Source organism: Gopherus flavomarginatus, chromosome 1, assembly GCF_025201925.1.
Source record: "Gopherus flavomarginatus isolate rGopFla2 chromosome 1, rGopFla2.mat.asm, whole genome shotgun sequence".
In the NCBI taxonomy this organism is placed as follows: Eukaryota; Metazoa; Chordata; order Testudines; family Testudinidae; genus Gopherus; species Gopherus flavomarginatus.
This window is the reverse complement of record NC_066617.1, coordinates 379,364,448-379,491,612: the sequence shown is the minus strand read 5'-3', so window position 1 is coordinate 379,491,612 and position 127,165 is coordinate 379,364,448. Positions and strand designations below refer to the sequence as shown.

Sequence of the window (127,165 nt, the reverse complement as noted above, 5' to 3'; positions counted from 1 at the left end):
TAGTCTGGCTGCAGCCGAACCAGAGCCAATGTCAGTGTGTTGCGGCCAGGATCCCCACTGGCACAGGAGCAGGTTGCCTGCCGCTGTTAGGGCCCCAGGATGGGACGCAGAGGAGTGGGCAGGCCTGCGGCCCCCCTGCCACCCCATTCACGGGTGGCAGTCTCCCCCTTACGCCAACACTCAGGCCCAGAAACCTGGGCCTCTTACCCTGTATAGACTGAACTGCTTGCTCAGCCCCTGCCTGAGGGGCTGAGTCTGGAACTGTTGTTGTCCCCTTAGGTAGTAGGGCGGCTGGGGTCCCAGCTGCCCCAGGAGGGGTGAGCCGCCCCCACCCCCAACAGCGGACTGCTACAACTTCCTTGGGAAACCCCACTCGGCTGAAGATGGTCAGCAGCACATCTGCCACGGTGTCTGATTCAATGGAAGCTAAGGGCACCACCTCGGCGTAGCAGGTGGGGAAATCTGTCACCACCAGGATGTATTTCTTCCCTGACCGGGTCGCCTTGCTGAGAGGTCCCACTATCTCCATGGCCACCTTCTGGAAAGGTTCCTCTATGATGGGCAAAGGTCTCAAAGCCGCTTTCCCCTTGTCCCAGGCCTTCCCCACCCTCTGGCAGGGGTCACAGGATTGGCAGTACTGTCGGACCTGGGTAAAGACCCCAGGCCAGTAAAAGTTCTGTAGCAGCCTCTGCCTGGTGCGCCGGATTCCCTGGTGCCCTGCGAGAGGGATGTCATGGGCCAGGTACAGCAGCTTGTGACGGAACTTCTGGGGAACCACCAGCTGCCTCCTGATCTCCCATGACTCTGCTTCCCCTGAGGGAGCTCATTCTCGGTACAGGAACCCCTTCTCCCATAGGAACCTCTCCTTGCAACCTCTTCTCATGGTCTGTACTGCACTGAGATCAGCCCGGTCCCTGGGCTTCCGCAAGGAGGGATCTTTCTGCACCTCGGCCTGGAAGTCAGCAGCTGGGACAGGGTTGGGGACCTGCTCTCTCTCACTGGCTGCGTCTGAAGCTGCAGCCTCCCTGAGCTGTGTCCCTGGGCACTCCCTTCCCACCGGGTTAGGGTCTTGCTCCTCGGGCAAGGTACCCCATCCTGTTCTCATGGTGCAGTGCCCCTCACCAGCTCTGGCTACGGGTCACAACCAGAGCACCCTGGGGGTTGCTTAGCCAGTCCTCCATGTCCTCCCTATTAACACCTCAGTGCGTAAATGGGGGTGCACCCCCACTTCCTTGGGGCCCTCCTTAGCCCCCTACTTCAGGTGTACCCTCTCCACAGACACCTTGAATGGGGTCCTGCCCACCCCCGTCAGGGTCAGGTAGGTGTTGGGCATCACCTGATCTGAAGCTACCACCTTGGGCAGGGCCAGCGTCACCTCAGCACCCGTGTCCCAGTATCCATTGACCTTCCTGCCATGCACCTCCAGGGGAACAAAGCACTCGCTCTACAGGGACAGCCCCACGTCCACCCTGTAAATGGAGAACCTGGTGTCCAGAGCATCCAGCGCCTCAGAGAAGCTGGCCTGGGGCCCTCCTCCCTCCTGCGCAGTTGATAAGCTGCCAGCCCCCCTTGCCTGGGAAGCCTGCCCCTCATCTGGCTGGGTCTCTACCCAGTTAACCCTCTGTGGGTTCAGTCTGCTCAGTCTGTCCCTGAGCCTGGGGCACTGGGTCCGTATGTGACGTCTCTGGCCACAGTAATAGCAGCCCATGTCCCATCGGTCCCCTCAAGCTGGTCGCTTGGCCCTGTATGGGAAGAGAGTGAGGGGGCCCCTGGACTTGATGAGGGCCGAGTGGGAGGGAAAGGCCTCTCCTGACGGGGAATCAGTGGTGCAGTATGTCCTGGCTTTCCGGGAATAGCTCGTGGAGCTCATGGGCTTGGCTAGGGGAGACCTAGCCAGGGCCCATGGGAAGCAGAAGGTTTGGTACGACCGCTCAGCACGGGCCCGCTCCTATGCAACCGGGGACCAGGTGATGCTCCTCATTCCCGTGAGGAGGAAGAAGCTGCGAGCTGCCTGGGACGGCCCCTTCAAGGTCCCCAGACAGGTAAACCACGTGAACTATGTGGTGGAACTGTCCAGCCGGGCACACAGCCACCGGGTGTATCATGTCAACATGATGAAACCGCACTGGGACAGAGAGAAGTTGGTGCTGGCTGTGTGTGGGCAGTGGGAGGAGAAGGGAGAGGATCCCCTGGTGGAACTCCTCCCTGAGGCAGGGGCTAACCCCCACTGAAATCAATTCCCCTCTCTGACCAGCTACCCCCCGCCCAGCAGGCAGAGATCAGACAGGTGCTGTATTCATACCGGCAGCTGTTCTCCAACCGGCCTGGGCTCATGAACCTGGCTGTCCACTGGCTGGAGATGAGAACCGACCCTCCCATCAGGTGTTCCCCATTCAGGGTCACTGGGAAAACAGCCCAGGACCTGGAGAGAGAGGTCGGGGATATGCTGGCTTTAGGGGTGATCCAGCTGTCTGCCAGCTGCTGGGCTTTGCCTGTGGTGCTGGTTCCCGAGAAGGACGGGTTGATCCAGTTCTGTGTGGACTATCAAAAGCTCAATGCCATCAATGTGTCCAATGCCTACCCCATGCCTAGGACTGATGAGATCCTAGACAAGTTGGGGGACGCCCGGTATCTCACTACCTGTAGCAGAGTAGGGAGCGGGGATGATTGAGCTGGGAAGGTTGTGTGGGAGTTTTACTGGTTTACTGTCTGCATTGGTGCTGGATGGTAGTGGGATATCAGGGGTGACTTTACTTGAGGGATGATACATGAGCACATAACCTGAGCCCAGGAGGGGGTTGGGGCCACGTGACGCTTTCTGCCCAGGAAACTGGACAAAGGCTGGAGGAGGAGCTGGGCGGTGTGGCAGGTTGAGATGGCTGGAGCGGGGTTCAGTTTGGATGTGGCTGGGAAAACGGAGGGAGGCCTGTCAGGGAGTGTGGGGAAGTCAGGACCTTGCACGCCCAATTCCAGTGATTCACCAGGACTCTCAGCCAGCCAGGAAAACAGAAGGTTTATTAGACGACAGGAACACAGTCCAAACCAGAGCTTGTAGGTACAGAAACCAGGACCCCTCAGTCAGGTCTCCAGGGGGGGTAGGGAGCTTATCCCTCAGCTTTGGGGTTCCCTCTGCTTCCCCAGCCAGCTCTAAAACTGAAACTCCCCCAGCAGTCTCCTCCAGCCACCGCTCCCAGCTCCTCCCCCAGCCTTTGTCCACTTTCCTGGGTGGAAGGCGTCACCTGGTCTCTAACCCCTTCCTGGGTGTGACGGAGCAGGGAGCAGGGTGGATTTGACCTGGTGATGTTATTGATATAAACTGGGACCATATAGAACATGGTTTGCAACCAAGGTCCTGTAGTGGCACCAAATCTTATGTAAAGTGGGTCATATAAGGGGTCTAAGACCAGGTTATGGGTTACTGGTTATGATTTTGGTGTCTATATGTCTGTATCATTTTGTAGTTGAAGTTATACGTATTGGCTATATACTGTCTGTATTTCAAACTGGTGCTGTGCTTCTGGGTGACACCTCAGACAAATTGGTGTTAGCTCTGCCTAGCCTGCTTGATGCCCATCAAGGACCATCAGCTAAAGAATTGACCCATTGAGAGGAGGCAGATATGCCTTGTGACTCAGCAAAGTATGCAGGGACTTGCCCATGTGACTCCAGACTCCATTTTGCTGTAATTTTCCACAATAAGAACAAAGAAGTGTTCTTACACCTGGAAGAGCCTATATAAGGCTGATGCCTCATCTCCATCTTGTCTTCAATCCTGCTTCTTACCTCTGGAGGGACTTTGCTACAAACTGAAGCTCTACACAAGGGTCTGATGACCCATCCCAGCGGGGGATGTTCTCCAGAGACTTGATTTGAACCTGCAGTTTACTCCATCACTGCTACAAGCCTGAACTAAGAACTTGGCCATCACTGTATGGAATTGATTCCATTTAACCAATTCTAGCTCTCATCTCTATCTTTTTCCCTTTATGAATAAACCTTTAGATTTTAGATTCTAAAGGATTGGCAACAGTGTGATTTGTGGGTAAGATCTGATATGTATATTGACCTGGGTCCGGAGCTTGGTCCTTTGGGATTGAGAGAACCTTTTTCTTTTACTGGGGTGTTGGTTTTCATAGCCATTCATCCCCAGGACGGGTGGCACTGGTGGGTGCTACTGGGAGACCTGAATGTCTAAGGAAATTGCTTGTGTGACTTGTGGTTAGCCAGTGGGGTGAAACCGAAGTCCTTTTTGTCTGGCTGGTTTGGTTTGCCTTAGAGGTGGAAAAACCCCAGCCTAGGGCTGTGACTGCCCTGTTTGGCAATTGGTCCTGAATTGGCACTCTCAGTTGGGTCCTGCCAGAACCGCATCATCACACCTGGGAATGTTGCAGGGAGATTACATTGGGGATGAGAGTAAATCTCCCTGAGCTGTAACCTGAGCCAGGAGGGGGGTTGGGAGAATTCACACCTGCCTGGGAGACTGAACAAAGGGAGGAGGGGCAGAGGGGAGAGGGAGGAGAGGGGCTGGAGGGAATTTTAGTTTCAGTTTGGGCTGAGTGGTGCAACACAGGGAACCCCAAGGCTGGGATCTAAGCTCCCTGAACCCCCAGAGGGACTCGATTGAGGGGTCCTGGCTGTGCCTGCAAGCTCTGCTGTAACCTGCATTCCTGTTGTCCAATAAACCTTCTGTTTTACTGGCTGGCAGAGAGTCACTCTGCGTCCCAGGAAGAGGGGTGCAGGGCCGGACTCCCCCACACTCTGTGACACTGGGCTCAGGTTACATGCTCAGGTATTGTCACCCTGGTATCCCGTCACCAATGCAGACAGTCTCAATAAAATTCCCACACAACATTCCCAGGTCAATCCACCCTGCTCCGTACTCCGTCACAAGGCCCAGCACTGGGATCTAGGCTCCCTACCCCCGCACATGGACCTGACTGAGGGTCCTGTTCTCTGTAACTACAAGCTCTATCTTGGACCGTGTTCCTGTCATCTAATAAACCTTCTGCTTTACTGGCTGGCTGAGAGTCCTGGTGAATCGCAGGAAGTGGGGGGTGCAGGGCAATGACTCCCCCACACTCTGTGACAACTGGTGGCAGCGGTGGGATCTACTGCACCCCATGGACGGCGCTTCCTGCAGTAAGTGACTGGGGAGCAGTAAAACGAAGGGGGATTGATGGGGACCAAGTGTGCAGAAGGCTCAGAGAGGGACAGTTTCAGGGGGCAATTAACCCCTGGGAGTGTGTGCCCAGTGAGAAGGACTTTGCAGTAACAGGGTCCCCCGGGGGATTGCAGCGAGCGGTCCCAGGGGCGGAGGAGTCTGCAGCTCGACCCTGGCAGAAAGGTGGTGACCTCCAGAAGGGCTGGTGCACTGGGGGTCCCCCTGGAAACTGTGAGGAACGGCGAGCACCCCAGCCTGTGAGTGCCCAGCAGGAAGAGGTTTGCCCAGCGGCGCAAGTGTGACCTGGTGGAGCTGTGCAAGCAGAGGGGGCTACGCAGAGGCAGGCTCATCAAGGACCAGCTGATTGCCCAGCTGGAGGAGGGAGATCGCTTGAATGAACGGAGCCCTGTCTCTGGGGGAAGAAGCCTGGCAGATGCAGGGTGGGCACCAGGGTCTGTCCCAGCTGGGAGGGGTCAGACTGCTACCAAGGGCATCCTGTGACACCCCCGGCCAGCAGGGAATCCTGTTCTACAGACAAAACTACACAGGATCTTTTCAGGGGGAAGACAAAGATGCCACGTTTATTATGATAACAATCTGATTTATGACCAATAACTAATATCTTAATCCTTATACACACACATTATACCTAATACCTACACACACACACACACACACACACACACACCCATCAGATGTTCTGCAGCTGCTGCATAGTTACCAGGCCTGGACATAGCTTGAGTTCGTGGCTTGATTTTGCAGCTTGGGTTCGTAGCTCGTGGTGGTAACTGGCCAGGAAAGCCAGGCACGAGGACGAGCTGGGCTCTGTTGGGCCTGCACAGATGTTGGCAGCAGAACGTTACCCTCCAAAGTCTCCCATCTCACCCATCCTTTCTGTAGGCTTTAGTCTGAATCCAGAGTCTCTAGGTCTTGCTGTGTCACTGCCTCTGGGTTTGGTGATTGATCACCTGTCAATTGCAGGTGACTGTCAGCCAGGGACCTGCCTTTGATCTTCCTTCTATTGCACCTTTTCTGTTCAGGGTGGACTCTGCTTACTTCGTTAGGGCTCTTGTCTGCATCTTCAGCCGGGGAGGGGTTGAACTCTATTTCATCAGGACAGGCTGGGGCTGGAGGTTGAGTCCATCATCCATCCATCCCTCAGTCACACAGCGAAACTAAACTAATAAGATTACAGCCGGGTTTGCAAAAATGAAGGCTGGAGGAAGCTTTTACAAAATGGAGTGAGTGTTTTGAAATGGGGTTTGAATTCCTGTATGGCAAACAGAGAACAGAAGTTACAATGTAGACAAGTGTAGTGAATGGTGAACAGAAGTTACATTAATAAAGTGCACAATTAAAAACAATTTCACTTATCAGTTCTACAGTCCTCCCGACGGAGCTCCCGATTGCTGGAACTGGGGCAGCTGGAATGGGAGAGGGAGATAAAACTGAGACACCTGGAGCTGAGGCAATACGAACTGCAGGAGGAGCGGGAAGAACAGGATAAGCAGCGTCAGCATGAACTGGAGCTGGCCACGCTGAGAAGCAGCGAGCCCCCGGCTGCAGTGAGTGAGGGGGGACCCAGGACTGCTTGGAGCTTTGATAAGCGCTGTGACGGTGCCACCCAGAAGGCTTTATGGAACTATGCTTATGAATGTATATATATAGACTTGAAATCAGATGAAGGTTTCTAACCATTAGAGGAGTGAAGTTCTGGAAGAGCCTCCCAAGGGGAGTAGTGGGGGCAAAAGACATATCTGGCTTCAAGACTAAGCTTGATAAGTTTATGGAAGGGGATGGTATGATGGGATAGCCTAATTTTGGCAATTAATTCGTCTTTGATTACCAGCCGGTAAGTATGCCCAGTGATCTGTGATTTGATGTTAGATGTAGTGGGATCTGAGTTACTACAGAGAATTATTTCCTGGGTGCTGGCTGGTGAGTCTTGCCCACATGCTCAGGGTTTAACTGATCACTATATTTGGGGTCGGGAAGGAATTTTCCTCCAGGGCAGATTGGCAGAGGCCCTGGAGGTTTTTCTCCTGCTCTGCAGCATGGGGCATGGGTCACTTGCTGGAAGATTCTCTGCAGCTTGAGGTCTTCAAACCATAATTTGAGGACTTCAAGAACTCAGACATAGGTATGGGGTTTGTTACAGGAGTGGATGGGTGAGATTATGTGGCCTGCTTTGTGTAGGAGGTCAGACTAGATGATCATAATGATCCCTTCTGATCTTAGAGTCTCTGAGTCTACATATATATATAACATAACTAGAATGTGTTTTATGCTACGTATGCCATGTAACATATCTCTGTAAAGGCCATGATCTACTGAATCTATTAATCCTATTTGTATGCATGTATCATTCTTGTATTCAAGGTTATGAATATTGGCTGCATACTTGTTTGATTCAATGTAGGCTGTGGTGAAGCAGTTGGTCGGGTTCCTGGGAAAAGGCTATTCTCAGTAAGTGCCCCATCAAGAAACACTTAAGCCAACAATGAACTTGGAGACACCAATCCACATGTGGGCTTTCTCAGGAATGTGGCTTGGCTGGGAAGGAACTCAGTCATGTGTGGACATGTGAGTCACCCAGGTGACTCCAATGCTCCATCTTGTAGCTGGACTTTGCATAGGAGAGAGGAGGGGATCTACACCCACAGGAGAAAGTCTATTTAAGCCCAGGGGAGACCTCACCATTCTGTCTTCAGCTGGCTAAAGAGAGAGTCTCTCCACCCCCAAAGATACCTGAAAGAACCTGGATCAAAGGACAGTGACTGCAAGGGGTGTGAGTGATTGCTGGACCCAGACTAAAAGGAAATTAGTCCGTAAAAGGAAGCCTTCTGGAACTGGTGAGGAATTTATCTCTATTCAGCTGGATTAGACATAGACTGGCGTGCTTTATTTTATTTTATTTGGTAATTCACTTTGTTCTGCCTGTCACTACTTGGAAGCACTTAAATCCTACTTTCTGTATTTAATAAAATCACTTTTTACTTATTAATTAACCCAGAGTATGTATTAATACCTGGGTGGGGGGAACAGCTGTGCATTTTTCTCTATCAGTGTTACAGAGGGTGAACAATTTATGAGTTTACTCTGTATAAGCTTTATACAGGATGTAGTAGGGTGGTCCCCTGCTCCTGCCCTGAAGGGCTTAAAACAGCCCAGGAGAGGGCTGTGGCTGGGGCAAGAAGCCTGAGCTGATTAGGAAAAGCAGGCCCAGCTGTGTCCATGCCCCAATCAGGCCCAGCTGTCCCCTATAAAAGGCTGTGACCCAGAGGCCCAGGGACAGTCTCCCTCTGGCTGTCCAGGGAGATGGGCCTGGGTGCAGGGAGCTGGGCACAGGGTACCTGCGTGGATCAGGGCTGGGGAAAGGCAGAGGAGCTGGGTAGCTCCAGTGTGGAAAGGCCCAGGCTGTGGCCTAGCACAAGGCCAACAGGTACTGGGGGTTGCATAGGGCAGCCCAGGGGTAGGGATAGGCCAAGGCAGCAGGTCCAAACCCTCATTGCCCGTGATGAGTGGCTGATGCTGCAATCTGCCCCAGGGCGTGGGGCTAGACAATGACTGGCAGTAGCCTGATACTGAGGCGAGGTGGGGATAGTGGGTGGGGGTTCCCCAGGGAAGGGAGACTCTAGGACTGAGGGGTTACTGCCATGGGGCAGCACCCCAGGTAAAAGGGCACTGGGGTCCAGGGCGGGACATGGGGCCAGAGGACAGGTGGATCACTGGCCTGCAGAGGGTGCTCCGGAGCTGGAATGAGCTAATTCCCAAGGACAACCAGCAGGAGGCGCCACAGGGGTGAGTCTGCATGTCTACACAGGGTAAAACGGATTTTTTTGGGTTTAGACCCTGCTGGGAGTTGGGCATCTGAGTGTTAAAGAAAGGAAAACTTCTGTGAGGTGCTTTCAGGGAAACCTGCAGCTTTAGGGCGAGTAATTCAGACCCTGGGTCTGTGTTGGAGCAGATGGGTGTATCTGGCTCAGCGAGACAGGGTCCTGGGGCCCTGAGATGGCAGGGCAGGAAGGCAGGGGCAGAAGTATCTTGGCACGTCACTTGGTAGCTCCCAAGGGGGGTTCTGTGATTGAACCCGTCACAGTGGCGTAGTTGAGCTGGATCTGGGCACAGCTGGTTGCTCTGAGATACTGGTAGTGATTTTAAGTGAATTTTAAGTGTGGTGGCCGGAGAACAGACAAAGTGGTTACTGGTTTGTTGTTTTCTGTTTACGTATTTTGGGTCAGGGAAATGGACAGAAAAGGAAGCAAAATAAATAAGATTGAAGATCAGAAGAAGCTAGAACTGCACAAGCTGCAAATTGCCCAGAAAGGCTGAACGCTGGGCACTGGAAAAGTCTCTGTTAACTAAGGATCCCCTGAGCTGAGGGCACCCCGGTGTCAGTGAACTGCCGACGGGCGCGGCCCAGCAGGAGAAAGCAGGAAAATGACTCCCAGTGAAGCAGCTACTAAACTAAAGACTGGAAGCAAAAGAGAAAGGAAACAAATGTCCTCATCCTCCCTGATTGAACTAACCTTGCTATCTCTAGCTTGCCTGGATATATATATACCTGCCCCTGGAAATTTCCACTACATGCATCCAACGAGGTGGGTATTCACCCACGAAAGTTCATGCTCCAAAACGTCTGTTAGTCTATAAGGTGCCACAGGATTCTTTGCTGCCTTTACAGATCCAGACTAACACGGCTACCCCTCTGATACTAAACATAAGAGACTGATGGAATTAAGACAACTAGAAATTAATGCAGAGGAGGCTGCCCACAAGGGAGCTGTGGAGGCAGGAGAAGCATGAACTGGCTGTTATGGGGTTGAGGGGTGTGATGTTCTGAGTGTAAGATAATCTCACTGAAAGGTGACAGGGCCAGAAAGAGTTAATTAACTCACCAACTGACCTGACCCATGGGTGAACCTTAAGGACTGGTTAGGAAGATCTGTAAATGAACAGAGCTTTGAAATGCAGCCGCATTGTTAGAGGTAGAAGGGGAGGTGTTTGCTCAGGTCTTGGGATGCCAGCAAACAAGTCTTGTCTATCGCTATGGCTTTGATTCAAAGATCAAAGGAGGAATATTAACATTTAGGAAGACACTTGCGTGAAATAGTATTATTGGCTATGTGTCTCCCTGAAGGTTGTGGTAACCTGTATCTAAACTGTTTAATGGGTAAATTACCCTGTGCTAATTGCCAGGATGGTTGGAAGAAGGAGTTTAGCCTATTGTTTTCTCAGGGCAAAAGGCTGCTGGAAATGTATAAGAACCTGGGACACGATCCTGCTTCATCTCAGATCTACTCTGGGTTTCAAGAGGGGGAAACCTTAAGCCACAAGGCTTGAGATCCCCAGTCACTGACTGGAGCCCTCTGAATATGGATATTGGACTACGACCTCTGGACTATTTCTAAAAGGACTTTTGGCAACTACAAGCTCATCTCTGCTATTTATCTGAACCTCAAGAACTGACTTCAAGTCTGTCTGTATATTGATCTTTGAACCAACACTCTCTTTTCTTTTGTTATCAATTTTAGCTTAGTTAACAAGAATTACCCAAAATACACGCTATGGTCAAGATCTAAGTTATAATTGGACCTGGGTGTGTGGCTGATCCTTTGGGATTGGAAGAACCTTTTCTTTTATATGATATAAGATTTTCAGTAATCATCATCATATATTTGACAGGTGTGTCTAGATGGAGGCCTGAGGCTGGGCACTTTAAGGGAACTGAATTGTTTGGACTTCTGAGTAACCAGTGAGGTACTATAGAAGCTTAAATTTACCAAGCCAGCAAAAACCAGCATTGAAATAACCACCAGCTTCTGGGGTTTGTCTGCCTCATTTTGTTTGCCGTTCACCCTTATTGAGTGACCTCAGCTGGCTCCCACAGGCAGCACCATCACAAGGGGACAAAACCCTCCACCTGCTGGCTCCACTTCCCCCAAAATCCACAAATGGGAGCAACTGTGTTCACAGTATGATGAATCCAGTGATATTGCTGAATATTTCATCACCTTTGAGAGACTGCACCCTCCGTGCGATCCCTAAAAACCAAAAGATGACCACATTGATAGCAAAATTGACTGGCAGAGCTCTGGACATATTCAGTAAGATGCCTATTGATGATGCTTCAAACTATGGTAAATTTAAGGAACTGGTTTTGAAACAGTTTCAGGATACACCTGAAACCTACAGGGTTCAATTCAGGAGTCTTAATAGGGGATCTGGACTGAGTAATGTGGCTTATGTAAATGAAATGAGAGATTTGGTAGATAAGTGGGTGCAGGGGTGGGGGGAAGGCATTACAAGCTTTGAAGGGATGTGTGATTTGGTTACTCAGGAAGGATTCCTGAATATGTGCAGTGATGATGTAAAACAGTATTTGTGGGACAAAAAGGTCAATGCAGTGGGTGAATTACAGACTCCTATGAGCAGTCACAAGTTGCAATCAAACATAAACCGCTGGCAGAGGGGTACAGGGTTGGGGGGAACAGAATCACTGGTTTACCCCTGGGAAAAAGGAGGCTGGGTATTCACCTCCCCGTTCCTCTGGTACTCACCCCAAATGTTCCATACAAGCAGAGGAGTGACCCCAAGAGCTGCTAGCACTGTAAGTCCCCCTTGCTGAGTGGGAACAGGCAGCAGGTAACACAGGAAGCTGCCGCTTCTCAGTCTGGCTGCTGCCTCTTTCCACACAGGATCTGTAAAGCTTCCTGTAGAGGAAAATTGAGTAGGCCTAAAAGTTTGGTCAAGAAAACTGTACGTGCTAAAGTCCGGTCAGGCTGTGTATGTGGTTAGAGGGCAGAGGAGGGGGAAGGAAAATTACCAACTTTGACACAATTGCAACAGCCACTGGTAAGAAATGTAACCGCAAAAGAACAGCCTGTGAATAACAGGAAAAGCTTGGTTTTCTGTAAGGGAGAAGTACTAATGAGGAAGTGTGTTTGACTGGCTGTGGTTTTAAGCTGTTCCCTAGTTAGACAGACCAGCTAGGCTGGCTGTGTCTCCCTGCACTGCTTGGAACAAAGTGGGCCTCAGGCTGTTCTGATCCAAACACAGCGCAGGGTTAATTTTTCCACAACACTTCCACACAGCCAAGCAGTGAGCATGTGCATGCTGATAAACCAAATGGAAAAGTGCTTCTTGGATTGACGGACACGGGGTTGGCATAAACAGATAGTTAAGGGTTAATGTCTCTTTTACCTGTAAAGGGTTAACAAGCTCAGTGAACCTGGGTGACACCTGACCAAAGGACCAATCGGGGGACAAGATACTTTCAAATCTTGGTGGAGAGAAGTCTTTGTTTGTGCTTTTTGGGTTGTTTTTTGTTCTCTCTTGGAGTTAAGAAGGGCCAGACATGCAACCAGGTTTCTCCAAACTTTTTGAAACAGTCTCTCATGTTCCAAATAGTAAGTACTAGATAGAAGGCAGATTAGTCTTTATGTTTGTTTTCTTTATTTGCAAATGTGTATTTTGCTGGAAGGATATTTTTCCCCATTTGCTGTACTTGTATCTTAGGCTAGGGGGGAGGGATTCCCTCTAGTCTACATAAGCTGAAGACCCTGTATACATTTTCCATCTTGGTTTTACAGAGATAATGTTTATTTTTTCTTTCTTTAATTAAAAGCTTTCTTTTTTTAGAACCTGATTGATTTTTTTTCTTGTGTAAAACTCAAGGGGATTGGGTCTGAACTCGCCAGAAGTGGTGGGGGGAGAGAAGAGGGAGGAAGGTTAATTCCTCTCTGTTTTAGGATCCAAGGGATTTGAGTCTTGGGTTCCCCAGGGAAGGTTTTTTGGGGGACAGAAAGTGTACCAAAACACTATATTTTTGGTTGGTGGCAGCATTATCAGATCTAAGCTAGGAATTAAGCTTAGAAGGATACATGCAGGTCCCCACTTTCTGGACACTAAAGTTCAAAGTGGGAATAATACCTTGACATGGTGGCAGGGGTGGGATTTCTAGGACCCAAAAGCCAGTGAGTTTTTTTTCTCTCCTTTCTAACTGCTTGGAAAACAGTCTGAGAGGGGGTTGAGTCTAACAGCAAAAGCCAGTAAGATTTTTTTTCTCTCCTTCTAGCTGCTTGAAAGCAGGCTGAGAGGAGTGGGTTTTAAAACTAAAGCCAGTGAATTTTTTTTTCTCTCCTTCCTGGCTGATCGGATGACAGCGTGAGGGCAGAGGTGTTCAAGTTCTTTAACAAGGGTCTTTGTTAAAGAGCCGGCAAGCTGTGAGCCAGCAGACACCAGCAAAAGGCATTTGCAAATGAATTGTTTTTTTTCTTTCTAACTCTTCGGGCATAGATAGTTAGGAGTCTCTGTTAAGAAGCAGCCTGGGTTGCAGCATTCCAGGCAATAAGCTGCAGAGGGCGCAGCCAGCACAAGAAAGCAGAAACAATGAGTTCCAAGGAACGGGCAAGACTGGATGCAGAGGGACAAACCAAAGAAGCTGACCACAGGCGAGACATGGACAAAAAACAAAAAAAGATACAAATAAAAAAAGAGATGGAGATAAAAAAAAAAATAAAAGAGAACAAGAGGCCAAAGAGGCGGCCCACAAAAGAGAGAGAGAGATCCACAGGGAGGCCTACCAGCAGGCCTTCGGATTAGCAAAGACTAAGCCAGATGTTCCAGCCAACCCTAACAACCACTTCTCCAGGTACTGTTCCCCATCCCAGGAGATTCCCCACCTACAAGGCAGATGATGACACTGAGGCCACCTTAGAAAATTTTGAAAGGACTTGACATGGGTACAACATCTCTACAGACCAGTACATGATAGAGCTGAGGCCACAGCTCAGTGGACCCTTAGCAGAGGTGGCGGCTGAAATGCCTATGGAATGCATGAGCAATTATGAACTGTTTCAAACCCTGGGCCAGAATCAGAATGGGGCTAACGCCTGAGCATGCCCGTCGGCGGTTCAGAGCCCTAATGTGGAAACCAGATGTGTCATTCACCTGACACGCCTACCACATTGGAAAGAATTGGAATGCCTGGATATCAGGAGCAAATGTTAAATCTCTGCCAGAGCTGTCCCTCCTAATGCAAATGGAGCAGTTCTTAGATGGTGTTCCTGAGGAAATAGAGAGATACATCCTAGATGGGAAGCCCAAAACTGTAACTGAGGCAGGGGAGATTGGAGCCAAATGGGTGGAAGTGGCAGAAAGGAAAAAAGCTACTAGCAAGGGGAGTGAATATCACAGGGGGCAAACAGACAATAAACCTTATCACCGAGGACAACCCAAGACCCCACCTACAACCCAAGGAAAGCGCCAGACACCCTATTGTCCCACCTCACCAGTCTCCAGTAACCCACCTCGGCCCAGTGACCAGTCAGCTGGGCGATGCTTTAAATGTGATGAACTGGGGGCAGTTGGCCTTTATATGTCCAAGAACCCCAACCGAGTGCAGTTCATTACACCACCATCACACGAAAGATCCCCAGGCCCAGATGCCTCTCAAATACCCTTGGAGCGAAGGGAAACCTTCAGAGTGGGCGGAAAGAAGGTAATCGTGTGGAGAGACACGGGGGTACAAGTGTCAGCTATCCACCAATCCTTAGTGGACCCCAAGTTCATCAACTCAGAGGCCCAAGTGACAATTCACCCATTCATGTCACAAGCTGTAGACTTGCCTACAGCTGAACTGCCTGTCCAGTACAAAGGCTGGTCAGGAATGTGGATTTTTGCAGTCTATGACAATTATCCCATCCCCATGCTACTGGGGGAAGACTTGGCCAACCAGGTAAAGCGGGCCAAGAAAGTGGGAATGGTTACACTCAGGCAAGCTTCCTGACCCATTCCTGTTCCTGAGCCATCCACAGATGCCCCGTCTGTGTTTCCAGAGACCCAGACAGAGGTAGTGGACCCGGATCCCCTGCCAACCACTGAAACAGCCACAGCACCTCCAGTCCCAGAACTGGAACTGGAAAAGCAACCAGCACCAGAACCATTGCCAGCACTGACCTCAGCGCTTGCAAACCCAACTCCAACTCCAACGCTAGAGGGCACCAGTGGGCCTGAACTGGCAGAAGCAGCAGACAACCCTACCCAAGAGGCTCAGCCAGAGCCTGGAATATCACATAGTGCACCAGCGGAGAGCGGTTCACAATCAATGAAAACAACCCCATCACCTACATCGCTTCCAGAGGGACCAAGCCCAAGTCCCCAGTCTGAGGAAGAACTGGTGACCCCAGCCTCAAGGGAACAGTTCCAGACTGAGCAGGAAGCAGATGACAGCCTTCAGAAAGCTTGGGTGGCGGCACAGAGCACCCAACCGCCTCTCAGCTCTTCTAACCGATCCCGGTTTGTTATAGACCAAGGACTTTTATACAAGGAGACCCTTTCTGGTGGACACCAGGAAGTCTGGCATCCTCAAAGACAGTTGGTAGTTCCAACTAAGTACGAAAAGCTCTTAAGCTTAGCCCATGATCATCCCAGTGGCCATGCTGGGGTGAACAGAACCAAGGACCGGTTGGGGAAGTCCTTCCACTGGGAAGGAATGGGCAAGAATGTTGCCAAGTATGTCCGGTCTTCTGAGGTGTGCCAAAGGGTGCGAAAGCCCCAGGACCAGGTCAAGGCCCCTCTCCAGCCACTCCCCATAATAGAGGCCCCATTTCAGCAAGTAGCTGTGGATATTCTGGGTCCTTTCCCAAAAAAGACCCCCAGAGGAAAGCAGTACATACTGACTTTCATGGGATTTGCTACCCAATGGCCAGAAGCAGTGGCTCTAAGCAACACCAGGGCTAACACTGTGTGCCTGGCCCTAACAGACATTTTTGCCAGGGTAGGTTGGCCCTCCGACATCCTTACAGATTCAGGAACTACCTTCCTGCCAGGGACCATGAAAAACCTGTGGGAAGCTCAGGGGGTGAATCACTTGGTTGCCACCCTGTACCACCCTCAAACCAATGGCCTGGTGGAAAGGTTCAATGGAACTTTGGGGGCCATGATACGTAAATTTGTAAATGAACACTCCAGTGACTGGGACCTAGTGTTGCAGCAGTTGCTGTTTGCCTACAGGGCTGTACCACATCCCAGTTTAGGGTTTTCACCATTTGAGCTTGTGTATGGCCATGAGGTTAAGGGGCCATTGCAGTTGGTGAAGCAGCAATGGGAGGGGTTTACGCCTTCCCCAGGAACTAACATTCTGGACTTTGTAAGCAACCTACAAAGCACCCTCCGACACTCTTTAGCCCTTGCTAAAGAAAACCTAAAGGATGCAACCAAAAAGAGCAAAAGGCCTGGTATGATAGGGTGAGTTCAGTTTCGGTTTTGGGCTGAGTGGTTGGAATTCAGGGGACTAAGCTTCCTGAACCCCCAGAAGGACTCGATTGAGGGGTCCTGGCTGTGCCTGCAAGCTCTGCTGTAACCTGCGTTCCTGTTGTCCAATAAACCTTCTGTTTTACTGGCTGGCGGAGAGTCACTGTGGGTCCTAGGAAGAGGGGTGCAGGGCCGGACTCCTCCACACTCCGTGACAACTGGTGGCAGTGGTGGGATCTACTGCACCCTGTGGACGGTGCTTCCTGCAGTAAGTGACTGGGGAGCAGTAAAACGAAGGGACGACTTCAGGGGTGATTAACCCCTGGGAGTGTGTGCCCAGTGAGAAGGACTTTGCAGTAACAGGGTCCCCCGGGGCATTGCAGCGAGCTGTCCCAGGGGCGGAGGAGTCTGCAGCTCGACCCTGGCAGAGAGGTGCTGACCTCAAGAAGGGCTGGTGCACTGGGGGTCCCCCTGGAAACCGTGGGGAGCGGCGAGCACCCCGGCCTGTGAGTGCCCAGCAGGAAGAGGTTTGCCAAGCGGCTTAAGTGCGACCTGGTGGAGCTGTGCAAGCAGAGGGGGCTGCGCAGAGGCAGGCTCATCAAGGACCAGCTGATTGCCCAGCTGGAGGAGGGAGATCGCTTGAATGAATGGAGCCCTGTCTCTGGGGGAAGCAGCCTGGCAGATGCAGCGCAGGCACCAGTGTCTGTCCCTGCTGTGTGGTGCCCATCCGACCTGAGGCTGTGGTTGAGGGACCAAAAGCCAGAGAACCCGAGACATGCAGGGCGGCTGGCTGATGACTTTGTGAAGAGCCGGTCGGGGGGTGGCAGGGAGGAGTCCCAAAGGAACAAGCCCGCCATGATGCAGAGAGTCACCCTGGGACCTCCCAAAAGGGGAATATGGAGAACCCCCTGCCAAGGGGAACATCCGGCGTCAGGGCCAACCAACCAGCTTGAGGGGACCCATGGGACATGGGCTGCTATCACTGTGGCCAGAGAGGCCACGTACGGTCCCAGTGCTCGGGGACAGACTGAGCAGACTGAACCCACAGAGGGTTAACTGGGTAGAGACCCAGCCGGATGAGGGGCAGGCTTCCCAGGCAAGGGGGGCTGGCAGCTTATCAACTACGCAGGAGGGAGGAGGGCCCCAGGCCAGCTGCTCTGGGGGCTGGATGCTCCGGACACCAGGTTCTCCATTTACAGGGTGGACGTGGGGCTGTCCCTGTAGAGCGAGTGCTTTGTTCCCCTGGGGGTGAATGGGAGGAGGGTCAATGGGTACTGGGACACGGGCACAGAGGTGACGCTGGCCCGGCCCGAGGTGGTAGCTTCAGATCAGGTGATGCCCAACACCTACCTGACCCTGACGAGGGTGGGCAGGACCCCATTCAAGGTGCCCATGGCGAGGGTACACCTGAAGTGGGGGGCCAAGGAGGGCCCCAAGGACGTGGGGGTGCACCCACATTTGCCCACTGAGGTACTGATGGGGGGGATCTGGAGGACTGACCAAGCAACTCCCAGGGTGCCCTGGTCATGTCTCGTAGTCAGAGCTGGCGAGGGGCACTGCGCCCTGACAACGGGGAAGGTACCTTGCCCGAGGCGCAGGACCCTAACCCAGGGGGGAGGGAACGCCCAGGGACATGGCTCAGGGAGGCTGCAGCTTCAGACCCAGCAGGTGAGAGAGAGCAGGTCCCCATCCCTGTCCCAGCTGCTGAGTTCCAGGCCGAGGTGCAGAAAGATCCCTCCTTGCGGAAGATAAGGGACCTGGCTGATCTCAGTGCGGTACAGACCATGGGGGGAGGTTGCTGGAAAAGGTTCCTGTGGCAGAAGGGGTTCCTGTACCGAGAATGGGCTCATGGAGTCAGAGGGGATCATGTAAGGGGACTGTTGCCCCCTTACTAACATTCAGTGGGGGTGTCTGGTTGCTAGCTCCCAGCACTTAAAAGGGAGGGGTCGATGGGAAATCGGGAGCCTGAGACTGACAGTCCCCAGGAACAATGCGGAGAGGCCAGTGCTCCAGATCAGCCTGATTGACAGGGCGGGCAGGTTAATGAGGGAGTCAGGAGGCCGGGGGGGTCCTGTCCTCCCTGTGAGCTGGAATTGCCTAGGTCAGACGGAGTGGGGCCGAGCTAAGGAGAGAGCAGGGGCCCGAGCTAAGCTGCTGGGAGCAGAGCTGCAGCCCCAAAGCCAGAGCACAGCCCAGAGAGAGAGACCTGCCCTGGGAGGGGAGCTGCAGCCACCAGAGCCAGAGGGGCCAGAGAAGCAGCCCAGGGAGCAGGTGAGAGCTGGGAGCAGAGTCACAGAAGCAGCCTGCAGAGCAGACCTGCCCTGGGAGCGGAGCTGTAGCAACTGGAGCCAGGGAGGCCAGAGAAGCAGCACAGGGAGCTGAAGGCAGAGCAGCAGCAGCAGCTGTGCTGAGGCAGAGTGGAGCTGGGGCTGGAGCAGTCCAGAGCTGGGTGCGGTGAGCAGCTGGGGAGAGCGAGGGGGACCCTGGGCAGTGGGCCCAGCACAGGGAGACGCCTCAGCCAAGAGGCCCTGGAGGCCAGACTTGGAGGGGGATCATAACCCTGACAGGGAGAAGGGTCCTGCCACCCAGAGCCTGAGAGAGCGTGTGCCCACCGCCAGAGCAAGTGTCCAACCCGCAGCGTCCCTGCAGCACAGCCAGGGCCTGAGGAACAGACTGTGAAGTGCCCTGATGTCCATTGTGATGGTCCCTGCCACAGAGCAGGGTGATGTGTTTTCCTTTAACCTTTCCCATTTTTCCTTATTCTTTTTTAAAATTAATCGTTAATTAAAGAACTTGTATTTGCTTTAAATTGTATGATGTGATCAGTGGGTCAGGGAGGTGCGCAGTGCAAAGAGAGTACCCCGGAGTGGGGACACCCTAGCCCCTGTCCTGGGTGACCACAGCAGGGTTGGGGGTTGAGCCCCCCAGGAATCCTGGGCCCAGCCTTGTTGGGGTTACAAGGACTCTGCCAGACAGGAGAGTGGAAGGGGAGTCTCAAGGGCAGGGAGGCCTCTGGGGATAGGAAGTGGGAGCGAGGACTCAGATCCTTTCGCCAGCCCACTTCACCGGGGTAGTGCAGAAGCCAGGAGAGTTCCCCACAATAGCGGGACCATTCCCCCGCTTACAATCAGGAGGCAGCTGGTGGTACCCCGGAAGTATCGCCGCCAACTGCTGGGCCGGGCCCATGACATCCCCCTCTCAGGGCACCAGGGAATCCAGTGCACCAGGCCAATGCCCCCTCCCTGCGGGCCCTGGGCTTTAGGGGGCTGTGGGGCCTTTTCTCACAGAAAGAGCCTTACACAGTGATACCCATCCCCTGGATTTACTGCCGGGTACCAAACAGGCTACACACGCTGCACATGCGTGGGACTCCCCCCAGTGTGGGTGTCTGGGTGCTGGGACGGGACCCTCCCCCAGTGTGGGTGTCTGGGTGCTGAGACGGGCCCCCCTGACCCTGGTGTGGGCGTCTGGGTGCTGGGACGGCCCCCCCCCCCCGGTGTGGGTGTCTGGGTGCTGAGACGGGCCCCCTCGACCCTGGTGTGGGCGTCTGGGTGCTGACACGGGACCCTCCGCCCCCCGGTGTGGGCGTCTGGGTGCTGGGATGGCCCCCCCCCCCGGTGTGGGTGTCTGGGTGCTGAGACAGGCCCCCCCCGACCCTGGTGTGGGCGTCTGGGTGCTGAGATGGGACCCTCCCCCACCCAGTGTGGGCATCTGGGTGCTGGGATGGGACCCTCCCCCCTCCGGTTTGGGTGTCTGGGCGCTGGGACGGGCCCCTCCCCACCCCGGTGTGGGCGTCTGGGCGCTGGGACAGGCCCCTCCCCACCCCAGTGTGGGCATCTGGGCGCTGGGACGGGCCCCCTGCCCAGCCAGCCAGAGCCCTCACCTCCTCCTGTACCCCAACCCCCCTGCTCCAGCCCGGTGAAAGTGAGTGACTGTGGGGAGAGTGAGCGAGGGAGGGAGAGGGATGGAGTAAGCAGGGGTGGGGCCTCAGGAAAGGGGCGGAGCAGGGGTGGAGTCTCGGGTAAGAGGTGGGGCCTCAGGAAAGGGGCGGAACAGGGGCGGAGTCTCGGGTAAGAGGTGGGGCCTCAGGAAAGGGGCGGAACAGGGGCGGAGTCTCGGGTAAGAGGTGGGGCCTCAGGGAAGGGGCGGGGCAAGAGTGTTTGGTTTTGTGCCATTAGAAAGCTGTCGACCCTAAACCAGTCCTGTAGATTGGTCAGAACCGGATCCCAGGACCGATTTTATTGCCCCAGGGGGTCAGGCTGCAAGGGAGCTGTGGGGCTGGGCTCAGCCCAGGGTGGGGTGTCCCGGGGCATCTGCTCCCAGCTGCTGAGGATGAGAGGGGGCTGTTCCCTGGAGCAGAGTTCTCACCTTTTTTCCTTCTGAGCCCCCCTCCCCATGCTGTAAGTACGCCCCCGTGCTGCAGCAACCAGTTTTTGGCTGGTGTTGGTGGAGGGGGGGCAAGCTGGGCTGCCCAGGGCCCCGCGCCACAGGGGCCCCACGCCACAGGGGCCCCACGCCACAGGGGCCCCGTCAAGCTCCCTTACTTAGGCTCCTGCTTCAGCCCTGGGGGTGGGGCCTGGGGCTGCAGTCCTGCATGGTGGGACTTGGGGTGTCTGCCCTGGACTTCAGTGAGCCTAACGCCAGACCTGCTCGCAGCCTCCAGGCACCCCTGGATGAGACCCACTGCCCTAGAGGCTGCTGCCTGTGCACCATTAACCCTTCCCTGGTGTGATGAACCGGGGGGGTCTTGGTTTTGTCACTGCTTTGCATGTGGGGAGGGGACTCAGTGTCCCCGGGTGTTACTGGTTTAACGAGGTGAGAGGAGCGGGAGTTTGTTGAGACACAGGACCGGAGAGGGAACGTGGGACCCCGGCTGATGGCCTGGAGAATGGAGACCCCAGCGACTGGGGTCCCGGAGACCCAACTCAGGAGACACAGCCGGTTCTGGCCTGTAGAAGGACAATGGGCTGCGGGGAGAGGACCCCGGTGACCTTACCAGCCCGTTCCAGCCAGAGGGACCAGAGGAGGGCTGAGAGGAGAGGAGACCCATAGGACCTTGTTTCCCCGGAGAGAAGCCAATGGACAGAGGGGCTTGGGGCTGGGGATATCGGAGGCCCAGCTGGGAAGCAGGGGGCTCGGGGCTGGAGAGAGGGAGCAGGGAGAGCCCCCCTGGATGCAGGGGGACTGGGATGTGCTGGGCTGCGGGAGGCCAGACCTGAGGCCCTGAGAGTTTCCTGTGCTGGGTTCAACGCTCAATAAACCCTCCTATTTTACACTGGCTGAGAGTCGCTCTGGGCTAGAGAACAGGGCGGGGGGCATCAACCCCTTCAGGGGGTGAGGAGGCCTGGGGGGTCCAGAGGGAGGGGACTCCCGGAGGGGGCCCATGGCGAGAGACAGACGTGCTAAGGCTCAGAGAGGTGCGGCTCTGGGAGGTGGAGGGGCTGGACCCCCGAGACGGGCTGTCGCAGTGAAGGGGGCTCCCCCCACAGACCACACGGGGCCAAGAGTGGGCAGAACCTGAGCGTCCGTGACACCAGGCTCCCCCACCTCAGCAGCCCAGCCCTGCTCTGCACTTGGACCTGCTGGCCTCTCCGGGGTCCGCTGGGACAGGGCACTGGGGGCCGGGGGCTGGCAGGGGCTGCAAGTCATCCCTCATCCCTCACTGCCCCGACGCAGCCCCCTGGCCCTCCCCGCCGGCGCCAGCCCAGCCCTGCGTCTGCCACTCGAGGTGCTCGATGCGCAGGGCCAGCTTGAAGGCGCTGGACTCCAGCTCGGCTAGCAGGCGGGCGAACTTGGTCTGCAGGGCATCCAACGCGTCCTCCAGGGCCCCCGTGCGCCGCTCGGCCTCCTGCTGGCGCGCTATCTCCTCCGCCTCGGCGTTCACGTCCAGCTTGTCCATCCCCAGCAGGATCTCCCGGCCCTTGGCCTCCAGCGCGGCCTTGGCACTGGGGAACTCCCCCAGCACCTCCTGCAGGTCCTCCTTGGAGAGGCAGAACAGGTCCGAGTAGCCGATGCTCCGGATGTTGGCCGTGCGCCGGTTCCCCGACTTGTTCCCTGGGGAGACAGGACCTGCTGGGACCAAGACCCCCACTCCCCCCAGGGGTGCAGCCAGGCAAGCCCCCAACATCCTGGCTAGGCCTGGCCCTGGAGCCCCCAACATCCTGAGTGGCCCAGCACGGTCAGGAGTGAGGGGCACTGGCAGAGCTGGTTGGGCTGGAGGCAGGGCTGGGATAATGGGGGGTTGTGGGTCAGGGTAGTGGCAGAGCTGGGGGGAAGCCCACCCCACACTCCAGGAAGGGAGAATGGGTGGGAGCAAGGGGCCAGAGGCAGAGCTATAGGGAGCAGAGGGCTGCAGTCGGGGCAGAAGCAGGGGGCGGGGGGGCAGGAGCCGTGGGCAGGGAGCAGGGCATGGAGCTGCAGGGCAGGCCGGAGCAGGGGGCTGCAGGGTGGGGGCTGGGAGCAGGGCCTGCGGGGCAGGAGCTGTGGGGTGGGAGCAGGGGGCTGCAGGGTGGAGGCTGGGAGCAGGGCCTGCGGGGCGGGAGCTGTGGGGTGGGAGCAGAGCCAGTGGGGTGGGCGAGAGCAGCAGGCAATGGCAGGGAGCAGGGCAGGGAGCTGCTGGGCAGGTCGGAGCAGGGGGCTTCAGGGTGGTTGGCTGGAAGCAGGGCCTGCGGGGTGGCTGGAAACAGCAGGTGGGAGCAGCGGGCGGGGGCAGGGCCTGTGGAGTGGGAGCAGGGGGCTGTGGGGTGGGAGGGAGCAGCGGGCGGAGTCAGGGAGCTGTGGGGCAGGAGCAGGACCTGTGGGGAGGGCGGGAGCAGCAGGCGAGGGCAGGGAGCTGTGGGGCGGGAGCAGGGGGCTGTGGGGTGGGAGGGAGCAGCAGGCGAGGGCAGGGAGCTGTGGGCAGGAGCAGGGGGCTGCGGGGCGGGCGGGAGCAGCAGGCGAGGGCAGGGAGCTGCGGGGCGGGAGCAGGGGCTGCGGGGCGGGCGGGAGCAGCGGGCGGAGGCAGGGAGCTGCGGGGCGGGAGCAGGGCCTGTGGGGCGGGCGGGAGCAACGGGCGAGGGCAGGGAGCTGCGGGGCGGGAGCAGGGCCTGCGGGGCGGGAGCAGGGGCTGCGGGGCGGGCGGGAGCAGCGGGCGAAGGCAGGGAGCTGTGGGGCGGGAGCAGGGCCTGTGGGGCGGGCGGGAGCAACGGGCGAGGGCAGGGAGCTGCGGGGCGGGAGCAGGGCCTGCGGGGCGGGAGCAGGGGCTGCGGGACGGGCGGGAGCAGCGGGCGAGGGCAGGGAGCTGCGAGGCGGGAGCAGGGCCTGCGGGGTGGGAGCAGGGGCTGCGGGGCGGGCGGGAGCAACGGGCGAGGGCAGGGAGCTGCGGGGCGGGAGCAGGGCCTGCGGGGCGGGAGCAGGGGCTGCGGGGCGGGCGGGAGCAGCGGGCGAGGGCAGGGAGCTGCGGGGCGGGCGGCAGCTAGCAGCCGGGCGTTACCCTTGATGTTGATGATGCTGATTTCGCCGAAGTAGAGCCCCTCGCCCAGCATGGCGAAGCGCGTGCGCCCGTCGTCGCCCACCACGGCCAGCTGTCCCTCGCGGATGAAGTACATCTCCCGCCCGATGTCGCCCTTCCGGCACACGTACTCGCCCGGGCTGTAGACCTGGGGCCGCAGCTTGAGCACCAGCTCCTCCAGCAGGCCCCGCTCGCAGGTCTGGAAGAGCTGCACCTTGCGCAGCGTGGCCAGGTGCACGCTCACCGCCACCTCGGCCCGCAGCCGCTCGGGCAGGTGCTGCAGGACCTGCTGCTCGTTGGTTACCTTCTTGTTGAGCTGCAGGTGCTGGTGCCAGCGGGCCACGCGGGTCTCCAGGCGCCGGCCCACGCGCTGCAGCCGCAGGTAGGCCTTCAGCCGCTCGGCGTCGGGGTAGAAGGCGGCCTCGGCCGTGCTCATGCTGGAGATGACGGAGCTCATGCTGCCCATGATGGTGGCGAAGCCCATGACGGCCAGCAGGAAGCCGGCCACCATGAAGAGGAACTCCTCCTGGCGCTGGGGCGGGGGCGTGTCGCCCACGGTGGTCAGCACCAGCGTGGAGAAGTAGAAGCTGTACAGATACTGGCGCAGCGGGCGGGCGAAGCCGGGCTGGCTGTGGTTGGGGTACACCCAGGCGTCCGCCCCATAGCCGATGGCGCCCGAGAGCGCGTAGTAGATGCAGGCATTCCAGTGGATGGTGACGAAGACGTAGAGCATGAGCTTGGCGATGCGGAAGGCGTGGGGGTAGGCCGTGCGCGTCTCCCGCCGGTCCAAGGCCTCGAAGAGGCGCGGCGTGCGCAGGAACCGGTTGGCCCGCACGGCCGGCACGTGCAGCCCCAGCTGCAGGTACAGCAGGTCGGTGGGCAGCACCGAGGCCACGTCCCACGGCACGTGTGCGGAGCGCAGGTAGCGCTGGGAGATCTGGGCCCGGTCCCGCACCAGGATCCCCTGCTCCAGGAACCCTGCGGAGGGAGGGCAGACGGGGCGGGGGGCTGAGCACAGGGCCCCACACCTCTGTCCATGCACCCCAGGGCCAGGACCCCGGGGGAGGGCTCCCAAGGCTGGGATTCCTGGGGCTCCTGGGGGTCAATGTTTGCATCCCAGGCCCCCAGCACTAGCTCTGGCCTTGGCACTGGTTCCTCCCGGGCACGGTGCAGCCCAAGGTGCTGGGCCTGCAGCATCCTGCATGCCGAGAGTGACAGTGTGGCCTGTGCAGACTACAAGTCCCAGCATGCACCACTCTGTGCTCAGCCAGAGCATTGGGGTCTGGGTGTAGCGGTGCCTGCTGGGAACTGCAGTCCCCATGGGAAAGGGAGTAAGGTGATCAGCCAAGGGTGCTGATTCCTGGAGGCCTGGGAAAAGCTGCCAGCATTTCCCCCTGCCCAGCCAGGCCGAGTCTCCAGGTCCCCCTTGGAGTCACTGCCCAGCCAGAGCCCCCCAGCTCCCATGTGTGACGAAGTGGGATTGTTCTTGATGTTTTCTCTGAGTGCTGTGTGGGTGCCTTAGTTTCCCCTATGTATTTCTGAGGTATCTAGGTGGTGGGATAAGGGGGTGTGGTCGATGCAGAGCCCTAGGGGACCAGTGTGATGGTGTCTGCACAGAGAATGGCCGACACCCTGTCTGCTGGCAACTGCTGGCCTGGGCCCCTCCCCTGCAAGGTGCCAGCTGAATGTGCCGGACAACAAAGAGATCAGGTGACAAAGGCCAGAGGTGGGGCTGGAGAGTCTCAGCTGGAGCTGACTGGAGAGACGGGGGAAGGCCCAGAACCTGGGTCTGGCCTCCCTGCTCCCCAAGAGGGACCTGACTAAGGGGTCCTGGTTTCTGTACCTGCAAGCTCTGGTTTGGACTGTGTTCCTCTCGTCTAATTGCTGGAAGTTAGCTAATGTAACGCCAATATTTAAAAAGGGCTCTAGAGGTGATCCCGGCAATTACAGACTGGTAAGTCTAACGTCGGTACAGAGCAAATTAGTTGAAACAATAGTTAAGAATAAAATTGTCAGACACATAGAAGAACATAAACTGTTGAGCAATAGTCAACATGGTTTCTGTAAAGGGAAATCATGTCTCACTAATCTATTAGAGTTCTTTGAAGGGGTCAACAAACATATGGACAAGGGGGATCCAGTGGACATAGTGTACTTAGATTTCCTGAAAGCCTTTGACAAGGTCCCTCACCAAAGGCTCTTACATAAATTAAGCTGTCATGGGATAAAAGGGAAGGTCCTTTCATGGACTGAGAATTGGTTAAAAGACAGGGAACAAAGGGTAGGAATTAATGGTAAATTCTCAGAATGGAGAGGGGTAACTAGTGGGGTTCCCCAAAGGTCAGTCCTCAGACCAATCCTATTCAACTTATTCATAAATGATCTGGAGAAAGGGGTAAACAGTGAGGTGGCCAAGTTTACAGATGATACTAAACTACTCAAGATAGTTAAGACCAAATCAGACTGTGAAGAACTTCAAAAAGATCTCACAAAACTAAGTGATTGGGCAACAAGATGACAAATGAAATTGAATGTGGATAAACGTAAAGTAATGCACATTGGAAAAAATAACCCCAACTATACATACAATATGATGGGGGCTAATTTAGCTACATCGAGTCAGGAAAAAGATCTTAGCGTCATAGTGGATAGTTCTCTGAAGATGTCCACGCAGTGTGCAGAAGTGGTCAAAAAAGCAAACAGGATGTTAGGAATTATTAAAAAGGGGATAGAGAATAAGACTGAGAATATATTATTGCCCTTATATAAATCCATGGTATGCCCACATCTCAAATACTGTGTACAGATGTGGTCTCCTCACCTCAAAAAAGATATTCTAGCACTAGAAAAGGCTCAGAAAACGGCAACGAAAATGATTAGGGGTTTGGAGAGGGTCCCATACGAGGAAAGATTAAAGAGGCTAGGTCTCTTCAGCTTGGAAAAGAGGAGACTAAGGGGGGATATGATAGAGGTATATAAAATCCTGAGTGATGTGGAGAAAGTGGATAAGGAAAAGTTATTTATTTATTCCCATAATACAAGAACTAGGGGTCACCAAATGAAATTAATAGGTAGCAGGTTTAAAACAAATAAAAGGAAGTTCTTCTTCACACAGGGCACAGTCAACTTGTGGAACTCCTTACCTGAGGAGGTTGTGAAGGCTGGGACTATAACAGTGTTTAAAAGGGAACTGGATAAATTCATGGTGGCTAAGTCCATAAATGGCTATTAGCCAGGATGGGTAAAGAATGGTGTCCTTAGCCTCTGTTCATCAGAGGATGGAGATGGACGGCAGGAGAGAGATCACTTGATCACTGCCTGTTAGCTTCACTCCCTCTGGGGCACCTGGGATCGTCCACTGTTGGTAGACAGGATACTGGACTGGAGGGACCTTGGCCTGACCCAGTATGGCCGTTCTTATGTTCTTATGTTAATAAACCTTCTGTTTTCTCAGCTGGCTGAGAGTCCCGGTGAATCACAGGAAGTTCGGGGTGTGACTCCCTCACACTGCGTGACACCATGGATTCCGTTCTGTGCAGGCAGGCGGAGCTGGGGGGCCGGGCGCAGTGGGCAGGGGGCTGGGCATGGCGGGCGGAGGCTGGGAGGGCTGGGGGCTGGGAGGCCAGGCATGGCAGGCAGGGGGTTATGCGGCTGGGGGGCCAGGGGCTGGGTGTGGTGGGCAGGGGCATGGGGGGCCAGGGGCTGGGCTTGGCTTGCAGGGGGCTGGAGGGCCTGGTGCAATGGGTGGTGGGCTGGGGGGCCAGGGGCTGGGCGCAGCTGGCAGGGGGCTGGGCGTGGTAGGCGGGGGCTGGTGGGTGGGGGCTGGGCATGGCGGGCAGGGGCTGGCCGTGGCGGGCAGGGGGCGGGGCCACAGCACTCACCGGTGTGGAAACGCACTGCGATGTCCAGCAGGTAGAGCAGGTCACTCAGGTAATCCAGGCTCAGCCACAGGGCCAGGTGCTGCTGCTGCACCGCGGGGAAGCAGGACCTGCGGGGGAACGAGCCAACGAGTCACCCCTGTGTGACGGTGCCTGCCAGAAGGCTCTATGGTAATATGCTTAGAATGTGTTTTATGCTACGTATGCCACGTAACAGATCTCTGTAAGGGTCATGATCTGCTGAATGGATTAATCCTATTTACATGCATGTGTCGTTTTTGTATTTGATGTTATGAAGGTTGGCTGTGTCCTGGCTTGGTTTCTAAATAACCTTAGTAGAGCATCTGGTCAGGTCCTGGAGAAAGAGATGTTGAAGTTAAGTATCTAATCAAGAGACACTTAAAGGACAATCCACATAAGAAGTCTACCTGAGGACGTTCAAGGCAGCATGTGATCCATGGCTGCTACCTGGTAAGAAACTGTGAGTCCTGCATGGACATGTGACTGGCCCAAGTGACTCCAAAACTCCATCTTGGAGCTGGACTTTGCATGGGAGGGGGTCTCCACCCACAAGAGAAAGTCTATTTAAGCCAGGGGAGACCCCTCCATGGTGGTCTTCAGCTGGCTAAAGAGAGAGCCTCTCCACCCCCAAAGATACCTGAAAGAACCTGGAACAAAGAGGGGTGAGTGATTGCTGGACCCAGGCTAAAAGGAGAGTAGTCTGTGAAAGGGAGCATTCTGCAACTGGTGAGGATCTTATCTGGATTCAGTTGGATTAGACATAGATTTGCGCATTTTATTTTATTTTGCTTGGTGACTTACTTTGTTCTGTCTATTACTACTTGGCACTGCTTAAATCCTACTTTCTGTATTGAACAAAATCACTTTTTACTTATTAATTAACCCAGAGTCTGTATTAATACCTGGGGGGAGGGGCAAACAGCTGTGCATCTCCCTCTATCGGTGTTATAGAGGGCGAACAATTTATGAGTTTACCCTGCATAAGCTTTATACAGGGTAAAACGGATTTATGTGGGTTTAGACCCCATTGGGAGTTGGGCATCTGGGTGCTAAAGACAAGCACACTTCTGTGAGCTGCTGTCAGGTAAACCTGCAGCTTTGGGGCACGTGGTTCAGACCCTGGGTCTGTGTTGGAGCAGACAGATGGACGTGTCTGGCGCAGCAAGACAGGCTGCTGGAGTCCTGAGCTGGCACAGGCACCTCCTTCCCCTCCTAGCATGGACACCCCCCATCCTGCCTGGGGGGCACTTGGCTCATGGACTCGGCTGCAGCTGGGGCAGGCGCCCCAGAGAGGATGGATGCCTGGGCTGGCACTAGGGCTGGGCAGAGCTGGCTTCAGTGCCTGCTGTGCCACCAATGCCCCGTGCTAGGCCCCTGTCCCACCTGCCCTCTAGGGATGGCAGCGCTGTCCTGCTCCTGGGGGCAGGGGGATGCAGGAGGCGCTCGGACCTGTGGTGCCAGCACCAGAGACAGGTAAAGGCCCCCTGACCTGGAGTGGGGGGGAACTGGCACCCCAGGGGGGCCCTAGTGCATCCCCTCAGTCAGCCCGTCCCCCTGAACTCAGCCGGGCCAGTAACACCTCCCCTGCATGTCATTAGCCCCTCTCGGTCCACAGCTGCCCGCCCAGCTCCGGGGTGGAGCTCAGCAGCTGGTAGCCCTGCTCTGGAAGAGGACAGGAAGGAGGACGCTGGGGTGAGGGAGCAGCAGCAGCCAGGACTCCTGGGTACTTGGCAGCCTGAGCACCAGGGGACGACGCTGGAGAGGGATAGCGGATCTGGGGTGCCCCCATCAGTGCCTGATCCCCTGGGCTGAACCCCCAGCCCTGCCCCCACTGCCCACCCAGCGTGTGCCCTAGTCGCCCCCCCAACCCTGCCCCCACCACTTCCAGCCCTGCCCCTTCCTCTCCCACCCCATTCCCCCACCGCTCTAACCCTGCCCATGCCCCCCCCTCCCCCAGCCCATGCCCCCTCCGCTCCCAACCCTGCCCCCACCACAGGGCCGCCCAGAAGATTCAGGGGGCCTGAGGCAAAGCAATTTTAGGGGCCCCTGTAACGTTATGAGTGTAATATCTCATTGAAAGATGACAGGGCCAGAAGGAGTTAATTAACTGACCTGACCCATGGGTGAACCTTAAGGACTGGTTAGGAAGATCTGTAAACGAACAGAGCTTTGAAATGCAGCCGCATTGTTAGAGGTAGAAGGGTAGATGTTTGCTCAGGTCTTGGGATGCCAGCAAACAAGTCTTGTCTATTGCTATAGTTTTAATTCAAAGGTCAAAAAAGGAATATTAACATTTATGATGATACTTGAGTGAAATAGTATTATTCTCTATGTGTCTCTTTGAAGGTTGTGGTAACCTATACTGAACTGTTTAATGGATAAATTACTCTGTGCTAATTGTCAGGATGGTTGGAAGAAGGAGTTTAGCCTATTGTTTTCTCAGGGCAAAAGGCTGCTGGAAATGTATAAGAACCTGGGACATGATCCTGCTTCATCTCAGATCTACTCTGGGTTTCAAGAGGGGGAAACTTTAAGCCACAAGGATTGAGATCCCCAGTCACTGACTGGAGCCACCCTGAATATGGACTTTGGACTATAACCTCTGGACTGTTTCTAAAAGGACTTTTGGCAACTACAAGCTCATCTCTGCTATGTATCTGAACCTCAAGAATTGACTTCAAGTCTGTCTGTATATTGATCTTTTAACCAACTCTCTCTCTCTCTCTTTTCTTTTATAATAAATTTTAGCTTAGTTAATAAGAATTGGCTCTAAGTGTGTAATTTGAGTAAGATCTAAGTTATAATTAGACCTGGGTGTGTTCCTGATCCTTTGGGACTGGAAGAACCTTTTCTTTTATATGATGAGATAAGATTCTCAGTAATCATTATCATATCTGACAGGTGTGTCTGGACGGAGGCCTGAGGCTGGACACTTTAAGGGAACTGCGTTGTTTAAACTTCTGAGTAACCAGAGAGGTGCTATAGAAGCTGTTCTGTGCTGGTTGGTAAATCTAAGTATTGGAATAACCACCAGTGTTTGGGGTCTATCTGCCCCGTTTTGTTTGCAGTTCACCCTAATTGAGTGACCTCAGCTGGCTCCCATGGGCAGCACCGTCACAGCCCCTTCCATAAAAAAAGTTGCAATACTATAGAATACTATATTCTCATGGGAGCCCCTGCGGTGCCTGAGGCAAATTGCCCCATTTGCCCCCTCCCCCCCCGGGGAAGCCCTGGGAAAAATAAACATTTTAAAACCTTCCACATCTCGGCACAAACTCAGTTTTGAGAAAATTTCTTTACAAGGTGTCACTGGTTCTCAGCATCAGCTAGTGCTAAAAGGCACTAAAGCTAATGAAAAGGGTTGGACAAATATTTTCCATCAAAACTTTTTCTGGATCGAAAACTAGGGGTTTTTAAAAAGCAGAAAAAAATCACAGACAATGTCTGCTTTCCTTCCAAATTTGTTGTGTTTTTTTTTAATTGGAAAGCTAAAATTAGTCTGCCAAAACCTGAACATAGTTTGGGGTTTCAGTAGTGCGTGGCCAAATATTTGCTGCTTGCTGTGTTTGTTTAAAGAAACAATAAAAAAAATCTGCTTAAAAAAAATCCAAAACTTTTGGACCACTTCAGCTTGTGACCAAACGCCTGAGCCCATCCAGTCAGAGATTTTTCCAGGTTTTTGATACTCTGCTGGCTTCCTTGACTCATATTTGTCTCCATAACTTTGGGTTCATTTAGGTTAGAACGTAAGAATGGCCATACTGGGTCAAAGCAAGAGTCCATCCAGCCCAGTATCCTGTCTGCCAACAGTGGCCAATGCCAGGTGCCCCAGAGGGAGTGAACCTAACAGGCAATGATCAAGTGTGATGAACTAGGAACGTTCTTAATGTTTTCTCTGAATACTGTGTTGGTGCCTCCGTGTCCCCTAGACAGTTCTTAAGTATCTGGCAGAGCAAAGGGCCAGTGCCCCTGAATGCCTGACACTCTGTCTCCTAGCAACTGATGGCCTGGGCCCCCCCCTCTGCAAAGGTGCCAACTGAAGGTGTTGGAGACAAAGGGATCAGGTGACCTCCTGGCCCGGGAAAGAAGTTGAGCAGAGAGGAGGGGCTGGAGGGGATTGTGAGTCTGGAGCTGCCTGGGGACGAGGAGTGAAGTGCAGATGGTGGGGGGGGATCTGGCTCAGTGACCCCCAGAATGGACCCGGCCGAGGGGTCTGGTTCGCTGTATCTACAAGCTCTGTTTTAGACCCTGTTCCTGTTATCGAATAAACCTCTGTTTTACTGGCTGGCTGAGAGTCATGTGTGACTGCAAGGTGGGGCTGCAGGACCCTCTGGCCCCCCCAGGAGCCAACCTGGGCGGACTCACTGTGGGAAGTGCACGGAGGGGCAGAGGATGCTGAATGCTCCAAGGAGAGACCCAGGAGGTGAAGCTGTGTGAGCTTCTTGCCCCGAACAAGTCTGCTTCAAGGGAGAAGAGGCTCCCCAAAGTCCTGACTGGCTTTGTGGGGAGCAGTTCCAGAGCATCGCCCGGGGACTCTGTGACATCAAGTGATCTCTCTCCTGCCATCCATCTCCACCCTCTGACAAACAGCGGCTAGGGACACCATTCCTTACCCATCTTGGCTAATAGCCATTTATGGACTTAACCTCCATGCATTTATCTGTTTCGTAGAGATTGTGAGGGACCCCATGGAGCCAAACTGGAGACGGTTTGTATAGCTCAGCGGTAGGCAACCTATGGCACGAGTGCCGAAGGCGGCACGCGAGCTGATTTTCAGTGGCACTCACACTGCCCAGGTCCTGGCCACTGGTCCGGGGGGCTCTGCATTTTAATTTAATTCTAAATGAAGCTTCTTAAGTATTTTAAAAACCTTATTTACTTTCCATACAACAATAGTTTAGTTATATAGTATAGACTTATAGAAAGAGACTTCTAAAAACATTAAAATGTATTACTGGCACGTGAAACCTTAAATTAGAATGAACAAATGAAGACTTAGCACAGCACTTCTGAAAGGTTGCCGTCCCCTGGGCTAGCTTATGTACATACTCCACAAACTGAGCATTTGAGCGTGTTCCAGAATCTGGGATGAGGCTATGATGTGAAAACTGAAATGCTCAAAATAGCACATGGATGTGAATGGACACAGGGTGCTAAAATTCAATTAACCCAGGGGGTCTCAAACTGGGGATCAGGACCCCTCAGGGGGATCACGAGGTTATTACTGGGGGTCGTGAGCTGTCAGCCTCCACCTCAAAACCCGCTTTGCCTTCAGCATTTATAATAGTGTTAAATATATTTAAAAAGTGTTTTTAATTTATGGAGGGGGGTTGCACTCAGAGGTTTCCTATGTGAAAGGGGTCACCAGTACAAAAGTTTGAGAGCCACTGAATTAACCCCTCTGGAGCTTCGGGAAATGCAGGGGAGGGATCTCCCTTGGTAGGGTTGGGAAGGAGGTAGGTGGTGTGGGATATTGCTCTTCTCATGCGATCCCTCCCCCACGGAAAAGATAAAAGCTTGGCCCTTGGTGTTAAATAGCCGTCTGCAAGCCTCAAACTGCTGAATGAGCTTTAGGGTAGGGAAGGCTGTGCCTCCCCAAACAGCCTGGCCCTGCCCCCTATTCAACCCCCATCCACCTCCTGCCCCCCGGCTGCCCCCCTCAGACTCCCCAACCCATCCTGCTCCTTGTCCCCTCACTGCCCCCCTGAGACCCCCCCAACCACCACCCCAGGACCCCACTCCCCATCAACCTCCCATGTTCCCTGTCTGCCCCGACCCCTATCCACCCCCCCGAGTCCTGAGAGACCCCCAGAATGACCACGATCCAACCCCCCTTTTCCAGTCCCCTGACCACCCCCCCAACCTCTGTCCTCTCCCTGTCCCCTGACTATCCCTGGGACTCCCTGTCCCTTATCCATCCCCACTGGCCCCAGCCCCCTGCCATGCTGCTTACCCCTGCCTCCCCCCTCTCCCGGCGCCTCAGTGTCCTGCATCCGGGAGCGGACCTGGACAGCGCTGCAGTGGCGTGGCTCCAGCAGGGCCTAAGATCCCGCTGCTTGGCCTGGAGCTCACAACCCCACCCCCTTACCACGCGGCTCCGAGCGGGGAGGAGCTCAGGCCCCGCCCCCTTACCAAGCGGCTCCGAGCGGGGAGGAGCTCAGGCCCCGCCCCCTTACCACGCGGCTCCAAGCGGGGAGGAGCTCAGGCCCCGCCCCCTTACCACGCGGCTCCGAGCGGGGAGGAGCTCAGGCCCCGCCCCCTTACCAAGCGGCTCCGAGCGGGGAGGAGCTCAGGCCCCGCCCCCTTACCACGCGGCTCCGAGCGGGGAGGAGCTCAGGCCCCGCCCCCTTACCACGCGGCTCCGAGCGGGGAGGAGCTCAGGCCCCGCCCCCTTACCAAGCGGCTCCGAGCGTGGAGGAGCTCAGGCCCCGCCCCCTTACCACGCGGCTCCGAGTGGGGAGGAGCTCAGGCTCTGCTGGAGCCACGCTGCTTTAGGTCTGTCTGTGACGTTATTGGTATAAATTGGGACCATACAGAACATGGTTGCAACCAAGGTCCTGTAGTGGCACCAGAACTTATGTAAAGGGGGTCATATAAGGTGTCCAAGACCAGGTTATGGGTTGCTGGTTATGATTATGCTGTCTATATGTCTGTATCATTTTGTAGTTGAAGTTATAAGTATTGGCTGTATACTGTCTGTATTCCAAATTGGTGCTGTAGTTCTGGGTGACACCTCAGACAAGTTGGTGTTAGCTCTGCTTAGCCTGCTTGATGGCCCATCAAGGACCATCAGCTACACAATTGACCCATTGAGAGGAGGCAGATACGCCTTGTAACTCAGCAAAGTATGCAGGGACTTGCCCATGTGACTCCAGGCTCCATTTTGCTGACTTTCCACAGTAAGAACAAAGAAGTGTTCTTACACCTGGAAGTGCCTATATAAGGCTGATGCCTCATCTCCATCTTGTCTTCAATCCTGCTTCCTACCTCTGGAGGGACTTTGCTACAAACTGAAGCTCTGCACAAAGGACTGAATGACCCATCCCAGCGGGGGATGTTCTCCAGAGACTTGATTTGACCCTGCAGTTTACTCCATCACTGCTACAAGCCTGAACTACGAACTTTGCCATCACTGTATGTAATTGATTCCATTTAACCAATTCTAGGTCTCATCTCTATCTTTTTCCCTTTATGAATAAACCTTTAGATTTTAGATTCTAAAAGATTGGCAACAGTGTGATTTGTGGGTAAGATCTGATGTGTATATTGACCTGGGTCTGGGGCTTGGTCCTTTGGGATCGAGAGAACCTTTTTCTTTTACTGGGGTGTTGGTTTTCATAACCATTCATCCCCAGGACAGGTGGCAGTGGTGGTGATACTGGGAGACTGGAGTGTCTAAGGAAATTGCTTGTGTGACTTGTGGTCAGCCGGTGGGGTGAAACCGAAGTCCTTTTTGTCTGGCTGGTTTGGTGCCTTAGAGATGGAAAAACCCCAGCCTAGGGCTGTGACTGCCCTGTCTGAGCAATTAATCCTGAATTGGCACTCACGGATGCGGTTCTGGCGGGACCCAACTGAGAGTGCCAATTCAGGATTAATTGCTCAGACAGGGCAGTCACAGCCTAAGGCTGGGGTTTTTCCACCTCTAAGGCAAACCAAACCAGCCAGACTCAAATGACTTTGGTTTCACCCCACTGGGTAACCACAAGTCACACAAGCAATTTCCTTACATACTCCAGTCTCCCAGTATCACCACCAGTGCCACCCGTCCTGGGGATGAATGGTTATGAAAACCAACACCACAGTAAAAGAAAAAGGTTCTCTTGATCCCAAAGGACCAAGCCCCAGACCCAGGTCAATATACACATCAGATCTTACCCACATATCACGCTGTTGCCAATCCTTTAGAATCTAAAATCTAAAGGTTTATTCATAAAGGGAAAAAGATAGAGATGAGAGCTAGAATTGGTTAAATGGAATCAATTCCATACAGTGATGGCAAAGTTCTTAGTTCAGGCTGGTAGCAGTGATGGAGTAAACTGCAGGGTCAAATCAAGTCTCTGGAGAACATCCCCCTTTGGGATGGTGTCATAAACAGATAAGAAAAGTTAATAGCACAGAAGTACTTTATATCTCCTTGCCTGTAAAGGGTTAACAAGTTCAGTGAGCCTGGCTGTCACCTGACCAGAGGAGCAATCAGGAGGCAGGATACTTTCAAATCTTGAGGGAGGGAAGTTTGTGTGTGTGCTCTTAGTGTTTGGTTGTTGTTCACTCTGGGGGCTCAGAGTGACCCGATGTGCAACCAGGTTTCTCTCCAATCTCTCTGATACAGGCTCTTATAAGGTCAGACTAGTGAGTACTAGGTAGATCAAGCGAGTTAGGCTTATGGTTGTTTTCTTTATTTGCAAATGTGTATTTGGCTGGAAGGATTTTAATTTGTACTTGTATACTTAGGCTGGGAGGGTGTTCCCAGTGTCTATAGCTGAAAGACCCTGTAACATATTCCATCTTAAATTTACAAAGATAATTCTTACTGTTTTTTTTCTTTAATTAAAAGCTTTCCTTGTTTAAGAACCTGATTGGTTTTTTATTCTGGTGAGACCCCAGGGGACGGGGTCTGGATTCACCAGGGAATTGGTGGGGAGAAAGGAGGGAAGGGGGAGAGAGAGGTTAATTTCTCTCCGTGTTAGGATTACTTTCTCTTTCTCAGGGAAAGTCTGGGAGGGGGAGAGAGAAGGAGGGGGGAAGGTGGATTTTCCTCTCTGTTTAAGATTCAAGGAGTTTGAATCACACAGTGATCTTCCAGGGTAACCCAGGGAGGGGAAGCCTGGGAGAGGCAACGGTGCGGGAAAGGGTTTACTTTTCTTGTGTTAAGATCCAGATGGTCTGGGTCTTGGGGGTCTCCGGGCAAGGTTTTAGGGGGACCAGAGTGTACCAGGCACTGGAATTCCTGGTTGGTGGCAGCGCTACAAGTACTAAGCTGGTAATTGAGCTTAGAGGAATTCATGCTGGTACCCATCTTTTGGACGCTAATGTTCAGAGTGGGGAATTATACCATGACATGGTGTGCAGCAGTGGGATGGATAGATAGATAGATAGATAAGATAGAATCCAAAAGCCAGTGAAGTTTTTATTTCTCTCCCTGCTAGCTATCTGCAGGCAGACTGAGAGGTTTGGGTTTAGTAGCAAAAGCCAGTAGGATTTTTTCTCTCTTTTCTCTCTGCTAGCTGTTTTTAAGCAGGAGAGAGGTTTTTAAAAATAAACAAACAGCCAGAAAATTTTTTCCTTTTCTCCTTTCTGGTTGTGCAGGGAGACTGCCTGAAGGCAGAGGCATTAGAGTTTGACAAGGATCTTTGTTAAACAAAGGGACTCCAGTTGTGAGTCACCATACACCAGCAAAACACATTTGCAAATGAATGGTTTTTTTTCTTTCTAACTCTGTCGGGAATAGCTAGGTAGAAGGAGTTTAAAAAAAAAAGACTCTGTTGCTAAGCAACCCGAAGAAGGCAACAGAGAAAGCAGCAGAGGAACAGCAGTTCAGACAATAAACCAGCAGAGGGCACCCCAACACAAGAAAACCGGAACCATGACTTCCAAGGCAAAAATGGAGGCAGAGGCAGAAATCAAAGAAGCAGACCACAGGCGACAAATGGAAAAAAAAAAAAAGAGGTGGAGCTGAAAGAAAGAGAAGAAAAAATCAAACTGGCAGCCCACAAAAGAGAACAAGAAGCAAAAGATGCGGGCCACCAATGAGATATGGAAAAGCAACAAAAACAAAGTGAAGAGAGGGAAAAAGAGAGAAAGCATGAACTGGAATTAGCACAGGCTGGGCAGCATGCTCCAGCCAATCCTAACAACTCTTCGCCAATTATGGTTCCACATCCCAAGAAGTTTCCCACCTACAAGGCAGATGATGACACTGAGGCCTTCTTAGAAAATTTTGAAAGAGCCTGTCTTGGGTACAGCATCTCTGAGGACCAGTACATGATAGAGCTGAGGCCACAGCTCAGTGGACCCTTAGCAGAGGTGGCGGCTGAAATGCCTAAGGAGAAAATGAACGATTATAAACTTTTTCAAACCAAGGCCAGATACAGAATGGGGATAACCCCGGATCATGCCCGTCGGCGGTTCAGAGCCCTAAAATGGAAACCAGATGTGTCTTTCCCCCAACACGCCTACCACATTGCAAAGAATTATGAAGCCTGGATATCAGGAACAAAGGTTAACAATCTGGACGAGCTGCACCTCCTGATACAAATGGAGCAGTTCTTAGATGGTGTTCCTGAGGAAATAGAGAGATACATCCTAGATGGGAAGCCCAAAACGGTAACTGAGGAGGGGGAGACCGGAGCCAGATGGATGGAAGTGGCAGAAAAGAAAAAAGCTACTGTCAAGGGGAGTGACTACCCCAGAGGGCACACCGACCATAAACCCTACAACCGAGGACAGCCCAAGACCCCACCTACAACCCAAGGAAAGCCGCCGACTCCCTATTCTCTCACCTCACCAATCTCCAGTAACCCACCTGGGCCCAGTGACCAGTCAGCTGGGCGATGCTTTAAGTGTAATGAACTGGGACATATCAAGGCCAACTGCCCCAAGAACCCCAACCGAGTGCAGTTCGTTACACCTCCATCACTCCAACGATCCCCAGGCCCAGATGCCTCTCAAATACCCTTGGAGCGAAGGGAAATTTTGAGAGTGGGCGGAAAGAAGGTTACTGCATGGAGAGACACGGGGGCACAAGTGTCAGCTATCCACCAATCCTTAGTGGACCCCAAATTCATCAACTCAAAGGCCCAAGTGACAATTTACCCCTTCATGGCACAAGCTGTAGACCTGCCTACAGCTAAACTGCCTGTCCAGTACAAAGGCTGGTCAGGAATGTGGACATTTGCAGTCTACGACAATTATCCCATCCCCATGCTACTGGGGGAAGACTTGGCCAACCAGGTAAAGTGGGCCAAGAGAGTGGGAATGGTTACATGCAGGCAAGCCAGGCAAGCTTCCACACCCATCCCTGTTTCTGAGCCGTCCACAAGGGCTCCATCAGTGTTACCAGAGACCCAGACAGGGGTGGTGGAACCGGATTCCTTACCAACAACTGCAACAGCTATAGTGCATCCAGTCCCAGAACCGGAACTGGAAAAGCAACCAGCACCAGAACCGTTGCCAGCACTGACGCCAGCGCTTGCAAACCCATCTACAACTCCAACGCCAGAGGGCACCAGCGGGCCTGAACTGGCAGAAGCAGCAGACAACCACACCCAAGAGGCTCAGCCAGAGCATGAAACACCACCTGGTGCACCAGCAGAGAGCGGTTCACCAGCAATGAAAACAACCCCATCACCTACATCGCTTCCCGAGGGACCAAGCCCAAGGCCACTGTCTAAGGAGGAACTAATGTCTCCAGCCTCAACGAAACAGTTCAAGGCTAAGCAGAAAGCAGATAACAGCCTTCAGAAAGTTGGGGCGGCGGCACGGAGCACCCCACCGCCTCTCAGTTCTTCTAACAGATCTCGGTTTGTTATAGAACAAGAACTTTTATATAAGGAGACTCTTTCTGGTGGACACCGGGAAGAATGGCATCCACAAAAACAGTTGGTGGTTCCAACTAGGTACCGGGGGAAGCTCTTAAGCTTAGCCCATGATCATCCCAGTGGCCGTGCTGAGGTGAACAAAACCAAAGACAGATTGGGGAAGTCCTTCCACTGGGAGGGGATGGGCAAGGATGTTGTCAAGTATGTCCGGTCTTGTGAGGTGTGCCAAAAAGTGGGAAAGCCCCAAGACCAGGCCAAGGCCCCTCTCCAGCCACTCCCCATAATAGAGGCCCCATTTCAGCAAGTAGCTGTGGATATTCTGGGTCCTTTCTCAAAAAAGACACCCAGAGGAAAGCAGTACGTACTGACTTTTGTAGACTTTGCTACCCGATGGCCAGAAGCAGTAGCTATAGGCAACACTAGGGCTAAAACTGTGTGCCAGGCCCTAACAGACATTTTTGCCAGGGTAGGTTGGCCCTCCGATATCCTTACGGATTCAGGGACTAATTTCCTGGCAGGGACCATGAAAGAACTGTGGGAAACTCATGGGGTGAATCACTCAGTTGCCACCCCATACCACCATCAAACCAATGGCCTGGTGGAAAGGTTTAATGGAACTTTGGGGGCCATGATACGTAAATTTGTAAATGAGCACTCCAATGACTGGGACCTAGTGTTGCAGCAGTTGCTCTTTGCTTACAGGGCTGTACCACATCCCAGTTTAGGGTTCTCACCGTTTGAGCTTCTTTATGGCCACGAGGTGAAGGGGCCATTGCAGTTGGTGAAGCAGCAATGGGAGGGGTTTACGCCTGTCACGGAGTCACCGGGCGATGCTCTGGAACTGCTCCCCACCAAGCCAGGCAGGACTTTGGGGAGCCTCCTCTCCCTCGGAGCAGACTTGTTCAGGGCAAGAAGCTCACACAGCTTCACCTCCTGGGTCTCTCCTTGGAGCATTCAGCATCCTCTGCCCCTCTGTGCGCTTCCCACAGCGAGCCCGCCCCAGCGGGGTCCTGGGGAAGCCACCGGGTCCTGCACCCCCACTTCGCAGTCAGACAAGACTCTTAGCCAGCCAGTAACACAGAGGTTTATTCGATGACAGGAACAGGGTCTAAAACAGAGCTTGTAGGTACAGAGAACTGGACCCCTCGGCCGGGTCCATTCTGGGGGTCAGTGAGCCAGACCCCCAGGTCTGCCCTTCACCCTTGACCCCAGCCAGCTCCAGAGTAACCACCCCTCCCAGCCCCTCCTCTCTGCTCAGCCCCTTTCCCGGGCCAGGAGGTCACCTGATCCCTTTGTCTCCAACACCTTCAGCTGGCACCTTTGCAGGGGGGGGCCCAGGCCATCAGTTGCTAGGAGACAGAGTGCCAGGCATTTAGGTGCACTGGCCCTTTGCTCTGCCAGATACTTAAGAACTGCCATGGGGACACTGAGGCACCAACACAGTATTCAGAGAAAACATTAAGAACTTTCCCAGTTTGTCACAACGCCTTCTCCAGGAACTAACATTCTGGACTTTGTAAGCAACCTACAAAGCACCCTCCGACACTCTTTAGCCCTTGCTAAAGAAAACCTAAAGGATGCTCAGGAAGAGCAAAAGGCCTGGTATGATAGACATACCAGAGAGCGTTCCTTCAAGGTAGGAGACCAGGTTATGGTCTTAAAGGCGCAACAGGCCCATAAAATGGAAGCATCATGGGAAGGGCCATTCACGGTCCAAGAGCGCCTGGGAACTGTGAACTACCTCATAGCATTTCCCAATTCCTCCCTAAAGCCCCGAGTGTACCACGTTAATTCTCTCAAGCCCTTTTATTCCAGAGACTTACAGGTTTGTCAGTTCACAGCCCAGGGAGCAGATGATGCTGGGTGGCCTGACGGTGTCTACGATAAAGGGAAAAGTAACGGTGGCATGGGAGAGGTAACCCTCTCCACAACCGGGAAAGGTCTGCAGTGGCAACAGATCAAGAAGTTGATGCACTCTCCTGTGAAAGTTCCCTAAAATCAACTGGTTAAAAATTGTCCTTGCAATGTGAAGAATCTTGTAGTTTTACATAATTAGTAGTATAGGTAAAGGTGCATGTGTTTATTGATCTGTTTATTCTAGAGTTCTAGGGAAAAATCACTGCCAGTGTGGTTCCACACTGTCAGCGATTTGGGGGGCGTGTCATAAACAGATAAGAAAAGTTAATAGCACAGAAGTACTTTATATCTCTTTGCCTGGAAAGGGTTAACAAGATCAGTGAGCCTGGCTGTCACCTGAGCAGAGGAGCAGTCAGGGGACAGGATACTTTCAAATCTTGAGGGAGGGAAGTTTGTGTGTGCTGTTAGTGTTTGGTTGTTGTTCACTCTGGGGGCTCAGAGGGATCAGACGTGCAACCAGGTTTCTCTCCAATCTCTCTGATACAGGCTCTTATAAGGTCAGACTAGTGAGTACTAGGTAGATAAGGCGAGTTAGGCTTATGGTTGTTTTCTTTATTTGCAAATATGTATTTGGCTGAAAGGAGTTCAAATTTGTACTTTGCTGGAAGGATTTTAATTTGTACTTGTATACTTAGGCTGGGAGGGTATTCCCAGTGTCTATAGCTGAAAGACCCTGTAACATATTCCATCTTAAATTTACAAAGATAATTTTTACTGTTTTCTCTCTTTAATTAAAAGCTTTTCTTGTTTAAGAACCTGATTGTTTTTTATTCTGGTGAGACCCCAGGGGACTGGGTCTGGATCCACCAGGGAATTGGTGGGGAGAAAGGAGGGAAGGGGGAGAGAGAGGTTAATTTCTCTCTGTGTTAGGATTACTTTCTCTCTCAGGCAGAGTCTGGGAGGGGGAAAGAGAAGGAGGGAGGAAGGTGAATTGTCCTCTCTGTTTTGTGATTCAAGGAGTTTGAATCACACAGTGATCTTCCAGGGGAACCCAGGGAGGGGAAGCCTGGGAGAGGCAACGGTGCGGGAAAGGGTTTACTTTCCTTGTGTTAAGATCCAGAGGGTCTGGGTCTTGGGAGTCCCCGGGCAAGGTTTTGGGGGGACCAGAGTGTACCAGGCACTGGAATTCCTGGTTGGTGGCAGCGCTACAAGTACTAATCTGGTAATTGAGCTTAGAGGAATTCATGCTGGTACCCCATCTTTTGGACGCTAAGGTTCAGAGTGGGGAATTGTACCATGACAGATGGGTCATTCAGTCCTTTGTGTAGAGCTTCAGTTTGTAGCAAAGTCCCTCCAGAGGTAGGAAGCAGGACTGAAGACCAGATGGAGATGAGGCATCAGCCTTATATAGGCACTTCCATGTGTAAGGACACTTCTTTGTTCTTACTGTGGAAAATTACAGCAAAATGGAGTCTGCAGTCACATGGGCCAGTTTCTGCACACCCTGCTGAGTCACAAGGCATATCTGCCTCCTCTCAATGGGTCAGTTGTGTAGCTGATGGTCCTTAATGGGCCATGAAGCAGGCTAAGCAGAGCTAACACCAACTTGTCTGGGGTGTTTCCCAGAACTGCAGCACCAGTTTGAAATACAGACAGTATACAGCCAATACTTATAACTTCAACTACGTAATGATACACACACACAGACAGCATAATCCTAACCAGTAAGTCATAACTTGGTCTTAGACACCTTATATGACCCCCTTTACATAAGACTGGTGCCACTACAGGACCTTGGTTGCAACCATGTTCTATATGGTCCCAGTTTATATCAATAACGTCACACTGTCCAGGGCCGCTCCTGGATGCGGTGGACTGGGGGGTGGGGGAAGGTGGAGGCAGAAATGGAGGTGGAGGCGGGATAATTCTCGTGGGGGCCCCTGTGGGGCCCGGGACCTGGGGCAAATTGCCCCACTTGCCCCCCTCTCTGGGTGGCCTACCCCGCTGCCCCCCAGCCCTGCCCTCGCCGCACCCACCTGCAGATCAGGATGATCCAGTTGTACAGGATGGGAAGCACCATGACACTCAGCCACCAGTAGTGCAGATCCCCGGAGGGGTCCAGGACCCAGGTCCTCGGGGCAGCACTGCTGGGAGACACCTGGGGATTAGTGCCCGGCTCGGACTCTGGGCTCTCCAGGCTCTGGCCCGTATACCCACTGGCTGCCACTAGCAGCAGGGGTCAGTGCGCAGGGCAGGGCAGCAATGGCTCCGTTGCACAGACCCTCCCCAGGCTCTGACCCCACCCCACTCGCGACGCAGAGCCCAGAGGGAAGCGCCAAGCCCTGGATATCCTGGCCCAGGCCCTGCTGCCTCTCCCCAGCGTCCCGTGTGGGGCTGATGCTCCCGGGAGCTGATTCCCCTCCTCTCCCCTGCACCCCCCAGGACCTGCCCCGGGACTGACACTGTCCGAGGCTTACTCGGAACATGCCCCCTCCCCACTCACCCCTCCGCAGGCCCCACACCCGCGCTGGACTGTGCCGTGCTGAGCAGCCCCCGCTTGCCCATCTGCGGCTGGCAGCTCATCCTGGCGCTGGGCAGGGTGAGGTGCCCCTATGAGCCTGGCCCAGATTAGCTGCTCCTCTGGCTTCGGCAGCTCACGCTGGATCTTAGCAACCGAGTTGGGGACTCACGGGGCCCCGCACACCTGAGCACAGAACCTGTGACACTAAAGGCTCCAATCAGGCCAGGTGCCAGGCTGTAATGGCAGCCCCAGGGAGTGGCTGGGAGGAGCAGGCAGGTTAGAACCACAGCAGGGCCCCTGAGGGTGGCATGCCAGGCTGGCAGGGGGACCGCGCCCCCCTTCCCCCCGCCCAGCTAACAGGGCTGACCCTGCCAGGCTGGCTCTCTGAGATGGGGCCTCACTGTGACCACATGGGAATTTTCTGCAATGTGTGCCTCAGTGTCCTCACTGTACCTGGCATTGCTGCCCCATCGGTGCAAAGGGGTTAAATGGCTGCTTGTGGGGCAAGACTTTGGTGTCCTTGCCTGGTGCTAAGGCCTAACTGAGACCAACCTAGCTTGAGAGGGTCTGTGGAGCCAGCGGGACCCCCCCGTCACGGAGTGTGGGGGAGTAGGGCCCAGGCCATCAGTTGCCAACAGACAGGGTGTCGGCCATTCTCTGTGCAGACACCATCACACTGGTCCCGTAGGGCTCTGCAACAACCACACCCCCTTATCCCACCACCTAGATACCTCAGAAATACATAGGGGAAACTGAGGCACCCACACAGTATTCAGAGAAAACATTAAGAACAGTCCCACTTCGTCACACGTGGGAAGGTTTATACGGCCCATGCCCTTTTGCCACCCCAATACCCCTGAGGTTCAAACTCAGAACGAGTCTTCTCCCAGCGCTCTGGTCTGGAGAGCTGTGATTTGGGCTCTCTTGGTTAAGAGCCCTCAGCTTGGCCTTGGCCACCCTCTGACCGGGTGTCTCTGTCCCCAGCAGCTTGTCATCAGCCCCTTGCATTTCATGCAGCTACGCCGGAGGAGATTGTGGCTTTGGGGGGTATCGAGTAAAGTTTTTAAAAATGATTCCCAATCATCATGCACATTTTTTCTGGTAAAATTCTTCCTCCGAGTGTGTGTGTGTGTGTGTGTGTGTGTGTGTGTGTGTGTGAGAGACAGTTTACACAGTAAAGCGCTGCCCAAATAGACCCAACTGCAGCTTTCTAAGGGCCGGCACCATGGCTGGGCATTTCTTCTCCAAGGCTGCATAGTTCTGCTCCCGGGGCAGCAGTTTCTTATGTTGTACTAAAAGTGCGGCACAGGATCTGTTCAGGGGGAATAAGGCAAAGCGTCACATTTATTAGTAATGCAGGTATCAATCCACACTGTATCATATGAATTTATCACATACACACGAGCCATCTTGTTGTTGTTACTATAACCCTTCTGCCCCTCTGAACTGGCAGCAACAAGGGCTGGGTTCTGTATCTGGGGGTTCCGTTTCAATAACGCAATGCAAAACCGGCTTGAGCCCCCACCCAGTGACCTGGGACAATCACATACCACCCCCCCCGGGCGCCTCTAGGAGGCAACACTTCCCCTCTCGCAAGCACGGAGTCTGAGTGTAGCAAAATCCTTTTAATAAAGGAGGGAAACAATGGAAACACCACAAACAGGATTCATAACACAAACCATGAACAAAAGACCCACCAAGTAAGTTTGGCAGTGTCCTTTTCCCCTTTTACCCTCAGGGTCTTAAGTCCAATCACCCCAAAGTCCAACAACCCAAAAGTCTCTTTCCCTGGTCAGTGCTGCCCCAGAGTTCAAAAGTTTATCTGCAGAGTTTTACCCCTCGCACAGCCTGGGTGGAAATGGGGGGGTGACACACAGGGTGTTATGGGGCACCTTACGTGGGCCAGGGCCGACTGCCCCACCTCTCCGTGGAGGTCTGCTGCAGCCTTCACCCGAACGGCTCCGCTCCACCAGCTGTACTGCTCCTCCAGCCGACCCGTGAGTCACTCCAACCGTCCTGTAAACTGCTCCACTCCACCAGCCGTCCCATGAACTGCTCCAGCTGTCCCCACAAACTGCTCCTCTCCACCAGCCGTCCCATGAACTGCTCCAGCTGTCCCCACAAACTGCTCCGCTCCGCTCCGCTCGCTGTTCCATGGGCCACTCCAACCATCCAGCAAACTGCTCCACTCCACCAGCCGTCCCATGAACTGCTCAGCTCTGCCAGCTGCTTAGCGATAGATCTTCAGGCTCCCCCACTAGTTAACACAGCACACTGTGATCTCAGCTTAGTAAGTTTAGTTCTTTTAGTGATTTCAGCTCTTAATAGGGGAACCCCAGTGCTGATGCACCATTGGCTCAACGTGAATTCAGCTCAGCAGCCTCTAGCTAGACTTCTAACAGAATCAAAATTAGCTCTGCTCTTCAAGAGTGGAGAAAGGAGAAGGTGCAATTGGTGTTCCAGGCCTTCAAAAGGGACCCATATCGCCCAGGCCCTCCCTCCCTCTCTCTCTCTCTCTCTCTCTCTCTTCACTGGGTTTTGGAACCCATGTCCCTTGTCTAGTACATGCTACTTAGTTGATGGTGAGACCCTCTGTCATAAAACAAGTTCATAGTCCCTCATTCACATAATCAAGGTAACAACACTTTATTCCTCCTGCCCCAATAACAGAGAAATTGGGGATCTCACAGCTGTCAAAGTGACCATTTGGGGCAGCTGTGGGCTATGCCAGGCGGGGTGGGTGTGCCTATGCAAACAAGATCTGCCCCCTAAGTTCTTTTCCACACTCCCCATAATTCACCACCAGATGTCAAGGTAGAGCTCATCCTGACTCCGCTTACATCACCAACTAGTTGCTCCCCTTAACTGCACTGGTTAGATGGGAGAGGGGTGGAGCTGGGCTTCTGCCGATCAGGATCGATGCCCCCATGTTGACAAGACAAGACCCAGGGTCCTCTGCAAGACACCTCACCTTTATAGCAGCTTCCCTCTCATGCAAATCTGTACCAGATTCAAAATGTGTGTCTGTGTCCATTGGTCCTTTGTGCTGCTTCTTTCTGGGGGTTGTCCCAGTGCCTCACAGAGGGTGTTTCCAATGGAAGGTGCTGGCTTCTAACCCTCGAGGCCGTCAGTGTGTCTGCCTGTCTTTAGTGAGCCCACGTGACACGTTTTATTGTCCTTGGGTCTGGCTTCCAGCCCCTTTCCAAGGGTTGCAGCTGGCTGGAGGTGCTGCCTTCCCACCTTCCTCATTCAAACCTCATTCATTCAACAGGGCAATTGATTAAAACAGGGGAGAGCTCATTCTGCTCCAAGCAAAAAGACATTTTCTTCTATCTTAACTATCCTTAGGGGCAGGGCCGGCTTTAGGAAGTGTGGGGCCCAATTCGAAGAGTTTCGATGGGGCCCTGGCAGGGATGAATAAAAAACACACATGTAAAAAAACATGTGGGACTTGTACTCACCGGGCACTGCTCCGAGTCTTCGGCAGCACTTCAGTGGCGGGTCCTTCACTCACTCCAGGTCTTCGGCGGCATTGCAGGAGCCTTTGCCAAAGACTCAGAGCAAGCGAAGGAGTCGCCGCCGAAGACCCGGAGCGCCACTGGGTGAGTAAAAATTAAAAAGGTGCCTCTAGCCAGGGAAGAGATTCTCACTGGGCGCGGGGCCCTCTTAGGCACGGGGCCCGATTCGGGGACTTGGTGGAATTGGCCTAAAGCCGGCCCTGCTTAGGGGCGATAACATTATCCCAAGGCTCAATGCAAAGTTTCTATATGAGGCCTTGATACAAAGTTCCTGTCTCAAAGGCCTTGATACAAAGTTCTCTGAACACAGAAGTTATATATGGAAAGACAATACAAGGTTATATGAAGAGGCACAATACACAGTCACAGCACAGTGATGAAAATGATACACAGTTCTGCGAAGATGCTTCAGACAGAGATTTATCTACTCTTGCTCAGGTACCCGATGGGGTGTCTCCCCCCTCAGCATCGGCTTCCATCAGCACCTGCGTCTGAGTGTGACGAACTGGGAATGTCTTAATGTTTCCCCTGAATATTGCGTTGGTGCCTCAGTGTCCCCATGGCAGTTCTTAATATCTGGGTGGGGGAATCAGGGTGTGCGATTGCTGCAGAGGAAGGGGCCAGTGCCCCTAAATGCCTGGCACTCTGTCTCCTAGCAACTGATGGCCTGGGCCCTCCTCTGCAAAGGTGCCAGCTGAAGGTGTTGGAGAGAAAGAGATCACAGAGATGTACGAGGGGGGTGGGGGGAAGGAGCCAGGGGGATGTCCTGGGGTGTTGGGGAATGGTCAGTACCCAGGGGACAAGGGTCGGGGGCAGGGGGAGGGTCAGTACCTGGAGGGAGGGAAAAGGGGAAGTGCAGGGGGCAGAGGGAAGGAGCCAGGGGGGCTCGGGTGGGGGGAAGTCCCAGGGGGAGCGGGGGAAGTATCAGGGGAGAAGGGTCAGAGGGCGGGGGGAGGGTCAGTATCCATAGGAGGGGGAAGTACCTGGGAGGGGGAAGTACCAGGGAGGGTCAGGGGAAGGATCAGTACCCGGGGGGGCTGGGGGGGGGAAGTCTTGGGGGAGAGGGGGAAGGGTCAGTATCGGGGGCGGGTCCCAGGGAGAGGAGCCAGGAGGAGCCAGGGGAGGGGTCAGTACCTGGGGGAGTCCCAGGGGGAGGAGCCAGGAGGGAGAGGGGGAAGGGTCAGTACCTGGGGGGGTCCCAGGGGGAGGAGCCGAGAGGGAGAGGTGGAAGGGTCAGTATCGGGGGGGGGCCCAGGAGGGGGAGCTGGGAGGGGGAGGGGGAGTGGGAAGGGTCAGTATGGGGAGGTCCCAGGGGGAGGAGCCGGGAGGAGTCGGGGGGAGGGGGAAGGGTCAGTACCTGGGGGGGGTCCCAGGGGGAGGAGCCGGGGGAGGGAGAGGGGGAAGGGTCAGTATCGGGGGGCGGGGTCCCAGGGGGAGGAGCCGGGAGGGAGAGGGGGAAGGGTTAGTATGGGGGGGGTTCCAGGGGGAGGAGCCGGGAGGAGCCGGGGGGAGGGGGAGGGGTCAGTACTCAGGGGGGGGTCCCAGGGGGAGGAGCCGGGGGGAGGGAGAGGGGGAAGGGTCAGTACTGGGGGGGGGGTCCCAGGGGGAGGAGCTGGGAGGAGCCAGGAGGGGGAAGTGTCAGTATCGGGGAGGGGGTCCCGGGGGGAGGAGCCAGGGGGAGGGGAAGGGTCAGTACTCTGGGTGGTCCCAGGGGGAGGAGCCGGGAGGAGCAGGGGGGAGGGTGAGGGGTCAGTACCCGGCGGGGGAGGAGCCGGGAGGAGCCAGGAGGGGGAAGTGTCAGTATCGGGAGGGGGTCCCGGGGGGAGGAGCCTGGAGGAGCCGGGGGGGAGAGGGAAGGGTCAGTACCGGGGGGGGGATCCCGGGGGGAGGAGCCAGGGGGAGGGGGAAGGGTCAGTATCGGGGGGGGGTCCCGGGGGGAGGAACCGGGAGGAGGCGGGAGGAGGGGGAAGGGTCAGAACCCGGGGGGAGGAGCCGGGAGGAGGAGGAGTCAGTATCGGGGGGGAGGGGTCCCCGGGGGGAGGAGCCGGGGGGAGCGGGAGGGGTCAGTCCCCGGGGGGAGGAGCCGGGGGAGGGGGAGGGGTCAGTTCCCGGGGGGAGGAGCCGGGGGAGGGGGAGGGGTCAGTCCCCGGGGGGAGGAGCCGGGGGAGGGGGAGGGGTCAGTCCCCGGGGGGAGGAGCCGGGGGAGGGGGAGGGGTCAGTACCCGGCGGGGGAGGAGCCGGGGGAGGGGGAGGGGTCAGTCCCAGGGGGAGGAGCCGGGGGAGCGGGAGGGGTCAGTCCCCGGGGGGAGGAGCCGGGGGGGAGGGGGAGGGGTCAGTCCCCGGGGGGAGGAGCCGGGGGAGGGGGAGGGGTCAGTCCCCGGGGGGAGGAGCCGGGGGGAGGGGGAGGGGTCAGTCCCCGGGGGGAGGAGCCGGGGGAGGGGGAGGGGTCAGTCCCCGGGGGAGGAGCCGGGGGAGGGGGAGGGGTCAGTCCCCGGGGGGAGGAGCCGGGGGGAGGGGGAGGGGTCAGTCCCCGGGGGGAGGAGCCGGGGGGAGGGGGAGGGGTCAGTCCCCGGGGGAGGAGCCGGGGGAGGGGGAGGGGTCAGTCCCCGGGGGGAGGAGCCGGGGGGAGGGGGAGGGGTCAGTCCCCGGGGGGAGGAGCCGGGGGAGGGGGAGGGGTCAGTCCCCGGGGGGAGGAGCCGGGGGAGGGGTCAGTCCCCGGGGGAGGAGCCGGGGGAGGGGGAGGGGTCAGTCCCCGGGGGGAGGAGCCGGGGGAGGGGTCAGTCCCCGGGGGAGGAGCCGGGGGAGGGGGAGGGGTCAGTCCCCGGGGGGAGGAGCCGGGGGAGGGGTCAGTCCCCGGGGGGAGGAGCCGGGGAGGGGGAGGGGTCAGTCCCCGGGGGGAGGAGCCGGGGGAGGGGGAGGGGTCAGTCCCCGCGGGGAGGAGCTGGGGGAGGGGTCAGTCCCCGGGGGAGGAGCCGGGGGAGGGGGAGGGGTCAGTCCCCGCGGGGAGGAGCCGGGGGAGGGGTCAGTCCCCGGGGGGAGGAGCCGGGGGAGGGGGAGGGGTCAGTCCCGGGGGGAGGGGGAGGGGTCAGTCCCCGGGGGGAGGAGCCGGGGGAGGGGGAGGGGTCAGTCCCGGGGGGAGGGGGAGGGGTCAGTCCCCGGGGGGAGGAGCCGGGGGAGGGGTCAGTCCCCGGGGGGAGGAGCCGGGGGAGGGGGAGGGGTCAGTCCCCGGGGGGAGGAGCCGGGGGAGGGGTCAGTCCCCGGGGGGAGGAGCCGGGGGAGGGGGAGGGGTCAGTCCCCGGGGGGAGGAGCCGGCCGGGCCGGGGGTCCCGCCTCTCGCGCGCCCCGCAGGACAAGGAGCGGCCGGGGGCGGGGCCAGGCCACCCCGGGTGCAGGGAAGCCCCGCCCCTCCCCTGCGGGCGGCCAATGAGCGGCCGCCTCATGGTTAATGCAGCAGGAAGCCCCGCCCCCAGGGGTCCGGCGCGCGCCGTGCGTCGGTGGGAGGCGGCGGCAAGATGGCGGCGGCTGGAGAGGGGGATGGGCCGGGCCGGTGAGAGAGAGACGGGGGGGGCAGCGCGGGGTGTGCGGGGCTCGGGCTGGGGGGCTCGGGGGGCAGCGGGGGGTGTGTGGGGCTCGGGGTAGGGAGTTGGGGGGGCAGCGCGGGGGGTGCGGGGCTCGGGCTGGGGGGCTCGGGGGGCAGCGCGGGGTGTGTGGGATTCGGGCTGGGGGGATTGGGGGGGCAGCGCGGGGGGTGCGGGGCTCGGGCTGGGGGGTTCGGGGGGCAGCGCGGGGGGTGCGGGGTTCGGGCTGGGGGGCTCGGGGGGCAGCGCGGGGTGTGTGGGATTCGGGCTGGGGGGATTGGGGGGGCAGCGCGGGGGGTGCGGGGCTCGGGCTGGGGGGTTCGGGGGGCAGCGCGGGGGGTGCGGGGCTCGGGCTGGGGGGGTTCGGGGGGCAGCGCGGGGGGTGCGGGGCTCGGGCTGGGGGGCTCGGGGGGCAGCGCGGGGTGTGCGGGGCTCGGGCTGGGGGGCTCGGGGGGCAGCGCGGGGTGTGCGGGGTTCGGGCTGGGGGGCTCGGGGGGGCAGCGCGGGGGGTGCGGGGCTCGGGCTGGGGGGTTCGGGGGGCAGCGCGGGGTGTGTGGGGCTCGGGCTGGGGGGTTCGGGGGGCAGCGCGGGGTGTGTGGGGCTCGGGCTGGGGGGTTCGGGGGGCAGCGCGGGGTGTGTGGGGCTCGGGGTAGGGAGTTGGGGGGGCAGCGCGGGGTGTGTGGGGCTCGGGCGGGGGGGTTTGGGGGGCAGCGCGGGATGTGTGGGGTTCGGGCTGGGGGGTTTGGGGGGCAGCGCGGGGTGTGTGGGGCTCGGGGTAGGGGGTTGGGGGGGCGGGCTCGGGGAGGCAGCGTGGGGTGGGGGGTTGAGGGGGCAGCGCGGGGGGTGCGGGGCTCGGGCTGGGGGGTTCGGGGGGCAGCGTGGGGTGTGCGGGGCTCGGGCTGGGGGGTTCGGGGGGCAGCGCGGGGGGTGCGGGGTTCGGGCTGGGGGGCTCGGGGGGCAGCGCGGGGTGTGTGGGATTCGGGCTGGGGGGATTGGGGGGCAGCGCGGGGGGTGCGGGGCTCGGGCTGGGGGGTTCGGGGGGCAGCGCGGGGGGTGCGGGGCTCGGGCTGGGGGGTTCGGGGGGCAGCGCGGGGTGTGCGGGGCTCGGGCTGGGGGGCTCGGGGGGCAGCGCGGGGTGTGCGGGGTTCGGGCTGGGGGGCTCGGGGGGGCAGCGCGGGGGGTGCGGGGCTCGGGCTGGGGGGCTCGGGGGGGCAGCGCGGGGGGTGCGGGGCTCGGGCTGGGGGGTTCGGGGACAGCGCGGGATGTGCGGGGCTCGGGCTGGGGGGCTCGGGGGGGCAGCGCGGGATGTGCCGGGCTCGGGCTGGGGGGTTCGGGGGGCAGCGCGGGGTGTGTGGGGCTCGGGCTGGGGGGTTCGGGGGGCAGCGCGGGGTGTGTGGGGCTCGGGGTAGGGAGTTGGGGGGGCAGCGCGGGGTGTGTGGGGCTCGGGCGGGGGGGTTTGGGGGGCAGCGCGGGATGTGTGGGGTTCGGGCTGGGGGGTTTGGGGGGCAGCGCGGGGTGTGTGGGGCTCGGGGTAGGGGGTTGGGGGGGCGGGCTCGGGGAGGCAGCGTGGGGTGGGGGGTTGAGGGGGCAGCGCGGGGTGTGCGGGGCTCGGGCTGGGGGGATTGGGGGGGCAGCACGGGGTGTGCGGGGTTCGGGCTGGGGGTTTGGGGGGCAGCGTGGGGTGTGCGGGGCTCGGGCTGTGGGGTTGGGGGGGCAGCGTGGGGTGTGCGGGGCTCGGGCTGTGGGGTTGGGGGGGCAGCGTGGGGTGTGTGGGGCTCGGGCGGGGGGGCTCGGGGGGCAGCACGGGGTGTGTGGGGCTCGGGGTGGGGCGGTTCGAGGGGCAGGACGGGGTGCGGGGCTCGGGCTGGGGGGTTCGGGGGGCAGCGTGGGGTGCAGGGCTCGGGCTGGGGGGTTCAGGGGTCAGCACGGGGTGTGTGGGGCTCGGGCTGGGGGCCTCGGGGGGCAGCGCAGGGTGTGGGGCTCGGACTGGGGGGTTGGGGGGGCAGCGCAGGGTGTGGGGCTCGGGCTGGGGGGTTGGGGGGGCAGCGCAAGGTGTGGGGCTCGGGCTGTGGTGTTCGGGGGGCAGCGCGAGGTGTGTGGGGGCTCGAGGGTCATCATGGTGTAGGGGGGCTGTGGGGTCTGTGTGGGGGCAGGCTGGGGGGTTTGGGGGGCAGCGTGGGGTGTGTGGGGGCTCGGGGGCAGCACGGTGTAGGGGGCTGCGAGGTCTGTGTGGGGCCAGGCTGGGGGGTTTTGGGGGGCAGCGCGAGGTATGTAGGGGCTCGGGGGCAGCATGGTGTAGGGGGGCTGTGGGGTCTGTGTGGGGGCAGGCGTGGGGGCTCGAGGGGCAGCATGGTGTAGGGGGTCTGTGGAGTCTGTGTGGGGGCAGGCTGGGGGGTTTGGGGGGCAGCGTGGGGTGTGTGGGGTCTCGGGGGCAGCACGGTGTAGGGGGCTGCGAGGTCTGTGTGGGGCCAGGCTGGGGGGTTTTGGGGGGCAGCGCGAGGTATGTAGGGGCTCGGGGGCAGCATGGTGTAGGGGGGCTGTGGGGTCTGTGTGGGGGCAGGCGTGGGGGCTCGAGGGGCAGCATGGTGTAGGGGGTCTGTGGAGTCTGTGTGGGGGCAGGCTGGGGGGTTTGGGGGGCAGCGTGGGGTGTGTGGGGGCTCGAGGGCAGCACGGTGTAGGGGGGCTGCGAGGTCTGTGTGGGGGCAGGCTGGGGGCTTCGTGTGGGGCGGGGGGCAGAGGGTTCGGGCTGCTTGTGTCTCTGATTCACTGGAGCTTCCCACGTTTGTTCCCAGCCCTGGCGCTGCTCGGACATGAACCCGGGTCACCTCCGCTGCCAGGTAATGGCGGGGCTGTGAATGGCTGGGGAGGGGCAGGTGGGGGCCTGGGTCAAGGGGGGGCGCACATGGCACTGGGGTGCGAGGGGCAGAGCTGGAGGGGCTGGCGGGGGACTGGGCCTGGGGGGGGACGCACATGGCACTGGGGTGCGAGGGGCAGAGCTGGGGGAGGGCGGGGGGGCAGGCAGGAGCAGGGGCCAAGGGGGGGGTGTAGATGGCACGGGGTTAAGTGGTACTGTCTCAGGGCTATGGGATTGGCACAGGCTGGCTTTGTGCCCGCTGCTTGAGGATTGGCACTGGCCTGGTACGAGGGGCTGGGGCAGCGGTGGGCCAGACAACGGGTGGGCAGAGCCTGTTGGGGTAGGGGGCCACTCTCACTGGGTGACGGGTGGGGGAGGTGGGCAGCTGGCCCTCTTCCGAAGAGCCTCACCCTCCTGGACTGGGGGGGCAGTGGCCTCACTTGGCGGCCTCCTGAAGAGTGAAGATGGGGCGGCCGCACGGCAGGCCCCCGGAGAGCAGGAGGGGAAGGGGCTGGCCTGGAAGACGCCAAGGGTGAGTTGGGGGCTGTGTGGGGCTGGGGGCTGCTGAGGGGCGTTACAGGCCAAAGCCGGGCCCTGCTGCGCTGCCCAGTGACCAGCCTGCTGGCTCTAGCATTGCTCACTGCACGACAAGGAGCGTTGGCTCTCTGCGGGTGTGTGCCAGGCGCAGGGGAAGGGCCAGGCTCTCTGCGGGTGTGGCTGGCACGGCGTATCTCACGCGGGCCCATGGCCGGGCGCAGGGGAAGGGGCCAGGCTCTCTGCGGCTGTGGCTGGCACGGCGTATCTCATGCGGGCCCATGGCTGGGGACAGGGGAAGGGGCCAGGCTCTCTGTGGCTGTGTCTGGCACGGCGTATCTCACGCGGGCCCATGGCCGGGCACAGGGGAAGGGCCAGGCTCTCTGCGGGTGTGGCTGGCACGGCGTATCTCACGCGGGCCCATGGCCGGGCGCAGGGGAAGGGGACAGGCTCTCTGCGGCTGTGGCTGGCATGGCGTATCTCATGCAGGCCCATGGCTGGGGACAGGGGAAGGGGCCAGGCTCTCTGTGGCTGTGGCTGGCATGGCGTATCTCACGCGGGCCCATGGCCGGGCACAGGGGAAGGGGCCAGGCTCTCTGCGGGTGTGGCTGGCACGGCGTATCTCACGTGGGCCCATGGCTGGGCGCAGGGGAAGAGGCCAGGCTCTCTGTGGCTGTGGCTGGCATGGTTTATCTCACGCAGCCCCTGGGCCGGGCGCAGGGGAAGAGGCGAGGCTCTCTGCAGGTGTGGCTGGCACGGCGTATCTCACGCAGGCCCATGGCTGGGCGCAGGGGAAGGGCCAGGCTCTCTGCGGGTGTGGCTGGCACGGCGTATCTCACGCTGGCCCATGGCTGGGCGCAGGGGAAGGGCCAGGCTCTCTGCGGGTGTGGCTGGCACGGCGTATCTCACGCGGGCCCATGGCTGGGCGCAGAGGAAGAGGGCAGGCTCTCTGCGGGTGTGGCTGGCACGGCGTATCTCACGCTGGCCCATGGCCGGGCGCAGGGGCAGAGGCCAGGCTCTCTGTGGCTGTGGCTGGCACGGTTTATCTCACACAACCCCTGGGCCGGGCGCAGGGGAAGAGGCCAGGCTCTCTGTGGCTGTGTCTGGCACGGTTTATCTCACACAGCCCCTGGGCCGGGCGCAGGGGAAGAGGCGAGGGTCTCTGCAGGTGTGGCTGGCACGGCGTATCTCATGCGGGCCCATGGCTGGGCGCAGGGGAAGGGCCAGGCTCTCTGCGGGTGTGGCTGGCAGGGTTTATCTCACACAGGCCCATGGCCGGGCGCAGGGGAAGAGGCCAGGCTCTCTGCGGGTGTGGCTGGCACGGCGTATCTCACGTAGGCCCATGACTGGGCACAGGGGAACGGCCAGGCTCTCTGCGGGTGTGGCTGGCACGGCGTATCTCACGTAGGCCCATGACTGGGCACAGGGGAACGGCCAGGCTCTCTGCAGGTGTGGCTGACACGGCGTACCTCACACAGGCCCATGGCTGGGCACAGGGGAACGGCCAGGCTCTCTGCGGGTGTGGCTGGCACGGCGTATCTCACGCGGGCCCATGGCTGGGCGCAGGGGAAGAGCCAGGCTCTCTGCGGGTGTGGCTGGCACGGCGTATCTCATGTGGGCCCATGACCGGGTGCAGGGGAAAGCGGCCAGCCTGGGACACCGCAGTGGCACGGTGTGCAGGCAGCGGTGATTTTGCTTTGTGTGCCGTGTTCAGGGCTCTGGGCTTTCCTATGAGAAATCCAGCAAGAGTCTGAGGTGAAACTGCTTTGCCCTTTGTAGCCGCTGGGAGGCACTGTGGGCTCAGCTCCCTGTGGGGCCGTGCTGGCCTGGGCCCCTCACTTTGCCGGCTCGCTCAGCGGGTCTCCTCTCCTGCCCGATGAGCTAGAACTGCATCGCGCCCCTGGAGACGCCATGGCTTGGCTAGACAACTGCACACGCTCAATCACTGGCTCACAGCTGCCTTTGTTGGGCTCGAGAGGCTGCCGCCGTGCCAGCAGCGCCCCGTGCCAGCGTTGTCTGCCTGGCCCTTGCAGATGAGAGGCGCTCTGGCAGGCCTCGGTGGAGGGAATCCCTTCTGCTGCCCCCCGGGAGCAGGCTTGGAGGGCTGGGAGAGAGCTCTGGCCATGCAGGGCGAGGGATTCTCAGCCGTTGGCACATGCCAGCCTGGTGCTGTATTGCCATCCAGCCCAAGCTCTCTGGCGGGTGCGTGTGTAGTGCTTGGCAGGAGCTGGGCATGGGCGGAGGCTCTGGCGGCTGTAGCCTGTGGCAGGCGGGGGGACTCGCTGGGCTCTGTGGCTTCCAGCCAGAGTGTCGTGCTGGTGGCCCAGTGCCTGCTCTCTCCTGGGCTCTGGAGGGTTGAGCACTGGGCCTGCTGTGGAGCCGCCTCATTGCTCTTCGAAGGCTCTGGGATGTGGGAGTCCTGGTTCCAGCCTGCAGCCGCTCTAAGTCCTTGCAGCTGCCACTGGGTCCCCTGAGTCCATGCCACAAGGAAACAGCAGTGCCTGCCCGGCACCCCCTGCCACTGCTCTCGGCAGGCAGCTGAGCTCCGGGCTGGAGCGCTTTGCAGGAGGTCGGGTCTCTGGAGAGGGCCACAGGCTGGGCCAGTGCTCTCAGGCGGATCCGGCGGGTCTGTTTTATTCAGCCTCTTAGTGCAATGGAACCCCAAATGTCGTGCCCGCTGCCCTGGGGCATGTTCGACCCTTCCGCTGGGCCCTGCGGGCGCGGCTGGTAGATGTCGCACTGTGCAGCAGGAGCTCTGGGTGCCCTGCTGCAGAGCCGAGCTGCTCCAGGCCGTGCCGCCAGGAGAGGCAGTTCCCAAGAGCAGGCCGGGAGCGACAGCCGCTCCCAGGTCCCCTTGCTCAGCGGCTGCCAGGAGAGGCTCTGGCTGAGAGTGGTGAGGGAGGCTCACACCAGCCTGGGCCCCGCCGGCTCTGCTGGTCTTCGGCTCTGTCACGGAGTGTGGGGGGACACAAGGCCCTACACCCCCGGCTTCCTGCGATTCACCAGGACTCAGCCAGCCGGTAAAACAGGTTTATTTAGCCCATAGGAACACAGTTCCAGGCAGGTCTTGCAGGTACAGACAACAGGATCCTCCACAGTTAGGTCCATCTTGGGATCCCAGAGGCACCACAGCCCCACTGGGGAATCAGAGCCCCGTCTGCGCCTCCCTCCATTCCCCAGCCAGCTCCCGAAAACTCCCTCTCTCCCCCCAGCGTCCCCTCCCCCAGCCTTTGTCCCGCTTCCTGGGCAGAGGTGTAACCTGGTCTCCAACCCCTTCCTGGGTTCTCCCGTTACCTGCTCAGGTCTCCTCCCTCCAGCCAGTCTCCCATCCCCCCATGCAGATCATCCTCCCAGGCCAACCCCCCACCCCCTCAGCATTAGTTCAAGCTGGGCTGGGATCTTCTCCCCATGTTCCAGTCTGGGGGGCTGTGATTCGGGCTCTCTTGGTTCAGAGCCCCCATTTTGACCTTGGCTTCCCTCTGGAAAGGCTCCTCTGTGTTGCCAAGGCTCCTAAAGCCATTTTCCCCTTGTCCCGGGCCTTCCCCACCCTCTGGCAGGGGTCACAGGATTGGCAGTACTGTCGGACCTGGGTAAAGACCCCAGGCCAGTAAAAGTTCTGGAGCAGCCTCTGCTGGGGACGCCAGGTTCCCTGGTGCCCTGCGAGAGGGATGTCATGGGCCCGGCAGAGCAGCTGGTGGCGATACTTCCAGGGTACCACCAGCTGCCTCCTGATCCCCCCGACTCCATTTCCCCTGGGGAGCCCATTCTTGGTACAGGAACCCCTTCTCCCACAGGAACCTTTTCTGGCAACCTTCCCCCATGGTCTGTACCGCACTGAGGTCGACCAGGTCCCTTATCTTCCGCAAGGAGGGATCTTTCTGCACCTCGGCCTGGAACTCAGCAGCTGGGACAGGGTTGGGCACCTGCTCTCTCTCACCGGCTGGGTCTGAAGCTGCAGCCTCCCTGAGCTGTGTCCCTGGGCGTTCCCTCCCCCCTGGGTTAGGGTCCTGCGCCTCAGGCAAGGTACCTTCCCCGTTGTCAGGGCGCAGTGCCCCTCGCCAGCTCTACTGCGGGTCATGACCAGGGCACCCTGGGAGTTGCTTAGTCAGTCCTCCAGATCCCCCCCATGAGCACCTCAGTGGGCAAATGTGGGTGCACCCCCACGTCCTTGGGGCCCTCCTTGGCCCCCCACTTCAGGTGTACCTTCGCCACAGGTATCTTGAATGGGGTCCCGCCCACCCCCGTCAGGGTCAGGTAGGTGTTGGGCACCAGCTGATCTGAGGCCACCACCTCGGGCCGGGCCAGCGTCACCTCAGCGCCCGTATCCCAGTATCCATTGACCTTCCTGCCATCCACCTCCATGGGAACAAGGCACTCGCTCCGTAGGGACAGCCCTGCGCCCACCCTGTAAACCAAAAACCCTGAGTCTGGAGCATCCAGTCTCCCGGAGGGGCTGGTCTGGGGCCCTCCTCCCTCCTTAGCAGGTGGTACGCTGCCAGCCCCCCTTGCCTGGGAACGCTGCCTCTCATCCAGCTGGGTCTTTACTCAGTCAACCCTCTGTGGGTTGGGTCTGCTCAGTCTGTCCGTGAGCTTGGGGTATTGGGCCCGTATGTGGCCTCTTTGGTCACAGTGATAGCAGCCCATGTCCCATGGGTCCCCTCGAGCAGGGTTCTCCATGCTTCCCCTTTGGGAGGTTGTGATGGAGTAGGGACTGTCTGTGTGGGGGATGGGACAGCAGGGAGTGACTTTAGGTGAGGGACAGGTGATCAGCCTGTAGCCTGAGCTAGGCAGAGCGGAGAGGGGTCAGCACCTTTGCCCGGGAAGCTGGACAAAGGAAGGGGCCGACTGGAGGGAGCAGAGTTGAGTTCAGTTTCGGTTTTGGGCTGGGTGGTTGGAATTCAGGGAGTTGTAAGCTGAGATCCAAGCACCCTGAACCCCCAGAAGGACTCGATTGAGGGGTCCTGGCTGTGTCTCCAAGCTCTGCTGGAGTCTGCATTCCTGTTGTCCAATAAACCTTCTGTTTTACTGGCTGCTGAGAGTCACTGTGGGTCCCAGGAAGAGGGGTGCAGGGCTGAACTCCCCCACACTCTGCGACAGAGGTCCCCAGGTCACTCTCTTTCTGTGTCGTGGCGGCCCTGCTCCTTTGGGATTCCTCCCTGTCATCCCCTGCCCGACTGTCCAGAAACATGTTGGCCAGCTGGCCTGCGTGCTGCGGGTTCTCTGGCTTCTGGTCCATCAACCACAGCCTCAGGTCGGACGGGCACTGCTCGTACAGGTGCTCCAGTATGAATAGGTCAAGCAGGTCCTCTTTAGTTTGGGCCCCAGCTGTCCACTTGCGGGCGTACCCCTGCGCCCGGTTGACCAGTTGTAGGTATGTGACTTCACGGGTTTTACGCTGGCTCCGGAACTTTTTCCGGTACATCTCAGGAGTCAGCCCAAACTCGCGGAGCAGGGCCTGTTTGAACAGTTCGTAGCCCCCTGCCTCCGCCCCTTTCAGTCGGCTGTACACCTCCACGGCTGTGGAGTCCAGTAAGGGGGTGAGAACTGCGATCCTGTCTGCAGGGTCAACCCTGTGCAGCTCGCAGGCCTTCTCAAAGGCCGTCAGCAAGGTGTCTATGTCCTCCCTCTCCTTACGCCGGGCCAGAAAGCCCTTATCAAAGCTCTTTGTAGGCTTGGGTCCCCCTCACTCGCCGCAGCCGGGGCCCCGCTGCTCCTCAGCCGGGCCAGCTCCAGCTCATGCTTATGCTGGTTCTCCTCATGCGGACACTGTTTTTCTCGTTCTTCCCGCTCCTGCTTCAGTTCTTGCCTCCTTAACTCGAGCTCTTCCCATCTCAATCCTTCTCCTCCAGCTTGGCAATTAGCCGGTCTTTGGTGGACCTCGCAATGCGCAGCCCCTTCTGCCTGCACAGCTCCACCAGGTCACGTTTAGCATACATCTGCCTGCTGGCCACTCGCCGGCCTGTGCTCTCAGCTTTCCACCGTTACAGGGAGACCCCTCGTGCACCAGCCTTTCTTCAGGTCACCCCTCTCTGCCAGGGTTCCCCGGGCCCGCTCACTGTGATCCCCCGGGAGACCCTGTCACTGCAACAGTCCTTCTAGCCGGTCACACGCTCCCAGGGGTTAATCGTCCCCTGACCCCGTCTCTCTGACTCTTCAGCACGCCTGGTCCCTGCTCCCCAGTCACTTACTGTAGGAAGCGCCGTCCCCAGGGTGCGGTAGATCCCACCTCTGCCACCAGTTGTCATGGAGTGGGGGAGTCAGAGCCCTGTACCCCCCACTTCCTGCGATTCACCAGGACTCTCAGCCAACCCCCCCCCCCCCACTCAGCATTCACAGGCCACAGTAAGAACAGTCCCAGTTCGTCACAGGCTCTTCATGGGAGTCCCAGGCACAAGACCCTGCCTCCTCCTCCCCCCCAGCCCTAGCCCTAGCCCTAGCCCTGGGCCGGCTGATGGCTCCACACCCTTCTCCCGCCGATGCAATGCCTCTTGCTGGCTCTGCTGTCTGGGCCTGGCTCCGCTGCCCGCTGGACTCTCCTGGCCTCTCTGCTCAGCTGCTGGCTGCCTGGACGGATGGGCCCAGCCCGTGCCAGGGTTATTTCTGGCTGGCTGCTAGGAGCCACTGACTCACGGCCCAGGAGCAGCTCCCGCAGCCTGTTCGACCTGATGCAGGCAGCGCCGGGCAGTGGGGGCTGAGGAAGGGGGCCCTGAACCAGGGCATGTCTCCGGACCCTCCTGCTTCAGCTCCGGTAATTGGCCCAAGGGATCCAGCAGCTCCGGAGCACAGTCTGCTCCCGCCCCTCATGCCACCAGCTTCTCTGGGTTGGCCTCCGCCCTTGCGGGTGGAGAGACAGTGCCTAGCGCTGGGCCAGGGCTTGCTCCCTGCAAAACACCCTGCCTCTGGCATCTTATGGGCCAGGGGCTGGGCTGGCCTGGGCACCAGCATGGCCTGGGGGCTCCTCGCTGGCTCCCCTGCAGGCTGTCTGGGTCTGAGCTGGAGCGGTGAGAGCTGCCTACCCCCGCAGCCAGTGCTCTGCTGCCCTGCCCCGGCTCCTTTCCCTGCGGGCAGGCATGGCAGGGCCCAGCTGTGTCTGCCTGGCTCTTCCCCTGCTATCTGAGGGCAGCCTTGTGCTCGGGGCCAGGCCCCAGGTGGCTGCTCAGGAGAGCCCTGGCCAGGTGCCAGCAGAGGAGGCCCGGGGTATTGCCCAGCCTGGCTCACTTGCCAGCTGGAAGCGAGGGTGCGGGGGGTCTGGCTGGGCAGGCACTGGGCGGCCCGGCTCCGAGTCCTGCCTGCAGGGCAGTGTCGTCTGTGCTCGGAGAGAGGCTTCCCAGAGCAGCTGTAGGCCCGTCGCCCTGGCCCGAGCCCAGCGGGATGCCACTTGCCTGAGGGACAGCAGCAGCAGGGCTGGGGAAGGAACTGGCCATTATAAATAGCCTGCGGGTCCCTCACCCAGCTGCACTGAGCAGGAGGGGGCCATGTGCCCCCCGCTCTGACACCCTTCCTCTTTGAGCTGAGCTGTGTCTGGGGGAACCCTTCAGCTGGCCAGAGCCCCACGGTCCCACTCTGCCAGCGGGCAGTTCTGGGCAGGGGCGACGCTCACGGAGCTGGGGGAGGGAGGCCTGTGCCTGTGTGCAGCAGCTGAGCTGTGTGCCCAGGCCAGGCCCGGCTGGCAGGTGGCACTGCTCTCGCAGCAGGGAGGGCGCTGGGGCCAGGTGGAGCTCTCCCGGCCCTGGCCTTCACCGGCCGGTGTCCTGCGGTGCACCCGGGGCCAGGCAGCCCTCAAGGGTGTCCTGAAGGTGGTGGTGTCCCGCTGGGATGGAAACATGCCAAAGCCTGGAGCTGCCAGCCTGCCCTGGAGAGCAGCCCAGCCTGCTGGCAGCAGTGCCTGGGAGGAAGCCAGGCTGCTGTTGCTGCTGGGGCATGGCAGGGGCTGAGCCCTTCATCCCCCCTGAGCTGAGCCAGGGCCGCTGGGGGGCTCGGGCCTGCGGGTGGCGCTGTTCTGACTGGACTGGCTCTTGGCAGGAGCCAGCCAGCTGCAGGGTGTCTACAGCGAAGCCCCCTTTGGTCCTGCTTTATGGGTGTGGGGCCCTGGTGTGGGATGTGGGTAGCCTGGGAGTCCATGCCCCATCAGAGCAGGGGCTGTGCTGGGACCCTGCTGACCATCCCGTCTCGTCTGACCCGATGTCCTGTTCCACCCACTGGCTCTGGGGACAGAGAGCTCACCCTGGCCTAGGGCACCCTGCTGGCTGTCTCCTGCCAGCTGCTGGCCTCGGGCTGGGTCCCTGACAGGTTCCCGAGCTGCTCTCGGGAGGACTTGTAGGCCTGTTCAGGCCCTCCCCCCCGGAGAACTGCCATCGGGCAATCCGGACGCACTTGCTGCAGAAGGGGACGAGGGGGCACCCTGCTGGGGCAGTTCCTGAGGGCTCCCCCAGGCATGGGGGCTGCCTGGATATGGCGCCCAGGTGCTGGAGGCTGCCCAGCAGGCCCTGGTTCCTGGGGTTCCCCATCTCCAGCTGTCAGGGCTCTGGGCTCGTCTCAGGTGGAAGCTCTTTGGGGCTCAGTTCTGTCCATACAACACCCAGCGTGGGGGGGCTCCAGTGCTACAAATCCTAACGCAGGGCTGGTGTTCCAATACCCCCCATTGCTGAGTGGGCCCCGGCCCCTGGGGATGCTCACTGAGGCTGCAATGCCACCGCCCTGCTCCTTGCTATCCACCAAAGGCCGGCCCTCAGCTGAGCCCCCCAGACCTTTCAAGGGGCGCTGCTTCCCGGGGCCAGCCCCAGCCAGGCCTGGGGCTCTGGCTGCATTGACTTGTACGGTGCTACGGGATGCCCAGCACCCACTTGCTCGGGGTCCACCCAGGCCCCCCATTTCCCAGCGGTGACGTGGTCGTTGCCTGCAGCCCAGCACGTAGGGAGTGTCCTGGGGAAGCCAGAGGTCCTGCACCCCCACTTCGCAGTCAAACATGACTCTCAGCCAGCTGGGAACACAGCGTAGGGCAGAGCTTATTAGCACAGAAATTAGTGACTTTCAGCCAAGTCCATCTTGGGGAGTGCCCCCCTGCAGACTGCCAGCCTCCAGTTACCTGAGCTCCGACATCCCCCTTGATGCCCCTCCTTTGTCACTCGTGGCACCTTGTCGTTGGGTGGAATGGCGCCGGGGGGTTGGCCGGGGGGTTGGGCGACTCATAAACTCAAGGTCAGAAGGGACCATTATGATCATCTAGTCTGACCTCCTGCACAACGCAGGCCGCAGAATCTCACCCATCCACTCCTGTAACAAACCCCATACCTATGTGTGAGTTATTGAAGTCTTCAAATTGTGGTTTGAAGACCTCAAGCTGCAGAGAATCCTCCAGCAAGTGACCCATGCCCCATGCTGCAAACGAAGGCGAAAAACCTCCAGGGCCTCTGCCAATCTGCCTTGGAGGAAAATTCCTTCCCGACCTCAAATATGGCGATCAGTTAAACCCTGAGCATGTGGGCAAGACTCACCAGCCAGCACTCAGGAAAGAATTCTCTGTAGTAACTCAGATCCCATCCCATCTAACATCCCATTACAGGCTATTGGGCATATTTACCTGTGTGACGATGCGGTTCTGGCGGGACCCAACTGAGAGTGCCAATTCAGGACCAATTGCTCAAACAGGGCAGTCACAGCCCTAGGCTGGGGTTTTTCCACCTCTAAGGCACCAAGCCAGCCAGCCAAAAATGACTTCGGTTTCACCCCACCGGCTAACCACAAGTCACACAAACAATTCCCTTAGACACTCCAGTCTCCCAGTATCACCACCAGTCCCACCCGTCCTGAGGATGAATGGTTATGAAAACCAACACCCCAGTAAAAGAAAAAGGTTCTCTCGATCCCAAAGGACCAAGCCCCAGACCCAGACCAATATACACATCAGATCTTACCCACATATCACGCTGTTGCCAATCCTTTAGAATCTAAAATCTAAAAGTTTATTCGTAAAGGGAAAAAGATAGAGATGAGAGCTAGAATTGGTTAAATGGAATCAATTCCATACAAGCAGCAAAGAATCCTGTGGCACCTTATAGTCTAACAGACATTTTGGAGCATGAGCTTTCGTGGGTGAATACCTACTTCTTCAGATGCGTCTAACAGATGCGTCTGTTAGTCTATAAGGTGCCACAGGATTCTTTGCTGCTTTTACAGATCCAGACTAACACGGCTACCCCTCTGATACAATTCCATACAGTAATGGTAAAGTTCTTAGTTCAGGCTTGTAGCAGTGATGGAGTAAACTGCAGGTTCAAATCAAGTCTCTGGAGAACATCCCCCGCTGGGATGGGTCATTCAGTCCCTTGTTCAGAGCTTCAGTTTGTAGCAAAGTCCCTCCAGAGGTAAGAAGCAGGATTGAAGACAAGATGGAGATGAGGCATCAGCCTTATATAAGCTTTTCCAGGTGTAAGAACCTCTTTGTTCTTACTGTGGAAAATTACAGCAAAATGGAGTCTGGAGTCACATGGGCAAGTCCCTGCACTTTGCTGAGTTACAAGTCGTATTTGCCTCCTCTCAGTGGGTCAGTTGTGTAGCTGATGGTCCTTAATTGGCCATCAAGCAGGCTAAGCAGAGCTAACACCAACTTGTCTGGGGTGTTTCCCAGAATTGCAGCACCAGTTTGAAATACAGACAGTATACAGCCAATACTTATAACTTCAACTACAAAATGATACAGACATACACACAGCATAATCATAACCAGTAACCCATAACCTGGTCTTAGACACCTTATATGACCCCTTTTACATAGGATTTGGTGCCACTACTGGACCTTGTTGCAAACCATGTTCTATATGGTCCCAGTTTATATCAATAACGTCACAACCTGCTAATAGTCAAAGATCAATTAATTGCCAAAATTAGGCTATCCCATCATACCATCCCCTCCATAAACTTATCAAGCTTGGTCTTGAAGCCAGATATGTCTTTTGCCCCCACTACTCCCCTTGGAAGGCTGTTCCAGAGCTTCACTCCTCTGATGGTTAGAAACCTTCGTCTAATTTCAAGTCTAAACTTCCTGATGGTCAGTTTATATCCATTTGTTCTTGTGTCCACATTGGTACTAAGTTTAAATAATTCCTCTCCCTCCCTAATATTTATTCCTCTGATATATTTATAAAGAGCAAGCATATCCCCCCTCAACCTTCTCTTTGAGTCTGCTTTCATAAGACAGGTTTTCCATTCCTTGGTTTATCCTAGTAGCCCTTCTCTGTACCTGTTCCAGTTTGAATTCATCCTTCTGAAACATGGGAGACCAGAACTGCACACAGTATTCCAGATGAGGTCTCACCAGTGCCTTGTATAATGGTACTAACACCTCCTTATCTTTGCTGGAAGTACCTCTCCTGATGCATCCTAAAACCACATTAACTTTTTTTAATGGCCATATCACATTGGCGGCTCATAGTCGTCCTGTGATCCACCAATACTCAGGTCCTTCTCCTCCCCTGTTACTTCCAACTCATGTGTGCCCAGTTTATAGCCAAAATTCTTGTTATTAATCCCTAAATGCATGACCTTGCACTTTTCACTATTAAATTTCATCCTATTACTATTACTCCAGTTTACAAGGTGTCACGGAGCCCCTGGGCGATGCTCTGGAACTGCTCCCCACAAAGCCAGTTTGGACTTTGGGGAGCCTCCTCTCCTTTGGAGCAGACTGTCTTGAGGGCAAGAAGCTCACGTGGCTTCACCTCCTGGGTGTCTCCTACAAGCATTCAGCATGTGCCCTGTCACGGAGTGTGGGGGAGTCCAGCCCTGCACCCCTCTTCCTGGGACTCACGGTGACTCTCCGCCAGCCAGTAAAACAGAAGGTTTATTGGACAACAGGAATGCAGGTTACAGCAGAGCTTGTAGGCACAGCCAGGACCCCTCAATCAAGTCCTTCTGGGGCTCAGGAAGCTTAGTCCCCTGAATTCCAACCACCCAGCCCCAAACTGAAACTAAACTCCACTCCCTCCAGCCGACCCCTTCCTTTGTCCAGTTTCCCAGGCAAAGGTGCTGAACCCCTCCCTCCTACCTGGCTCAAGTAACAGGCCTAGATCCTGTCGCTCACCTAAAGTCCTCCTCAGCTCTCCTATCCCCACATAGGCAGTCCCTACTGCATCACATCTCTTCTCCCTTCGAGACTGAACTGAGCGGGGTCACTCTGCCCAGTGACCTGGGGAACTTCAGGGCCCCCTCTCTGGGACAACGCGTCCGCTATCAGGTTGGCACTTCCCTTCACATGGACCACGTCCATGTCATAGTCCTGCAGGAGCAGGCTCCACCTGAGGAGCTTGGCGTTGGCTCCTTTCATCTGGCGCAGCCAGGTCAGGGGAGAGTGGTCGGTGTAGGCGGTGAAGTGTCGCCCAAAGAGATATGGCTCCAGTTTCTTAAGGGCCCATACCATGGCCAGACAATCCTTCTCGATGGCCGCGTAGTTCTGCTCCCGGGGTAGCAACTTCTTGCTCAGGTACACGATGGGGTGTCTCTCCCCCTTTTCATCCTCCTGCATTAACACCGCCCCCAGTCCCGTGTCTGAGGCGTCAGTGAACACCATAAAGGGCTTGTCAAAGTCTGGGTTTGCCAGAACTGGGTCACTAACCAGAGCCTCCTTCAGCGCCCGGAGAGCCTGCTGGCACTGCTCGGTCTGGACCACCTTGTCTGGCTTCCCCTTCTTGCACAGCTCAGTGATGGGGGCGGCTATGGTGCTAAAGTGGGACATGAACCTTTGATAGTACCCCGCTGTGATGATGTAGTTCTGGCGGGACCCAACTGAGAGTGCCAATTCAGGACCAATTGCTCAAACAGGGCAGTCACAGCCCCAGGCTGGGGTTTTTCCACCTCTAAGGCAAACCAAACCAGCTAACAAAAAGGACTTCGGTTTCACCCCACTGGCTAACCACAAGTCACACAAGCAATTTCCTTAGACACTCCAGTCTCCCAGTATCACCACCAGTCCCACCCGTCCTGGGGATGAATGGTTATGAAAACCAACACCCCAGTAAAAGAAAAAGGTTCGATCCCAAAGGACCAAGCCCCAGACCCAGGTAAATATACACATTAGATCTTACCCACAAATCACACTGTTGCCAGTTCTTTAGAATCTAAAATCTAAAGGCTTATTCATAAAGGGAAAAAGATAGAGATGAGAGCTAGAATTGGTTAAATGGAATCAATTCCATACAGTAATGGCAAAGTTCTTAGTTCAGGCTTGTAGCAGTGATGGAGTAAACTGCAGGTTCAAATCAAGTCTCTGGAGAACATCCCCCGCTGGGATGGGTCATTCAGTCCTTTGTGCAGAGCTTCTGTTCATAGCAAAGTCCCTCCAGAGGTAAGAAGCAGGATTGAAGAAAAATGGAGATGACGCCTCCGCCTTAAATGGGCTTTTCCAGGTGTAAGAACACTCCTTTATTCCTGCTGTGGAAAGTTACAGCAAAATGGAGTTTGCAGTCACATGGGCCAGTTTCTGCACACTCTGCTGAGTCACAGGGCATAACTGCCTTCTCTCAATGGGACAAGTGTTTAGGTGATGGTCCTTAATGGGCCATCAAGCAGGCTAAACAGAGCTGACACCAACTTGTCTGGGATCTTTCCCAGTAACACAACACAAGTTTGAAATACAGACAGCATACAGCCAATATTCATAACTTCAACTACCAAAATGATACAGACATACAGATAGCATAATCATAACCAGTAATCCGTAACCTGGTCTTAGACACCTTATATGACCCCCTTTACATAAGATCTGGTGCCACTACAGGACCTTGGTTGCAACCCATGTTCTGTATGGTCCCAGATTATACCAATAACATCACACCCACCATCCCAATAAAGGCCTGGACCTGCTTTTTGGTTTGGGGAATGGGCCAGTCTCTGATCACCTCCACCTTGGCTGGTTCCGGCTTTAGGCAGCCGCTCCCCACCTGATGGCCCAGGTAAGATGCTTCAACCATCCCCTCCTTGCACTTCTCAGCCTTTATGGTTAACCCAGCCTCCTGGAGTCGGTCCAGCACTTGTTTAACCTGGGACATGTGGTCCTCCCAGGTCTGGCTAAAGACGCATATGTCGTCAATATACGCCACGGCAAAACTCTCCATCTCCCTCAGTAGCTGATCCACCAGGCGCTGGAAGGTGGCTGGTGCTCACTTGAGGCCAAAGGGCAGGGTCAGAAACTCGTAGAGCACCAGACGGGTGATAAAGGCTGATTTCAGCCTGGCATCTGTGTCCAGCGGCACTTGCCAGTAGCCCTTTGTAAGATCCATGGTGGTGAGGTGCCGAGCGCCTCCCAGCTTGTCTAGGAGCTCGTCAGGCCTGGGCATGGGGTAGGCATCAGATACAGTGATAGCATTGAGCTTTCGATAGTCCACACAGAAACGGATAGACCCATCCCTTTTGGGGACCTGTACCACTGGTGAGGCCCAAGGGCTAGAAGACGGCTGGATCACCCCCAAAGCCAGCATGTCCCTGACCTCTCTTTCTAGGTCCTGGTCAGTTTTCCCGGTGACCCGAAAATGGGAGCATCTTCTAGGGGGATGTGACCCGGTCTGCACCCGGTGGACAGTCAAATTAGTGCGTCCAGGCTGGTTGGAAAACAGCTGTCGGTATAGATGCAGCACCCTTCTGATCTCAGCGTGCTGGGCCGGGGTCAGCTGATTAGAGAGGGGAATCGCCTCCAGGGGGGAACCAGCTTTCGTCCCAGGGAATAGATCCACTAAAGGGTCATCTCCCTGTTCCTCCCAATGTCCACACACGGCCAACACCACATTCCCCCGGTCATAGTATGGTTTCATCATATTCACATGGTACACCTGGCGGTGATGTGCCCGGTTTGACAGCTCCACCACATAGTTTACATCATTTAGTTGCTTGACAACCTTGAAGAGCCCTTCCCAGGCGGCCTGGAGTTTGTTTCTCCTCACGGGGATGAGAACCATCACCTGATCTCCGGTGGTGAAGGCGTGGGCCTGCGCCATGCGGTCATACCGGACCTTCTGCTTCCTCTGGGCTCGGGCCAGATTCTCCCTGGCCAGGCCCATGAGCTCGGCCAGTCTTTCCCGGAAGGTCAGGACATACTCCACCACTGACTCTCCCTCGGGAGTGGCCTTCCCCTCCCATTCGTCCCTCATCAGGTCCAGGGGCCCCCTTACCCACCTTCCGTACAACAGTTCGTAAGGCAAAAACCCATTAGATTCCTGGGGTACCTCCCTGTACGCAAACAGCAGGTGAGGTAAGCACTTGTCCCAGTCCTGCGGGTGCTGGTTCATAAATGTTTTTAGCATCATCTTCAGTGTCCCGTTGAACCTTTTCACCAGCCCGTTGGACTGGGGGTGATACGCTGAGGCCCAGTTGTGCCGGACCCCACACTTCTCCCACAAGCACCGGCGCAGGGTCGACATGAAGTTGGACCCCTGTATCATAACCTAGTCCCAGATTTGGACCTTAGCGTCCAAAATATGGGGGTTAGCATGAAAACCTCCAAGCTTAGTTACCAGCTTGGACCTGGTAAAGCTGCCACCACCCAAAAAATTAGAGTGTTTTGGGGCACTCTGGTCCCCCCACACCTTCCCTGGGGACCCCAAGACCCAAATCCCTTGAGTCTCACAACAAAGGGAAATAAACCTTTTCCCTTCCCCCCTCCAGGTGTTCCTGGAGAGACACAGAAGCAAACTCCGTGAATCTAAACAGAGGGATTCCACCCTCCCCATTCCCAGCCTTGGAAAACAGAAGTACCGAGAGCTAATCTCTCTTCCCCCCTCACCCAGAGGGAATGCAAAGTCAGGCTAGTAAATCTAACACACACAGATTTCCCCCTGACTTCTTCCTTCCACCAATTCCCTGGTGAGCACAGACTCAATTCCCTGGAGTTCCCCACTAAAGAAAAACTCCAACAGGTCTTAAAAAGAAAGCTTTATAAGAAGAAAGAAAACTACATAAAAATGGTCTCTCTGTATCAAGGTGACAAATACAGGGTCAATTGCTTAAAAGAAATATGAATAAACAGCCTTATTCAAAAAGAATACAATTCCAAGCACTCCAGCAACTATACCCATGTAAATACAAAAGAAAACAATAGAAACCTTACTGCCTTACTATATTTGTACTTACAACTTGGAAACAGAAGATTAGAAAGCAGGAAACAGAAATCCTCTCATAGCCGAGAGAGAGACAGGCAGAAGACCAAGAACAAAGGGCTCACACACAAACTTGCCTCCACCCAGATTTGAAAAAGTCTTGTTTCCTGATTGGTCCTCTGGTCAGGTGTTTCAGGTTACTTCTTTCCAGGTGAAAGAGACATTAACCCTTAGCTATCTGTTTATGACACACCCCCCAAATTGCAGACAGTGCGGAAGCTCACTGGCGGCGATTTCCTCCTAGAACTTTAAAATAAACAGATTAATACAACACATGCACCTTTACATATACCACTAAGTATATAACTAACAGACTTCTACATTTTAAGAACACTTTCAACTACTGGATTCTGGAAAACTCTCACAGGAGAGTGCATCAGCTACTTTGTTAGAAGCTCCTGAGATGTGCTGAATTTCAAAATAAAAATTTTGGAGAGCTAAACTCCAACGAAGAAGTTTCTTCTTGTTCCCCTTGGCAGTATGAAGCCACTTTAGTGCAGCATGGTCAGTTTGTAGCTGGAACCGCCGTCCCAAAACATATGGGCGTCGCTTTTCCAGGGCGTACACAATGGTGTAGCATTTCTTTTCACTGACTGACCAGTGACTTTCCCTCTCAGACAGTTTCTTGCTGAGAAACACGACAGGATGGAAGTTGTGATCCGTTGCTTCCTGCATGAGAACTGCTCCTATATCACGCTCAGATGCATCCGTGGTTACTAGGAATGGCTTGTCAAAATCCGGGGCCCTGAGCACAGGGTCAGACATGAGCGTTGCCTTAAGTTGGATAAAGGCCTTTTAACACTCATCAGTCCACTTAACTGCATTTGGCTGGGTCTTTTTGGTCAGGTCGGTCAGTGGGGCAGCGATTCGGCTGTAGTGTGGTACAAATCGCCTATAGTACCCGGCCAAGCCTAAGAAGGATTGGACCTGTTTCTTTGACCTTGGGACAGGCCACTTTTGGATAGCATCCACCTTGGCCTGTAGGGGGTTTATGGTTTCTCGACCCACCTGGTGCCCCAGGTAAGTCACTCTGTTTTGACCTATTTGACACTTTTTGGCCTTAACAGTTAGTCCGGCCTGCCTGATGCGCTCAAAGACCTTTTCCAGGTGTAGTAGGTGTTCGGGCCAGGAGTCTGAAAAAATGGCCACATCATTGAGGTAGGCAACTGCATATTCTCCCAGTCCTGCTGGTAGACCATCTACCAGCCTCTGGAAGGTGGCGGGTGCATTTCTCAGGCTGAAAGGAAGGACATTAAATTCATACACCGCCGCATGGGTGACGAATGCTGACCTCTTTTTGGCAGGTTTATCTAGCAGTACTTGCCAGTACCCCTTGGTTAAGTCTATTGTAGAGATGAACTGGGCACGTCCGAACTTCTCCAATAGCTCATCGGTGCGTGGCATTGGATAGTTGTCTGGGCGAGTTACCGCATTTAGCTTATGGTAGTCCACGCAAAAGCGTATTTCCCCATCTGGTTTGGGTACCAGAACCACTGGAGATGCCCAAGCACTGGTAGATGAGCGGATTATACCCATCTGTAGCATGTTCTGGATCTCCCGTTCTATAGCAGCTTGGGCATAAGGATACACCCGGTAGTGTGGGGTTCTGATTGGGTGAGCATTACCTGTATCAATGGAGTGGTATGCCCGTTCAGTCCGTCCTGGGGTGGCTGAGAACAATGGGGCGAAGCTAGTGCACAGCTCCTTGATTTGTCGCCGCTGCAGACGTTCCAGGGTGGTTGAGAGGTTCACCTCTTCCACGCCACCATCTTTTTTCCCTTCATAGTAGACACCGTCAGGCCACTCAGCATCATCTCCCTGGACTGTAAACTGACAAACCTGTAAGTCTCTGGAATAGAAAGGCTTGAGAGAATTAACATGGTACACTCTGGGCTTTAGTGAGGAATTGGGAAATGCTATGAGATAGTTCACAGTTCCCAGGCGCTCTTGGACCGTGAATGGCCCTTCCCATGATGCTTCCATCTTATGGGCCTGTTGCGCCTTCAAGACCATAACCTGGTCTCCTACCTTGAAGGAACGTTCTCTGGCATGTTTGTCATACCAGGCCTTTTGCTCTTCCTGAGCATCCTTTAGGTTCTCTTTAGCAAGGGCTAAAGAGTGTCGGAGGGTGTTTTGCAGATTGCTTACAAAGTCCAGAATGTTAGTTCCTGGAGAAGGCGTAAACCCCTCCCATTGCTGCTTCACTAACTGTAATGGCCCCTTAACCTCGTGACCATACACAAGTTCAAACGGTGAAAACCCTAAACTGGGATGTGGTACAGCCCTGTAGGCAAACAGCAACTGCTGCAACACTAGGTCCCAATTATTGGAGTGTTTGTTGATGAATTTACGTATCATGGCCCCCAAAGTTCCATTAAACCTTTCCACCAGGCCATTGGTTTGATGGTGGTACGGGGTGGCAACCAAGTGGTTCACCCCATGCGTTTCCCACAGTTTTTGCATGGTCCCTGCCAGGAAATTAGATCCTGAATCAGTAAGGATGTTGGAGGGCCAACCTGCCCTGGCAAAAATGTCTGTTAGGGCCAGGCACACAGTGTTAGCCCTGGTGTTGCCTTGAGCTACTGCTTCCGGCCATCGGGTAGCAAAGTCCACGAAAGTCAGTACGTACTGCTTTCCCCTGGGTATCTTTTTTGGGAAAGGACCCAGAATATCCACAGCTACTCGCTGAAATGGGACCTCAATTATGAGGAGTGGCTGGAGAGGGGCCTTGACCTGGTCTTGGGGTTTTCCCACTCTTTGGCATACCTCACAAGACCAGACATACTTGGCAACGTCCTTGCCCATCCCCTGCCAGTGGAAGGACTTCCCCAACCGGTCCTTGGTTCTGTTCACCCCAGCATGGCCACTGGGATGATCATGGGCTAAGCTTAAGAGCTTCCCCCGGTACTTAGTTGGAACCACCAACTGTTTTTGCGGCTGCCATTCTTCCCAGTGTCCACCAGAAAGAATCTCCTTGTATAAAAGTCCTTGGTCTATAACAAACTGGGATCGATTAGAAGAGCTGAGAGGCGGTGGGGTGCTCCGTGCCGCTGCCCAAGCTTTTTGAAGGCTGTCATCTGCTTCCTTCTCAGTCTGGAACTATTCCCTTGAGGCTGGGGTCACCAGTTCTTCCTCAAACTGTGGACTTGGGCTTGGTCCCTCTGGAAGCGATGTAGGTGATGGGGTTGTTTCTGTTGCTGGTGAACCGCTCTCCGCTGGTGCACCTGAGGGTATTTCAGGCTCTGGTTGAGCCTTTTGGGTATGGCTGTCTGTTGCTTCTGCCAGTTCTGGCTCGCTGGCGCCCTCTGGCGTTGAGTTTGAAGATGTGGCTGCATTTGCTGGTGCTGGTTGCTGTTCTAGTTCCGGGCCTGGGACTGGAGCTGCTGTGGCTGCTTCAGTGGTTGGCATGGAATCCGGGTCCACTACCTCTGTCTGGGTCTCTGGTAACACAGACGGGGCGTCTGTGGACGGCTCAGGAACAGGAATGGGTCTGGAAGCTTGCCTGGTTTGGCTGCGTGTAACCATTCCCACTCTCTTGGCCCACTTCACCTGGTTGGCCAAGTCTTCCCCCAGTAGCATGGGGATAGGATAATTGTCATAGACTGCAAAAGTCCACATTCCTGACCAGCCTTTGTACTGGACAGGCAGTTCAGCTGTAGGGAAGTCTACAGCTTGTGACATGAAGGGGTAAATTGTCACTTGGGCCTTTGGGTTGATGAATTTGGGGTCTACGAAGGATTGGTGGATAGCTGACATTTGTGCCCCCGTGTCTCTCCACGCAGTAACCTTTCCGCCCACTCTCAAATTTTCTCTTCACTCCAAGGGTATTTGAGAGGCATCTGGGCCTGGGGATCTTTTGGGTGATGGTGGTGTAATGAACTGCACTCGGATGGTGTTCTTTGGACAGTTGGCCTTGATATGTCCCAGTTCATTACACTTAAAGCATCTTCCATCTGATGGGTCACTGGGTCGAGGTGAGTTACTGGAGACTGGTGAGGTGGAAGAATAGTGTGTCTGTGGCTTTACTTGGGTTGTAGGTGGGGTTTTTGGCTGCCCTTGGTTGTAGGGTTTATGGTCGGTGTGCCCTCTGGGGTATTCGTTCCCCTTGACAGTAGCTTTCTTGCTTTCTGTCACTTCCACCCATCTTTTGCCTGCAATCTCCCCCGCCTCGGTGAGATTTTTGGGTTTTCCATTTTGTATGTACCGTGTTATGTCCTCAGGAACACCATTCAAGAACTGCTCCATTTGTATGAGGAGGTGCAGTTCTTCCAAGGATTTAACATTGTGTCCTGATATCCAGGCCTCATAATTTTTCCCAACGTAGTAGATGTGTTTGGGAAATGACACATCTGGTTTCCACTTTTGGGTTGTGAAACGCCGACGGGCATGATCCGGGGTTATCCCCATTCTGTATCTGGCCTTGGTTTGAAAAAGTTTATAGTCGTTCATGTTCTCCTTAGGCATTTCAGCTGCCACCTCTGCTAAAGGTCCACTGAGCTGTGGCCTCAATTCTACCATGTACTGGTCTTCAGGGATGCAGTACCCAAGACAGGCTCTTTCAAAATTTTCCAAGAAGGCCTCAGTGTCATCACCTGCCTTGTAGGTGGGAAATTTCCTTGGATGTGGAACCATAATTGGCGAAGGGTTGTTAGGATTGGCTGGAGCCTGTTGCTTAGCCTTTTCTAATTCCATGGCCTGTCGGTGGGTCTCCCTCTGGAGTTCTGTCTGTCTTCTGTAGGCTGCCTCTTCTTCTTCTTGTTTCCTTCTGTGGGCCACCTTTTTTTTTTCTAGTTTCCTTTTGTGGGCTGCCTCTTTGGCTGCTTGTTCTCTTTTGTAGGCTGCCAGTTTGATGCTTTCTTCCTTTTCTTTCAGCTTTACCTCTTTTTGTCTCTTTTCCAGTTGTCGCCTGTGTTCAGCTTCTTTGATTTGTTCTTCGGCCTCCCTTTTTTTCTTGGTAGGCATGGTTCCTGTTTTCTTGTGTCGGGGTGCCCTCTGGTGTTTATTGTCTGAACTGCAGGTTCTCTGTTGCCTCCTGGGGTCTGCCTAGCAACAGTGCCTTTTTCCTTTTCTTCCTCTAGCTAATCTTTTCAATGTAAAGAAAACCAGAAAAACCACTTTATTTGCATGTGTATAGTGCTGGTATTTGACTCCTAATGGGAGTGCTATTGTGTCACAAAAGACCCTTTTGTCACAGCTTAATGGTTCCTTGCTTAATATGCAAGCCAGAAACTGTAAGAGAGAGCAGAGAAAAAAAAATGCTCTCTGGTTCCCTTTAAAACCAAACTCTGTCTGCTTAAAAGCCCCTAGCAGAGAAAAGAAAAATATAATATTCCTACTGGCTTCTGGATTCTATCTTTCCCACAAACGCTGCACACCATATCATAACCTAGTCCCAGATTTGGACCTTAGCGTCCAAAATATGGGGGTTAGCATGAAAACCTCCAAGCTTAGTTACCAGCTTGGACCTGGTAAAGCTGCCACCACCCAAAAAATTAGAGTGTTTTGGGGCACTCTGGTCCCCCCAAACCTTCCCTGGGGACCCCAAGACCCAAATCCCTTGAGTCTCACAGCAAAGGGAAATAAACCTTTTCCCTTCCCCCCTCCAGGTGTTCCTGGAGAGACACACAGAAGCAAGCTCCGTGAATCTAAACAGAGGGATTCCACCCTCCCCATTCCCAGCCTTGGTAAACAGAAGTACCGAGAGCTAATCTCTCTTCCCCCCTCACCCAGAGGGAATGCAAAGTCAGGCTAGTAAATCTAACACACACAGATTTCCCCCTGACTTCTTCCTTCCACCAATTCCCTGGTGAGCACAGACTCAATTCCCTGGAGTTCCCCACTAAAGAAAAACTCCAACAGGTCTTAAAAAGAAAGCTTTATAAGAAGAAAGAAAACTACATAAAAATGGTCTCTCTGTATCAAGGTGACAAATACAGGGTCAATTGCTTAAAAGAAATATGAATAAACAGCCTTATTCAAAAAGAATACAATTCCAAGCACTCCAGCAACTATACCCATGTAAATACAAAAGAAAACAATAGAAACCTTACTGCCTTACTATATTTGTACTTACAACTTGGAAACAGAAGATTAGAAAGCAGGAAACAGAAATCCTCTCATAGCCGAGAGAGAGACAGGCAGAAGACCAAGAACAAAGGGCTCACACACAAACTTGCCTCCACCCAGATTTGAAAAAGTCTTGTTTCCTGATTGGTCCTCTGGTCAGGTGTTTCAGGTTACTTCTTTCCAGGTGAAAGAGACATTAACCCTTAGCTATCTGTTTATGACACCTTGGTCCGTTAAGACTTCCTTGGGGAACCCCACCCGGCTGAAAATGGTCAGCAGCGCATCTGCCATGGTGTCTGCTTCGATAGAGGAAAAGGCCACCGCCTCGGGGTAGCGAGTCGCGAAATCTACCACCACCAGAATGTATTTCTTCCCTGATGGAGTCGCCTTGCTGAGAGGTCCCACTATGTCCATGGCCACCTTCTGGAAAGGTTCTTCTATGATGGGTAAAGGCCTCAAAGCTGCTTTCCCCTTGTCCCGGGCCTTCCCCACCCTCTGGCAGGGGTCACAGGATTGGCAGTACTGTCGGACCTGGGTAAAGACCCCAGGCCAGTAAAAGTTCTGTAGCAGCTGCAGCGGCACAGGAGGCGGCGAACAGAGCGTCTAACAGGGGAGTTTCAGTGGGAGTTTCCAGGGGGAGGTTGCAGGGGAGAGCAAGGCAGAGGAACCGGGAAGGCAGACCAGGGAAGAGGCAGCCCTGCGCTGGTCGGTGGCCTGCGGTGCGGTGTGAGCTGTGGATTGCCAGGCACAGAGTTGCAGCGCTACGATGGAGGCAGAGGTAGCAGGTGCAGACACACTGAGGATGACTGGGTGCGGCAGCTGCGGCATGTACATGGTCCTAGAGGGAGCACCTGAAAGGAGTTTCATCTGCATGAAGTGTCGTCTGATAGAGCTGCTGGAGGAAAAGGTAAGGGGACTGGAGATGCAAGTGGAAACTCTGGCTGAGTTTAGAAGGGGATTTGAGCAGATCATGGAACACAGACATGATGAGGCACAGGGGACAAGCTCAGGCGAGCGGACAGAAGCAGGACCTAAGGACTCTGAGGAGGGACTGTTGGGTGAGGAAAGTGGACGGTGGAAACATGTCACTAGGAGAACCAGACAGAGGATAAGACGGGCCAGCGATGGACAAATAGAACTCAGGAATAGGTTTGCTGAGTTGGGAAATGAAGATGGAACACAGCGGGCTGCTGAAGGAATAACGGCAAGGAAGAAGAGGCAAGCAGCTAGTCCTGCAGATGGAGGGGAGCAGTCAGTGGAGGCGACATCAAGTACGAGCCCTAGGAGGATGGTGAGGTCGAATACAAATCAGGAGGAATCACGGCCAGCTGCTGTGGGGGATAGACCGGAGAATCGCATTGTCACCAGGAAAAGGCAAGTCTACGTGATTGGAGACTCTCTACTGAGAACAGTAGACAGGCCTGTAACTAGACCGGATCGGGAGAACAGAAGAGTGTGCTGTCTGCCGGGGGCTAAGATACAGGATGTGGACTTGAGCCTGAATACGATCTTAGCGGGAGCGGGAAAAAATCCGTTGATTATCCTTCATGTGGGAACGAACGATACAGCTAGTTACTCGCTGGACTGTATCAAGGAGGACTATTTCAGACTGGGGAAGAGGCTTAAAGACATCGAGGCTCAGGTGATCTTCAGTGGGATTCTGCCGGTTCCTAGAGCGGGGCGACGAAGGAGGGACAAGATTATGGCGATCAACAGATGGCTCAGGGAGTGGTGTTATAAGGAGGGCTTTGGGATGTACGGTCACTGGGACGCGTTTACGGATAGACAACTGTTTGCTCACGATGGACTTCATCTCAGCAAGGAGGGAAATAGGATTCTAGGATGGAGGCTCGCCGACCTCATCAAGAGGGCTTTAAACTAGAAAGTTGGGGGAGATGGTTGGGAAATGTTCGGGAGATCTCCACGCCACAACATAACCTGGAGAGGGAAGTAAACAAAGTGAGCGGGGATACCCTTGCGGCCCCAAGATTTGATCCAAGGAGGAATAGTGGAGTAGAAACCAGAGTAACGGGTGATGCTGGTGGCAGACAGTCTGTGCACGACGGGGGAAAGAATGTCACTGACGCCAAACGCCGAAAATTAAAAGGTTTGTACACTAACGCGAGGAGCCTAGGTAACAAGATGGAGGAACTGGAGTTACTCGTGCAGGAAGTGAAGCCGGATATTATAGGGATTACCGAAACCTGGTGGAATAGTACTCATGACTGGAGCACGGGTATTGAAGGCTATGTGCTGTTCAGAAAAGACAGGAAGAAAGGCAAAGGTGGGGGAGTAGCCTTGTACATCAATGATGAAATTAAATGTAGCGAAATAAGATGCGATGGAATGGATAAGACGGAGTCCGTCTGGGCAAAAATCACGCTGGGTAAAAAAGCAACTAGAGCTTCCCCTGAGATAGTGCTTGGGGTGTGCTACAGACCGCCGGGATCGGATTGGGATATGGATAGAGACCTCTTTAATGTCTTTAGTGAAGTAAACACAAAGGGGAACTGTGTGATTATGGGGGACTTCAACTTCCCGGATATAGACTGGAGGACGAGTACTTGCACGAATAATAGGGGTCAGATTTTTCTGGATGTGATTGCGGATGGATTTCTTCATCAAGTAGTTGAAGCACCTACTAGAGGGGATGCCATTTTAGACTTGGTGTTGGTGAGCAGTGAGGACCTTGTAGAAGAAATGGTGGTAGGGGACAACCTTGGTTCGAGTGATCATGAGCTGATTCAGTTCAAACTAGATGGAAGGATAAACAAATGTAGATCTGCGATTAGGGTTTTCGACTTCTCGAGGGCTAATTTTAAAGAGTTAAGGAAATTAGTTAGGGAAGTGGATTGGACGGAGGAATTAGTGGATTTAAATGTGGAGGAGGCCTGGAATTACTTTAAGTCGCAGCTGCGGAGACTGTCGGAAGCCTGCATCCCGAGAAAGGGGAAAAGAACCATGGGCGGGAGTTGCAGGCCAAACTGGATGAGCAAGCAACTCAGAGAGGGGATTAGACAAAAGCGGAAAGCTTACAGGGAGTGGAAGGAAGGCAGGATCAGTAAAGAAAGCTACCTTGCTGAGGTCAGAACATGTAGGGATAAGGTGAGGAAGGCTAAAAGCCGCATTGAACTGGAACTTGCAAAGGGAATCAAAACCAATAGTAAAAGGTTCTACAGCCACATAAATAAGAAGAAAACAAAGAAAGAAGAAGTGGGGCCGCTATACACTGAGGATGGAATGGAGGTTAAGGATAACCTAGGCATGGCCCAACATCTAAACAAGTACTTTGCCTCGGTTTTTAATAAGACTAGTGAGGAACCTTGCGATGATGGAGGGATGATAAACGGGAATGTGGATATGGAAGTGGATATTACTGCAACTGAGGTAGAGGCCGTACTTGAACAGCTCGATGGGTCGAAGTCGGAGGGCCCGGACAATCTCCACCCGAGGATATTAAAGGAACTGGCGCGTGAAATTGCGAGCCCGTTAGCGAGAATTTTTAAGCGATCGATAATCTCGGGTGTTGTGCCGTATGACTGGAGGATTGCTAATGTAGTTCCTATTTTTAAGAAAGGGAAAAAGAGTGATCCGGGTAATTATAGGCCTGTTAGCTTGACGTCTGTAGTATGTAAGGTCTTGGAAAAAATTTTAAGAGAGAAAGTAGTTAAGGACATAGAGGTCAATGGTAATTGTGACGAATTGCAACACGGATTTACTAAAGGTAGATCGTGCCAAACCAATCTGATCTCCTTCTTTGAGAAGGTGACGGATTACTTAGATAAAGGAAATGCGGTAGATATAATTTACCTAGATTTCAGTAAGGCGTTCGACACGGTTCCGCACGGGGAGCTGTTAGTTAAATTGGAAAAGCTGGGAGTGAATATGAAAGTTGTAAGGTGGATAAGGAACTGGTTAAAGGGGAGACTCCAGAGGGTCGTATTGAAAGGTGAACTGTCGGACTGGAAGGAGGTCACCAGTGGAGTCCCTCAAGGATCGGTTTTGGGACCGATCTTATTTAACCTTTTTATTACTGACCTTGGCACAAAGAGCGGGAATGTGCTAATAAAGTTCGCGGATGACACGAAGCTGGGGGGTATTGCTAACACGGAGAAGGACAGGGATGCTATTCAAGAAGATCTGAACCACCTTGTAAACTGGAGTAATAGAAATAGGATGAAATACAATAGTGAGAAGTGCAAGGTCATGCATTTAGGAACTAATAATAAGAATTTTGGATATACGTTGGGGGCGCATCAGTTGGAAGCGACGGAAGAAGAGAAGGACCTTGGGGTACTGGTTGATAGCAGGATGACTATGAGTAGCCAATGTGATACGGCTGTTAAAAAAGCAAATGCGATTTTGGGATGCATCAGGCGGGGTATTTCCTGCAAGGATAAGGAGGTGTTAGTACCGTTGTATACGGCGTTGGTGAGACCCCATCTGGAATACTGTGTGCAGTTCTGGTGTCCCATGTTCAAGAAGGATGAATTCAAACTGGAACAGGTTCAGAGACAGGCTACGAGGATGATCCGAGGAATGGAAAAACTGCCTTATGAAAGGAGACTCAAAGAGCTTGGCTTGTTTAGCCTGGCCAAAAGAAGGCTGAGGGGGATATGCTCGCCCTATATAAATATATCAAGGGGGTTAACGTTAGGGAGGGAGAGGAATTATTTAAGTTTAGTACTAATGTAGCCACGAGGACGAATGGGTATAAACTGGATATTAGGAAGTTTAGGCTTGAAATTAGACGAAGGTTTCTGACCATTAGGGGAGTGAAGTTCTGGAATAGCCTTCCGAGGGAAGTAGTAGGGGCAAAAGACTTTCCTGGCTTTAAGACAAAGCTTGATAAATATATGGAGGGGATGTTATGATAGGATCGTTAATTTGGGCAATTGATCTTGAATTACCACCAGACAGGTCTGCTCAATGGTCTGCGGGGAGATGTTGCATGCGATGGGTACTGAGTTGCTGCGGAGAACTCCTTCTTGGGTGCTGGCTGGTGACTCTTGCCCACATGCTCAGGGTTTAGCTGATCGCCATATTTGGGGTCGGGAAGGAATTTTCCTCCAGGGCGGATTGGCAGGTGCCCTGGAGGTTTTTCGCCTTCCCCTGCAGCGTGGGGCACGGGTCGCTTGCTGGTGGTGTCTCTGCAGCTTGAGGTCTTCAAACCATTTTTGAGGATTTCAAAAACTCAATCCTGGGATAGGGGTTGTATAAAATTGGATGGGTGGGGTTCTGTGGCCTGCCTTGTGCAGGAGGTCAGACTAGATGATCAGATTGGTCCCTTCTGACCTATGAGTCTATGAGTCTATGAGCCTCTGCCTGGTGCGCTGGATTCCCTGGTACCCTGCGAGAGGGATGTCATGGGCCAGGTACAGCAGCTTGTGGCGAAACTTCTGGGGAACCACCAGCTGCCTCCTGATCCCCCATGACTCTACTTCCCCTGGGGGAGCCCATTCTCGGTACAGGAACCCCTTCTCCCACAGGAACCTCTCCTTGCAACCTCTCCTCATGGTCTGTACTGCACTAAGGTCAGCCCGGTCCCTGGGCTTCCGCAAGGAGGGATCTTTCTGCAACTCGGCCTGGAACTCAGCAGCTGGGACAGGGATGGGGACCTGCTCTCTCTCACCGGCTGGGTCTGAAGCTGCAGCCTCTCTGAGCCATGTCCCTGGGCGTTCCCTCCCCCCTGGGTTAGGTTCCTGTGCCTCAGGCAAGGTACCTTCCCCGTTATCAGGGTGCAGTGCCCCTCGTGAACTCTGGCTACAGGTCCTGACTAGGGCACCCTGGGAGTTGCTTGGCCAGTCCTCCAGGTCCCCCCCATCAACACCTCAGTGGGCAAATGTGGGAGCACCCCCACGTCCTTAGGGCCCTCCTTGGCCCCCCACTTCAGGTGTACCCTCGCCACAGGCACCTTGAATGGGGTCTCGCCCACGCCCATCAGGGTTGAGGACCATCCGATCTGAGGCCACCACCTCAGGCCGGGCCAGGGTCACCTCTGCGCCCGAGTCCCAGTACCCAGTGACCTTCCTCTCATCTACCTCCAGGGGAACAAGGCACTCTCGCCGGAGGGGCAGTCCCGTGCCCACCCTGTAAATCAAAAACTCGGAGCCTGAAGCATCTAGCCCCTCAGAGGAGCTGACCTGGGGCCCTCCTCCCTCCTTCGGAGGTGGTATGTGGCCAGCCCCCCTTTCCTACAAACGCTGCCCCTCGTCCAGCTGAGTCTCTACCTAATTAACCCTCTGTGGGGTCGGTCTACTCAGCCTGTCCTCGAGCCTGGGGCACTGGGTCCGTATGTGGCCTCTTCGGCCACAGTAATAGCAGCCCATGTCCCATTGGTCCCCTCAAGCCGATCGGTTGACCCTGACTTTGGATGTTCCCCTTGGGAGGCGGTTCTCTATGCTTCCCCTTTGGGAGGTCCCAGGGTCACTTTCTTGCTGCATCACGGCGGGCCTGTTCCTTTGGGACTCCTCCCTGCCACCCCCCGACCGGCTCTTCACAAACTCATCGGCCAGCCGCCCTGCATGTCGTGGGTTCTCTGGCTTTTGGTCCCTCAACTGCAGCCTCAGGTCGGATGGGCACCGCTCATACAGTTGCTCCAGTACCAGCAGTTTAACCACGTCCCCCTTCATCTGGGCCCCATTTGCCCATTTGCTGGCATATCCCTCCATGCGGATGGCCAGTTGCAGATATGAGACCTCAGGGGTTTTATCCTGACTCCGGAACCTCTCCCGGCACATCTCAGGAGTCAGCCCAGACTCGCGCAGCAGGGCCTGCTTGAATAGTTTGTAGTTCCCTTTCTCCTCCTCTCCCAGCGGGCGGTACAATGCCACGGCCTTGGGGTCCAGTAAGGGGGTGAGAACCCGGAGCCTGTCCGCAGGATCTACCTGGTGCAGCTCGCAGGCCGTCTCAAAGGCCTCCAGGAAGTCATCCATGTCCTGCCCCTCCTTACGCTGGGCCAGGATACACTTATCAAAGCTCTGCGCAGTCCTGGGCCCCCCCTCACTCATCGCAGCTGGGGGCCCGCTGCCCCTCTGCCTCGCCAGTTCCAGCTCATGATGACACTGTCTCTCTCCTCCCGGTCATGTTCTCTCTGTCTCTCACGATCCTCCAGCTCTCTCAGTTTTAGCTCTCTCTCCCATTCCAGCCGCTTCTGCTCCACAGATGCCAAGCTTTGTTGGGACGATCCTCTGCTGAGGGGTGAGCTCCTCCGGGAGAATCCCATACTGGCCGGGGGTGTCACGGTACCCTCGGCATTCACTGGGCTCCTCCCCTCCCTTCCCCTAGGCACAGGATGGGGGGGTCTCAGGAAGCCCTCAGCCGCCGGCTGACCACTCCCAGCGGGGACAGACACTGGTGCCTGCGCTGCATCTGCCAGGCTGCTTCCCCCAGAGACAGGGCTCCGTTCATTCAAGCGATCTCCCTCCTCCAGCTGGGCAATCAGCTGGTCCTTGATGAGCCTCCCTCTGCGCAGCCCCCTCTGTTTCTGCACGATGTCATTGGCAGAATATGAAGGTCTTGCAGCTCTGATCTTTGGGGCTGTGCCCTGGAGTTGGTTCCCTGTCTCTCTGGACATAATTTCTCCACTGAAGCAGGCAGTCAGCCTGAGTTCTGAGTCCCAGTAACAGAATGTATCTGTAGATTAACTTGCGAACTGCGACATGGAAAATTGTAGGGAGCGACTCCACCCCGTCGTCTTTTACCTCCTTTTGCAATGGATGAACTACACAATGTTTGTACCATCCATCTCCTTCCTCTCCATCACTCCTTGCTGGGGCCTCCAAATTCTGTTACCCGGGGTTCTTTCAATCCAAAGCTCTTGGTAACTTTATTCTGTGCTAGGACGTGTCAGGAAATAAATCAGGGGAGACACGGCCGTCCGACCAACAGATGGCTGGCACAGACAGGACAACACGAGAGTGCTTTCACTTAAAGCTAAAACTTTACTAGTCTCAAGCACTTACACACGTCTGCAACAAGTTAGTAAAACACCCCCAACCCTTGATAATTACCAAAGCTGAGTGTGGCTCTCGAGTGATATAACGGCAGCCTATCTGCCGCTGGGGAACACAAGATGCATCCAGAGGGAGAGGCCAGTCTTGAAATGAGTCCCACCTATTTCAAGCTTTTTCCGCTTATTTATACATTAGTAATTAAAGAAACCTTGTTAAGTAAGCAGTTTCAAGCAAGAGGTTCCTTCTGATTCAAATTGATTAACCAGGTGTGGGTTTTTCCAGAACTTGCAGCCTTGAGACCTCAATAGACATTCCTGGTGCATATCCTACTCTTCAAAAACACATGTATCAGCAATTTCAACCCAATTCTTATCAGGAAGGACGCAGGGTCAAGCTGCCCTTTTGGTAGCACCGTAAATCCCCCTCCCCTCCTGCCTTGGTCAAGCTGAGACTTGCTTTTAACAGCTTGCTGACAAGGCTGTCTTCAACAATAAGCCATAGTGGTTTCAGGCATTTTACTGGTTTGCCAAAGTCTCCCCGTACAGTGGTATCCTGGAAGTATCACCACCAGCTGCTGGGCCGGGCCCATGACATCCCTCTCGCAGGGCGCTAGGGAATCAGGCGCAGCAGGCAGAAGCTGCTACTGAACTTTTACTGGCCTGGGGTCTTTACCACTGTCCAACAGTACTGCTGATCCTGTGATCCCTGTCAGAGGGTGGGGAAAGCCCGGGACAAGGGGAAAGCGGCTTTGAGATCTTTGCCCATCATAAAGGAACCTTTCCAGAAGGTGGCCATGGACACAGTGGGATGTCTCAGCAGGACGACCCGATCGGGGAAGAAATACATTTTGGTGGTGGTAGATTTCGCCACCTGCTACCCCGAGGCAGTGCCGTTAGCTTCCATTGACACTGTGGTGGATGCGCTGCTGACCATTTTCAGCCTAGTGGGGTTCCCTAAGAAAGTCTTGGCGGACCAAGGGTCCAACTTCATATCAGCCCTGTTCCGGTGCTTGTGGGAGAAATGTGGGGTCCGGCACACCTGGGCCTCAGCGTGTCACCCCCAGTCCAACGGGATGGCGGAGAGGTTCAACGGGACGCTAAAGATGATGCTGAAAACCTTTATGAACTAGCACCTGCAGGACTGGAACAAGTACTTAACTCACCTTCTGTTCGTGTACAGCCATATTATGCCAGCGGGAATGTGGTGTTGGCCGTGTGTGGACATTGGGAGGAGCAGAGAGATGACCCCTTAGTGGATCTATTCCCTGGGACAAAAGCTGGTTCCCCCTCTGGAAGCAATTCCCCTCTCTGATCAGCTGTCCCTGGCCCAGGACACTGAGATCAGAGGGGTGCTGCATCTGTACCGACAGCTGTTTTCCAACCAGCCTGGACGCACTAATTTGACTGTCCATCGGTGCAGACCGGGTCACATCCTCCTATAAGATGCTCCCCTTTCCGAGTCACAGGAAAACTGCTCAGGACCTGGAAAGAGAGGTCAGGGACTGTGACGGTGCTGCCCGTGGGAGCCAGCTGAGGTCACTCAATCAGGGTGAACTGCAGACAAAATGGGGCAGACAAATCCCAAACGCTAGTGATTATTCCAATACTTAGATTTACCAACAGCACAAAACAGCTTCTATAGGACCTCACTGGTTACTTAGAAGTTCAAACACCGTAGTTCCCTTAAAGTGATCCAGCCTCGGGCCTGCCTCCAGACACACACATCAGATATGATGATGATTATTGAAAATCTTATCATATAAAAGAAAAGGTTCTTCCAATCCCAAAGGATCAGTCATGTATTCAGGTCCAATTATAACTTAGAACTTATCCAAAATACACACTATAGTCAATTATTGTTAACTAAACTAAAATTTATTAAGAAAGGAGAGTGTATTGGTTAATAGATCAATATACAGACAGACTTGAAGTCAATTCTTGAGGTTCAGATACATAGTAGAGGTGAGCTTGTAGTTGCCAAAAGTCCTTTTAGAAACAGTCCAGAGGTTATAGTCCAATGTCCATATTCAGGGCGGCTCCAGTCAATGACTGGGGATCTCAGTCCTTCTGGCTTAAGGTTTCCCCCTCTTGAAACCCAAAGTAGATCCGAGATGAAGAAGGATTGTGTTCCAGGGTTCTTATACATTTCCAGCAGCCTTTTGCCCTGAGAAAACAATAGGCTTAACTCCTTCTTCCAACCATCCTGGCAATTAGCTCAGAGTAATTTATCCATTAAACAGTTCAGATACAGGTTACCACAACCTTCAAAGAGGTGCCTAGACAATAATACTATTTCACTCAAGTATCATCTTAAATGCTAATATTCCCTTTTTGGATCTTTGAATTAAAACTATAGCAACAGACAAGACTTGTTTGCTTACATTACAAGACCTGAGCAAACATCTACCCTTGAGATCTCTACCAATGCAGACTTGCATTTCAAAGCATTATTCATTTACAGATCTTCCTAACCAGTCCTTAAGGTTCACCCATGGGTCAGGTCAGTCGTTGAGGTGAGTTAATTAACTCTTTCTGGCCCTTTCATCTTTCAGTGAGATATTATATCACACTCATAACGTCACAGGGACATGCTGGCTTTGGGGGTGATCCAGCCATCTTCCAGCCCTTGGGCCTCGCCAGTGGTGCTGGTCCCCAAAAAGGACGGGTTGATCTGGTTCTGTTTGGACTATCGGAAGGCCATCACGGTATCCGATGCCTACCCCATGCCCAGGCCTGACGAGCTCCTAGACAAGCTGGGAGGTGCTCGGTACCTCACCACCAGGGCTACTGGCAAGTGCCGCTAAACGCAGATGCCAGGCTGAAATCGGCCTTTATCACCCCTCTGGGGCTCTATGAGTTTCTGACCCTGCCCTTCGGCCTCAAGGGAGCGCTGGCCACCTTCCAGCACCTGGTAGATCAGCTACTGAGGGGGATGGAGAGTTTTGCCATGGCGTATATTGACGACATCTGCGTCTTCAGCCAGACCTGGGAGGACCACGTGTCCCAGGTTAAACAAGTGCTGGACCGACTCCGGAAGGCTGGGTTAACCGTAAAGGCTGAGAAGTGCAAGGTGGGGATGGCTGAAGTATTTTAGTTGGGCCATCGGCTGGGGAGCGGCTGCCTAAAGCCGGAACCAGCCAAGGTGGAGGTGATCAGAAACTGGCCCGCTCCCCAAACCAAAAAGCTGGTCCAGGCCTTTATGGGGATGGCGGGGTACTATCGAAGGTTCGTGCCCCACTTTAGCGCCATAGCCCCCCCCATCACTGAGCTGTGCAAGAAGGGGAAGCCAGACAAGGTGGTCTGGACCGAGTGGTGCCAGCAGGCTCTCCGGGCACTGAAGGAGGCTCTGGTTAGTGGCCCAGTTCTGGCAAACCCAGACTTTGACAAGCCCTTTATGGTGTTCACTGACGCCTCAGACATGGGACTGGGGGCGGTGTTAACGCAGGAAGATGAAAAGGGGGAGAGACACCCCGTCGTGTACCTGAGTAAGAAGCTGCTACCCTGGGAACAAAGCTACGCGGCCATCGAGAAGGAATGCCTGGCCACAGTATGGGCCCCTAAGAAACTGGAGCTATATCTCTTTGGGCGACACTTCACCATGTACACCGACCGCTCTCCCCTGACCTGGCTGCACCAGATGAAAGGAGCCAACGCCAAGCTCCTGAGGTGGAGCCTGCTCCTGCAGGACTATGTCATGGACGTGGTCCATGTGAAGGGAAGTGCCAACCTGACAGCGGACGCGTTGTCCCGGAGAGGGGGCCCTGAACTTTCCCAGGTCACTGGGCAGAGTGACCCCTCTCAGTTCAGTCTCGAAGGGGGGAGAGATGTGACTGTGACGATGCGGTTCTGGCCGGACCCAACTGAGAGTGCCAATTCAGGACCAATCGTTTAAACAGGGCAGTCACAGCTCAAGGCTGGGGTTTTTCCACCTCTAAGGCAAACCGAACCAGCTAGACAAAGAGGACTTTGGTTTCACTGCACTGGCTAAGCACAAGTCTGTCACGGAGTGTGGGGGAGTCAGGGCCCTGCACCTCCACTTCCTGCGATTCACCGGGACTCTCAGCCAGCCAGTAAAGCAGAAGGTTTATTTAGACGACAGGAACACAGTCCAAGACAGGTTTTGCAGTCACAGACAACAGGATCCCCCCAGTTAGGTCCATCTTGGGGCCCCAGGAGCACCATAGCCCCCTTGGAGGGTCAGAGCCCTGTCTGTCCTTCGCTCCATTCCCCAGCCAGCTCCTGAAAATTCCCTCTTCCTCTCCAGCATCTCCTTCCCTAGTCTTTGTTCAGTTTCCTGGGCAGAGGTGTCACCTGGGCTCTAACCCCTTCCTGGGTTCATGCTCAGGTCTTCTCCCTCAAGGCCAGTCTCCCATCTCCCAATGCAGCTCGTCCTCCCAGGCCAACACCCCCCACTCAGCATTCACAGGCCACAGTAAGAACAGTCCCAGTTCATCACAAAGTCACACAAGCAATTTCCTTAGACACTCCAGTCTCCCAGTATCACCACCAGTGTCACCCGTCCTGAGGATGAATGGTTATGAAAACCAACACCCCAGTAAAAGAAAAAGGTTCTCTCGATCCCAAAGGACCAAGCCCCAGACCCAGGTCAATATACACATCAGATCTTACCCACATATCACGCTGTTGCCAATCCTTTAGAATCTAAAATCTAAAGGTTTATTCATAAAGGAAAAAAGGTAGAGCTGAGAGCTAGAATTGGTTAAATGGAATCAATTCCATACAGTGATGGCCAAGTTCTTAGTTCAGGCTTGTAGCAGTGATGGAGTAAACTGCTGGTTTAAATCAAGTCTCTGGAACATGCCCCGCTGGGATGGGTCATTCAGTCCTTTTGTTCAGAGCTTCAGCCTGTAGCAAAGTCCCTCCAGAGGTAGGAAGCAGGATTGAAGACCAGATGGAGATGAGGCATCAGCCTTATATAGGCACTTCCAGGTGTAAGAACACATCTTTGTTCTTACTGTGGAAAATTACAGCAAAACGGAGTCTGCAGTCACGTGGGCAAGTCCCTGCACTTTGCTGAGTTATAAGGCGTATCTGCCTCCTCTCAATGGGTCAATTGTGTAGCTGATGGTCCTTAATGGGCCATCAAGCAGGCTAGGCGGAGCTAACACCAACTTGTCTGGAATGTCTCCCAGAAGCACAGCACCAATTTGGAATACAGACAGTATACAGCCAATATTCATAACTTCAACTACAAAATGACACATGCACACAGACATAATTATAACCAGCTACCCATAACCTGTTCTTAGACACCTTATATGACCCCCTTTACATAAGATTTGGTGTCACTACAGGACCTTGGTTGCAACCATGTTCTATATGGTCCCAGATCATGTCAATAACATCACAGTGACCCAGCAGGGAAGGGGGGCGGATTGACCTGGGAATGTTTTCTAGTTTTACTGGGGCTGTCTGCATGGGGGAGGGGAGAGCAGGGGGTGATTTTAGGTGAGGGACGGTACCTGAGCCGGGGTGGAGGGAGTTGACACCTTTGCCTGGGAAACTGGACAAAGGGAGGGAGGGAGAAGGAGGGGAGACCCGGCTGGAGGGGTTTTTAGTGTCAGTTTGGGCTGGGTGGGAAGAGGCAGGGAACCCCCAGTCTGGGGTCTAAGCTCCTTGCCCCCCAGAGGGACCTGGCTGAGGGGTCCTGGTTGTACCTGCGAGGTCTGTCTTGGGACTGTGTTCCTATCGGCTAGTAAACCTTCTGTGTTACTGACTGGCTGAGAGTCCCGGTGAATCGCAGGAAGTGGGGGGGGTGCAGGCAGGGCTGCTGCAAAGATGTTTCGCACCCTAGGCGAAACTTCCACCTTGTGCCGTCCCCGACCCCGTGCCCTCGCCCTGAGACGCACCCCCCCGCGGCAGCTCCTGCCCTCCACCCTGAGGCGCCCCTCCCCCATGGCAGCTCCCCCATCCACCCTGAGGCGCCCCCCTGCCCCAGCTCACCCCTGCTCCGAGCACGAGCACCCCGAGCACCTCGGCGCTGCTTCACTTCTCCCGCCTCCCAGGCGTGCGGCGTCAGTCAGCGTAGACACCTCGGGCCTGGGAGGCGGGAGAAGTGAAGCAGCCACGGCGTGCTCGGGGGGGAGGCAGGGCAGGGGAGAGCTGGGTCGGGGAGTTCCCCTGCATGCCGCCCCCCCCTTACTTGCTGCAGGCGGCCCTCCCCGCGCTCCCCTGCCCCAGCTCCCTCCACCTAAATATTGGCAGCGACCGGGGTGGCCAAAGATGCGGTCGCTGCCGAAGAAAATGGTGCCCCCCAAATCCTAGTGCCTAGTAACTGCCTGGGTGCAGGGCCCGCACTCCCCCCCACTCTTTGACACGTATATGTCATCCTCGTTGTGTCTTCCCCTGCTGCCTCTGGGTCGGTCATAGCCTGCCCACCGAAACCCTGTTAGACTGGGGAACGCACACCGCCAGCTGCAGCACTACAGCCCCACAGGACTCCCCTCGCTGGCCTGCCTAGTGCTCTGCCGTGCTCCCCGAGTGTCCCCCCAAACTCTGCTTGCCGGCCCCTGTGCCGGTTGTTGGCTGGGGGGTTGGGTGGTTTGGCATCAAGGCATTGGCCAGGGGAGTTGGGCGGCTCAGCACTGGGGGGTTGGCCGGGGGGGTTGGGCAGGGGGTTTGGCGGCTCAGCACTGGGGGGTTGGGCAGGGGGTTGGCCAGGGGGGTTGGGCAGGGGGTTTGGTAGCTCGGCGCCAGGGGGTTGGCCTTGGGGTTGGGCAGGGGGTTTGGCAGCTCAGTGCCAGGGCGTTGGGCGGGTCAGCACTGGGGGGTTGGCTGGGGGGGTTGGGCAGGGGGTTTGGCAGCTCGGTGCCAGGGGGTTGGGCGGCTCAGCACTGGGGGGTTGGCTGGGGGGGTTGGGCAGGGGGTTTGGCAGCTCAGTGCCAGGGGGTTGGGCGGCTCGGCACCAGGGGGTTTGGTGGCTCAGCACTGGGGAGTTGGCCGGGGGGGCTGGGCAGGGGGTTTGGCAGCTCGGCGCCAGGGGGTTGGCCAGGGGGGTTGGGCAGGGGGTTTGGCAGCTCGGCACCAGGGGGTTTGGTGGCTCAGCACTGGGGAGTTGGCCGGGGGGGTTGGGCAGGGGGTTTGGCAGCTCGGCGCCAGGGGGTTGGCCTGGGGGTTGGGCGGCTCAGCACTGGGGGGTTGGCCGGGGAGGTTGGGCAGGGGGTTTGGCAGCTTGGCGCCAGGGGGTTGGGCTGGGGGTTGGGTGGCTCAGCACCAGGGGGTTGGCCGGGGGGTTGGGCAGCATGGTGGCCGGTTCGGCGGGTGGCTCATTGGCCGAGTCATTGGCCAGGTGGTTGGGCGGCTCGGTGCAGGGTGGTTGGGTGGCTTGTTGGCCGGTTCGATGGGTGGCTCACTGGGCGGGCTCTGGGGCGCCATGCTCCTCTTCTCCCCCATGGGTCTCCGCAGCCCAGGGGCTCTCCTGCCTTTCGCAGCCAGGACCAGGCAGCAGCGGGGCGGCTCCGGGACAGGCTGCTGAGCAGAGGGGGGGCCTGGCTCGGCTGAGCTCCTGCATCTGGCCGGCCAGGTGCCTGGGTTCCTTGTTCCCAAGGCAGGGGAGAGGGAGGGGGCTCGGGACAGGGAATGTGCTGTAGGGAACAGCCCAGCCCTGGGCTGGGACTAGCGGGCTAACCCCACTCCTCCCGGAACTGAGCACTGTGGGTGCCCTCGGGCTCTGGGCAGGTCAGTGGCCAAGGGAGACATCCGCTCCCCGTACCCCTCTCGGGGGTCATGGATGTGGCTGCCTGGCTCATCTCCTGGGGCCTGCCGCAGAAGGGGGTGGCGGGCTGCCATGGGGTGCGAGGAAGTGGTGCAGTTGAGAGGCTGAGTGCCAGGCTGCCAATGCTGGGTGCTGTGTGTGTGGGCACCCCCTGCCCGCAGGCTCTGCTCTGGGTGTGCCCTGCGCTGCTCCTGCCCCGGCAGCACCTGCCTTTCCTGCTGCTCCTTGCACTTTGCCCCTGCTGCGGGCGGGTGGGGCGGGGCGGGGCAGGGATCGGTTCCCTAAAGGGGGACGAGGCTGGAGTCCCAGCACACGGGGCTCCCTGCCTCATGTCGTCTCTCTCCCTACAGCCTGGTGCCACCCTGGCCGCAGCATGGAGCGCTGGCCCTGTCCTTGCCCGTCTGGCTCCACCGAGCAGCCGTTGCCTCAGCCTGTGGAGCGCCCAGGGGCTGCCCGTGCCCTGTAGCCCCCGCTGGCTGGAGCAGAGCTGTGCCTGTGGGCATGGAGAGGATGAGCTGGCTCAGCAAGCTGCACTCCCGGGCAGCGGGGCACCGAGCCAGCCGTGGCGCCAGCCTGCAGAGCCCCGTAACGGCTGACCCCGAGACCTGCCTCATGGTCTTCAAGAACCACTGGTGCCAGGTGAGGGTGCCCGGGGGGGTCTGGGCATCGGGCCATGTTAGGGGGCGATGCAGGGGGAGAAGGAGGAGGGAGAGCCGAGAGCCCCCAAGAAGGGGAGTGCTCCCAGTCGCCGGGTGGGTCTGTACTGGAAACATGCCCAGGACGGGAACCCCCTTCAGTGTGAAGCCCTTCTCGGGGTGGGGGGGAAGCCGTAGGCTCCTCCACCTCCTGAGACTGCAGCTCTCTGAGCCTTAGCGGACTGTCTCTGCCATGGGCCCCCCCAGGGAGTCCCCTCCCTCTGGACCCACGGGGCCTCCCCTCCCAGAGGGGATAATGCCCCCCCAAGCAGCTCTCAGCCAGCATAAAACAGGAGGGTTTATTGACCCCAGCACAGGAAACTCTCCAGCCTCAGGCCTGGCCTCCCCCAGCCCAGCACATCCCAGTCTCCCTGCGTCCGGGGGGCTCCACCTGCTCCCCCTCTCCAGCCCAGAGCCCCACATCACCGGCGCCCCCCAGCTCCTCCCCTCCTTTGTCCTCCATCCCAGGTAAACAGGTCACTGGGGCCCTCTCCCTTCCGTCCTTTGTTCCTCTCCAGCTGGAACCAGCTGGTAGGTCAGTGGGTCCCTCTCTCCTCAGCCCTTTGTCCTCCCACTGGCCAGAACCGGCTGAGGGCCAAGCTGGGCTGGGCCTCTTAGTCTCCAGGTCACCAGTTGTGCTGACCGAGTGCAGCACCTGCCTCAGTTTCCCTCCGCGGGGGGCTGCCATGCCTGAGGGTAACAAGCAGGCCTGTGGGTACCTAGGGGTCCTGACGGGTGGGAGGCCCATCAGGGCTGTTGGCAGAGCAGCCAGGGACAAGGTGTGGTAAGAACTGGGACTCTGCCGATGGCCCAGACACCGGGAAGGGGGGGAAGGGGGTCCCAGAGCACCTGGCACAGTGTGGCCAGCCCCGGGAGGGCCTGGCCTGGGTGCCATGTAGTCCCCCCCCATCCCCCAATGCTTTGATGGACCCAACCCCCCCATGAGACCTGCCCTGCTTTGAAATGGCTGGTGGTCCCTGCAGCTCCTGGCTGCGGGCGGGGGTCCCCAGGGTCTGAGCTAGGCCACACCTGTGAGCACCCCCTGTGACCACCCCCAGCAGGCTAGACCCCCGGGGTCCCGCATTCCCACCAAGGCCGGCCACGCGGGCTCACCACCTCCGAGCTGGAGCCTCTGGGCCCAGCCGCCTGCGTCCCACCCTCCAGCCAGGAGCCTCAGGGCCCCCCGTGCCCAGCGCGTCCTGCCGACAGGGCCCTGGGGAGCCGTGTCCCCACCGCAGCCCCCCCCACATAGCCCAGCTGGGAACTGGAGCCCCTGCCCCCCCAGCTGAGCAACGGTGGGGGGGCTCCAGTTCCTAGCTGGGCGTGGAGACCCTGTGGCTCCTGGCGCGCTCTGTGTGTGTGTTGGAGGGAGGGGGGAGCGGCTCCCAGCGGGGGAGGGCTGCAGGTCCCAGCTGGACAACAGGGAAGGGGGTGGCAGCAGCTCCTGGCTGAACGGGGGTGCTGCAGCGGGGACACAGCTCCCCAGGGCCCGTCGGTGGGACGCGCTGGGCACAGGGGGGCCCTGCAGCTCCTGGCTGGGAGGGGGCTGCAGTGAGGACACGGCTCCCCATGGCCCGTCGGCAGGATGCGCTGGGCATGGGGGGTCCCTGCGGCTCCTGGCTGGGGTGGGGCCTGCGGCAGGGACATGGTTCTCCAGGGCCCATCGGCTGGACACGCTGGGCACGGGGTGGCAGCAGCTCCTGGCTGGAGGGGGGCTGCAGTGGGGACACGGCTCCCCAGGACCCGTCGGCTGAATGCACTGGGCATGAGGGGGCCCTGCAGCTCCTGGCTGGGGTGGGGCCTGTGGCAGGGACATGGTTCCCCAGGGCCCGTCAGCTGGACGCGCTGGGCAGAGCTCAGGCCGGGACGCAGGCGGCTGGGCCCAGAGGCTCCGGCTCGGAGGTGGTGAGGCCGCGTGGCCGGCCCTGGCGGGAGAGGGGACCCTGGGGGTCTGGCCCGCTGGGGGGAGTTCGCAAGGGGTGCTCACAGGTATGGCCTAGCTCAGACCCTGGGATCCAGGACAGATGCCCAGCGAAGAGGCAGGGCTGCCGAGTGCCCTAGCCGGCCATGGCATGCCCTGGGGTCCAGGGTCCGTGCAGGGATCGCCGGGGAGGGCACGGGGTGCTGGGACGCTGGCACAGACCCACGGGATCCCTCTCTGAGGGGACTCCTCTGCCGTTCCCCGTGAGCTCTGGCCTGGGGGAGCCAGGCCCCTGCCACAGGGATCACTGCCCCTCGCCCAGCCGGGGCAGTGACGTTCTCACAGCGCTGGCACAGGTGGGTTATCACCCCTGTGTCTTACCCTGCCATGACAGCAGACAGACCTTTCCCACCCCACTGGGCAAGAGGGGAAACTGAGGCACACACGGGACTCGTAACGTATTACAGCCACCCCCCTTTGTCCCAGAGGCCCCATCTAAAAGCTGAGGGAATCCGTGGCCACACCGTGCCCGGCCCACCTGAGCATTTCGAACAGCCCCTCCTGAGGGGGCCCCTGCCCCTCGCTCAGCGCGGGCCCCTCCCTGTGCCCTGCCCCCCCACTCAGCACCTGTCACCCCCTCAGGCCCCCCGCCCTGCTCATACAGCGTGTGCTGCCCTCCCCTGCCCCCTGCCCCCCCACTCTGTGTGCTGCCCCCCTCGCTCAGCACCTGCCACCCCCCGTTCCCCCCTTCGCTCAGCGCTGCTGCTGTCTCCCCAGGTGCTGAGGGTCCTGGAGAAGCGGGGCCCCAAGCCGGGCCCGGGCGCGGCGGACGACGCGAGCGCCGTGCGGAACAACACCTACCAGATGCTGACGCTGCTGGCGGAGGAGCGGGCGGGCGCCGGGGCGGGCATGGGGCCTATCCTGCAGCTGGTGCTGGCGGAGAACCTGCTCGAGCGCCTCCTGCACTGGCACCTGCAGCGGGATGGCAGCGAGGAGCAGCGGGCAGAGCAGCTGAAGCTCTACGAGATGCTGATCAGCCAGAGCCACCAGCCCCTGCTGCGCCACCCTCCCGTGCGGCGCCCGCTGCTGCAGCTGCTGAGCCTGTGCGCCGAGCCGGCCTCACCCAGCCTGCAGACCAGCCTGGTGCTGCTGCTCAACCAGCTCTGCGACTGCGTGGCCAAGGACCCGGCGCTCCTGGAGCTCTTCTTCCACCGGCCCACGGAGCAGGGCCCTGGCGACCTGCTGCTCTTCTCCCTGCTCGTCCCCTTCATCCACCACGAGGGGCCCACGGGGCAGCAGGCCCGCGACGCCCTGCTGCTGCTCCTGGCCATGGCCGCCGGCAACCGCGCCGTGGCCACCTACATCACCGACAGCTCCTACTTCTGCCCGGTACGGGTCCCCCGCCGCCTGGGTGCCCGGGCTCCTCCCTGGCCGGGCCCCCCAGAGCCAGCGGGACGGACCGGCCCCAGGGGCTCCCCCCAATCTGGAGCCAGCGGGCTGGGCCGGCCTCAGGGGCTCCCCCCAATCTGGAGCCAGCGGGCTGGGCCGGCCTCAGGGGCTCCTCCCCGGCTGGAGCCAGCGGGACGGGCCGGCCCCAGGGGCTCCTCCTGGCTGGAGCCAGCGGGACGGGCCGGCCTCAGGGGCTCCTCCTGGCTGGAGCCAGCGGGACGGGCCGGCCCCAGGGGCTCCTCCTGGCTGGAGCCAGCGGGACGGGCCGGCTCCAGGGGCTCCCCCCAATCTGGAGCCAGCGGGCTGGGCCGGCCTCAGGGGCTCCTCTCCGGCTGGAGGCAGCGGGACGGACCGGCCTCAGGGGCTCCTCTCCGGCTGGAGGCAGCGGGACGGACCGGCCCCAGGGGCTCCTCCTGGCTGGAGCCAGCGGGACGGGCCGGCCTCAGGGGCTCCTCCCCGGCTGGAGCCAGTGGGACGGGCCAGCCCCAGGGGCTCCCCCCAATCTGGAGCCAGCGGGCTGGGCCGGCTCCAGGGGCTGCCAGTGGGACGGGGGCTTGTGCACGCTGTGGCTGTGACTCCTGGCAGGGGTGCTCCAGGGGGGCTGGCAGGGCACCTCCTCCAGCCCATCACCGCAGCGTCAGTGCCCCCTGGGGCAGCACACAGAGGCCCACAGAGACGTGGCGACTTTGCCCAGGTCGAGGCCAGGCCCCCTAGCCTCCTGCCCAGCTGTGTTCAGTGCATCCCGCTCTGGCTGGGTGTGGTGAGCCCGGCCTGGCGTGGGGGACACACAGCGGGGTCCAGCCAAGTGCCCAGCCTGGCCCCGAGCTCCCTGCTGGGGCAGAGTGGCAGGATGCCAGTGTGTCCCTGTCCAGACGCTGGCCCTGGCCCTGGCCCTGGCTCTCTCCACCTGCCTCCCCATGTACTGGGGGTAGCTGGCCCTGGTGTTGCAGGGAGGGAGTGGAGGCACTGCAGCTCTGCTCGGTGGGCGTGGGCTGGGGCCATGAGGGAGCTGGCACTGAGCTCCGCTGGGCACTTGGCCCTCCGGCGCCCGGGACCTGCAACGACAGTGCGGAGCTGGTGTCGCCCCTTCCTGAGGGGTCCGCACCCCCAACGTGCCCCCTTGAGCTCCAGCTGCAGGGGAGCAAGAGGCTCAGACCCCCTGTGAGGAGCCAGCTGCTCTGCGACTGTGCGACTTGGGCTGGGCACTTTGCTGGCCCCTCCCCCGGGCTGGGTGGGCTCTGTGGGGCAGGCAGCATCTGTCAGGGCAGTGCCTGGCACCTGGTGCCCACTGCTGGGGGCTCTCCCTAACCATCAGCGTTTTGCCGCTCCTGTGCCTCCAGGTCCTCGCCACGGGCCTCAGTGCCCTCTACTCCTCGCTGCCCCGCAAGATCGAGGTGCGGGCGGACGACTGGCACTGCCTGCGCCGTGAGGACTGGATGGGGGTGCCCGCACTCGTCCTCTTCATGAACTCGCTGGAGTTCTGCAACGCAGTCATCCAGGTGGGCAGGCCGCAGCCCGCGGGAGCCCGCCTCAGCCCGCACTGCCCAGCAGCGTGCCCGCCCCGAGATCCCCCGTCCTGCCCGGCCGAGGGGCACTGTGCCCACCTCAGCCAGCCCTGTCCAGCACCGTGCCCGCCCCGAGATCCCCCATCCTGCCCGGCCAAGGGGCACCATGCCCACCTCAACCAGCCCTGCTCAGCACCGTGCCCGCCCCGAGATCCCCCGTCCTGCCCGGCCGAGGGGCACTGTGCCCACCTCAGCCAGCCCTTCCCAGCAGCGTGCCCGCCCCGAGATCCCCCATCCTGCCCGGCCAAGGGGCACCATGCCCACCTCAGCCAGCCCTGCTCAGCACCGTGCCCGCCCCGAGATCCCCTGTCCTGCCCGGCCGAGGGGCACCGTGCCTACCTCAGCCAGCCCTGCTCAGCACTATGCCCGCCCTGAGATCCCCCATCCTGCCCGGCCAAGGGGCACCATGCCCACCTCAGCCAGCCCTGCTCAGCACCGTGCCCACCCCGAGATCCCCCATCCTGCTCGGCCGAGGGGCACTGTGCCCGCCTCAGCCAGCCCTGTCCAGCACCGTGCCCGCCCCGAGATCCCCCATCCTGCCCGGCCAAGGGGCACCATGCCCACCTCAACCAGCCCTGCTCAGCACCGTGCCTGCCCCGAGATCCCCTGTCCTGCCCGGCCGAGGGGCACTGTGCCCACCTCAGCCAGCCCTGCTCAGCACCGTGCCCGCCCCGAGATCCCCCGTCCTGCCCGGCCGAGGGGCACTGTGCCCGCCTCAGCCAGCCCTGTCCAGCACCGTGCCCGCCCCGAGATCCCCCGTCCTGCCCGGCTGAGGGGCACTGTGCCCGCCTCAACCAGCCCTGCTCAGCACCGTGCCCACCCCGAGATCCCCTGTCCTGCCCGGCCGAGGGGCACTGTGCCCGCCTCAGCCAGCCCTGTCCAGCACCGTGCCCGCCCAGAGATTCCCCGTCCTGCCCGGCCGAGGGGCACTGTGCCCGCCTCAGTCAGCCCTGCCCAGCAGCGTGCCCGCCCCGAGTTCCCCCGTCCTGCCCAGCCAAGGGCTTCCCAGCACCGTGCCCGCCCCGAGATCCCCTGTCCTGCCCGGCCGAGGGGCACTGTGCCTACCTCAGCCAGCCCTGCTCAGCACCGTGCCCGCCCCGAGATCCCCCATCCTGCCCGGCCAAGGGGCACTGTGCCCGCCTCAGCCAACCCTGCCCAGCAGCGTGCCCGCCCCGAGATCCCCCGTCCTGCCCGGCCGAGGGGCACTGTGCCCGCCTCAGCCAGGCCTGTCCAGCACCGTGCCCGCCCCGAGATCCCCCATCCTGCCCGGCCGAGGGGCACCGTGCCTACCTCAGCCAGCCCTGCTCAGCACCATGCCCGCCCCGAGATCCCCCATCCTGGCCCAGCCAAGGGCTTCCCAGCACCGTGTCTGCCACGAGATCCTCCGTCCTGCCCGGCCGAAGGCTGCCCAGCACCATGCCTGCCTCAGCCAGCCCTGTCCAGCACCATGCCTGCCCTGAGATCCCCCATCCTGGCCAGCCGAGGGCTTCCCAGCACCATGCCCGCCCTGAGATCCCCCATCCTGCCCAGCCAAAGGCTGCCCAGCACTGTGGCGACCCCGATATCCCCTGTCCTGCCCGGCCGAGGGGCACCATGCCTGCCTCAGCCAGCCCTGCCCAGCACCGTGCCTACCCCGAGATCCCCCATCCTGCCCAGCCAAGGGCTGCCCAGCACCGTGCTCACCCCGAGATCCCCTGTCCTGCCCGGTCGAGGGGTACTGTGCCCGCCTCAGCCAGCCCTGCCCAGCACCGTGCCCTCCCCGAGATCCCCCGTCCTGCCCGGCTGAGGGGCACCGTGCCTGCCTCAGCCAGCCCTGCCCAGCACCATGCCTGTCCGAGCCCACCCTGCCCAGCACCGTGCCTGCCCAGAGATCCCCCATCCTGCCCAGCTGACGGGCACCGTGCCTGCCTGAGCCCGCCCTGCCCAGCACCGTGCCTGCCCAGAGATCCCCCGTCCTGCCTGGCCAAGGGGCACCGTGCCTGCCTCAGCCAGCCCTGCCCAGCACCGTGTAGAGCGGAAGCTGTGGCCCAGATCGCAGTGTCTGGCTGCGCTGGGAGGGACCCAGGCGTCCTGCAGTCCCTTCTGTGGCCTGGTGCCCACTCTGGGCTCTGTGCTCCTGCAGGTTGCCCACCCGCTGGTGCAGAAGCAGCTGGTGGATTACGTCCATAACGGCTTCCTGGTGCCTGTGATGGGCCCAGCCCTGCACAAGGTAGGCTCAGAGCGGGGAGGGGAAGCTGCTGGCATGTATAATGCACCTCAACTCTCGCCTGACCCCTTGTGGGGTTCTGGCCCCCTGGCCTGGCTCAGCTGCTGTGTGTGGGGGGTGTCTCTGGTGGCCGAGCCCTGCGGCAGGGGTAGGTGTGGGTCCCTGGCAGCTGAGCCCTTCAGCTCGGGGGGGTCCCCAGTGGCTGAGCCCTTCAGCTCGGGGGGGTCCCCAGTGGCTGAGCCTTGCGGCTGAGTTGGGGGGTCTCTGGTGGCTGAGCCCTTTGGTGGGGGGTAGGTGAGTGTCCCTGATGGCCAAGCCCTGTGGCTGGGGAGGGGTCCTCAGCATCCGAGCCCTGCGGTGGGGGGGGGGGGGTAGGTGTGTTTCCCTAGCGTCCGAGCCCTGCGGTGGGGGGATAGGTGTGTGTCCCTAGCGTCCGAGCCCTGCGGTCGGGGGTAGGTGTCTGTCCCTAGCGTCCGAGCCCTGCGGTGGGGGGGCGGTAGGTGTCTGTCCCTAGCGTCCGAGCCCTGCGGTGGGGGGGCGGTAGGTGTCTGTCCCTAGCGTCCGAGCCCTGCGGTGGGGGGTAGGTGTGTGTCTCCGGCGGCCGAGTCCTGCAGCTCGGGGGGGTTCCCCAGTGGCCGAGCCCTGTGGCTGGGAGGAGTGTCCCCGGTGGCTGAGCCCTGCGACTGGTGGGGGGTGTCCCTGGCGGCTGAGCCCTGCGACTAGTGGGGGGTGTCTCCGGCGGCCGAGCCCTGTGGCTGGGGGGGAGGGGGGGTTCCCCGGCGGCTGAGCCCTGTGGCTGGACGGGTGTCCCCGGTGGCTGAGCCCTGTGGCTGGGGGGGGTTCCCCGGTGGCTGAGCCCTGTGGCTGGGGGGTAAGTGTGTGTCCCCGGCGGCTGAGCCCTATGGCTGGGGGTGGGGTTCCCCGGTGGCTGAGCCCTGTGGCTGGGGGGTAAGTGTGTGTCCCCGGCGGCTGAGCCCTGTGGCTGGGGGTTGTCCCCGGCGGCTGAACCCTGTGGCTGGGGGGGGTTCCCCGGTGGCTGAGCCCTGTGGCTGGGAGGGTGTCCCCAGCGGCTGAGCCCTGTGGCTCGGGGGGGTTCCCCGGCGGCTGAGCCCTGCGGCTCCGGGGGGGTTCCCCGGCGGCTGAGCCCTGTGGCTCCGGGGGGGTTCCCCGGCGGCTGAGCCCTGCGGCTCGGGGGTGTCCCCGGCGGCTGAGCCCTGTGGCTGGGGGGGGTGTCCCCGGCGGCTGAGCCCTGTGGCTGGGGGGGGTTCCCCGGCGGCCGAGCCCTGTGGCTCGAGGGGGTCCTCGGCGGCCGAGGGGGGTCCCAACAGTGCGGCTGTCCGGCAGACGGCGGTGGAGGAGCTGCTGGCCAGCACGGCGTACCTGGAGCTGTTCCTGCGCAGCGTCAGCGACCCAGCCCTGCTCCAAACCTTCCTCCGCTTCATCCTGCTTCACCGGCACGACCACAGCACCATCCTGGACACGCTCGTCGCCCGCATCGCCGCCAACTCCCGGGTACGGGCCCCAGCTCCCCCCAGCTCCCGGGGACGGGCCCCAGCTCCCCCCAGCTCCAGGGGACAGGCCCCAGCTCCCCCCAGCTCCTGGGTACAGGCCCCAGCTCCCCCCAGCTCTAGGGCATGAGCCCCCAGCTCCCATCAGCTCCTCGGTACAAGCCCCAGCTCCCCCCAGCTCCCGGGGACGGGCCCCCAGCACCCCCCAGCTCCTGGGTACAGGCCCCAGCTCCCCCCAGCTCTAGGGCATGAGCCCCCAGCTCCCATCAGCTCCTCGGTATAAGCCCCAGCTCCCCCCAGCTCCAGGGGACGAGCCCCCAGCTCCCCCCAGCTCCAGGGCACAGGCCCCCAGCTCCCCGCAGCTCCTGGGTACAGGCCCCAGCTCCCCACAGCTCCCGGGGATGGGCCCCAGCTCCCCTCAGCTCCTGGGAATGGGCCCCCAGCTCCCGGGGACAGGCCCCAGCTCCCACCAGCTCCTGGGTGCAGGCCCCAGCTCCTGGGCATGGGCCCCTGTCACGCAGTGTGGGGGAGTCAGCGCCCTGCACCCCCCATTCCTGCGATTCACCGGGACTCTCAGCCAGCCAGTAACACAGAAGGTTTATTAGCCGACAGGATCACAGTCCCAGACAGGTCTTGCAGGCACAGACAACAGGACCGCCCCCCCCCCCCGCCCCCCAGTTAGGTCCATCTTGGGATCCCAGAGGCACCACAGCCCCATTGGGGAATCAGAGCCCCGTCTGTGCCTCCCTCCATTCCCCAGCCACCTCCCGAAAACTCCCTCTCTCCCCCCAGCGTCCCCTCCCCCAGCCATTGTCCCGCTTCCTGGGCAGAGGTGTCACCTGGTCTCCAACCCCTTCCTGGGTTCTCCCGTTACCTGCTCAGGTCTCCTCCCCCCAGCCAGTCTCCCATCCCCCCATGCAGATCATCCTCCCAGGCCAACCCCCCCCCCCCAGCATTCACAGGCCACAGTCAGAACAGTCCCAGTTCATCACAGCCCCCAGCTCCCGGGGATGGGCCCCCGCCCTCCCTCCAGCTCCTGGGGACAGGGTCCCAGCACCTCTCAGCTCCCGGGTACAGGCTCACAACTTCCCCCAGCTCCCAGGGACGGGCCCCCAGCTCCCGGGGATGGGCCCTGCCCTGCCTCCAGCTCCCCATGGGCCTGTCGCCCCGAGTGCTCAGCTCCCCCGGGGGGACGTGCCGACGGGCAGGCGCTGGCCATGGAGCTGCCCCGCTGCTAGTGCTGGCAAGTGCCGGGAGCCAGCCTGGTCCACCCAGTGCCTGCCGTGCGGCCCAGCCCCCCAACACCTCCCTCTCTCCCCCTAGCTCTGCATGGTGTCTCTGAGTCTCTTCCGCACGCTGCTGAACCTGAACTGCGAGGACGTGATGCTGCAGCTGGTGCTCAGGTGACTTGGCGTGTTGCCTCCTGTCCCCAGCTGGGCTCCCCGGTGCCCCGCTCGGTGCCTCGCTTTCCCTGTCTGCGGGGAGGGGCTGGAACGGAGGCTCTCCAGCAGCACCATGGCTGAGGGCTGCCGGGGCGGTGGCTTGGCCCCATGGGGAGCCCCAGTGCCGTGGCAGGGCCCCGGGCCCCCCTCGCTGTCGCTCTGGCTGCTTGGTCCCAGCGTGGCAGGGGCAGCCTTCCCCAGAGCCCTTCAGGGTGCGCCTGCCCCTGCCCAGGCCTGGAGCACCCGGGGGCCGGCCCAGGGATGTACAGCAGGCACGCCAGCACCCAGCGGTGTGGGGTGCCATGGCCGTCTGAGCAGGGGGCCCTGGAGAGCCCCCCGAGCCCCTCCGGGCTGGGGGCACGTCACCCCGGGGCCCTGGAGGGGAAGCATGAGCACAGCGCCCCCTAGCGCCCGCTCCTGGCATGGCTGTGCCCTGGAGCACCTGGGAACAGCGGGCTGAGGGCATGGAGCTGGGTCCCTGGTGGGACGGCCTGGTGTGACCGGGCTGCCCCACTGCCCCCAGGTACCTGATCCCCTGCAGCCACGTCATGCTGAGCCAGAGGCGGGCGGTGAAGGACCTGGACATCTACGGCAAGACGGCTGCCAAATTCCTGTCGCTGATCCCGCGCTGCTGCCGGACCGAGAGCCTGTCCGCACCCGACCGGGAGGAGCATGCCACCTGGGCCAAAGGTGGGCCGGTGCCCGCGGGCCCTTCCCATGGAGCCGCCCACTGCTGGAGGCAAGGGGGGCACTGTCACCCAGCAGCCCGGGACCCTCGGCATGGTCTCGGGGGCTGCCCAAGCAGTGGCTATTGGGGGCTGGCACATGGGAGTCAGGCCGGCGGGAGCTGCTGTCTGTCCTCACCTGGGGCCATGGGGGCATGTGCCCACCCGGGAGACGGGGGGCTGCTCGGGGCGCCCAGCCCTGGTGTGGATACCTGCTGGCTAGCCCAGCGGTGACCCCATGGGCAGGTCTCCATCCCCCCCCGGAGGCTGGGGTGCTGTGGGGCGGGGGCGGTAAGGCTCCTTCTTGGCTCTCCCTTCTCAGCCCAGCAGTGACCCCACGGGCAGGTCTCCATCCCCCCCGGGGGCCAGGCCTGCGCTAACGCTTCCTCTCGGCTCTCCCCCGCAGCCCAGCAGTGACCCCACGGGCAGGTCTCCATCCCCCCCGGGGGCTGGGGCGCTGTGGGGCGGGGGCCAGGCCTGCGGTAACGCTCCCTCTCGGCTCTCCCCCGCAGCCCAGCGGTGAGCCCACGGGCAGGTCTCCATCCCTCCCCGGGGGCTGGGGAGCTGTGGGGCGGAGGCCAGGCCTGCGGTAACGCTCCCTCTCGGCTCTCCCTTCTCAGCCCAGCAGTGAGCCCATGGGCAGGTCTCCATCCCCCCCGGGGGCTGGGGCGCTGTGGGGCAGGGGCCAGGCCTGCGGTAACGCTCCCTCTCGGCTCTCCCCCGCAGCCCACGGGAGCCCCACCGTGGACACCTCCTCCGTGGTCACGGTGCCCAAGCCCTCCACGCCTTCCCGCCTCGCCTTCTTCATGCGCCAGCAGAGCTGCAGCTCGGAGTCAGGGAGCCCGGCGCCCCGCTCGCCCGGCCTGGCCACGCCCAGCGGGAGCCCCTGCCACCGCCCGGCCAGGTGGGAGGAGGTGGCGGAGCTGGACAGGAACTACCTGGAGTACCTGCGGGATGCTCAGCTCAGCGTGGAGCAGTGCGTGCTGGCCTGCCGCGTCTGGTCAGCCCCCTACGACGGGGAGCGGCCGGGCCCCGGCCCCCCCGGCCCTGCCACCCCACACACTAAGAAGAGGGGCCTGCCAGAGGGGGGCGGGGCACCCGGGGCTCCCAGCAGCAGTGAGCCCAGCGCCGGCCCCCCTGTGCCCGATGTCGAGGACTCGGCCCCCCTCCTGAATGGGGCCCCCGGGTCGGAGCCGAGCCGGCCGGGCAGGCCAGACGGTGATGTTGCGGTGAAGAAGGTGCGCCGGGGTCCCCCTTCCGCCGGCTCGGAGTGGGAGCGGAGGGGGCTCAAGGCCCAGGTGGAGAACGGCTCCCCCACTGCCCCGGCCCCGGCCCCGGCCTGGGAGCAGCCGTCCATGGACTCCCTGATCGACGAGCTGCTGGCCCAGGCGCCCGGCGAGCCCAACGGCTCCGGCTTGAGCATCGAGAGCTTCTCGCGGGAGCTGCGGGAGCTGGAGGCAGAGCTGCAGAGGGGGGCTGGGCAGTCACCTGTGGGGCCCCTCTCCCGGGAGGTGCAGGAGGAGGCCGAGGAGAGGTTCTCCGAGCGCCCGGCTCCGCTCACCTCGGGGGGGGCCCCAGCGCAGTCCTGGCCGCCGGAGCCCCTGGCCCAGCTTGTCAGCAGCCCCCTGCGTGCCCTGGGGCAGCCGCCCAGCCAGCCCTTCACAGGTGAGTGGGGGGGGTCAGCATCCCGAGTCCTGGTGCTGGCGTCCGAGCTGGCTAATGGCCTGCGATGGACCTGTCCCCTCTGGGGCCCAGGGCAGCTCAGGGGGGTGGGACATGGGGGCACCCCAGTGGGCGGGGCAGGCTGGTGCCCGGCAGGGGCTCGTGGGCAGGTGGGCAGGGGCAGGGGGAGTCAGGGAGCGGCTGGTGCCCAGCGGACGGCGGGAGGCAGGGGCCTGGCAGGCAGGGAGCGGTGGGGGCCTGGTGGGAAGGGTGTCACAGGGTTTGGGGGAGACCAGACCCTGCACCCCGGCTTCCTGCGATTCAGCAGGACTCCCAGCCAGCCAGTAAAACAGCAGGTTTATTAGCCGACAGGAGCACAATCCCAGACAGGTCTTGCAGGGACAGACAACAGGACCCCTCAGTCAGGTCCATCTTGGGGGGCCCCAGGGAGGCCACAGTTGGTCAGGGCTCCCCTCTCCATTTCCCAGCCAGCTCCAAACTGAAACTCCCCCAGCCGTCTCCTTTCTGGCCTTCCTCTGCCACCTTCCCAGGCCAACGCTCCCCTCACCAGCCCCCCATGGTATGCAGAGAAAACATTGACATTCTCACTTCACACGGGGAGGCAAGGGCAGGCTGAGGCCTGGTGTGCAGGGGGTCGCAGGGAGAGGCTGGGGCCTGGCGGGCAGCGGGAGGCAGGGGCCCGGCGGGCAGGGGGAGGCAGGGACAGGCTGGGGCCCGGCGGGCAGGGGGTGGCAGGGACAGGCTGAGGCCCGGCGGGCAGGGGGTGGCAGGGGCCTGGCGGGCAGGGGGAGGCAGGGACAGGCTGGGGCCTGGCGGGCAGGGAGTAGGAGGGGCCCGGTGGGCAGGGGGTGGCAGGGGCCCGGCGGGCAGGGGTTGGTAGGGACAGGCTGGGGCCCGGCGGGCAGGGGGAGGCAGGGACAGGCTGGTGCCCAGCGGGCAGGGGGTGGCAGGGGCCCAGCGGGCAGGGGGAGGCAGGGACAGGCTGGGGCCCGGCGGGCAGGGGGAGGCAGGGACAGGCTGGTGCCCAGCGGGCAGGGGGTGGCAGGGGCCCGGCGGGCAGGGGGAGGCAGGGACAGGCTGGGGCCCGGCGGGCAGGAGGTGGCAGGGACAGGCTGAGGCCCGGCGGGCAGGGGGTGGCAGGGGCCTGGCGGGCAGGGGGAGGCAGGCACAGGCTGGGGCCTGGCGGGCAGGGAGTAGGAGGGGCCCGGTGGGCAGGGGGTGGCAGGGGCCCGGCGGGCAGGGGGTGGCAGGGAGACGCTGGCACCCAGCGGGCAGGGGCAGGCCGGCGCGCGGCAGGCAGGTCCTGACTGACGCCGTGCCCCGCGCAGGTCCCTTCGTGGCCGTGCTGCTGGCGAAGCTGGAGAACATGGCGCAGAACTCGCTGTACGTGAACGTGCTGCTGACGGGGCTGGTGGCGCGACTCGCCTGCTACCCGCAGCCCCTGCTCCGCTCCTTCCTGCTCAACACCAACATGGTCTTCCAGCCCAGCGTCAAGTCCCTGCTCCAGGTACGCCCAGGCACGGCCCCTGCCCGCTCATGGGCTCCCGGGGGCCCCGCTGGGCCTGTCAGCTCAGGGGCAGGGCAGTGACCCGCGGGCGGTGGGCGCCCGCATTGCTGGAGGGTCGCAGGGCTGCAGGCTGAGCCAGTGGGGAGCTGCAGGTTCTGGGGTCCCCGTACGCAGCCCCCCCGCAGCCCAGCCTGGCACAAGCCATGGCCGGGGCCCCCTGCTTGGGCACTGAGCCGCCTGCCTTGCAGGTCCTGGGCTCGGTGAAGAACAAGATTGAGAGCTTCGCCGCCAGGCAGGACGACTTCCCCGCCCTGCTCTTCAAAGCCCGCAAGTACCTGCTCGCCCGCGGCCAGCTGGACTGGGCTGACGCCCCCAACGCCGCACCGGCCCTGCGCCGCTCCGAGACGTTGGGTAGGGCCGGGGCCCGGGGGGAGGCAGGCGGGGGGCTGCCCCCCAGCTGAACTGGCCCACCCCTGTGAGCACAGGGTTCCCTGGTGTTACCATTCACCTGGCCCGACTCCCCCGGCCTGGCGCCCTCTCCTGGCTCCTTGGGCCCGGCTCCCCCAGCACAGCTCCCCCGGCGCGGCGCCCTCGCCTGGCTCTCCCAGCCTGATGCCCTCTCCCGGCTCCCCCAGCCTGGCTCCCCCAGCACAGCTGCCCTGGCCCGACGCCCTCTCCTGGCTCCCCCGGCCCAGCACCCCCAGCCAGACACCCTCGCCTGGCTCCCCTGGCGTCAGCCCCCTCCGGGTCACACTGGGGTCAGCCCCTCGGCTCCCCCTCAGAGACCAACCCTCAGAGCCCCCAGCCCCCACGACACACCGGGAGCCCCCTCAGCGAGTGCCCCTGGTGGGACCCCGGCAGGAGACTTGTATCCAAAGGGAGCCAGGCACCCCCCGGCCTGACTCTGCAGTGACTGCCTGTGGGAACAGCAGGCGGGTGCCTGGGGGTCTGGACCCAGCGATTGAGTTCTGGGTTAGCGCCGGGTCGAATCAGAGCCCAGAGCCCCCCGACCCCTCTGTAATCCCCTCCAGGGGCGTGTCCAGCTGCCCCCGTGTCACTACCCCCGGCCCCTCTGTAATCCCCTCCAGGGGCGTGTCCAGCTGCCCCCGTGGCACTACCCCCGGCCCCTCTGTAATCCCCTCCAGGGGCGTGTCCAGCTGCCCCCGTGTCACTACCCCCGGCCCCTCTGTAATCCCCTCCAGGGGCGTGTCCAGCTGCCCCCGTGTCACTACCCCTGGCCCCTCTGTAATCCCCTCCAGGGGCGTGTCCAGCTGCCCCCGTGTCACTACCCCCGGCCCCTCTGTTATCCCCTCCAGGGGCGTGTCCAGCTGCCCCCCTGTCACTACCCCCGGCCCCTCTGTAATCCTCTCCAGGGGCGTGTCCAGCTGCCCCCATCACTACCCCCGGCCCCTCTGTAATCCCCTCCAGGGGCGTGTCCAGCTACCCCCGCGGCACTACACCCGGCCCCTCTGTAATCCCCTCCAGGGGCGTGTCCAGCTGCCCCCGGGTCACTACCCCCGGCCCCTCTGTAATCCCCTCCAGGGGCGTGTCCAGCTGCCCCCGCGGCACTACCCCCGGCCCCTCTGTAATCCCCTCCAGGGGTGTGTCCAGCTGCCCCCGTGTCACTACCCCCGGCCCCTCTGTAATCCCCTCCAGGGGCGTGTCCAGCTGCCCTCGCGGCACTACCCCCGGCCCCTCTGTAATCCCCTCCAGGGGCGTGTCCAGCTGCCCCCGCAGCACTACCCCCTGGAAGCTGGGCCTGGCTCACCCCTTGCTCTTCCTCCACTCTCTGCCCCCCCCCCCCCTCGGGAGCTGGGCCCAGCTCATCCATATCTCTGCCCCCCCTGCCCTCGGGAGCCAGGCCCGGCTCATCTCCCGCTCTCTGCCCCCCCGGGAGCTGGGCCTGGCTCACCTCCCGCTCTCTGCCCCCCTCCGGGAGCTGGGCCCAGCTCACCCCGTTCTCTGCCTCCCTCCGGGAGGCGGGCCCGGCTCACCCCGCTCTCTGCCCCCCCCCCCCCCGGGAGCTGGGCCCAGCTCACCCCGCTCTCTGCCCCCCTCCGGGAGCCGGGCCTGGCTCACCCCGCTCTCTCCCCCCCCCCCGGGAGCTGGGCCCAGCTCACCCTGCTCTCTGCCCCCCTCCGGGAGCTGGGCCCAGCTCACCCCGTTCTCTGCCTCCCTCCGGGAGGCGGGCCCGGCTCACCCCGCTCTCTGCCCCCCCCACCCCCGGGAGCTGGGCCCAGCTCACCCCGCTCTCTGCCCCCCTCCGGGAGCCGGGCCCGGCTCACCCCGCTCTCTCCCCCCCCCCGGGAGCTGGGCCCAGCTCACCCTGCTCTCTGCCCCCCTCCGGGAGCCGGGCCCAGCTCACCCCGCTGTCTGCCCCTCACAGGAGCCAGGCCCGGCTCACGCCCCGCTCTCTGCCTGCAGTGAAAAGCCGCAAGCCGTCCATCGGGGAGCTGATCCTGCGGCATGCCCACAGCCCGACACGGGCGCGGCAGGCGGCCCAGCTGGCATTGCAGCAGGTGCGGGAGGCGCCAGCGGGCGCGGAGAAGCAGAGCGAGGCCCTGCGGGTGAGGAACACCGTGTACTGCGCCGTCATCTTCAGCGAGTTCCTCAAGGAGCTGGCGGCCATCGCCCAGGCCCACGCCGTCACCTCGCCCTTCCTGCTGGAGCCCGAGGAGTGAGGGCACCGCCGGCGCCGGCCCCGCTGGCCGGGACTCGCCGTTTTAACCTGCCCTCGGGACACGGACCTTAATTTATTGGGGAGGAGGGGGGGCCTGCACTGCGGATAAAGGAGAGTGTCCCTCTGCCTGGCGTGTGTGTGCAGGGCCCCTGCCGCCTCTGGGCTGCCCCCCCGCTGCCCTGCCCCATGGGCTGCCTGCTGGCCCCACAACCCCCTGCCCTCTGCTCCCAGTGCCTCCATGGCCCTCTGCCCCCCCCACGCTGCCCCCCACAGCCCCTGCTGCAGGCTGCCCCCCTGTCTACTTCCACAACCCCCTGCCCAGTGGGCTGCCCCCAGTCTACCCCCATGATCCCCTGCCCTGAAAAGGGCCTGGCAGCTTAGAAAGGGGCCAAGCAGAGCGGCAGGAACATTGGGGGGCTGGCCCCTGCTGGGCAGTGGGGGGTGCTCTGTGGCCAGGCCTGGTCACCCCGGTGAAGCCTGAGGGGCGCTGGGTCACGGGCTGCAGGGCAGCCGGCTGTGCCAGGCCAAGTGGGACTGCGGGGGGCAGGGGCAGCCCCCTCCCCCTTCGTCTGCTACCTGCCATGTGCCAAGGCGCCTGGCTGGGCGCTGCGCTGCCACCTCCCCGCCGGGGGCCACGAGGGGGTGCTCAGCACTCTTGGGTTCTCGCTCTGGGCCAGCCCCCTGGGAGCCTCCGGCCCCCACCTGCTGCAGCGGGTGAACCCCCAGGCTGGGCTCCCCATGCACCCCCTGGGCCCTCCCCTGCCCTGGGGCCTGGCCTGCCCTGGGGCCTTCCCTGGCCCTCCCTTGCCCTGGCCCTCCCCTGCCCTGGGCCCTCCCCTGGGCCCTGCCCTGCCCTGGGGCCTGGCCTGCCCTGGGCCCTCCCTTGCCCTGGGCCCTGCCCTGCCATGGGCCCTGCCCTGGGCCCTCCCCTGGGCCCTGCCCTGCCCTCCCTGCCCTGGGGCCTGGCCTGCCCTGGCCCCCCCTTGCCCTGGGCCCTTCCATGCCCTGCCGTGGGGCCTGCCTGTCCTGGGCCCTGCCCTGCTCTGCCCTCCCTTGCCCTGGGCCCTTCCCTGCCCTGGGGCCTGCCCCACCCCGCCCGCCCTGGGCCCCAGGACACACGGACGCCCAGCTGGGTTCAGTGCAGACACCGTGTTTCGTGGCGGGTCGGGGCTCAGGGCCTGGGGCCCGGCTCAGCCGTCGCTGTCGGACTCGGCGCTCGGCAGCAGGGGCAGGGACATGGCGTGCCGGTCAGGGTCCCCGCGCTGGGAGCTGGCTGGCTGGGCGCGGCGCCTGGCGAACGGCCACTTCCCTGGGGGCAGAGAGGGGGCTGGCGTTGCAGGGCCCTTGGGGGTCCGTACTGCCCGAGGGCGGGCACTGGCTGGGCACGCTCCGGCCCAGAGCTGTGGGGATCCAAGCCAGGCTGCCAGTGGTACCGCGGGGCCCTGGCCGGACCCTGCTGGGGCTCGCCAAGACCCCCAGAATCCCCCGCCCCGGGCTGCCCTAATAACGCTGTGCGCTCTGCCCCCCCCCAGACCGGGCAGGGTCAGCATTTGGGGCCCGCTGGCCTATGACCCCCCGAGCAAGGAGACCCCTGGGGCTGGGCTCAGTCCAGTGCTGCTGGCCCCAGAGTGAGGGCCGAGGCTGGGGCTGGCCCTAAGCTCCCCATGGCCTCCAGTGCCCAGCCCCCCATGGCCCCCCGGTGCCCATGACCCCCCATAGCCCCCCCAGTGCCCAGCCCCCCATGGCTCCCCAGTGCCCATGACCCCCCATAGCCCCCCCAGTGCCCATGGCCCCCAGTGCCCAGCCCCCCATGGCTCCCCAGTGCCCATGACCCGTCATAGCCCCCCCAGTGCCCATGGCCCCCAGTGCCCAGCCCCCCATGGCCCTGCAGTCCCCCCCCCTCCACGGCCCCCCAGCCCCTTACCTGTCCTGGAGGCCCTGCAGAAGGGGCTCCGGCCCTGGGGGCTGCTCTTGCTCTCGGTGGGAGGGACCGGGGGCTCCAGCGCTGGCAGCTTGATCCAGGCCGCCCTGGCGGGCAGCGCGGGCCCCAGGGGTTTCTGGGGGCCCAGGAGGCCGCGGGGGCCGAGGGCGAATTTGAGGCAGCAGAAGGCAAGGGGCCGGGGCCCCGGCAGGCGCAGGGTGCGCAGGCTCTGCCCCCGCCAGACGGCCAGCGCCAGCCCCCCGCAGTAGAAGACCTCGTGCAGGAGGTAGAGGCTGCGCAGGCCGCGGAGCCAGGGCAGGTCGGGGCGCAGCGCCAGCTGGCCGGGGCGCAGCGCCAGGAAGGCCACCTTCTTGTGCACGCTGGCCAGCTGCAGCTGGATGTGGCAGGGGGCGCCCGCCACCAGGCGCGTCTCCTCGTAGTGCGCCTCGCCCTGCGCCCGGGCGCTGTATTCCCGCGTGCAGCGCGCCAGCTCCCCCGGCTCCAGCCCCTGCTGCACCAGCTGCGCCAGCGCCCCCACCGGCACCAGGGGCCGGGCCCGGCCCAGCAGCCGCGGCGCCCGGCCCGACTTCCTCACCAGCACGCTCAGCAGGTCGTAGGCCGCCGCGTCCTCCAGGAAGGGCACGGGCACCACGGCGGGGCCAAAGCGCTCCTCAACCACCTGCCGGGATGGCGCCGGTTGGAGGGGCTGGGGGCAGTGACCAGACGCAGCCCGAAGGACGAATGGATGGACCCCCCCTCGCCCGGCCCTGAGACGCGACCCCCTCTGGGGTGGGACGGGGCTGCTTCTATGGCTACCCGTTGCCCAGTGGTGAAATGTGAGTGGCTCTGTTGTAGCATGCACGGGCTGGTTACATGGGTATACCTGGCCTGGAGATTTGGCTGGCTTGGGTGGGGCACGGGGGCTGGTTATATGGGAACCCTGGCCTGGTTGGAGATGCAGCTGGCTCTGGGGTGGGGCACAGGGACTGGTTATATGGGAACCGTGGCCCAGCTGGAGATGCAGCTGGCTCTGGAGTGGGGCACGAGGCCTGGTTATATGGGGGCCCCATGCCTGGCCAGGAGATGCGGCTGGCTCTGGGGTGAGGCATTGGGGCTAGTATATGGGGACCCTATGCCCGGCCCAGAGATGCGGCTGGCTCTGGGATGGGGCACGGGGAGGTGGTTATATGGGGACCCCTGGCCCAACCCAGAGATGTGGGTTGCTCTGGGGTGGGGCATGGGGAGCTTGTTATATGGGGACCCCCGGCCCAGCCTGGAGATGTGAATGGCTCTGGGGTGGGGCACAGGGAGCTGGTTATATGGGAGCCCCATGCCTGGCCCGGAGATGCGGCTGGCTCTTGGGTGGGGCAAGGGGGCTGGTTATACGGGGACCCCTGGCCTGGCCTGGAGATGCGGCTGGCTCTGGTGGGGCATGGGGGCTGGTTACATGGGAACCCCTGGCCCAGCCCAGAGATGCAGCTGGCTCTGGGGCTCCCTTCCCAGCACCGAGCAGCCTTGGCCTGGGCTCCCCCTGGGCTGGACGTGGGGCTGGGCATGTGACCCCCCTGCCCTACGCCAGCGTTGCCCCCACCTTGTCTCTGATCAGCGCCCAGTTGGCATCGGCCTCCCCGATCTCCAGCGCTGAGGCCCCGCTGTCTGCCATGGAGGGGGGCCAGGCGTGGGGCTGTGTTGGCCCTTGTCCAGCTTGGTGTGGGGCCAGGATGTGAGGTCACAAAGCGCTGCTGGCTCCATCACCCCCTCCCCCGCCTGCCTCATGGCCACTGCCCAGGGGCGCCCCCGGGGGTGTGTCTGGGGCCCTGGGCAGGGACCTGGTGGTGGGGAGTTCCACAGGCCACTTGTGCAGCACGAGGGCAGCATGTGGTGCTGCAGCATTGGGTGTGGCCCCCACAATCTCCTGGCCCCTGTTGGGGCAGGCCTGTCGGCACAGGGTCTGCACTCCCACGGACCGGTGCAGGCAGGGTCACTGGGTCACCAGCCCACGGCTTGGGGGGCTGCAGCCGGAGCCAGGCCCTGAGCCTTCCCCGCCCCATGGCACTGCTGTGGGGGTGGAGTGCAGCAGGTTGGGGGCAGGGAGCCAGGGGGAGGGCAGTTCACAGGGGTGGGCGGCCTCAGCAGAGCATCTAACATTGCTGTGGCAGCAGCTGGAGTCTCAGTTCTGCTGCATTTGGGGTGATTTGGGGGGTTACAGCTGGGGGGGGCTGAACTGGGGTGTGGGGTGGTTCGTGGGGGTGCTTACCCCTCACAATCTGTGCCGGCCCCAGGCCCCACAGTCACGTCCCAGCTGGGGCTCCCCCGGGCGAGTCCATCGGGTACAGATGGCAGTGGTTAACCAGCCTCCCCGTGCCCCACCCCAGAGGTGGCTGCATCCCGGCACCAGGCCAGGGGTCTGTGTCTAACCAGCCCTCCTACGCCCCGCCCCAGAGGTGGCTGCATCCCGGCGCCAGGCGAGGGGTTTGTGTCTAACCAGTCCCCCCGTGCCCTGCCCCAGAGGTGGCTGCATCCCGGTGCCAGGTGAGGGGTCTGTGTCTAACCAGCCCCCCTGTGCCCCGCCCCAGAGGTGGCTGCATCCCGGCGCCAGGCCAGGGGTCTGTGTCTAACCAGCCCTCCCGCGCCCCGCCTCAGAGGTGGCTGCATCCCGGTGCCAGGCAAGGGGTCCGTATCTAACCAGCCCTCCGCGCCCCACCCCAGAGGTGGCTGCATCCCGGCGCCAGGTGAGGGGTCTGTGTCTAACCAGCCCCCCTGTGCCCCGCCCCAGAAGTGGCTGCATCCCGGCGCCAGGCGAGGGGTCTGTGTCTAACCAGTCCCCCCGTGCCCCGCCCCAGAGGTGGCTGCATCCCGGCGCCAGGCGAGGGGTCTGTGTCTAACCAGTCCCCCCGTGCCCCGCCCCAGAGGTGGCTGTATCCCGGCGCCAGGCCAGGGGTCTGTGTCGCCCCAGAGGTGGCTGCCCTGCCCTGGCAGTTCAAGGCCCATTTCCAGCAGGTGAAGCTGGTTGGTGGCACTGGGTGGGGGCTCCCCCCAGGGGCTGGCAGGGGCTGGGTGCAGAGGATGCAGTTTGGGCAGTCGGGCTCCCCTGGCGCTGCCAACACGCAACGTGGGAGGCCCTGAGCCTGGCGCCAGCCTGGGGCGCTGCCCGCGGGGAGCTGGCTGGGCCCGGTGAGGGGCTGCTGGAGCAGGTGGCCGGGGGGGGGCTCAGGCCCAGGATCCCGGGCCAGCGCCTGGAGCCTGGCCAGGAGCCCCCCGCCCAGCTCACGGGACCCCTCTGTGGGGCAGCACCAGGTGTGAACGGGGCCTGGGGCGGTGATGGGACAGAGTGAGCGGGACTGAGAGCCCGGGCCCAGTGGGGAGCCTGCCCCCCCCTTGCAGACTGGTCCTGGGGCTTCCCCCTGCCCCCCGCAGCCTGGTCCTGGGGCTCTGTCCCCCTGCAGCCTGGTCCTGGGGCTCTGTCCCCCTGCCCCCCGCAGCCTGATCCTGGGGCTCAGCCCCCCTGCAGCCTGGTCCTGGGGCTCTGTCCCCCTGCCCCCCGCAGCCTGATCCTGGGGCTCAGCCCCCCTGCAGCCTGGTCCTGGGGCTCTGTCCCCCTGCCCCCAGCAGCCTGATCCTGGGGCTCAGCCCCCCTGCAGCCTGGTCCTGGGGCTCTGTCCCCCTGCCCCCCGCAGCCTGATCCTGGGGCTCAGCCCCCCTGCAGCCTGGTCCTGGGGCTCTGTCCCCCTGCCCCCAGCAGCCTGATCCTGGGGCTCAGCCCCCCTGCAGCCTGGTCCTGGGGCTCTGTCCCCCTGCCCCCCGCAGCCTGATCCTGGGGCTCCCCCCCCGCAGCCTGATCCTGGGGCTCAGCCCCCCTCCGCCCCCCGCAGCCTGGTCCTGGGGCTTTGTCCCCTCCCCCCACAGCCTGGTACTGGGGCTCCCCCAGCAGCCTGGTGCTGGGGCTCCATTCCCCATCCCCGCAGCCTGCTCCTGGGGCTCTGCCCCCCTCCCCCCACAGCCTGGTCCTGGGGCTTCATTACCCCCACCTTGCAGCCTGATCCTGGGGTCCCCCACCCCCCAGCCTGCTCCTGGGCCTCTGCCCCCCCTCCCCCCACAGCCTGGTCCTGGGGCTCCATTACCCCCACCTTGCAGCCTGATCCTGGGGTCCCCCACCCCCCAGCCTGGTCCTGGGCCTCTGCCCCCCTCCCCCCACAGCCTGGTCCTGGGGCTCCATTACCCCCACCTTGCAGCCTGATCCTGGGGTCCCCCACCCCCCAGCCTGGTCCTGGGGTTCTGCCTCCCTCCCCCCACAGCCTGGTCCTGGGGCTCCATTACCCCCACCTTGCAGCCTGATCCTGGGGTCCCCCACCCCCCAGCCTGGTCCTGGGGTTCTGCCCCCCTCCCTCCATAGTCTGGTCCTGGGGCTCTGCCCCTTCCCCCCCCCAGCCTGGTCCTGGGGCTTCATTCCTCCCCCCCCCACCCCCACAGCCTGGTCCTGGAGCTCCTCCCCCCCATTCGCAACCTGGTCCTGGGGCTCTGCCCCTGTGCCCCCGTGTGCAACCCCCCCACTCCTCCATGTGCAACCGGCCCCTGCCCCCAGAGTGCAACCACTCCCCCCCCAGCGCGCTGCCGGCCCTCATGTGAATTCCAACCCCCCACCCCAATCCCAGCCCCTCCCTGCCATGCAAACAGCTGCCCCCCAAGTGTGCCCAGCGGCCCCCGCTGGCGAACATCTGGGCGAGCGCCCTGCCGTGGCGCCGGGCCCAGCAGACAAGCATCAGCCAGCAAGCGGTGGGGGGTGGCCAGCAGCTGGGCGACGGTGGAGCTGCCCCCCCACCTGCCACTCGCTGGCCCCCAGGGCACCACCAGCATCCACCACATCCACCAGCAGCAGCACGGCCCTGGGGAGACACAGGGGGTCAGAGGGGCGAGGGGAGGGCTCACGGGGCAGCCCCCCCAACACCCCAGGAGAGGCTCTACCCCTCCTGATGATACAGCTCCCGTCCAGTCCCCTGGCCTGCAGCTGGGCCTCTTCCTCTTCAGCGCAGGGCTGGGGGCCCGTCCCCTCTGGAGAGAGGGTGCTGCGTGGGCTCGGGGTGGGGGTACCGTGGGGCTGGGGTGCTGGGGGGCGCATGGGAGGTACTGAGCTGGAGGGAAGTTCCTGTAGGGGGCGACTCTAGAGGGGGCAGCATCGAGGGGGCGCAGAAGATGGTTCCACCCCCAGCGCAGAGCCTGGGCAGGCCCACGGGGGGCATTACCGGGTGGCTGGGGCCGGCGGGTTGCCCAGGCTGAGAGGGGCCTTGGGTGGAGGGAAAGCCCCCACTGCACTGGGGGCACAGGGGATGGGGGGGCACCAGGGGGCATGGGGTGCAGGGGGGCACCGGGGGACAAAGGGAGCAGGGTGGGGGCGCTGGGGGCACAGACTGCAGGGTGGGGGCACAGGGCAGGGGCACTGGGGGGCACACGGTGCAGGATGGGGGCACTGGGGGGCACACGGTGCAGGATGGGGGCACAGGGTCGGGGTGCTGGGTGCACAGGGCGCAGGGTGGGGACACGGCAGGGGCACTGGGGGGCACAGGGCACAGGGTGGGGACACAGGGCGCAGGATGGGGGCACTGGGGGGCACGGGGCACAGGATGGGGGTGCCAGGGGAACAGGGTGCAGGATGGGGGTGCCTGGGGGCACAGGGCACAGGCTGAGAGGCACAGGGTGGGGGCGGTGGGGGCACCGGACGCAGGGTGCGGCTGCTTGGGGTCCAGGGTGCGGGCACCGGAAGGCACAGGGTGGGGCTCTTGGGGGCACAGGGTGGGGGCACCGGGGTTGAACAGTGCACAGGCTTGGGGTGCTGAGTGCAGGGTGAGGGTGCCAGGGGACACAGGGCACAGGGTGGGTGCACTGGGGGGCACAGGATGCAGGTTGGGGATGCTGGGGGCACTGGGCGCAGGATGGGGGTGCTGGGGCCACAGGGCGCAGGATGGGGGTGTTGGGGGTGCAGAGTGGGGGCGCTGAGGGCACAGGGCGGGGGTGCTGGGGGTGCAGAATGGGGGCACCCGGGGGGCACAGGGCACAGGCTGGGGGTGCAGAGTGGGGGCACCAGGGGGCACAGGGCGAAGGCTGGGGGTACTGGGGCCGCAGAGTGGGGGCACCGGAGGAGCACAGGGCATAGGCTAGGGGCAAAGGGCGCAGGGTGACGGTGCTGGGGGTGCAGAGTGGGGGGGCTAGGGGCACAAGGCACAGGGTGGGTGCTCTGGGGGGCACAGGGCACAGGGTGGGGGCATGGGGCAGGCTGAGGGCGCTGGGGCCACAGGTCGCAGGCTGGGGGTGCTGGGGGTGCAGAGTGGGTGCTCTGGGGGGCACAGGGTGGGGGTGCTGGGGGAGCAGAATGGGGGCGCCGGGGGTTACAGGGCACAGGCTGGAGGCGCCGGGGGGCACAGGGCACAGGCTGGAGGCACAGGGCGCAGGGTGCTGGGGGCACAGAGTGGGGCCCCGGGGGGGTGCAGGGCGCAGGCTGGGGGTGCTAGGGGGTACAGGCTGGGGGCACAGGGCGCAAGGTGCTGGGGGGGCAGAGTGGGGCCACCGGGGAGTGCAGGGCGCAGGCTGGGGGTGCTGGGGGGCACAGGCTGGGGGCACAGGGCACAGGGTGGGGGCACAGGGCGCAGGCTGGGGGTGCTGGGGCCGCAGAGTGGGGGCGCTGGGGGTGCAGGGCACAGGCTGGGGGCACAGAGTGCGAGTTCTGGGGGTGCAGGATGAGGGCACCGGGGGGCACAGGGCACAGGCTGAGGGTGCTGGGGGGCACAGGGTGCAGGCTGGGGGTGCTGGGGGGCACAGGGTGGGGGCGCTAGGGGGCACAGGACGCAGGGTGGGAATGCTGGGGTCACTGGGCGCAGGGTGGGGGCGCTGGGGGGCGCAGGGTGGGGGCACGGGGCGCAGGATGGGGGCGCTGGGGGGCACAGGGCGCAGACCGGGGGCATTGGTGCAGGGTGGGGGGGCTGGGGGGCACAGAGCACAGGCTGGGGGCACAGGGCGCAGGATGGGGGCGCTCGGGGGCACAGGGCGCAGGGTGAGAGTTCTGGGGGTGCAGAGTGGGGGGGCTGGGGGCACAGGGCGCAGGCTGGGGGCACCGGGGGGCACAGGGCACATGCCGGGGGCACGGGGGGCAGGATGGGGGTGCCAGGGGGCACAGGGCACAAGCTGTGGGCACGGGCGCAGGATGGGGGCCCCGGGGGGCACAGGGAGCAGGGTGGGGGTGCTGGGGCACACAGGGTGCAGGCTGGGGGTGCTGGGGGTGCAGAATGGGGGCAACCGGGGGGCACAGGGCACAGGCTGGGGGTGCAGAGTGGGGGCACCAGGGGGCACAGGGTGAAGGCTGGGGGTACTGGGGGCGCAGAGTGGGGGCACCGGAGGGGCACAGGGCATAGGCTAGGGGCAAAGGGCACAGGGTGAGGGTGCTGGGGCTGCAGAGTGGGGGGGCTAGGGGCACAGGGCACAGGGTGGGTGCTCTGGGGGGCACAGGGCACAGGGTGGGGGCACAGGGGGCAGGCTGGGGGTGCTGGGGGTGCAGAGTGGGTGCTCTGGGGGGCACAGGGTGGGGGTGCTGGGGGAGCAGAATGGGGGCGCTGGGGGGCACAGGGCGCAGGCTGGAGGCACAGGGCGCAGGGTGCTGGGGGCGCAGAGTGGGGCCACCGGGGGGTGCAGGGCGCAGGCTGGGGGTGCTGGGGGGCACAGGGCACAGGGTGGGGGCACAGGGCGCAGGCTGGGGGTGCTGGGGCTGCAGAGTGGGGGCGCTGGGGGTGCAGGGCACAGGCTGGGGGCACAGAATGCGAGTGCTGGGGGTGCAGGATGGGGGCGCCGGGGGCACAGGGCACAGGCCGAGGGTGCCGGGGGGCACAGGGCGCAGGCTGGGGGTGCTGGGGGCACAGGGTGGGGGCGCTAGGGGGCACAGGATGCAGGGTGGGAATGCTGGGGGCACTGACCGTAGGGTGAGGGCGCTGGGGGCACAGGGCGCAGGGTGGGGGCACGGGGCATAGGGTGGGGGTGCTGGGGGGCACAGAGCACAGGCTGGGGGCACAGGGCGCAGGATGGGGGCGCTGGGGGGCACAGGGCGCAGAGTGAGAGTTCTGGGGGTGCAGAGTGGGGGGGCTGGGGGCACAGGGCGCAGGCTGGGGGCACCGGGGGGCACAGGGCACAGGCTGGGGGCACGGGGGGCAGGATGGGGGTGCCAGGGGGCACAGGGCACAGGCTGTGGGCACGGGGCGCAGGGTGGGGGTGCTGGGGCACACAGGGCACAGGCCAGGGCCACAGAGTGCAGGGTAGGGGCGCCGGGGGTGCACAGGGCGCAGGCCGGATGCAGGATGGGAATGCTGGGGGCACTGGTCAAAGGGTGGGAGCGCCGGGGGGCACAGGGCACAGGCCAGGGGCACAGGGCGCAGGGTAGGGGCGCTGGGGGCACAGAATGGGGGTGCTGGGGGCACAGGGCGCAGGGTGAGAGTTCTGGGGGTGCAGAGTGGGGGGGCTGGGGGCACAGGGCGCAGGCTGGGGGCACCGGGGGGCACAGGGCACAGGCCGGGGGCACGGGGGACAGGATGGGGGTGCCAGGGGGCACAGGGCACAGGCTGTAGGTATGGGGCACAGGGTGGGGGCGCCGGGGCGCACCGGGCACAGGCCAGGGGCACAGGACGCAGGATGGGAATGCTGGGGGCACTGGTCAAAGGGTGGGAGCGCCGGGGGGGGCACAGGGCACAGGGCGAGGGTTCTGGGGGTGCAGAGTGGGGGTGCCGGGGGGCACAGGGCACAGGCCAGGGGCACAGGGCGCAGGCTGGGGTCACCGGGGGGCATAAGGCACAGGCCGGGGGTGCTGAGGGGCACAGGGCAGAGGCCGGGGGCACAGGGCGCAGGGTGGGGGAGCCGGGGGTGCAGAGTGGGGGTGCCAGGGGGCACAGGGCGCAGGGTGAGGGTGCTGGGGGTGCAGAGTGGGGGGGCTGGGGGCTCAGGGCACGGGCTGGGGGCACCAGGGGGCACAGGGCACACAGTGGGGGAGCCGGGGGTGCAGAGTGGGGGTGCCAGGGGGTACAGGGCGCAGGGTGAGGCTGCTGGGGGTGCAGAGTGGGGGGGCTGGGGGCACAGGGCACAGGCTGGGGGCACCAGGGGGCACAGGGCACAGGCCAGGGGCACAAGGGCAGGGTGATGGCACAGGGTGGGAGCGCCGGGGGGCAGAGGGCACAGACCAGGGGCACAGGCCAGGGGCACAGGGTGGGTGTTCTGGGGGGCACAGGGCGCAGGGTGGGGGCACCCGGGGGGCATAGGGAGCAGGGTGGGGGAGACAGAGGCGCAGAGTGGGGGTGCCAGGGGGCACAGGGGGCAGGGTGAGGGTGCTAGGGGTGCAGAGTGGGGGGGCTGGGGGTACAGGACACAGGCTGGGGGCGCCAGGGGGCACAGGGCACAGGCCAGGGGCACAAGGGCAGGGTGAGGGCACAGGGTGGGAGCGCCGAGGGGCACAGGGCACAGACCAGGGGCACAGGCCAGGGGCACAGGGCGGGTGTTCTGGGGGGCGCAGGGTGAGGGCACACGGGGGGCATAGGGAGCAGGGTGGGGGAGACGGGCGCAGAGTGGGGGTGCCAGGGGGCACAGGGGGCAGGGTGAGGGTGCTAGGGGTGCAGAGTGGGGGGGCTGGGGGCACAGGGCACAGGCTGGGGGCACAGGGCACAAGGTGGGAGTGCCGGGGGGCACAGGGCACAGGCCAGGGGCACAAGCCAGGGGCACAGGGCGGGTGCTCTGGGGGGCACAGGGCACAGGGTGGGGGCGCCAGAGGGTGCAGATGAGGGCGCCAGGGGGCACAGGGCGCAGGGTGGGGACGCCAAGGGGTGCAGAATGGAGGCGCCGGGGGGCACAGGGTGCAGGGTGGGGGCACAGGGTGGGAGTGCCGGGGGGCACAGGGCACAGGCCAGGGGCACAGGCCAGGGGCACAGGGCGGGTGCTCTGGGGGGCACAGGGCACAGGGTGGCGCCAGGTGGTGCAGAATGGGGGCGCCCGGGTGGCACAGGGCTCAGGGTGGGGACGCCAGGGGGTACAGATGGAGGCGCCAGGGGGCACAGGGCGCAGGGTGGGGACGCCAGGGGGTGCAGAATGGGGGCGCCCGGGTGGCACAGGGCGCAGGGTGGGGACGCCAGGGGGTGCAGAATGGGGGTGCCGGGGGGCACAGGGCACAGGGTGGGGACGCCAGGGGGTGCAGAATGGAGGCGCCAGGGGGCACAGGGCGCAGGGTGGGGACGCCAGGGGGCACAGGGCGCAGGATGGGGGCACAGGGCACAGGGTGGGGGCACCGGGGGGCACAGGGTGCAGGGTGGGAGTGCCGGGGGGCACAGGGCACAGGCCAGGGGCACAGGCCAGAGGCACAGGGTGGGTGCTCTGGGGGGCACAGGGCACAGGGTGGGGGAGCCAGGGGTTGCAGAATGGGGGCGCCGGGGGGCACAGGGTGCAGGGTGGGGGCGCCAGGGGGCACAGGGCACAGGCCAGTGGCACAGGGTGCAGGGTGGGGGCGCCGGGGGGCACAGGGCGCAGGATGGGGGCACAGGGCACAGGGTGGGGGCGCCGGGGGGCACAGGGTGCAGGGTGGGAGTGCCGGGGGGCACAGGGCACAGGCCAGGGGCACAGGCCAGAGGCACAGGGTGGGTGCTCTGGGGGGCACAGGGCACAGGGTGGGGGAGCCAGGGGTTGCAGAATGGGGGCGCCGGGGGGCACAGGGTGCAGGGTGGGGATGCCAGGGGGTGCAGATGGAGGCGCCGGGGGGCACAGGGCGCAGGGTGGGGGTGCCGGGGGGTGCAGAATGGGGGCACCGGGGGGCACAGGGCGCAGAGTGGGGGTGCCGGGGGCTCTCACCTCTTGAAGGCCTGGTCAGGGTGTCGCTCGCACTGGGCGGGCTCTGGGCTGGGGCCATACCCGGGAAGTGGGGGGCACCGCCCCATCCAGCGCACTAGGCCCCAGAGGACGTGGTGTGGGGACAGTGTGGCTGTGTCGTGGGCCTGGCAGAAGTGCCAGCCCAGTGCCCGGGCGCCCAGCCCTGCCTGCTGGCCCTGCTCCGACGTGGGGCACAGCAGCTCGGGGCACGGCGCCGTGTTCCCGCAGCCAGGCCCCCCGTGAGCAGCAGCCCCCCCGCCCCAGCCCCCGCAGCGCCCATGCCCAGCTGGACAAGGGTTTGCCCCGCAGCCGGCTCCCTGCCCCCTCCATGCTGGGCTGGGGGGATGCTGGGCCTCAGCCAGCCTGCGGGGGGGGCTGCACCGGACCCCCTGCCCCGGGCCGGGCACCAGATCGCTCCGCGGGGGGGCAGCATGGCCGGGCATGGGGAGCCCTGGGGACAGAGAGACAAGAGTTCAGCTGGCAACGCCCCGGCTGCCCGTCTGTGCCCCTGCCCGTGCCCCGCCCGGCCACAGTCCCCCATAGCCCCACATCCACACCCCACAGCCACTCCATCCATCCCCCGTCCGGCCACGGCCCCACACCCATCCCCCGCCCTGCCACGGTCCCCCATAGCCCCACATCCACACCCCACAGCCACTCCATCCATCCCCCGCCCGGCCACGGCCCCACGCCCATCCCCCGCCCTGCCACGGTCCCCCATAGCCCCACATCCACACCCCACAGCCACTCCATCCATCCCCCGCCCGGCCACGGCCCCACGCCCATCCCCCACCCTGCCATGGTCCACCATAGCCCCACATCCACACCCCACAGCCACTCCATCCATCCCCCGCCTGGCCACGGCCCCACGCCCATCCCCCACCCTGCCATGGTCCACCATAGCCCCACATCCACACCCCACAGCCACTCCATCCATCCCCCGCCTGGCCACGGCCCCACACCCATCCCCCGCCCTGTCACGGTCCCCCATAGCCCCACATCCACACCCCACAGCCACTCCATCCATCCCCCGCCCGGCCACAGCCCCACGCCCATCCCCCGCCCTGCCACGGTCCACCATAGCCCCACATCCACACCCCACAGCCACTCCATCCATCCCCCGCCTGGCCACGGCCCCACGCCCATCCCCCACCCTGCCATGGTCCACCATAGCCCCACATCCACACCCCACAGCCACTCCATCCATCCCCCGCCTGGCCACGGCCCCACGCCCATCCCCCACCCTGCCATGGTCCACCATAGCCCCACGTCCGCCCACGTCCACCACATCCATCCCCCAACACACCACAGTCACCCACGGCCCCACATCCACCCCCCACGTCCACCCTGTCCATCCCCCGACCCACCAGGGTCCCCCATAGCCCCACTTCCACCCCCCACGTCCACTCCGTCCATCCCCCGACCCACCAGGGTCCCCCATGGCCCCACATCCACCCCCCACGTCCACCCTGTCCATCCTCCGACCCACCACACTCCCCCACAGCCCCATGTCTGTCCACGTCCACCTCGTCCATCCCCCAGCCCACCACAGTCACCCACGGCCCCACATCCACACCCCACATCCACCCCGTCAATCCCCCGACCCGCCACAGTTCCCAACAGCCCAATATCCAACAACCACGGCTGCCCACATCCACCCCGTCCATCCCCCAGCCCACCACGGCCCCACATCCACCCCCCACGTCCACACCTTCCATCCCCTGACCCACCATTGTCTCCCACAGCCCCACCTCCCTGTCCACGGCTGCTCACGTCCACCCATCCATCCCCCGACCCACCACAGACCCACCTCCAAATCCCACGTCCACCTCGTCCAACCCCTGACCCACCACGGTCCCCCAGAGCTCCACATCCACACACCATGGCCACCCACATCCACTCCATCCATCCACCAACCCACCACGGCCCCACATCCACCCCCCAAGTTCACCCCTTCGATCCCCCAATCCACCATGGTCCCACACGACCCCACCTCCACCCCCCATGGCTGCCCACATCCACCCTGTCCATCCCCCGACCCACCACGGTCCCCCACAGCCCCACCTCCCTCTCCACGGCTGCCCACGTCCACCCCATCCATCCCCCGACCCACCACAATCCCCCACGACCCCACATCCAACCCCATATCCGCCCACGTCCACTCCATCCATCCCCCAAGCCACCACAGTCCCCCACAGCCCCACATTCACCCCCTACATCCGCCCACATCCACCTCATCCATCCCCCGACCCACCAGGGTCCCTGTGACGATGCGGTTCTGGCGGGACCCAACTGAGAGTGCATAACTGTCTGGATAACCGTACTCAGAGAGTAGTTATTAATGGCTCCCAATCCTGCTGGAAAGGTATAACAAGTGGGGTTCCGCAGGGGTCTGTTTTGGGACCGATTCTGTTCAATATCTTCAACAACGATTTAGATGTTGGCATAGAAAGTACGCTTATTAAGATTGCGGACGATACCAAACTGGGAGGGATTGCAACTGCTTTGGAGGACAGGGTCAAAATTCAAAATGATCTGGATAAATTGGAGAAATGGTCTGAGGTAAACAGGATGAAGTTCAATAAAGATAAATGCAAAGTGCTCCACTTAGGAAGGAACAATCAGTTTCACACATACAGAATGGGAAGAGACTGTCTAGGAAGGAGTATGGCAGAAAGAGATCTAGGGGTCATAGTGGACCACAAGCTTAATATGAGTCAACAGTGTGATACTGTTGCAAAAAAAGCAAATGTGATTCTGGGATGCATTAACAGGTGTGTTGTAAACAAGACACGAGAAGTCATTCTTCCGCTTTACTCTGCGCTGGTCAGGCCTCAGCCGGAGTATTGTGTCCAGTTCTGGGCACCGCATTTCAAGAAAGATGTGGAGAAATTGGAGAGGGTCCAGAGAAGAGCAACAAGAATGATTAAAGGTCTTGAGAACATGACCTATGAAGGAAGGCTGAAGGAATTGGGTTTGTTTAGTTTGGAAAAGAGAAGACTGAGGGGGGACATGATAGCAGTTTTCAGGTATCTAAAAGGGTGTCATCAGGAGGAGGGAGAAAGCTTGTTCACCTTAGCCTCCAGTGATAGAACAAGAAGCAATGGGCTTAAACTGCAGCAAGGGAGATTTAGGTTGGACATTAGGAAAAAGTTCCTAACTGTCAGGGTAGTTAAACACTGGAATAGATTGCCTAGGGAAGTTGTGGAATCTCCATCTCTGGAGATATTTAAGAGTAGGTTAGATAAATGTCTGTCAGGGATGGTCTAGACAGTATTTGGTCCTGCCATGAGGGCAGGGGACTGGACTTGATGACCTCTCGAGGTCCCTTCCAGTCCTAGAGTCTATGAGTCTATGAGAGTGCCAATTCAGGACCAATCGCTCAAACAGGGCAGTCACAGCCCAAGGCTGGGGTTTTTCCACCTCTAAGGTACCAAACCAGCCAGACAAAAAGGACTTCGGTTTCACCCCACTGGCTAACCACAAGTCACACAAGCAATTTCCTTAGACGCTCCAGTATCCCAGTATCACCACCAGTGCCACCCGTCCTGGGGATGAATGGTTATGAAAACCAACACCCCAGTAAAAGAAAACGGTTCTCTCGATCCCAAAGGACCAAGCCCCAGACCCAGGTCAATATACACATCAGATCTTACCCACAAATCATGCTGTTGCCAATCCTTTAGAATCTAAAATCTAAAAGTTTATTCATAAAGGGAAAAAGATAGAGATGAGAGCTAGAATTGGTTAAATGGAATCAATTCCATACAGTAATGGCAAAGTTCTTAATTCAGGATTGTAGCAGTGATGGAGTAAACTGCAGGTTCAAATCAAGTCTCTGGAGAACATCCCCCGCTGGGATGGGTCATTCAGTCCCTTGTTCAGAGCTTCAGCTTGTAGCAAAGTCCCTCCAGAGGTAGGAAGCAGGATTGAAGACAAGATGGAGATGAGGCATCAGCCTTATATAGGCTCTTCCAGGTGTAAGAACACTTCTTTGTTCTTACTGTGGAAAATTACAGCAAAATGGAGTCTGGAGTCACATGGGCAAGTCCCTGCACTTTGCTGAGTTACAAGGCGTATCTGCCTCCTCTCAATGGGTCAGTTGTGTAGCTGATGGTCCTTGATGGGCCATCAAGCAGGCTAAGCAGAGCTAACACCAACTTGTCTGGGGTGTCACCCAGAACTGCAGCACCAATTTGGAATACAGACAGTATACAGCCAATACTTATAACTTCAACTACAAAATGATACAGACATACAGACAGCATAATCATAACCAGCAACCCATAACCTGGTCTTAGACACCTTATATGACCCCTTTTACATAAGATTTGGTACCACTACAGGACCTCGGTTGCAACCCATGTTCTATATGGTTTCAGTTTATATCAATAACGTCACAAGGGGGTACCAATTCACCTACAATTTTAACACGGTCATTGATCTTTCCACAGTCGGTTTTGCTTTGTGTCCAGACCGTGGGGAATTTTGAGCTCCACTCCTCGGCTTGCTCTGTAGTGAGAGCAGCTACAAGTTTACCTCCCCCTTTAGTTACAATGACATCCTGCTTTCCCTGTTCGGAGCAGTCAGAGGGGATTTCTAGTTTCCATAATATGCCCCCAGTAAATTGATTATTATGTTGTTATGATACAGCCAATCTGCTCCTAAAATAATTTCGTCAGTCATGACAGGGGTCTGAATTAAGTTACCTTTTGTTTTAAACCGTTGTATTGAGAATGGGACCTGTGCCCATTCCCAGCCTGTACTTGGCTTTCCTTGAAAAGATTTCAAAGTGACTTGTTTTACTCTCTCCCCTGCCTGTGGAGCAGTTTTAATTAAAGAGACAGCGACTCCAGTATTAATTGGAGCTAGCGCAGGAGCGTGATT

The 127,165-nt window shown here is 59.7% G+C and overlaps 3 protein-coding genes and 1 long non-coding RNA gene across 4 annotated transcripts; 1 reads left to right on the top strand and 3 right to left on the bottom strand.

Annotated features, from left to right (window-relative positions):
* Positions 1 to 22,076: 22,076 nt before the first annotated feature.
* On the bottom strand, positions 22,077 to 43,782 carry CNGA4 (cyclic nucleotide gated channel subunit alpha 4). The gene is made up of 5 exons (XM_050940081.1): positions 43,703 to 43,782; positions 43,236 to 43,343; positions 27,788 to 27,894; positions 23,889 to 24,884; positions 22,077 to 22,471 (listed from the first exon to the last, which is right to left on the bottom strand). Exons 1-5 carry the CDS (start codon positions 43,780 to 43,782, stop codon positions 22,077 to 22,079), a joined length of 1,686 nt encoding a protein of 561 aa, XP_050796038.1.
* A 6,930-nt stretch (positions 43,783 to 50,712) lies between these two features.
* On the top strand, positions 50,713 to 109,608 carry FHIP1B (FHF complex subunit HOOK interacting protein 1B). The gene is made up of 13 exons (XM_050949696.1): positions 50,713 to 50,785; positions 53,609 to 53,653; positions 92,452 to 92,740; positions 95,495 to 96,106; positions 97,507 to 97,665; positions 99,854 to 99,940; positions 101,282 to 101,449; positions 102,769 to 102,848; positions 103,411 to 103,577; positions 104,339 to 105,277; positions 106,624 to 106,802; positions 107,051 to 107,213; positions 109,227 to 109,608. The coding sequence occupies exons 3-13, from the start codon at positions 92,603 to 92,605 to the stop codon at positions 109,481 to 109,483; spliced, it is 2,949 nt and encodes a 982-aa protein (XP_050805653.1). The 5' UTR covers positions 50,713 to 50,785; positions 53,609 to 53,653; positions 92,452 to 92,602; the 3' UTR covers positions 109,484 to 109,608.
* Positions 97,672 to 99,449, bottom strand: LOC127039654 (uncharacterized). Its single transcript, XR_007771274.1, has 5 exons — positions 99,022 to 99,449; positions 98,797 to 98,871; positions 98,371 to 98,445; positions 97,921 to 98,070; positions 97,672 to 97,845 (listed from the first exon to the last, which is right to left on the bottom strand). It is a non-coding gene; the product is annotated as an uncharacterized LOC127039654 (long non-coding RNA).
* Positions 109,609 to 110,672: 1,064 nt separating the features above from the next.
* On the bottom strand, positions 110,673 to 113,440 carry C1H11orf42 (chromosome 1 C11orf42 homolog). The gene is made up of 3 exons (XM_050921978.1): positions 112,995 to 113,440; positions 111,407 to 112,082; positions 110,673 to 110,791 (listed from the first exon to the last, which is right to left on the bottom strand). The coding sequence occupies exons 1-3, from the start codon at positions 113,064 to 113,066 to the stop codon at positions 110,673 to 110,675; spliced, it is 867 nt and encodes a 288-aa protein (XP_050777935.1). The 5' UTR covers positions 113,067 to 113,440.
* Positions 113,441 to 127,165: the final 13,725 nt, after the last annotated feature.

Coding starts and splice junctions, on each gene's coding strand:
- FHIP1B (XM_050949696.1), top strand. CDS start 92,603: ATGGAGAGGATGAGCTGGCTCAGCAAGCTGCACTCCCGGGCAGCGGGG. Junction 96,107..97,506: donor ACAGCTCCTACTTCTGCCCG/GTACGGGTCCCC, acceptor CTGTGCCTCCAG/GTCCTCGCCACGGGCCTCAG. Junction 106,803..107,050: donor GCGTCAAGTCCCTGCTCCAG/GTACGCCCAGGC, acceptor CCTGCCTTGCAG/GTCCTGGGCTCGGTGAAGAA.
- C1H11orf42 (XM_050921978.1), bottom strand. CDS start 113,066: ATGGCAGACAGCGGGGCCTCAGCGCTGGAGATCGGGGAGGCCGATGCC. Junction 112,083..112,994: donor GGGCGCTGATCAGAGACAAG/GTGGGGGCAACG, acceptor CCATCCCGGCAG/GTGGTTGAGGAGCGCTTTGG. Junction 110,792..111,406: donor CTGCAGGGCCTCCAGGACAG/GTAAGGGGCTGG, acceptor CTCTGCCCCCAG/GGAAGTGGCCGTTCGCCAGG.
- CNGA4 (XM_050940081.1), bottom strand. CDS start 43,782: ATGAGCTGCCAGCCGCAGATGGGCAAGCGGGGGCTGCTCAGCACGGCA. Junction 24,885..27,787: donor CGCAGTGCGTTTCCACACCG/GTGAGTGCTGTG, acceptor CTCCCTCCGCAG/GGTTCCTGGAGCAGGGGATC. Junction 22,472..23,888: donor CAGCATCATCAACATCAAGG/GTAACGCCCGGC, acceptor CTGTCTCCCCAG/GGAACAAGTCGGGGAACCGG.